The following is a 144,179-nucleotide window of genomic DNA, read 5'->3' on the forward strand; positions in this document are numbered from 1 at the left end:
TTAATGCAGATCGGGAAATAAGACAAAGTCTTCTCACTGGCCCCCAGTGAGGAAACCAGACTAGTGAACTCGAACAACAACAACAAAAATTTAAGTGGAAAATAAAAGCAGGCAATAAAACTCAGTATCCTTAAAACACCAATTTTGTTTTCCAAAAAAAAATTTTAATGTGGTTTTGCTAGGTAATGAAATCATAAGTAATTTTAATTTTTCTTATACCTTAATGTAATTTTTATTGTTTTACATTTTTAATACTATGTATCACATTTATAATAAGAAAAAATATTTTAACAAATGTTTATACCTTTTAACAATGTAATAGCATTTATAGGAATCTATTTCCTAAGGAAATAATCCAAAATATGGATCAATTTGACCATTAGAGTATTATTTATGAGTAGAACTGAGAACATATTGCTCAGCTCCTTCTCTGGGTATTATGGGTTATACTGAATCTTTGGATTGTTCTTGAATAGTTTCAAAATGTTGATACTACAATTTAGATATGGTGCCACTAGGTGGCATTCGGGAAGCTCTGCTGCTTGGATCCAGCTTCAACTTGGGAGCTAATCTAAAGGTTACAGCCTGAGCCCAGTGTTGGTGGATGTTTCATTGAGGATCTTTCTCAATGGGATTTCACAACGTTACAAAAGGAAGAGAAAAAAAAACCTTTAACTCTGAAATTCCATTTTAAAAAGTAATTATAAAAACAATAAGAGAATAAGTGAATAAAGATATATGTATACAGAGACATTATTTAGATTTTTTTTAAGTGCGTAGGAGTTTGTTATTATTTAAGAATTCCAAAAAAGAAGGATTATGTTTGTAAACTGATCTGTTCCTCTGGGTGTGAGCCGCCTTGATTGTATTATATTCACCTGAGACGTCTTTGATTCAATTACCTGTTAATATTAGGGTTTTGATTCGACCATGTCAGTAGGGCGTGATTCAGGATTGAGTCCCCACCCCTTGGTGGGCTGATATAAACGGACACTCACGGAAGAAGACATACAAGAAGAGAGAGCTCCATAGACACAGAAGAGAACTTCAAATTCTGTGGCCCCCAGGGAAGAGAATTGAGCCATTTGTCTGATAGCCCCTGAGCAGCTAAAGCCTGAAAAGAAATGAGCCCTATGCCAGATTGTTATAGGAAGCCCTGAGAGTTAAGCCCTGTGACAATTTGAGATTATTTGTGAATTCCAGAAAGAGAGATTATGTTTGTAAACTGGTCTGTTCCTCTGGGCATATTAACACTTTGATTATATTAGATACAGCTGAGATGTCTGATTAAATTATGTTAAGATTAGGGTTTTGATACAACCAATGTCATTAGAGTGCGACTCAGCCGTTGAGTCCCAGCCCCTTGGTGGGCTGATAAAACAGACTTTCCCATGGAAGCTGATACACAAAGATGATACACAGAGGATTCTGAGGCCCCGGGAAGAGGAATGAGCCTATTAGTATACAGCTGACCTTGTTAAGAGAACAGAGCAGCTGAGCCCAGAAAGAAATGAGCACCAGAGGAAGAGAAATGAACTCTATGCCAACCTACAGCTGAGATTGGAAGAAGCTAGGACCATGGAGCCTTAAGAGGAAAGAGGAAGGCTGAACCCTTGCAGACATCGCCCACTATCTTGCTTTAACATGTGGCAACAGACTTTGGGTGAGGAAGTACATCTTATGGTACCTTGAGTTGGACTCCTTAGGGCCTTGTGACTGGAAGCTTTTACCCCAAATAAATACCCTTTATAAAAACAATAGATTTCTGGTACTTTGTACACAGTACTCCTTTTGACTGACTAATATAAGACCTATGCCACCGTACAGCTGAGATCTGAAGAAGCTGGGCCCACAGAGACTTAGGGGAAGAAGGAAAGAGAGACCAGGCAGAGATCGTCCGCCATCTTGCTTCAACACATAACAACTGAATTTGGTGAGAAAGCAGCCCTGAGCTGGACTCTTTAGGGCCTTGTAACTGTAATTTACCCAAAATAAATACCCTTTTTAAAGGCCAACAGATTTCTGGAACTTTGCATCAGCACCTCTTTCGCTGACCAACACAAAGTGAAAACCTTAAATACCATCAGTGGAGAATTGAGTATATATTAATACATTATGATACATTATTTTAAAAGATGAAGAATCTATATTACTATGGAAAGATGTCCACAATGTGTTATTTTTAAGTGAAAAGCAGATAATAGAACACTAATACAGAAGATATTTTGTTATGATGGTTAAGGGTATAGCATCTGAAATCAGACTGTCTTGGGATAAAATCCTGACTACTCTATAGTAGCTGTGTGACCTTAAGTTATTTAATCTTGCTAGGCCTCATCTACAAAATGAGGATAATATTACTACCTCACAAGGTTGTATGAGGATTAAATAGAAATTATAGGTAAAGCCCTGAGAACAGTGCATGGCATATAATAAGCCCTCAACGGATATTAACTACCATTACTTAAAGCATGATCCCATCACTTTTAAAATATCCAATATATCTATATATCTATATATGGACACATGCATTTTCTAGAAGGGCACATATCAAAGTGTTACAATGGTCTTATCTGAGAGGTGAGATTGCAGCTGATACTTGAAAGCTATGACTATTGAGGGGGGGAGAATGCTGATGGTGGTTCTATAGGCTCAAATTCACAGAGCACTGCAAAATAAGACCTTCATACAGCATTTCTAAGAAAAACTAAACCATTTTTTTCTGAATAATTTTGTATATTTAACAACCAGAAATCCTTTTAAAATAAGTGAGTCTAGCAGATCTCCACTAATTTTCCTATTTTAACATGTTTAACTGTTTTCATCACTGATTATACCCGAGCTTGTTATGAATGGGTTTTTTTTTTTTAAGATTTATTATTTCTCTTCTCTTTCCCCTCCTCCACCTTGTCTGCTCTCTGTGGCCATTCACTGTGTGTTCTTCTGTGTCCACTTGCATTCTTGTCAGTGGCACCAGGAATCTGTTGCATCATGTTACTGTATCAGCTCTCTGTGTGTGTCACACCACTCCTGGGTGGGCTGCGCTTTTTTCACATGGGGCAGCTCTCCTTGCAGGATGCACTCCTTGCACGTGGGGCACCCCTATGCAGGGGACACCCCTGCATGGTACAGCATTCCTTGAGCATATCAGCACTGTGCATGGGCCAGCTCATCACACGTGCCAGGAGGCCCTGGGTTTGAACCCTTGACCTCCCATATGGTAGGGGGACACTCTATCAATTGAGCCACTGCTGCTTCCCCCAATGTTTCTTTATACCTCCCCCTTAAAGCTAGTTTGGGGTCAGCCCAGGGTCACTCCAACAGCTGCAGCCAACACTAGATCAGCCCTCTTCCAGGGGCACTGTTGGCCCTTCCAGTCCTTGCATCTGGCTAAAATAGGCAACTCCGCCTCTACTCCAACTTCCTTTTTTTTGCAAGGACACTAAACCACTATCTGTTTGAGAAAAACGAATTCCCCCGATTAGATTCCCTCCAAGTCAGACCATTTCTCGGCCATTTTACCACCATTTCCCTTTCCATTCCTTCTAGATGAAAGAACAGCTCCTCTCCTTCACCCACCCCACCCCACCTTTTCAAAACCCCTCCCCTTTTGAATGATCTGTTTGCTTTGAGTACAAAGTTCCAGTGAGGAAACACTCCTCAGCGGCTTCCCCTACCCTCTCCTCGCCCAGCCAGTTCCTTCAAACCAAGATTAAAGTTACAAAATTCTAACGTACATCAGAACGTTGTTCAGAGGATTAACAGGGAATTAAATAGCTCTTCTTGCTGCCATTCACAGTATCAACTTTTATTGCACCCCACTCAATTATTAACGTAAACTAGATAGTGGTTACTGCAGTATCTCAATTAACTTTTTGCCTATGCTCTAATTCTCAATACTAAGATCAAATAAATGGTCTTCAAATATTAGTCTCTAAACATGAACCTTTAGAAGGAGAAGTAAACTAATTCTCAGGAGGGAGGAATCAAAACTGAAGGGGGCTGTGCTGATTTTAAAACGTCCAAGCATTGCTGACGCTAAGCGCTCACGCCGCAGCAGGTGCTGACTCTGACATATAAAGCAAGTGTTACTATGACACTTCCTTTTTCAATTGAAGCAAAAAGTAGTTACCAAATTTAATTGATATAATTGCATATTTCAGGCAAGGTAAATGGTACAGTTTTGTAAGGATAAAATACAGTTAATAAAATAGCTTCTGATTTTACTCTTAACAGTCTTAGAAATTAGGATTGGTTTCAAAATATTTTAATCAGCTTTATATTGTTTCATGTTTAAATCATAGAATTCTCTCAAGGATGAAGACTGTTTTCTCTTTCATCTAAAACCTCATTTTGAGGGTTTATTCTTTCATCAAACAGCTTGGAACTGATGGCAAGCATAGTGCTAGAAATACTGGTTGGCGTACATTGTGCTACAAAAAGCAGAAGACAGCTTCCATTTTTCAAGAAGTTTATAATCCAGTTAGAAAGCAAAAGAGACACATAAAATAAGTTGCAGAAAATTTTGAAAGCAACATAATAAACAAATGTAACAATGTTTGGGGGTTGTTTTTCAAGAACTTTAAATTTGAGGAGGGTTATCAGATAAAATACAGGACCCCCAGTTAAATGTGAATTTCATAAACAATGAATAATGTTTAATATAATGATGTCCCATACTAAGAAATTATTTGTTGTTTATCTGAAATTCAAATTTAACTGGGCATCCTGTATTTTTTTTTTAATCTGGCAACCCTAAACTTGAGCTATGTGGGTGCAGAAAGGATCATAACAGAATGGAGTTGGTCAGATAAGCTTCCTGGAGAACGTGGGTTTTAAATCAACTACTGATGAAAGCAGAGGACAGAAACAGAAGACATTCCGATTGTGGGAGGTGGCCTGTCCATGGCACTGAAATCTAGATGAGCAAGTAATTCCTGGTTAGGATGGCAACCAGATTTAGCTGGAGGAGGATTTTCAAGACAGGCAAGAGAACTGAAAAACCTCCAATGTGAGTCACTCAACTGGATTTCTTTTAATGGAGCTTGTTTAAGGGATATGTGTGTTTCCCAGTCAATGGGACCTCCATATCTTTGACTGTTTTCTCCATATAAGCCAAAACTACAGATTTCAATGGTTTGAAGGCATAAGATTCAAACTGAAGAGGCCTTTATCTCTACAGGTGTTTTACATGGGAATTACAATTTGAGTTTAAAAGTGCAAACCTTAAAGATCTAGTCATAGAAAAAAATGTCTTTGTCATATAGAGAGCCCCAGTGATTTTCAGGGTCCCAGGACCAGGAGAATCTTTGTTTTCTGAGTAAGTGTTGGGTGAGGGTCTGCAGGGCTAGAGAGAAGAGCAGCATGAGATTTTTACAATACTCTGTATAATAAGAAGGGCAAGCCCAAGACGGGGAGCATAGAGCCTAGCGAATGTTCCTGCTGGTATAGGGAGAGGTGCTAGACAGAAGAGAAATATTGAAGGGAATATTGACATAAAACCTCTGCTTTCAAGTCTATATTTCCCATGCCTAACGGTCCATTTATAGAACTCTATCACAAAAATGCACTGATAAAACTACCACTAGACGTATGCAGAAAGCTATTCAATGTAGCACTATTTTCAAGAACAAAAAACTGGAAATAACCCAAATGTCCATCAATAGGGGACTAGTTGAGTAAACCATGGTGGATCCATCTAATGGAGGAGTCCACAGCTGTAAAAAGGAAAATGAACATCACCCTAAGCTCCAGGATACATTTTCATGTGGAGAAAGCAAGGTTAAGGACAGCATAGGGAAATGGACTTGGGCCAGTGGTTAGGGCGTCCGTCTACCACATGGGAGGTCCGTGGTTCAAACCCCGGGCCTCCTTGACCCGTGTGGAGCTGGCCCATGCACAGTGCTGATGCGCGCATGGAGTGCCCTGCCACGCAGGGGTGTCCCCGCGTAGGGGAGCCCCACACACAAGGAGTGCGCCCCGTAAGGAGAGCCGCCCAGCGTGAAGGAAAGTGCAGCCTGCCTGAGAATGGCGCCTCCCACAGGGAGAGCTGACACAACAAAATGATGCAACAAAAAGAGGCACAGATTCCCGTGCCTCTGACAACAACAGAAGCGGACAAAGAAATAAGACTCAGCAAATAGACAACCAGGGTGGGGGAGAGAAATAAAGAAGTAAATAAATCTTTAAACAAACAAACAAAAAAAAGGACAGTATATATTGTATTTTATGGTTTATAATAAGAATAGAGAGTACAAATTTTTTTCCTTATATTTAATAAATATATATGCTAATATTTTTTAAATAATGGAAAGATAACCATGAAATAAGAGTAATAATTATGAGGGAGAAAACAGGGTAGCAAAGAAAGGGACAGAAACTGGGGTTTTTGGCATGGAGGAAGGAATTTTAAAATTTGATAGAAAAGGTTAAGTAAAAACCTTGTAGTCCTGAACTTAGATAGTAAGCATCAATATGAACAAACGATTTTATCCTTAAAACAATAAGTTTATTTCTTTTTTTTTTTTTAAGATTTATTTATTTATTTATTTATTTCTCTCCCCTTCTGCCCTCCCACCCCGGTTGTCTGTTCTCTGTCTATTTGCTGCATCATCTTTGTCTGCTTCTGTTGTTGTCAGCGGCATGGGAATCTGTTTTTCTTTTTGCTGCATCATCTTGCTGCATCTGCTCTCCATGTGTGCAGCGCCACTCCTGGGCAGGCTGCACTTTTTTCACATTGGGCAGCTCTCCTTGCAGGGCACATTCCTTGTGCATGGGGCACCCCCACGTAGGGACACCCTTGCATAACACGGCACTCTTTGCACATGGCAGCTCTGTGCGTGGGCCAGCTCCCCACATGGGTCAGGAGGCACTGGGTATCAAACCCTGGACCCTCCATGTGGTAGGCAGATGCTCTATCAGTTAAGCCACATCCGTTTCCCTTATTGTACTTTTCATTCTACTTTTGTACACAATTGAAATTTTCCATAATAAAATGTTTTCTAAAATCTGTATTTCCCATTAATATAAAAACCAAAAATTAGTGAACACTTAACATGTTTTATTTAACCCTGACAACAACTTTGTAAGGCAAGTACTATTACTATCACCTCTATCTTAGAGATAAGAAAACTGAGGCAGAGAGGCTACTTAATTAGAGGTCTCCCAATGTGGGCAAAAATTTAAATCCACCACACTAACCACTATCTTATAAGAGGATTTTCTGGAGTATGCATAAAGGTGCAAGCCTTTTCTCATCTAGAAAATGAGAACACAATCTGTCCTTGGCAACAGCTGATATCTGGATTTCAGTCACTTAAAAATATTTAAACTTCGAAATATACAGCAAAAATAATTGGGAAAACAATAGTGTGCTCCAGCCATGCCAAGGAAAATGTATCATTACTTCTATTCATAATAAAAAGTTATTTAGACCAAGAGATTACAAAAAGAAAGTACTACCAAGCCTTCAAAAAACAAAAAAGCAGGCATAATACTTATAAATAGCCAAAAACACATATGGGTCTTAAGGGAATATGAATTTGAATAGAAAAATTTGAACAATGGAGAACTGTCTGCTTCTTAGATCCCCGGATGTATGAAGCTTGGTCCATTTCCAATAACAATAAGAAAATTCTGGCAGTGGCCCAGCTGGCCTGCATAGAAGACCATCTGGAAGAAAGGGAAGTGTCCACACACTGCTCAGGCTGACACCAGCACTGGATTGTTTAGTTTGTTTTTACAATACCTGCGGATCTATGAGACGAAGCTAAATAGGAGTGACATCAACTCCAAATCATCCATGACTCCAAAGGAATTAAAATGTCTGATCAAGAAGTTAAAGGCAACTTTTCAGAAACATAATGAATCAAGCCAATATTATCTTCTCCCCTAAGTGTAACTCAGGAAAGCTATCTTTATCATTTTGCATGTATCTAATGACCCAGACATCAAGTCTCTGACTTGAATATATAGCTTTGAGGTTGAAAACTGTTATCTCCCTTAAACATTCTGTCCTGGAAGGAAATCACATTTTATGCAGCAAAAGATCAGCCTGAATCTTTCCACTGTTCTTAGAAATGTACAATGTTAGCAAGGGCTCCTCAGCAGAGAAAAAAAATATTTGACCATTAAAAGGTGACTTTTAAGTTTTACCAGATTCATCAAGAAAGTGGGTGTGGGGTAGATTTTTCAATAGCTTTTCCCCACCTGAGAAATATACAATTCAAGTTTTTTTAATCACAAATTTACTGGTCTTTGAGCTTCGCATATGGACATTAATGCTCTACTGAGGTAAAAAGTTAAAAAGAAAGAGAAAATGCAGAGTCAATCACTATTTAATGCAAATATTCTTTGTAAAAAAAAATGAAAATTTTAGGGGAAAAAAAACTCATAGAATCTCTAGCACTATCCAAGGGAAAAGAACAATGAAACTGATATTTAGTAATATAAATGCACATAAATCAGGAAATCTAAAATTGTTGAGTAGATTTTCTATTTTATCAATTTTTTCCATTGAAGAGAACATGTCAATGTTTTGTATTCAATAAGAGGAATAATCAATGTTGAATTGCTAAAGAATCCAAATTTGAATGTTTCTTTTACAGAAAACTCAGTAAGATATTTAGCATTGATAGACTATCCATGAAATCATCTGTTCCTTATTATGATAGAGCGTTCCTTGAATTCCAGTAGCTAACAAAAGAAAATAAAGTGGGGTGGGGGCGGAAGGAAACACTTTTACCAGTCTTTGTAAATTGACCTGTGCAGTGCTCTTTTCGGAGCTTATCCATATAATGAGTTAAGAGAATAACTCGAGGCCAAAGCATAGGAGCCTCCCTGGTCATCTCTGCCTATGCCTCTCATCTTGGGCTTGAGCAGGTGACCCCAGGAATTCCCCATTTGCATGGATATAAATGTCCCCTTTTCCCTAGGAATCAGTTTACTGGTGGTCCTGGGCACTGCCCTGTGTGTCCTATAGCCAGCAATCCCTTGCTTCAAGTAGCCTCTTGACTACTCTCCCATAGCGTTCTGTAGGGAAGACCCTCAGGCCACTACTATATAGATTGGGCCAAACATGCATGATCCTGGTATGTGCCTGAAGGTTTCTCTGCTCCCTCTGAAACCAGAACAAGGACAAAGAATATGCACTGGGAACACAGACTGAGTCAGTAAGAGGTAGGGGAGGAGCCAGCCAGGGTGCCACAGAATCCAACAGGTTTAAGTAGCCTTTTTCATGATTTGGTGCTGTCCCTGTAACTGCAGTCCTTTACCTGTTTTTGGGGGCTTTGAGAATGATGTTTCTGCTAGTTCTTTTGGTTACTCAAAGCTTCTGTGGGTGGACAGAGCTCTGAAGCATCTCACTCTGCCATCTTGATCAGGGCGTTCCCAGAGGATATTGAATCCTAGCTTTATTCCCATGGCTGAGAAAACTAAAGTTCAAAGGGATTAAGTAACTTGTTCAAAACCACACAGTTAGTGGTGCAGAGCCAGGATTCTTCTGATTCCAAAGCCATTCTGCTCTACCATGGTATTAACTTCATCAAGAATATCCCAGCGGTGAGATGATATGGTAAAGCAACATAAGAATGCCACTGGCTGCTACAGCTGGCTAGTAACCAATGTATTAGACAATTAAGTTCAGATTGAAATCAATCATATTTTTCCATCATTCTAATTAGATTGGCATTAGCCTTCAAGTAACAAATTCAATTATAGTGTCATAAAGAGATTCTTTTCTTCATGTAATAAATATTCCAGGAGGAGGCAGACCAGACCTGGTGCATTTACTTGAAGAAATCATCAAGGTCTCAGGCTCCCATAACTTCCTGATCATCAATCTTTAGCACGTGGCTTGCTTCTTCACAGTCACAAGAGGGCTACCCCCTATCTAGGTATTACATCGATGTTCTAGGCAAGAAGTAGTACACAACAACAACAAAAACATATTCTCTAAGTGTGCACCTTTTTCATAAGGGAGATCCATCCTGTGGACTTTTGCTTATCACTCATGCACCAAAACTGGATCATAAGGCCACCACTAATTGCAAGGGATCCAGGGAATTATGTCTTTTGAACTGGAGCATTAATGCCCTAAACACAACTGGGCCTCTTTTAGTAGCAAGCAATTTACCTTTATCAATGCTGAATTTGGAAGTTAACAAGTATAATGTAATAAGTTTTACACAAATTCATTAACTTTTTTTTCATAACAGAAATGTTATATACAGGGAACCCATCTGCATTGGATAATTTGTTGCAGTGCTTTCCAAGAGGTGATCACAAGAGGATGGTCAGTGTAAGCATTGCTAAGTCAGAAGAAAATAGCTCACTTTAGGAAACACTGACTGTTCCCTCTGTTACTAAGGGAAAAGGAGAGGCCAAATACCAGGAGATCAACCAGCAGTGCCTGCCCCTCTAATGGTCCTCAGAATAGCCTGTACTTTTTCAGGGTTGAAAGGAGGAAGCAGAAGCAGCATAAAATCTTAAAATTAAATGAGAAGTTAGTGATCATTGGTATAGTCCATTTTCCTACCTAATGAAGGACAACTTCTCTAAAAGATGGTCATCCAGCTTCTGCTTAAAGCAGACAATATAGCAATGTCTGGATGTTTATCGATTACATGCAAGAGAACAGGGTCTTATCAACAAATTGACTATGGAATTGTGATCAAGGGCCAGGAAAGAAAACTATAAAAATAGTTCACAGTCCAGCTAGATAGCAAAGAGAATATTACAATGTTCTGGGGGAGAGTGTAAACTACAATGTAGACTATAATCCATGTGGTGCAACAGTGCTCCAAAATGTATTCACCAAATGCAATGAATGTGCCACAATAATGAAAGAGATTGTTGATGTAGGAGGGCTAGGAGTGGGGTATATGGGAACCTCTTATATTTTTTAATGTAACATTTTCTGTGATCTATGTATCTTTTTTTTAAAAAAAGACAATTAAAACAAATTCCTTAGGAACTGCCAAAAAAAAAAGAATATTACAATTTAGATGAGGAAGCACAGAATTCAATGAGTTCTAGACATGCAGTGAAAGGACTTATATTTTTCTAAATCAGATGATAAAAACTTGAGTAAGGTTGAACCTAAAAGATGCCTAGGAAACCCATGATGAAAGGCATGAACTTGCTCCCACTGACAGAGTAGACAGAAATCAGCTGTAAGAGAGGGGTCGGTATGTTAACCTGTGGCACGGGTAGAATTATCCTGGTGTGTAGCACTCAGGTCCTGGCCTGATTATCTAAGTTATTTTCTAACTCAATGGTTGGCAAAATATGGTCTGAGGATCTGAGGACTCCTGGTAGGTATCTGAGACTCTTTCAGGGTGTCCCTCAGGTCAAAACTCTTCTCATAGTAATTCTAAGAAATTATTAGCTTTTTTCACTCTTATTCTCCTATTACTTTACAGTGGAGTTTTCCAGAGGCTACATGATCTATGATACCTCAGTGGATTGAATGCAGAAGCAGCATGAGAATCTACCTGTCTTCAGTTAAGGCAAACATTAAAAAGATTCAGAAAAGCGTAAAACAATGCCACTCTTCTCACTAATTTTTTTTTTTTTTACTAATTTTTATTTTGCTTTGGAAAAATAATTTTTCCACAAAAAAATTCATTATTTATTTTAACATGTAATGGGTGTATTGTTATTTGTAAATTAGTCAATAAAATAGTTTTAAATTTTCTCAGATTTAATTTCTTTTACAGTAAATATCAATCACTGTATCCCACATAAACAAAAGCTCTTTGGGGACCTCAACAATTTTTAAGAATAATGGAGTCCTGACACTAAAACATTTGAGAACTACTGATCTAATTTCATAATCCAGTGGGAATTTTGAACATTAAAACAGTAACCCCAGCCCACCTGAAATGATATATCTGCTCATTGGGTAAGTGATTCTACAAGACTAAAAAGGCATGGTAATAAGAATAGGATGAGAAATGAAACGAATGTATTGGTTCTTTTATATTGAATTTAGGAATAAGTGTTCTTTTTTTTTTCTTAAAGATTTATTTATTTATTTAATTTCCCCCCCTCCCCTGGTTGTCTGTTCTTGGTGTCTATTTGCTGCGTCTTGTTTCTTTGTCCGCTTCTGTTGTCGTCAGCGGCACGGGAAGTGTGGGCGGCGCCATTCCTGGGCAGGCTGCTCTTTCTTTTCACGCTGGGCGGCTTTTCTCACGGGCGCACTCCTTGCGCGTGGGGCTCCCCCACGCGGGGGACACCCTTGCGTGGCACGGCACTCCTTGCGCGCATCAGCACTGCGCATGGGCCAGCTCCACACAGGTCAAGGACGCCCGGGGTTTGAACCACGGACCTCCCATATGGTAGACGGACGCCCTAACCACTGGGCCAAAGTCCGTTTCCAGGAATAAGTTTCATAACTATCAGGAAAATCTTCATGTGTTTGCAATTTAAGAAGTTTGAAATGTTTAAGAGAACCTGAAATCTTACAGAAACTGACATATTAGCCCTGTGATATATTGAAATTTCCCAGTGTTTTACTTATTTTAACTTAGAATCTGTAACAGGATATTATTACATGTATAAACGTTATTTAAATACTTAAAACGCTACATTTAGAAATCTTTATATTAATTTAAAAGCATTTAGATTTACAAGGTCGCTTAAATGCTTAGGAAAATTTTGCTTGTTTCAAATCTAACAAGTAAAATGCCCTGTAAACATTGATCTATTTTATCAATTCCAGAATGCATTTTTTTTTCTCATTTTAACAAATCTGAAACCTGGGTGTGTCTTATGATCAATCAATGTGATAAGACAGCACTGGCAATGTTTTTTCTTGCTTGCTACTACATAAAATAATGACACATATTAAAATTGATGAGTGGGAGGAGTTGGGGGGGTGGGGGATATATGGAAACCTCATATTTTTTAATGTAATATTTTTTGTGATCTATGTATCTTCAAAAAAATACAATTAAAAAAATGATGGGGTGGGGGTGGGGAGTGGGGTATATGGGAACCTCTTATGTTTTTTTATGTAACATTTTGTATGATCTATTAACTTTAAAAAAGATAATTAAAAAATAAAATAAAGTAAAATAAAATTGATGACATCTTAGATTTGATATTATGGTATTCAGTTTGTAAGTGTGGTTTAAAATGTTTAAGGAAACTCAATTAAACTAGTTTTATTTAGGGGCACTTAATCTATTGAACTTATAAATTAAAATAATGCAACATTGGTTGAAAAAGGTGAAAGCAATTTTTCTTAACTTTTGCAAAAATTGACAAGGTTTATGAATAAAATAACCTGATTTTCAAATTGGACTTACTTAAGAAAAAAAGTTTTTTCAACATATAATTCTGACCCACTTCCAGCAAGATGGTGGCTGAGTGAGCTTGCCTTGCTGTCTCTCCTGGGAAGAGGCAGCTGGGCACCGCTGGAGGTTCTCCGGGACCAGGCTTTCTCAGGATTTTTTCAGGGCAGGAAGTGTTTGGACATCGATTTGGTGGGAAGGTAACAGAAAGGACTGGTCTATAAGATATAATTTGGGACTTTTCAGGAGGGGGAGGCAAGATGCCGGCTGAGTGAACTTCCCGGTTACTAGCTCCTGGGGGGAATCGGCTGGGAGGCGTCGGAGACTCTTTGGGACTGGCTGTTTCGGGATTTTTCCTGGTCCGGAGGTGTCTGGACATCGATTTGGAGGGAAGGTAACAGAGAGGATCCATCTGTGAAATCTGTGAAACGGAGATCCCAGCTACCTGTGGAGGACTCCCTCCTTGGGTAGGCGGAGCCGAGGCAGCTAGCACCGCGCGGAGCCCTGGCGGGCGGCGGCCAGGGTAGCCTAGCTGGGCCGAGGTGGGCAGCGGGCGGGGGATACGAGCCACGCCGCGGCGGGCAGCGGGCGGGAGAGCCGAGACGAGCAGCGTTGCGCCGCGGCGGGCGGCGGGCGGTGGAACTGAGCCCAGCCGAGCCCAGTCGAACCCAGCCGAGCCGCGGCGGGCCGGGAAGCTGAGCCCAGCCGAGCCCAGCCGAGCCCAGCCGCGCCGCGGCGGGCGGCGGGTGGGAGAGCCGAGCCGCGCTGTGCCGTGGTGGGCGGCGGGTGGGAGAGCCGAACCGCGCTGAGCCACCCGGGCAGCGAGCGAGGGAGCCGAGCCCAGCCGAGCCTAGCCGCGCCGCGGCGGGTGGCGGGCGGGAGAGCCGAGCTGCGCTGTGCCGCGGCGGGCGGCGGGCGAAGGAGCCGAGCCCAGGCGAGCCTAGCCGCACCACGGCGGGCGGCGGGCGGGAGAGCCGAGCCGCGCTGCGCCGCGGCGGCGGGCGGTGGGCGGGGAAGCCGAGTCCGGCCGAGCCCGGCTGAGCCGCGGCGGGCGGGGGGCGGAGCCCAGCTGAGCTCGGCCGAGCCCAGCCGCGCCGCGCCGGGCGGCGAGCGGGAGAGCCAAGCCGCGCTGCGCCGCGCCGGGCGGCAGGCGGGAAAGCCGAGCCCAGCCGAGCCCAGCCGAGCCGTGGCGGGAGGGGAAGCCGAGCCCAGCCGAGCCGCGGCTGGCGGCAGGCGGGGGACCCGAGCCCAGCCTAGCCCAGCCGAGCCGCGGCGGGCGGCGGGCGGGGGACTGGAGCCCAGCTGAGCCCAGCCAAGCCTGGCGGTGGGGTTTCTGTTATTTGGGGGTTTTTTTTTGTTTTTTTTTATTTTTTGTTGTTGTTGTTGTTCTTGATGTTCTTTTTTTTTTTTTTTCAATCCTCTCTTGTCCCCAATATTCTTCTTATACTATTTCACCTTAACAATACAATAGGTCCTACAGGAAATACCTCACATTTGCTGGGTTCCCTCACCCTCCACTGCCTCATTTCTCTGTGAATAGATTTAGCCTATCTACACTATCCCCTTTCCCCTACAACTTGATATCCTCCACCATCTGCTATCTCTCCTATATTCCATCTCCCTTTCTTTGATCCACAAAGAGTCTAACTCTTAATTTCTAATACCTTTGTTTAGTTTTCCATCTGGTATTCATCCCTGAAACTATTACCTTTCTTTTCTCTTTCCCTCTCTCACGAAAACAATAGCCTCTTAGTACGTACCACATTCCTCCCATATTCAGTCGTCTACCTCATTATAGGTACTTTCCTACTACTATAACTCTACACAATTTACATGATCTAACCTCCATCCTCCCAGAACTCATATTGTTGCTTTGTAAACATATATCACCAATACTACTTCACACTTTTTCCTTCCTTACACAATTGACTTTCCCCAGCACTAATACTTTCCTTTAAAGTGAGCTTAACTAGCAATAAGAAATTGGAATAAGAAGAACAAAGTGACAAAGAGAAGATATAACACTTACGCAAAAACAACAGCTAATTAATCTCCAAGACTAGACAAAGAAGCTAAGGAACTGATTAAACCCGTCAAGAAAAAATGTTGACAAGACAGCAACAAAAATCTACAAACCAAACCAGTAATCAGGAAAACATGGCTGAATCCAATCAACAAACTGAAAATCAGGAAGGGGGGCAGGACTTCGCACAAGCAATGAAAGATCTCAGAACATTTATCACCGACAAATTTGATGAAGTAATGAAAGAGGTTAACAGCGTGAAGACAACACTTGGAGGGGAAATTGCAGACATGCGCAAAAAAATAACAGATATGATGGAAATGAACACCACAATTCAAGAAATCAAAAATACACTTGCAGCAAATATCAGCAGACTAGAAGAGGCAGAGCAGAGAATTAGTGATGTGGAAGACAGTGCATTGGAAATCAAACAGATAGTAGAAGTGGTCAATAAAAAGGTAGAAAAAATCCAGATAGGACTTAGGGACCTGAATGATAACGCAAAATGCTCAAACATACGTATTATAGGCATTCCAGAAGGAGAAGAGAAGGGAAAGGGGTCAGAAGGAGTGTTGCAGGAAATAATGAATGAAAACGTCCCAAATCTACTGAAAGAGACAGATGTACATATCCAAGAAGCACAGCGCACTCCACTGGTCATAAACCCCAACAGGCCCACCCCAAGACATATACTTGTCAAATTATCCAATGCTCAAGACAAAGAAAAAATTCTAAAAGCAGCAAGAGAAAAGAAAACCATCACATACAAGGGAAACTCCATAAGATTAAGTGCTGATTTCTCATCTGAAACGATGGAGGCAAGAAGGCAGTGGTATGATATAGTCAAGGTACTAAAGGAAAAAAATCTCCAACCAAGAATACTCTATCCAGCTAAACTAGCATTCAAAAATGATGGAGAGTTCAAAATATTCACAGATAAACAGAAACTGAAAGAGTATATCAACAAGAAACCTCCCCTTCAAGAAATTCTTAAGGGAATTCTGCAGGAAGAAAGGAAAAAACAGGACAGTCAGAGATGGAGGAGAGTGTAAAAGCAACAAGAAAGACAAAAATATGAGGGGAAAATAAAATAATACAAACAAAATATAACAAACACAAATCCAACCAAAATATGGCTACCATAAATAACTCTCTAAACGTAATAACACTGAATGTCAACGGATTAAATTCACCTATCAAAAGATTCAGACTGGGACACGGGATAAGGAAATACGACCCATCTATATGCTGCCTACAAGAGACACATCTTAGACCCAGAGACTCATGGAGGTTGAAAGTGAATGGCTGGAAAACAATCATACAAGCAAACAACAACCAAAAAAAGGCAGGAGTAGCTATATTAATATCAGACAAAATAGACTTTAAATGCAAAACAATTGTGAGAGACAAAGAAGGATACTATATTTTAGTGAAAGGGACAATTTGTCAAGAAGATCGAACAATCATAAATATTTATGCTCCTAACAAGGGTGCCTCTAAATATGTGAGGCAAACGCTGGAAAAACTAAGTGAAAGAATAGATGCATCTACAATTATAGTGGGGGATTTTAATACACCACTATCAACTCTGGACAGAACATCTCAAAAGAGAATCACTAAAGAAACAAAACATTTGAACAGTATATTAGAAGAGCTGGATCTAATAGACATATATAGATCATTACACCCAAACACAGCAGGATATACATTTTTCTCAAGCACACATGGAACATTCTCCAAGATTGACCATATGCTAGGCCACAAAGAAAGGCTTAATGAATTCAGAAAGATCGAAATCATACAAAACAATATCTCTGACCACAGTGGAGTCAAGCTGGAAATTTGCAAGGGACAGAGACCCAGACTTCACACGACAATTTGGAAATTAAACAGCACACTCTTAGAAAAACAGTGGGTCAAAGAGGAAATCTCAAAAGAAATCAATGACTACCTTGAAACAAATGATAATGATAACACAACATACCAAAATTTATGGGAGGCAGCAAAAGCGGTACTGAGAGGGAAATTTATAGCCATAAATTCATATATCAAAAAAGAAGAAAGAGCAGAAATTGAAGAACTAACTGCACATTTGAAGGAATTAGAAAAACAACAACAAAGTAACCCAACAGGAAGAAGAAGGAAGGAAATAACAAAGATAAGAGCAGAACTAAATGAAATAGAAAATAAGAAAGCACTTGAAAAAATAAACAAGACCAAGAGCTGGTTTTTTGAGAAGATCAACAAAATTGACAAACCTTTAGCGAGACTAACAAAGAAAAAAAGAGAAAAGATGCAAATACACAAAATAAGAAATGAGAAAGGTGATATCACCACTGACCCCACAGAAATAAAGACTATCATAAGAGGATACTTTGAAAAACTATATTCCAACAAAAATGACAATTTAGAGGAAATGGACAAATTCCTAGAAATACATAAGCAGCCCATACTGACGAAAGAAGAAATTGATGATCTTAACAAACCAATCACAAGCAAAGAGATAGAATCAGTCATTAAAAATCTCCCAACTAAGAAGAGCCCAGGGCCAGACGGCTTCACAGGTGAATTCTACAAAACATTCCGGAAAGAACTAACACCAATCCTGTTGAAACTATTCCAAAAAATCGAAACAGAAGGAACACTGCCTAATTCCTTCTATGATGCCAACATTACCCTAGTACCAAAGCCAAACAAAGACACCACAAGAAAGGAAAATTACAGACCAATTTCTCTAATGAACCTAGACGCAAAAATACTTAACAAAATACTTGCTAATCGTATTCAACAACACATTAAACGAATTATACACCATGACCAAGTGGGATTTATTCCAGGTATGCAAGGATGGTTCAACATAAGAAAATCAAACAATGTAATACACCATATAAACAGATTGAGAGAAAAAAACCACATGATTATATCTATAGATGCAGAAAAGGCATTTGACAAAATACAGCACCCCTTCCTGATAAAAACACTCCAAAAGATCGGAATACAAGGAAACTTTTTGAACATGATAAAGAGTATATATGAAAAACCTAAAGCCAACATTGTTTACAATGGCGAAATCCTGAAATCCTTCCCTCTAAAATCAGGAACAAGACAAGGATGCCCATTGTCTCCGCTCCTATTTAACATTGTCTTGGAAGTACTGGCTCGAGCACTGAGACAAGAACCAGATATAAAAGGCATTCAAATTGGAAGGGAAGAAGTCAAAATTTCATTATTTGCAGATGACATGATCCTATATATAGAAAACCCTGAGAGATCTACAACAAAGCTCCTAGAACTCATAAATGAGTTTAGCAAAGTCGCAGGTTATAAGATCAATGCGCAAAAATCAGTAGCATTTCTATACACCAATAGTGAGCAAGATCAGGAGGAAATCAAGAAACAAATACCATTCACAATAGTAAATAAAAAAATCAAATACTTAGGAATAAATTTAACTAAAGAGGTAAAAAACTTATTGCGGCGGCTTGCTCGGTCGGTAGAGGTGGGGTCTGGCTGCAGACGAGGGGTCGGTCCAGCTCTGGACGAGGGGTCGGTCCCGCTTGGGACGAGGGGTCGGTCCCACCTGGGACGAGGGATCGGTCCGGCAGCAGACGAGGGATCGGTCTCACAAGGGGTTGCGCGGTTCGGCTGACGGGGTCGCCCGGCGAAGCCGGCGACGAAGGGGTCGCCCGGCGAAGCCGGCGACGAAGGGGTCGCCCGGAGAAGCCGGCGACGAAGGGGTCGCCCGGAGAAGCAGGCGACGAACTGGGGACAAGGGAGGCCAGGCCCTTGTCGGGGGCTCTCAGGACTGGAGGGCGCACGGCAGAAGAACCACCGCGGAGACAAGGTAAACACGCAAGTCCACTTTACTGAGGGAGAGGCAACAGTTTTATAGGGGCTGGGGAAGGCTGATTGGTCGAAGCCACGCCCTGTTCTGATTGGTTGCCGGCGAAAGGTCAGTGGGTGGTACTGGACGGGGGAGGGGTGGTGGTTAGGGATTGGCTGTCGCTGTTGCTGGGGGAAGGGGCAGGGTTTAGGGATTGGTGGCTGCTGTTGCTGGGGTGGAGGGCAGACTTGAGTTTCCCGCCCACGCCTGGCTGTTGCTGCTGTCGGGGGAAGGGAAAAGGGCGGGCTGGATTTTTCCGCCCACACCTGGCTGTTGCTGCTGTCGGGGGAGGGGAAAAGGGCAGACTGGATTTCTCCGCCCACGCCTGGCTGTTGCTGCTGTCGGGGGAGGGGAAAAGGGCAGACTGGAATTTTCTGCCCTGCGCCTGCGCAGGGAGAAGGAAGAAGAAGGGTGCCGCCCCACAGGCATCGTGTGGCGCCATCCGGGAGGAGGGGCGGCCGCAGAAGCATGGCTGCCGAGAAGGGGAGACCCGAGGGCACTCTGCGCCCATGCCGAGCTTCCTTCAGGGGTGGCGGTGGGCCCGACCAACCACCCTATTATGGGGGCAGCGGAATTAGGCCTACCGCGGCCGCTCCCCTGCCAGGCCAGCAAACCACACTTCAGCCCGAGGGGTGACCGCATTTCCCCCTTCTTTTCAAATAAGGGCCAGGATGGCAGCAGCAACAAGTAGCCGAGGCCCAAGAGGCAGTAAGCAATGAGGGAAGCGGGGCTGAAGAGGGAGGTGAGTATGATGGGGATACAAATGTACAATTTGGGGGGCAGTATCTTGCCGTTGCAAGCAAGGGTGGCCAATGTCCAATTCTTGTTGATCTCGGTGGCTATAAGGTCCATCTGCTTGTTAAAAGTCCAGGATGACAGCCCGTTACAGGTAGTTGATCTCTTCTTGGCGGCAAAGAGCGGTAGAGGCAGACTGTGTGATGGTCTGGAGGATCGCAGCGGTGAGGACAAGTCGCGTCAGGGCACCAGCGACGGTGGTGGCGGCAGCGTCGGGAGTGGTGGAGACGTAGGCGAGGACAATAAGAAGGCCAAAGTCTTCACGGGCGCGAGAGAGGCCGATGTTAATGGGGCGGGCCGACATGGGGCGGCCCAATCTGCAACGCAGTAGGGGTTCAAGCGAAAAAAGGAGGGGGGCGGGGGACGAGAAAGGACGCTTTGGATGGCTGAGAAGAGGAATGAGGTCGAGACAGGAGGAAGCTCCGCAGAAGTATGGGGAGGCAAGAGCAGAAGCATTATTGGATGCTAGAAAGCAGGCCACGGGCTGGGGAAAGTGGGTTGCGGGCCGTTTAGCGGGGCTGGAGCTGCTTGAGAGTGATGGCGGCATGGGGGGCCGTGGTTACAGAAGACTTGGGACTGTTTCAGAGAGATCTTACACCGGTGAGTGTCTAGGAGACCGGCGAGGGCCCGAACTTGTGGGGCTTGCTTAGCAGATAGGATGTTACCCATTGCTAATGGCCTTTTGGAGCCGATAAGAAAAGGGGCCCTTACCTTGAGAGCGCAGCGATGGGAGCCGAGGTGCGCGGTGAGACGAGGGGTTGGAGCCGGTGGGGCTCCGACGGTGGTTGCGGGCCAAGAGAAGGCCCCGACGAGGGGAGGGCGGGACAACGAGCAATGGAGCAAGGCAAAGGGTAGCAAGCGCGGAGGGGAGGAGGCAGAGGTGAAGGCAGGGGTGGAGGTGCTCAGGCATGCGCTCCTGAGAGTTTTATTGGCGCCTCTTAATCATAGCGGGTCGGTATAAGCCCCTGACATGGAAGGAGAAAGCCATCCAGCGATTCTCCCAGACCGCCGTGGATCATATGAGGTCACCAAGGTTCAGGAGCAGCAATGCAGAGTGAAAAGATAGGGGTGAGAAAAGAGGAGAGTGTAGGGCTATGGTAGGGTTACTTCAGACGTGCAAGCGCACGCTCGCGAGAAATCCAAGGCTCCTCTTAATCATAGCGGGTCGGTATAAGCCCCCGACATGGAAGGAGAAAGCCATCCAGCGATTCTCCCAGACCGCCGTGGATTGTATGAGGTAGCCAAGGCTCAGGTAGCAGCAATGTTGCACGAGAGAAGTCCCAAGGTGAGAAGAGAGGAGGGCGTAGGGCTGTGGTAGGATTACTTCAGATGTGCAAGCGCATGCTCCCGAGAAATCCAAGGCTCCTCTTAATCATAGCGGGTCGGTATAAGCCCCCGACATGGAAGGAGAAAGCCATCCAGCGATTCTCCCAGACCGCCGTGGATCATATGAGGTAGCCAAGGCTCAGGTAGCAGCAATGTTGCACGAGAGAAGTCCCAAGGTGAGAAGAGAGGAGGGGGTAGGGCTGTGGTAGGATTACTTCAGACGTGCAAGCGCGCGCTCCCGAGAAATCCAAGGCTCCTCTTAATCATAGCGGGTCGGTATAAGCCCCCGACATGGAAGGAGAAAGCCATCCAGCGATTCTCCCAGACCGCCGTGGATCATATGAGGTAGCCAAGGCTCAGGTAGCAGCAATGTTGCACGAAAGAAGTCCCAAGGTGAGAAGAGAGGAGGGGGTAGGGCTGCCAGGTTATGGAGTGAGGCTGTGGTGGGGTTGCCTTGCCCCACGTTGGGCGCCAACTGCGGCGGCTTGCTCGGTCGGTAGAGGTGGGGTCTGGCTGCAGACGAGGGGTCGGTCCAGCTCTGGACGAGGGGTCGGTCCCGCTTGGGACGAGGGGTCGGTCCCACCTGGGACGAGGGATCGGTCCGGCAGCAGACGAGGGATCGGTCTCACAAGGGGTTGCGCGGTTCGGCTGACGGGGTCGCCCGGCGAAGCCGGCGACGAAGGGGTCGCCCGGCGAAGCCGGCGACGAAGGGGTCGCCCGGAGAAGCCGGCGACGAAGGGGTCGCCCGGAGAAGCAGGCGACGAACTGGGGACAAGGGAGGCCAGGCCCTTGTCGGGGGCTCTCAGGACTGGAGGGCGCACGGCAGAAGAACCACCGCGGAGACAAGGTAAACACGCAAGTCCACTTTACTGAGGGAGAGGCAACAGTTTTATAGGGGCTGGGGAAGGCTGATTGGTCGAAGCCACGCCCTGTTCTGATTGGTTGCCGGCGAAAGGTCAGTGGGTGGTACTGGACGGGGGAGGGGTGGTGGTTAGGGATTGGCTGTCGCTGTTGCTGGGGGAAGGGGCAGGGTTTAGGGATTGGTGGCTGCTGTTGCTGGGGTGGAGGGCAGACTTGAGTTTCCCGCCCACGCCTGGCTGTTGCTGCTGTCGGGGGAAGGGAAAAGGGCGGGCTGGATTTTTCCGCCCACACCTGGCTGTTGCTGCTGTCGGGGGAGGGGAAAAGGGCAGACTGGATTTCTCCGCCCACGCCTGGCTGTTGCTGCTGTCGGGGGAGGGGAAAAGGGCAGACTGGAATTTTCTGCCCTGCGCCTGCGCAGGGAGAAGGAAGAAGAAGGGTGCCGCCCCACAGGCATCGTGTGGCGCCATCCGGGAGGAGGGGCGGCCGCGGAAGCATGGCTGCCAAGAAGGGGAGACCCGAGGGCACTCTGCGCCCATGCCGAGCTTCCTTCAGGGGTGGCGGTGGGCCCGACCAACCACCCTATTATGGGGGCAGCGGAATTAGGCCTACCGCGGCCGCTCCCCTGCCAGGCCAGCAAACCACACTTCAGCCCGAGGGGTGACCGCAACTTATACATCGAGAACTATACAAGATTGTTCAAGGAAATCAAAGAAGACCTAAATAAATGGAAGAATATTCCCTGTTCATGGATAGGAAGACTGAATATTATTAAGATGTCTATCCTACCAAAACTGATCTACACATTCAATGCAATCCCAATAAAAATCAACACAGCCTTCTTTAAGGAACTAGAAAAACTAACTATGAAATTTATTTGGAATGAAAAGAGGCCCCAAATAGCCAAAGACATATTAAAAAAGAAAAACGAAATAGGAGGAATCACACTTCCTGACTTCAAAACATACTACAAAGCTACAGTAGTGAAAACAGCATGGTACTGGCATAAGGAGAGACACACAGACCAATGGAATCGAATTGAAAGTTCAGATATAGAACCTCATGTATATAGCCATATAATATTCGATAAAGCCACCAAACCCTCTCAACTGGGAGAGAATGGCCTATTCAACAAATGGTACCTGGAGAACTGGATAGCCATATGTAGAAGAATGAAAGAGGATTACCATCTCACACCTTATACAAAGATCAACTCAAGATGGATCAAAGACCTAAATATAAGAGCCAAGACCATAAAGACCTTAGAAAGCAGTGTAGGGAAACATCTACGGGACCTTGTAATAGGAAATGGCTTCATGAATATCACACCAAAAGCACGAGCAGCAAAAGAACAAATAGATAAATGGGACTACCTCAGAATTAAAGCCTTCTGCACCTCAAAGGAGTTTGTCAAGAAAGTAAAAAGGGAACCCACACAATGGGAGAAAATATTTGGCAACCATATATCTGATAAGAGACTTATAACTTGCATATATAAAGAACTCATATATCTCGAAAACAAAAAGATAAACAACCCATTTAAAAAATGGGAAAAAGATTTAAACAGACACTTCTCCAAAGAAGAAATACAAATGGCTAAAAAGCACATGAAAAAATGCTCCAAATCCCTAGCTATCAGGGAAATGCAAATCAAAACTACAATGAGATACCATCTTACTCCCATAAGATTGGCAGCCTTGAAAAAAACAGTAGAATACAAATGCTGGAGAGGATGTGAAGAAAGGGGAACACTCATCCATTGCTGGTGGGAATGCAGAAGGATCCAACCATTCTGGAGGACAGTTTGGCAGTTTCTCAAAAAATTATCCATAGATTTGCCATATGACCCAGCAATACCACTGCTGGGTATATACCCATCAGATCTGAAAACAAGGACACAAACCGATATATGTACACCAATGTTCATAGCAGCATTGTTCACCATCGCCAAAAGTTAGAATCAATCCAAAAGTCCATCAACAGATGAGTGGATCAATAAAATGTGGTATATACACACAATGGAATACTACTCAGCTGTAAGAACCAATACACTACAATTGCACGTGATAACATGGATGAACCTTGAGAATCTTATGTTGAGTGAAGCAACCCAGGCATTAAAGGACAAATACTATATGACCTCAATGATATGAAATAAGTTAACTGCCTCAGAGAGCTAGAGTCTGGAAAAGTGGCTTACTGGAAATCGGGGGGTGGAGGAAGGATGTGAGTTAATGTCTGTAGGGGTGGAATCTGTGATGAGCTGGGGGTAAGTATGAGCACAAAGAAGGGACAAAATGGGGGCAAGGGGTTACCTTCGGGTGGGGTTTTCTGGGTTTGAGGGGGGTTGGGGATGGGAAGAGGGGTAATATGGTCCAAGAAATAGGTGGGAGGGAGGGGCAACATACAAACATGGGAGAGTGCCAGAAGTTCGTTGAGAACTAAATGTTGAGTAAAACGTATCAAAGTATAAGTAGGAGGGTCACCTGGTTAGGACGCTCAGGGGGTATGGTCTGATGCGGGACGGACTCCGGAGGGAATAGCTGAAGGCTCACTTTGCCAAGGTGGGTTCTACCATTGGGTGGGGTGGACCCATATCCTGGGGAAGACTAATGCCGTCGAATAGAGAGAACTGTATCTCTCGTGAGAAAGGACGGCTCCCAGGGCATTAGATTGGCAGGCGTTGTGGGCCCTAAGGGGAGGGGAAAATGGACGTGCAATGGATGGAACAAAGGTAAATAAGGGGGCAAAAGAGGAGTTATGTGAGAGTACACGAGGATGAATATAAAACAGCTAATATTACACCAAAAACATATAGGGGACGACGGACTAATAATGAAAACCATAAGACAAAACATAGGATAACTAAAAAATTTAGAAAACTGTACAACCTAAAGTATGGACCACATAGTAAGCACAAATGTTACCTTGTTTGAAAACTATAGTTTCGGAATCTGTACATCAGTTCCAGGAAATATGATATGAATAAGTTAAAAGATTATTGCTGTGGAAGGGAAAAGGTTTTATGGTGGATCTGGGGAAATACTGTATGTTGTATATATGAATTTTGGTGATCTAAGACTCTTCTGAAGCTGACATTATGTTGGGATTCACTTTACGGGAAGTTTTGGATCACAGAGTGGTTCAACAATGGCAGCGGAGGAATACTGATATGGGATGTTATTGACAGGATATATATGGTTGACAGGGAGTTATACAGGGCATATGCCCAGGGTATATGGTAATGTCTATATATACTCATAGTGGAAACAATTAAAAACAACAGCTGGGGGGGTACTGGGCTCCTGGCCGGGGGGTCACTGTTGTGGGCCCTGGGAGAGCAGCGGCAATCCTCCAGGTGCAACGGCAAGAACCAGGAAGGAAGGAGGGCCCAACAGTGGGCTCTTGATACTAATGGCTACACTTTTGAGCCTATGCACCTGCAATAAGAACAAGGCCTAGAGTAGCATTGTGCCTGGGGGTTTCCTCCTGACAGCCTTCATGTTACTCAAATGTGGCCACTCTCACAGCCAAACTCAGCGTGTAGATGTGATGCATTCCCCCCAGCGTGGGACACGACACCCGGGGATGAGCCTCCCTGGCACCGAGGGATCACTACCACATACCAGCTGAAGAAGCAACTAGAAAATGACCTTGAATTAAAGATTCAATGCGGAACAGCAGAATATACCTGTCTACATATAATAACATGACTTCGGGAAGCGGTTTGACCTAATGTAAGGGGGAAATGGAAAGGAGAAATGAGATTATAAGGCTGTGAGTCTCTAAAAAAGAGTCTGGAGGTTGTCAGAAGGAATACCCCTATGTACAACTGAACAGAGTCCAAGAGACAGATAAGGTAGATATAACCCCAGGTATTGGTTCTTTTGAGGGATAAAGAGACCCACGGGTTCTATGGTCATGGCAGAAGGGGTTCACTGCCATGACAGATGGCCCTTCTTTGGAGCTGGTGTTTCTGCGTGATGGAAATGGACTCAGAGGGGATCTCTTTTCACAAGACTTGCATGCTACTTTATTGGAATTGTAGTTGGTGCTGGGTTTAAGATATATGTAGGGGATTTAAATCTCTGGACTGATAATATGACACCCAGGCCCAGAGCCTCAACAGACTTCAGCTCCTACACTTTGACTTATTGGACTTACTCCACTCAGCTAACATGGAGTTGAAGAAGGTCAACCACCACAACATGGAGCCTAGAGTGTCTACAACTAGAAGCGGGAAGAGTGCATCCAGTACCCATGTGGAATCTAAGCCCTCACTTGACATAGGTGTGCAATGGACACAACCAATCCAATGTCCACAGAGAAAATGTGGAATGGGTGTGGGAACGGTAGCCATGGGGGCTGCTGGGTGTGGGGAACGGGAGGAAGAGATGAGATGTGGAGGCGTTTTCGGGACGTAGAGTTGTCCTGGATAGTGCTTCACGGACAATTACGGGACACTGTAGATCCCCCCAGGGCCCACTGGATGGAACGTGAGAGAGTCTGGGCTATGATGTGGACCATTGACTATGGGGTGCAGTGATGCTCAGAGATGAACTTACCAGGTGCAATGGATGTATCACGATGATGGGAGAGAGTGTTGCTGTGGGGGGAGTGGGGGGCGGGGGCGGTGGGGTTGAATGGGACCTCATATATTTTTTTTAATGTAATTAAAAAAATAATAATAAATAAATATTAAAAAAAAAAGAAAAAAAAACATATAATTCTGGGGGTGAGGGTATATGGGACCTCATATTTTTTTAATGTTACATTAAAGACAAAAAATATATATATATATAATTCTATCAAATTGAACATTAAGTACAACCAAATGTAGGCAGTCTTTTCTATGCTCAACACGTTTCTCAGATATAAACTCCTATGATGTCACAGAATGGGATTCAGAATGAGGGTAACCATCCCTATTGAGGGTTGTCCTCAGTATCCAACTGGTTAAAAATATATCATTGTGGGAAGTGGATGTGTTTCAACAGATAGAGCGTCCACCTGCCATATAGGAGATCCAAGGGCTCGATACCCAGGGCCTCCTAGCTCGTATGGTGAGCTGGCCCACACGCAGTGCTGCTGCGCACAAGGAGTGCCAGCTCACGCACAGATGCACCAGCATAAGGGTGCCCCCACCCCCCCCCCGCAAGGAGAGCCGCCCCGCGCAAAACCACCGCCTGCCCAGGAGTGGTGCCACACACATAGAGAACTGACACAGCAAGATGACACAACAAAAAGAGGCACAGATCCCCAGTACCGCCCGATGAGAATTACAGGCAGACACAGACACACAGCATATGGACACAGAGAACAGACAAGGGGGGACGGGTAGAATAAACAAATAAATCTTTAAAAATGTATATATCATTGACTAGAAAGGCTTGAAATATTTTTAGTAGCAAGCAATTTACCTTTCTCAGTGATGAATTTGAAAGTTAAACAATAGGTTAGATGTGATTGATTTTATACAAATTCATTAATTATTTTTCATTACAGAAGTGGTATATACAGAGAGGCCATCTACACTGGATAATTTCTGAAAGGAGATCACAAGAGGACAGTCTGTGTAAGCACTGCTAAAACAGAAGAAAATAGCTTCACTGTAGGGAACACTAACCACAATGCTGTCACGTATCAAAGCAGTCAGAGTGCAAGCAAGAACAGCTTGTGTGTAGACCCCTCAGCTTGCCCATGGCTAATGATATTACGTATCATTCACATGATCGGGCTTGACTCCTTATCTCTTGCCATATCCAGTCTGTAACCACACTTTTGTTCTTCCTTTCAAATGGCTCATAGCAGCCCCTGCCTCCACATTCCCTTTACCACCATCACACAGTCCAGCCTTTATTCTTTCCCAAAAGTGCTTGCCAACACCTTCTGACTGACTTCAGCGAATGAAATCCTGATTATTACTGGATTTAACTAAGTTAAAAGGCTAGTTTTGCTCTTCTAGATTGTATCTGTTTTCAACAGATCCCTGAAGAACTAATGCAGTACCTGATGCAGAAATACTGAAACTTAACATTCTGTGATTCTTTCTGTGTGTCCATCCCCTGTTTCTCTAAAGCCATCTGAATAGTTCCTGGGGCTGTCTGCACAGTTGCTCTTAAAATGACCAGCTCGGCCTGTAAGGCCAGGGTCAGAACCTCCCAACAGGGCCTTCACAGCCAATCAGCTGTTTCTTCTGGCTCCATTTCAGTCCCAATTTCTTACTCTATTTAAAGGACCGAAAGTCAAAATTTTGCCAAAGAAATAACTAGAAGGTGACAGCAGCTAAGCCCCCAAGGGCTTTAAATAGAGTAAGACACCACACAAGGAGAAGCCTCCCTGGACTGTTCCCACGTAGTTAAAGGGGCCTTTCAGGAAGGTCATTCTCTGTGTGTCCCTCAGCCTTGCACTAGAGCCAAAGCCTGGTAGCAGCAAAGTTTAGAAAAAAGGACAGGGGGAGAGGGGAAAGCAATGCCAACATTTACCAGGAGACATATTTCTCTCATTATAATGTATGGGAAAATATCATTTATTATACCAAAAATATATATGTCTTACAAAACAAATGAAGAGACATTTGGGACAACTATTTCATCTTATCTTAGGAATTACTGAACTTCAGATAAATGATTCTTCACCACAGGAAGAATCATTTTAGTTTCTGAAGAGTTTTCCAAAGACAGGCTCAGGCAGGCCCCTAAATGTGTGAGATAAAAAGGTAGGAAACTGGGGTTAACTGGCAAGGACTCTCCCACCTAAAACATTCAGATTTTAAAATATCTGAGAATACTAAAAAAAAAATCTGAGAATACTGAACTGACCTTATAAAATAAAAACACAGCTGCAAATAAATCTGGCACACAACTTCTGTGTATTAAGCAAAGAGATTGTAAAAATCATTGAAGGGTTGGAAACACTTTTTTTTTTAATCAATGTGGTTTAATTTTGGAGAGCATGGATTGACTCCCTGCTGTGAAAGATGAGGTGATTACACTGAACCATTTCTCTGGCCTGTCCTTTTCTCCATCCCATTTTTCATTGCCTATGTTACATTTTACTTTGCCAGGTTGTAGCGTTCATGTTGTCTTCTACCATTATAATACTTCTAGTTATTTAGTCTTTCTTCTATTTTCAAATGGATCCAATGCTCATTTCAGGTGGTTCTTTTATCACAGCCTCTTTTTTTTTCCTATGATTTATTTTTTATTTATTTCTCTTCCCTTCCCACCCCCCCACCCCCAGTTGTCTGCTCTCTGTGTCCATTTGCTGCATCTTCTTCTGTGACAGCTTTTATCCTTATCAGCGGCACCACGAATCTGTGTTTCTTTTTGTTGCGTCATCTTGCTGTGTCAGCTCTCCGTGTGCGCGGCGCCATTCCTGGGCAGGCTGCACTTTCTTTTGCATTAGGCGGCTCTCCTTATGGGGCGCACTCCTTGCACGTGGGGCTCCCCTACGCGGGGGACACCCCTGCGTGGCAGGGCACTCCTTGCACACATCAGCACTGCACATGGGCCAGCTCCACCGGGGCAAGAAGGCCCGCCCGGGCTTTGAACCGCAGACCTCCCATGTGGTAGACGGATGCCTTATCCTTTGGACCAAGTCCGCTTCCCTATCACAACCTCTTCACTCCTATATTATTAATCTTCCTTCATTTATTTAGTTGAATTTGATGTCAAAGGTTTTTTTTGGTTTTGGTTTTGGTGTTTTTTGTTTTTCTTTTCAAGAGCTAATAGGTTCTGTGCCTCTTACAAGCTAAATTCTAAGGACTGCATTCCCTGTGTTCACATTTGAGAAGGTATATTTGCTGACTTTATTACCGAAAAACTTGTCTGGATCAGACTTTCCTGTCCTCAGAAGTTTGTAGATATTACTTCATTTTTTTTTTTAAAGATTTATTTTTATTTATTTAATTCCCCTCCCCTCCCCTCCCCTCCCCTCCCCTCCCCTCCCCTCCCCTCCCCTGGTTGTCTGTTTTCTGTGTTTTTTTGCTGCGTCTTGTTTCTTTGTCCGCTTCTGTTGTCGTCAGCGGCACGGGAAGTGTGGGCGGCGCCATTCCTGGGCAGGCTGCACTTTCTTTCCCGCTGGGCAGCTCTCCTTACGGGGTGCACTCCTTGCGCGTGGGGCTCCCCTACACAGGGGACACCCCTACGCAGGGGACACCCCTGGGTGGGGCGGCACTCCTTGCGGGCATCAGCACTGCGCATGGGCCAGCTCCACACGGGTCAAGGAGGCCCAGGGTTTGAACCGCGGACCTCCCATGTGGTAGACGGACACCCTAACCACTGGGCCAAAGTCCATTTCCATGTAGATATTACTTCATTGCCTTCTGGCTTTGAAAATTGCTGAGAAGTCTGAGACAAACCTAATCTTCCACCTTATAAGTGACTTTTTCTGCCTGAATGGCTAAAGAATTATTTTCTTATCCTTGGATCTAAATAACCAGAATACATCTTGGAGTTTATTGTCCTGTATCAATCTTTTCTGGCATACAATGTGTTATGCTTTTTTCCCCAAGGTTTCAGTTTGTTAATTTCAGGGACATTTTATTACATAACTAAATACTTTCTCTATTCAATTTGCTGTCTATGTTGGATGGTCTCTGTCCCCCACATTTACTGACTTCTATTTACTTTCATTTCTTTGTTCCTTTTCTCTGAGTTCAATGATTATTGCGAACATTTCCTCCCTGCTACCTCTTCTATTTTGAGCCATGTCCTTCCTGCGCCTAATCTCTAATGACTCTCTTTGGGGTCTCAATTACTTTCTTTAGTTCTGAAATTCCTGTTTGTTTCATCCTGTTTTGTTACTCCTCATTTTGGGTCTTTGGTGCTACAGAATGATAGTATCATAAAGTTATTCTATACCTTAAAGAACTTGGCAGAAGTCTGTTTTTATTTGTTTGTTTGGAGAAGGTAAAATTTCATTAATTTAAAGGCTGGTTTCCCCCTTCAAACATCTGTCTTTTTATAACATGTTGTATTCTTTCTTTTTTCTTCATTTTTCCTTCTCTTTCCCTTTCTTTTTAAAATTTTATTTATTTCTCTCCCCCCACCCCCTTGTCTGCTCTCTGTTCATTTGCTGTGTGTTCTTTTGTGTCCACTTGTATTCTTGTCAGTGGCACCGGGAATCTGTGTCTCTTTTTGTTCCGTCATCTTGCTGCATCAGCTCTCCATGTGTGCAGTGCCATACCTAGGCAGGCTGTACTTTCTTCGCGCCAGGCGGCTCTCCTTCCAGAGCACAACTTCCTACGCGGGGGACACCCCTGCGTGGCAGGGCACTCCTTGCCCGCATCAGCACTGCAAGTGGGCCAGTTCACCACACAGGTCAGGAGGCCCTGGGTTTGAACCCTGGACCTCCAATGTGGTAGGCAGACACTCTATCCGTTGAGCCAAATCCACTTCCCTCTTTCCCTTTCTCGTTGCTATAATTTTTTTTGCTTACTTACAAAGCCATTCCTTGTAATGGCTTTGGTTGTGTGGTGCCAATGTGTGCAAGGAGTGCCATGTCACTTAGTCCAATAAGCATTCATTTGAGACTAAAGAGTCATAACTTTTGGCATGCCATATCCATACTTCCCACATTCCCCTAAGAAATAGAACCCCAAGTTTTAGTGAGGTATATTTCCCTGCCTCTCTTGTGACTATATGGCCATGTGACTAAGTTCTGGTCAATAAAATGTGAGCAGAAGTAGCACATCCAACTTCCAGATTGTACTCTTTAAATGTAAGATATCTTTTTATTCTATTCCTTGTCCCACCATTTTGCTTGGAATTTAGACATAGTGGCAAACCATATTGGACCAAGCAGAAGAGGCTAATATTTTAGAGATACTAGAACCACAGGATAGAAGGAGCAGATATATCAGCATTATGTGAGAAATTAACCAGGCTTTTAAATGAAAAATAAAATTCTTTCTTGTTTAGACTCCTGTAGGTTTTAAAGAAACTGAATCTGTATCCTAACTGAAACATCTAACTATTTCAATTCAGTTGTATTACATTTAGAATTTGTTACCAATTGCTATTTCATTTTTGCTAATTGTTACAGAATATTTAAGGCAAGAAGCAACAAAACATTCAAAGAATTTTATAAATTTCTTAACAAAGGGGATGGTAACTTCGCTAAAACTGATAGACAATAGCATCATGCAATAGTTCGAGTCATTTTATCAGCTAATGACAAAAGTCCAAATTCAGCGAACAAAACCTATACTCAATGTTATGCATATAGCTTCCTCCCCATAAAGAATATGAGCCTACACAGTCTCTTAGGGAGTGTGCCTGAAAGTTAAATTTGGTTCTTGGCTTCTTAGAGGAGAGCGGGGGAAAACTAGAAGAAAACATTCCAATTATTCAAGATAAACAAATAATTTCCTGGTACTAAATCCTGTTAGCAGATGTATTTCGATTACTCTAAATCTATATTTAACAATCTTTTTTCATTTCCGTTTTAAAGTTGAGTAAGAATAGTCTGTTCAGAGGAGATAAAGCACATAGTAAAAAAGCTTCTGGTATAAACTGAGGTGGTTGTAACTACAAGCTCTTTCAGAAAGTATACTGTTATCAGATGCAAATTTCAGTTCATAAATAACTCAGCTAAAGAACTGAGAAAGAAAGTTTTGAGTCATTTCTCTTAGAATATAAAGTCAAGGAAACGGGAAAAAAAAAAAGAAATAATCTTGAAATAAAAAGCACTAGTGCCCAATATGACCATAATTTCTAATTTCTACTGTGACTACCACAGATAAAAGACAGTAAAGGTGGTATTGTTAGGATAGGAGGAAAAAAATGTGTATTTCTACCTTATACTTCTGTCTTGGCTACTAAAATAGGGTGATAGTGGGAAGTAAGAAAACAGGAGTCCTGAATGGTGTTGGGGGGAAAAGAAAGAACACAGCTTTCAGAGAATAGTTAGGGAGTATCTGGGAGAAGCTATGACGACTTCCAGTTTCACAAACTGTGGATAAGTCATAAAAGGCATTCCAATTTGAAATTAGGATTGGTAGTAATAAATTAACTTCTCTTGACTTTCCTGTTTTCACTAATGGACATTGATCACCATATTACTCAATCACAAAACCTCAGTCATCCATGATTCTTCCCTCCCCTTCCTCTCTACTTCTTACTGTCACTCATTGTCACCCTTTCTCTCCATTTGCATCACCAGAGTTCAGGCACTCAGGCACCTCACATCCTCCACTGAAACTGCCTCCTTCCTACCACACCTTCCAGTCACCACACTGATTACTGTATTCATTCAACAAACATTTATTAGTACCAATAGTCACAGCAGTAAATACTAGAGGTGCCAAAGTGGACAAGTCAGACACCCTTTCTGCTCACATGGAGCCAATGTTCTAGCAGGGAATGCAAACAAATTAATTGAACACATTACTTCCATAATATTTGTGTCCTCAGACTCTACAGAATATATTCTAGGTCTTATCCAGTTACTCTTGTTTCCACCAGACTTAGGCACTATTCTCCAATACCAGTCCTCAGCATCAGTTCAGTAAAATTCTCCAAAGACACACCACTTCTTTTCCATTCCAAACCTTCACTCTAGTCGTTCCTCATCCCTACTATGCTTGACTGTTTTTATAGAGAACTTGTATTAATTTCCCATCTGCTAAAAAAGATACCAACAATGTGTTGGCTTAAACCAGGGGTTCTTAACCAAGGATCCACCAACCCCCACGGGGTCCAAGGAAAGATTTCAGGGGGTCCATGAGCTTGAATTGAAATTTTTAAAAAAACTTATTATCTTTATTTTCTCTGACCCCTAACTGAAATCTAGCATTTCCCTCACTTATGAATATATGCAATAAATTACAGTAGTATTCATTTCATATCACATACAGTTGTTGCATGTCTTGAAAAATTATATTCATCTATATTTCAAAATTACGGTAGTTGTTAGATCCAATGCTCGTGGAGTGTCCTAAAACTATCTGCCACTACATTCTGAGGTGGGGTCTTTGGTTTTCACTGGACTGGCAAAGGGTTCCACAGAACAAAAAAGGTTTAAAAAAAAAAAACCCTGGTTTAAACAATGGGAAATTATTGGCTCATGGTTTTGAGGCTAGGAGAAATCCACAATAGAGGCATCAACAAGGTAATCCTTTCTTCCCGAAGACTGTGATGTTCTAGGGCTGGCTGCCAGTGATCTCTGGGGGGAAGCTCATTGAGTTCAAGTAGTTCATAAAATTTAGGATTTTTTAGATATGGTAAGACTATGTTGGCATAATAAATTTGAAAATTGTCAAAGTTTATCTTTTATTTTTTACTAATAATTCTTTGTCAGTTTTCTAGTATCTGAGGCTACTGATTTACTTTAAAACTTTGGTGTTCTCAGCAATGGTAGCTGTTTCCAGGCTACACAGCCACCAGAATAGCTATGTTTTTGTAGACATTAAGTCTTAAATGAGGTTTGGGGTATTCTTTTTTCCACTCTTCCAAGAGAAGCTACTTATTGCCTTCTAAGGAAGTTTTTTCTTTAGTAATAAAGGTTTCACAGCTTTAGAAATGCATCTTAAAATTTTATTTGGAGAGTGGGTGTAGGTCAAGTGGTTGAGCACCTGTTCCCCATATATGAGGTCCCTTGTTCAATCCCCACTACCTCCTAAAAACAAACAGAAAACAAAAAAACAAGCTCTCACTGGGGAGCAGATATAGCTCAGTGATTGAGTGCCTGCTTCCCATGTACAAGGTCCTGGGTTCAATCCTTGTACTGCATTAAAAATAAAAATTACTGGAACCTTAGAAAGCACTGGTTATATTAATAAATGACTTAGATTGGCATATCTTAAAGTTTAGTGGTGGCATTGTTCAGTGAAACACAACAAGTACTTAAATACATATTACTATACTTAGGAAGCATTTTCTAAGAAAGCACTTTAAATTTAAATTATAATAATGAATACACATTACTCAAAAATGATTATTCCAAATTTTTAAAAGATGAACATTATTTTATTCTGATCAAAAGGATAATAATACATAAAATATTCAAATAACTCAGAAGTTTATATACAAAAGAGTAAAAACCACCCCAAGATCCTAGTTCCTAACAACTACTATACAGATTTTAGTGACCATCTTTCCAGCTATTTGTCTATCCATGTAACATTCTAAGTGTTAATGAATTAATAAAAAACATGTTATTTTGTATTTTTTCACCCACTTACTTTTCATGCCAGTGAGTAAATGATAGACATAGAATAGAGACAATGATATTATATATTTAAGATACTGCAAGAGAAAAACTTCCAGCCAAGAATCTTATATCCAGCAAGTTTGTCTTTCAAAAATGAGGGTGAGCTTAGAATATTCACAGATATACAGAAACTGAGAGAGTTTTTAACCAGGAGACTGGCTTTGGAGGAAATACTAAAGATTGTGCTACAGTCTGAAAAGAAAAGTCAGGCAAGAGAGGCTTGGAAGAGAGTTTACAAATGAAGATTATATCAGTAAAAGTAACTAAAAGTGTCAAAAGAATGGTGAAAATAAAATATGACAAATAAAACCCAAAGGTCAAAATGGATGAAATAAGAACTACCTTTACAGTAAGAACATTGAATGTTAATGGACTAAACTCCCTAATCAAAAGACACAGACTGGCAGAATGGATAAGAAAATATGAGCCACCTATATGCTGTCTACAGGAGACTCATCTTAGACCCAAGGATACCAATGAATTGAAGGTGAAAGCCTGGAAAAAGATATTTCACATGTTTTAGTCAGCGAAAGGGGTGCTGATGCAAAATACCAGAAATCAGTTTGTTTTTATAAAGGGTACTTATTTGGGGTAGAAGCTTACTAAACCATAACACATTAAGTAACTTCCCTCACCAAAGTCTACAGCCACGTTGCAGCAAGATGGCTGCTGACATTTACCAGAGTTCAGGCTTCCTGTGATCCTCTCTTCCTGGGCTTATTTCTCTCTGGGCTCAGCTCCTCTGTTTTCTCCACTAGGTCAGCTGCAGACTATGAGGTTTTCTAGGCTTTGCTTCTCTCCATTAGGCCAGCTATAGACTATCAGATGACTGGCTCTGTCTCTCTCCCCAGGCTTGATTCTCTCCGGGCTCAGCTGCTCTGTTCCTCTGTGTGGTTACTTCCCAGGCTCCAGCTCAAAACTCTCAACTCTGTCCTTTGCCATGTCTTTTATCTGTGAATCAGATAGACTCAATGATCTACTGACATGAGCCAATCAAAGTCCTAATCATAATTTAATCAATTAAAAGTGATACCTCCAACACACCAATTTACAAACATAATCCAATAACTATTTTTTTAAGATTTTTATTATTTTTTATTTCTCTACCCTCCCTCCCCCTTCATTGTCTGCTCTCTGTGTCCATTTGCTGTGTGTTCTTCTGTGTCTGCTTGCATTCTTGTCAGTGGCACCAGGAATCTGTGTCTCTTTTTGTTGCATCATCTTGCTGCGTCAGCTCTCTGTGTGTGCAGCACCACTCCTGGGCAGGTTGTGCTTTTCTCACACAGGGTAGGTCTCATTACGGGCGCACTCCTTGTGCGTGGGGCTCCGCTACGTGGGGGACACCCTGCATGGCATGGCACTCCTTGCACCCATCAACACTGTGTGTGGGCCAGCTCACTACACAGGTCAGGAGACCCTGAGTTTGAACCCTGGGCCTCCCATGTGGTAGATAGACGCTCTATCAGTTGAGCCAAATCCATTTCCCTCAATAACTATTTTTGGAATTCATAAACAATGCCAAACTGCTCCACCATGCATTCAGTAACCAAAACAACCTCAACAGCAACAAAATTGGAGTACCTATGCTTATATAAGATGAAATAGACTTTAAAAGACACTAGTAATGAACAATCTGAGGAGGAAGTCAGAGAAAAAAATTCCATTTACGATGGCGGCTAGAGGAACCAAATATTTGGGAATAAACTTAACCAATGACACAGGGCACTAATTTCAGAAAACTACAACTCATTGTTAAAGGAAATCAAAAAAGACCAAATAATTGGAAGAACATTCCATGCTCACAGATTGGAAGACTAAATATCATTAAGACGTCAACTCCCCCCAAATTGATACACAGATTCAATGCAATCCCAATAAAAATGCCACCAGCATTGTTAAAATAAATGGAAAACATGATTATCAAATTTATTTGGAAGGATAAGGGGTCCTAAATAGCCAAAAATATCTTAAAAAGGATAAGTGAAGTTGGAGGACTCTCACTTCTGGACTTTAAATCATATTGCCTAGCTACAGTGGTAAAAATTGCATGGTACTGGCATAAAGACACATAGACCAATGGTACCAAACCGATGGTTAAGAAACAGATCCTCACATCTGTAGTCAAGTGATATTTGACAAGCCTGTCAAACCCACCCAGCTCAGGCAGAACAGTCCATTCAACAAAGGGTGCTGAGAGAACTTGATATCCATAGCCAAAAGAAGAAAAGAGGATCCCTATCTCACACATTATACAAAAATTAACTCAAAATGGATCAAAAATATAAAAGCAAGAACCATAATGCTTCTAGAAGAAGATGTAGGAAAATATCTTCAAGACCTGGTGGCAGGTGGTGGGTACTTAAAGGAGATAAGAGGAATACTGAGATGGACTACTGATATTTAATGTATGTAGAAAGTTTGAATTAACTTTACTGTAAAAGTGTGGTAATGTACAGAGTTGATGGTAACACATTACACTGAGATAGTAACAGCTGGTTTATAAATCGGAATGTGGCTGAAAAGAGTAGTCTAGGGATTTCTTTCAATGCCAATTTAACAAAAACTAGAAAATAATCTTGGGACTGAATAACACAGTAAACCCAGAGGTGAATGAGAATTGTGGTTGATAGTACAAATGCAAGAGTATCTTTTGTGAGCTAGAGCAGATGTACATCACTATTGCAGGGTGGTGGGAATGTGGTGAAGGATGGGAAAAATACAACTGGAGTGACCTCTGGACTATGGTTAACAGCAATAATTTAATATTCATGCATTTAAACCAAAGATGTACTGTGCTGATAATGGCAGAGTATGGAAAAAGTATGCCAAATGTACACTATGGACCTGGTAATAGTCTAATTATATTATCTCAAAATCTGTAACAAATGTTCCATCCCAGCATGGTGTGTTGATAGAGGGGTGTTGTGTGGGAATTCTTCACATGTGTATGATTGTTTTCTAAGTTTACAACTTCTGTCATAAAAATATATTTTAAAAATAATAGGGTGAATTGGGGGAAAATACACCAAATGTAAGATAAGGACTATAGTTAGTAGTAAGGTTTTGACAACATTCTTTCATCATTTGTAAGAAATGTCTCACAACAAGGCAAGGTGCTGGTGGTGGGACCCCTGTACAATGTTATGCATATTTACTTTGTAAGTTCACAACTTTTACTATACACTTGTTTATGTATATTCATATAAAAATGATAAAAAATTTTAAAAAATAATAATAGAATGGATTGGGGAAAAATATACCAACTGTCAGATACTTCGGTTGGTAGTAATATTTTGAAGATACTCTTTAATAATTAGTTTAAAATGTTTCACAACAATGCAAGGTATTATTTGTAGGGTGAGGTATGATGTCCTCGCATGTTTTGTATGTTTGTTTTGTAAGTTCACAACTATTACTATACACTTATTGTTTATGTACATTTATGCATGTGTGATACATATCAATAAATTTTTTTAATGCAAAATAAGCCATGTTTATTATCTCATAGATTCTGTGGGTCAGGAATCTGGGCACAGTTTAGCTGGGTCCTCTAATTTCAGGTCTCTCACAGGGTTGCAATAAGGTGTTAGTCAGGGCTGGGTTCTCATCTGAAGGCTCAACTGAGGAAAAACCCACTTTTCAGTTCATTTACATGATTATTGGCAGACTACAGTTCCCTTTGGACTGTTGGACTGAGGGTCTTAGTTCCTAGCTGGCTGTTGGTCAGAGGCCACTCCCAGTTCCTTGCCACTGTGCCTCTCCAACATGGCAATGTGCTTCATCAAAGCCAGCAAGGGAGACACTCCACTAGCAAGACAAGTCAGAATCTTTTGTACTTTGATTGCAGGAGTGAGACCCCCTCAATGTTGAGGTAGTCTATTGGTTAGAAGCAAATTTCTTAAGGGAATAGGATTGCACAAGGCCTTAAATACCAGGATAAAGGATCATTGAAGGCCATCCAAGAAACCACTTACTACTTTCCACCCTCTGGTCCCTAAATAAGTCACATCACTTCCACATGCAAAATACATTCACCCTCTGCTAAGATCTCCAGGAGTCTCATTCCATTGCACCATCTGCTCAAAGTCCAGAACCTCATCATTTAAATCAAGTCTAGGTTTGGATGGGGATTCTCAGGTGTTAATTACAGCTTATGGAGCACAATTCCTCTCAATCTGTGGATCTGTGAAACTAGAATAAGTTTTCTGCCCCCTTCCCACAAACACAACATATAATGGTTGGACAGGCAGAGGAAAATAGCTAAACACAATCCTGTTCAAAAGCAGGGTGGGAATGGGAGCCACAGAAGAGAAGTGATTTAGAGCAATTCTGAAATCTACCTGGGCAGATGTTGGAATTTCCTTGGTTAGGTTTCTGGGAGTAATTCTCTGTGACTCTTGGCTCCACCTTCTGGGATCTTGGATCCACCCTCTGAGTCTTCCCTTCTTTTTCATGAAAAGCTGTACATGTTTGTCACTAAGTTTTTTTTTTTTTTTTCAGCCTGCTTCCTGCCAGAAGAATTTTGGGAATTCAGTACCTTTTCATTTTCTACTTTCCCTGTATTTCCAAACTGGCAGTGTTTTTGGTGATATTTTCTCAAAAACCTTGTGGGCCTTCTATGAATTTCATCAGGGTTCACTACTTTACACAAAAGCCACTTTACACAAAAGCCAATACTCCTTTCAGGTGAGACCTTCTCTGTCTTGGGCTTCTGTTAATTTTGCTGAGAACAATGCCATTAAACTTCCTAGAAGACCTGTAGTTTTACTGAGAGATTCCTTGAGGCACACCTTTAATCTCTTTGATGAGCACTTCCTGTGAATATTCTAATCCTTTGATCTTTTTGAGGTTTTAACAAAAGATTGCAGTCACATTCTCTGATTTTCTCTATGCCATTTTTTCTGATAGTGCTCAGAAGCCATTTCTTAATTTTAGCATCTTTTACCATTTGAAGAGGTTGATATTTTCAAAATCATTGAGTCCTGATTCTTTATATTTCACAGTTCTTCAGTCAATTTGTCTTTCTCCTCTCACATTTTACTAAAAGCATTAAGAAGAAACTCAGTGGTACCTTCAACACTTTGCTTGGGAGTCTCCGCAGATATATATTCAAATTCATTATTTACATGTTCTGCTTTCCACATAATTGCAAGAGACAATTTTGCTAAGTTTTCTGTCATTATACAACAAAGATACCCTTTCCTCCAGTTTCTAAAACATGTCCCTTACTTCCTTTTGAGCCTTATCTGGCAATGCCTCTAAAGACCATATTTCTACTAACAGTCTGTTCAAGACAATTTGGGCTTTATCATGCTCCTCAAAATTCTCCCAGACTCTGACTGCTGTTTGGCTTCAAAGCCACTCCCACATATTTAGGTGTTAGTTACAGCAGCACCCCACTACTAGGTGCCAAAATACCAAAGTTAGTTGTCTATTGTCACACAAAAATGTTACTACAGATTTAGTGCATCAAGAATCTGGGCTCAGTTTAACTGGCTCTCTGCTTTAGGGTCTCTCACCAGTTGTCTGAGACTGGGGTCTCATCTGAGGCTCAGTGGGGTAAGGATCTACTTCCAAACTCCTGTGGTTGTTGGCAGGATTCAGTTGTTTGAGGCCTGTCAGACCGAGGGCCTTGGTTTCTTTCAAGTTGCTGGCAGAAAGCCACCCTCAGTTTCTTGCCACATAGGCCTCTTTTGAAAGCTTACTTCAATAAAACCAGTGAAGGAAAGAGAAAAGAAAGAGTCTGCTAGCAAATGGAACTCACAATCTTATGTAACATAATCACAAAATTGACATCCTATCACCTATTGCCAAATTCTGTTGGTAGAGACAGGAGGCAGGATGGGGTCGTCTTAGAGGCTTTCCTCCACCAAGTACTAACTGATACCTTCAAACAGAGATGTATCTGTTTGCACCACATGTAAATAGATATTAGGCTTTTTATTCGCATTAATATAAACTATTCTTTCTATATGTTCTGAGCACCTACCATGTGCTAGGCATTACGCTAGGTGTAGGGCATACAGTAGTGAGCAAAAAGAGACACAGTTCCCTTTCTCACATCAGAAGAAGAGAGAAAATAATAACTACACAGATAAACATGAAGTTACACTTTTTAAAAACACTATGAAAACTCATGTTGCTATCAAAATATGTAACATCAGGACATAATGTGATCCAGGGATTGGGCATGGCTTCTGGGAGATAACAACATTTTATATAGAGAGAGAAAAACAAGGAAATGAATTCCATTAACAAGAACCAGCCAATGCAAGGGTTTGTGGCAGTACAGAGCATAGAATGATTGAGAAATGAAAAGTGTGGGTGAAGCAAAGAAACAAACTCTGATCTCTCCTCTGGTGTCCACACCACCTAGCTACCTGCCTATTTGGTATCTCCATCTAGATAGTCTATATTCCTTAAAATCAATATGCTTAAAACCAAGCTACTAATCTTTGGTCGCCAAACTTAGTTCTCTCCCCATATTCCCCATCCCAGTGAATGGCACAACCAGCTATCCAATTGGAAGTGAAAAACCTAGAAATCATTCTTGTCAATTCCTTCTTCTTCAATCCCTCACTAAATCCCATGGACTTTATCTCTAGTTATACAACAGAGCTCACCATAATCTAGATATACCGGGTTCTCTCATGTCTCATTCCTACTGTTCCATCTAAATGTTCTTTTCTATCTTCATCCCCTTTTCTTAGCAACATCCTATTCATCCTTCAAGCTTTAAATTAAACATCTTGCTTTTAAAGGTTTTTGCTACCCCTATGCAGAAATAATCTCTCCTTCCTCAGTTATATCAAATATTTTATAAATACTTTATCATTCCTGTAACAGGTTGGGTTCTATGCAAAGCAGATTTTGAGAAAGACTACCATGCAGGACATTTATTAGGAAGTGCTCTTGGACTCAATGCCAGTGAAAGGAAGGGAAGAAAACAGGATTGGGCAGTGGCAGAAATGAACCAAGATGCAGTCCCGACAGTCCTCAGCCAACCACATGGAGGGCTCTGGGGCCAGGATGGTCTTTCAGAATTGTCCAAAGCCAGGGCAGAAGACCAGAACTTCATATTCCTAAACTGGCCAATCAATGGATATGGGCTATCCCTGGAAGGAGGCACGACCTTGACAAAATTTTCCTCAATAATCCCACCCCCCACTGAAGTTTGATAGCTAAGGAATGTCTTCTGGCAGCACTCCAAATATTGGAGAATAAGTCCTTCATTCCTGAAGGGGGATCTAGGTGGTGCATCACAGAATCCATTATAATCCCCATGTGCAATCCAACTTACTATAGCAATACTCTATTTTACTTATTAAGGCTATTTAAGGTAGAGTCCATCATACTGTTTGAGGACACAGACAATGAATTTAAAGCAGAGGATTGAGATTTAATAAAGATACTTAGTAACCAAAAACACAGAAGCCAAATTGACAAAACACAGTGTTAATTTCTTCCTTTATACCAATATTTCTCAATGATTTTTTTATCCACCCCCCACACACCAAGGAGTCTTTTTTGTCTTTATTTTTTTAATATTACATTCAAAAAATATGAGGGCCGCATATACCCCCCACCCCGCTCACCCGACTCCTCCCCCCATAACAACAATCTCCTCCATCATCATGAGACATTCATTGCATTTGGTGAATACATCTCTTGAGCACCGCTGCACCTCATGGTCAATGGTCCACATCATAGCCCTCATTCTCCCACATTCCACCCAGTGGGCCATGGGAGGACACACAATGTCCGGTAACCCAGGACAACTCCAAGTCCCAAAAACGCCTCCACATCTCATCTCTTCCTCCCATTCCCCACACCCAGCAGCCACCATGGCCACTTTCTCCACACCAATGCCACATTTTCTTCGGTTACTAATCACAATAGTTCATGAATAGAATATCAGAAGTCGACTCTAATCCATACTCTATTCCTCCATCCTGTGGACCTTGCAATGGTTGTGTCCACTCCACATCTATATCAAGAGGGGGCTTAGATTCCACATGGATGCTGGATGCAATCCTCCTGCTTTCAGTAGTAGGCACTCTTGGCTCCCTGGTGTGGTGGTTGACCTTCTTCAACTCCATGTTAGCTGAGTGGGGTAGGTCCAATAAACCAGAGTGTAGGAGCTGAAGTCTCTTGAGGTTCAGGGCCTATCACATGGTCAGTCCAGAGATTCAGGTCCCCTGGGTATATATTAAACCCCAGCACCAACTACACTTCCGGTAAAAGTAACAGGAGAGGCTTATAAACAAAGATCACATCCAAGTCCAGCTCCATCACATAGAAACACAAATTCCAAAGTAGGGCTGACTGACATGGCACTGAACTCCATCTGCCATGACCATAGAATCTGTGGGTCTCTGAAGCCCTCAGAAGAACCAATACCCAGGGTTGTTTCTACTTTATCTGTCTCTGGGACTCTGCTGAGGTGTGCATAAGGGCAACCCCTCTGATAACCTCCCAGCTCTTTTTGGAGACTCATAGCCATATAAACTCATTTGTCCTTTCCATTTCCCCCTTTGATTCAGGTCAAAAAGCATTTTTAACTCCTGATATTACATGTAGATTGAGATATTCTGCTGGTCCGACTTGACCCTTTTACCAAGGAGTCTTTTATGCATTGTTTTTCCAATCTCTTCCCCTTGAGATTTTAGTACCACAGATAAATGTGTATCTGCTTATGAGCTATATTATACCAGTGCTTTATATTGAAAAATACTTTTTTCAGCCCAAGAACCAATAATTTTCATCCCCATGGGAGCACTATCACTCTATTGAGAATGTATGATTTACAGTAATAAATATAGAGGATCAGATTGCTTAAAAGGCAGCTAGTTGACCAATTCTCTTTTATGCAGTAGAGTCTACATGAGAAACGGTATTACTACTGAGTGTGGTATTGAGCATGAAATCAGAGCAAAGGTGTTTAAATGACCTTAGGGGATAGCTGTTAAGATGGTCCAACATTACTCTTCACCATTGTAGGATTTTAACAACCTAGCAACTGTAGAGTCAGGGAAAATTCCATTTTTTGGTCTAGCTTCTCTGCAAACTCACTATTGTCACTGAAATTTCACAATATTTCAGGCACACAAAAGGTAGAGAAGATATGACAAGCACCCTTATACCCATAACCTAGTTTTAGACATGAAACATTATAACACAAATCTACTTCTCCCCAATCTCATTTCACTTCCACTCTCTCCACAGATAGCCACTATCCTGAATTTGCTGTTCATTATTCCTATGCATGGTTTTACATTTTCACAGCATATGTATCTATAAAACTTACTTTAAGTGCATGATATCAAAGTGTAAATATCCACTGTTTGTTGCTGCAAGGTACCCCACTGAATGAACAGATTACAACTTTCACTTTTGTTATGACAATCAGTCTTCTCTGCTCCCTGATCCCCCTTGTAATGTGATTGGTACAACTGATAAGATTGCAGTTACTAATACCATATAGAGCCTTAGCATTTTTCCGATTTTCTAGAGAGACTGGGAAATACCCTGCCCCTTTCAGCAACACATTTATAAACTACCTTTCATTTTAAGAAACATCTGCAGCAAAATAATTCCATTATTTATTAATTCTTACTAGATTTATTCTGAAGGTAACACTTGCTTGACCATATCTCTAAATTCTTGACTCAACTGTAGTTTTTTAAATTACTGTAAAAATCATCCTTCTAAGCTTATAACTCTGTCACCAACAGGGCATAATTCTACCCAGGAGAGCAATAGTCTACATTTTGAAGATCCAAGCCAACCTCTTTCTTTCATTCACTCTCAAAGAGGAGCTACTTGAGTGGAAGTTAGCTTCCTGCACTAACCTGGAAAAAATGTTTTAAATGGGAAAAAAAACTATATCCATGGCATGAGCCTAATTATCTTTATACAAAAATGAAAATATGAAGTGGAACTATACCAATATACCAATACTGGTGAAATATTAGTGGTAGAATAACTAGGGAGTTTGTATTTTTGGGGGGAGGGTGTATCCAGGACTGGAATTGAATCCAGGATCTCATATGTGGGAAGCCAGTTTTTTTGTTTGTTTGTTTGCTTGTTGTCTGTTTTTGTTGTTTTTTAGAAGGCACCAGGAACCAAACCTGGGACCTCCCATTTGGGAAGCCGGAGCTCAATGGCTTGAGCCACATCCACTCCCTGTATTTTCTTTTGAAATATTTTTTGCATCATTCATATTTTCTGTGGTATATATGAACATCTCTTGTTATCAGGTAAAAAAAAAAAGTTGAAAAATAAATTCAAATCTAAAAATCAAGCATTCACATACTTAACAGATACAAAACTAACATCATCATTGTAGTCTTCCCTTTAATCAACTAACATTTCTGAAGTATTTATAGAATATGAAATGAAAAAGGAATAACCAAGGGGTCAAGAGAGGTGAGAAGTCTGGACTCTGATTTGAGTTCAGGCACTTTTGAGGTACGACACTTGGAAACTCACTTTTTCTCTTCTATAAAATGAGAGGCTTGAAGTAGATACATTCTTCAGTTCTTTTAATTACTAGTCTTTAATTCACATACCATGGGCTTTGGCTCAGGCAATTAACAGTGCCAGGATTCTATCCTCAAGAAGTAATTAAGGATATTCACCAAAATTGAGTTAAAAGTATGCTCATGAGAGAACTGCTTTTAATGACCTAAAACAAAAATAAAACAAAAATCCTGTAAATAATCTAACTATGCAACAATGAAGTATTAAATAAATCACACTAGAGCCAGGTAATAGAATATGAAGACATTAAACATGATGTTGTATAAGAATATTTATTGTGCAAATCTGTAAAAAACTGCTTTTGTAAATTAACACCAAGGATATAATGTTGAAAAACCTTGCTATCTAGAATCATAGATTGGCAAAAACTTTGAAATCCCAGCAGTGAGAATGGAACATCCATTCTTGTCTGCTGGTTCTGAGCCATGTAGATCACTTAAAAACAAACAAACAACACTGCTTTATTAAGGTTTGGGTTGAAGTATACAATTTGGTAAGTTCTGACATACATATACAACCATAAAACCCAACACCACCATCAAGATAGTGAATGAATCTATTACTTCCAAAGTTTCCTAGTACTCTCACCTCTGCTTGTTCTTCCCCAACCCCAAGTAACCACTGATTTGCTTTCACTATAAATTAGTTTGCATTTCCTAGCTGCAATTAAATGGACCCACACAATATGTACTTATTTTTTTGGCTGGCTTCTTTCACTCAGCATAATCATGTCAAGGTTCATCCATGTTGTTGCATAGTTCATTCCTTTTGAGAGGTATTACATTGTATGGTTATATACAATTCATTTATCTATTCTACATGGGTCACTCTGACTCCTAGAAAAAGTAGTCTTTACTTCTAACCCCGGGGAAGAGTTTCCCGCTAGGGGTGGCAGAAACATTTGTTTATCTTAATTTTGCCATTTCTAAGGAATTAGGATTCTTGAGTTTACTTCTCTGGCCAGGCCTGATTATTATCCCCTTCACACACAATTCCACTTTGAGTCTTCAAAACATTGCTTCATTTAAATTTTACTTAACTCTGTCCTGCTGCAAGTTAATAAACTTAACTTTATGTGACTACAGTTGTGTTCCCTGTGGTTTTATCAATTGGCATGTTCATGACTACCTTTAAGAGTAACACAGTACTGTATGACTCCACTGTTGTTTATATATACATAGAAAGAAAACTAGAACGTTATATATAAAAAAAGTGTCCCGGGTGATACAGTTAACATTTTTGTTTCTTTTTAAGGGTAAAGGTCACTGAAAGGAGAAGTGATATGATTATACTTATACCAATACTTGCTAGGCTGCCAAAGAAATGGGCAAACAAACCCCTCTACTATTATTGTAGTGGTGTAATTCATAAATTCACAGGTGTTAGCCTAGAATAGTCAGTCGATCTTCTTAGGAAAATCTTGGACACTTCTTCTCTCTGGAACCAAGGCACATGTAGGATTATAAATCTAATTTCACAAATATAAATGGAACTTGGAACCTCTAGGTGTTTCTGGTCTTATAATTTAATCTTTATAATTCTGTACAAAGCTTTGCAAAATAAAAGTTTATTTTTATTATTGACAAAACTCCTTTCCATCCATTAATCACAACATGCATTACAACATTGTTGCAAAGTTGTTGCTTAGCACATTTTTCACATTGAGTAATTAATATTACTTACAATTCTGTTCTTTGAGAAAGTCTATACTTAGTTTAAGACACTTGCTTACATGCTAATTATCATTTAACAATAAAACATTGTATCCTTATAGCAAAATGTAATTTAAGAACCCTGAGACAGTCCCCAAACATGTTTAAAATTAAAACCTGAAAAGACAATTCCTTTCCTTCTTAAAGCTTCCCTAGAGAATGTTAACAAAGTATATAAGATTTTTTTTGAAATTCCTTTTGCGGTGTTGTATAAAGCTTAAAATAAAACGCAATGAGAAGCCATTTCTGCACGTAAACGCAATCTAATGTTCTTTTCTACTTATTTCTTATTAAAGCTACAATTAGCACGAAAAGAATAGTTCCTCCCACGGCCTTTCCAACTCTTGAATTCTGGGAAGTGAGAGCAAGAGTGAACGTGCGAAACGACGCGAGCACGTCCAAACCAGGGTGGCAAATGGTAGGCACGTAGTATATGTTAGTTGGCCGTGAAGAAAAAATATCCAATTTGTGAATTAAACGCAGGAGACCCAAAAAGAAAAGTGCCGGCCTGACACAGCTGAGACACTCGGAAAGAGTCGACCGATGATCCTAGGAAGAAATAGCCGGTTCCACCCCACCTCCAGAAAAAGAAAAGGAAAAAAAAAAAAAAAATACTTCTACTTGAGAGACTTTGACCTAGACCCGGCGACCCGGTTCATCGCTCTTCGCCCTTCAACTCCCCACCCACCAGGCTTCCTCGAGAGCTCCTCCCCAGGACTCATTCAGGGCAGCCACGTCCTCTGACTTCCCACCCCCGCGCACCCCGCCGAGGTTTCCTACAGTAAACCCTCCCTCCCCTCCTTCCACAGCCAGCGGGTTCGCAGACTCCAAGCTTCGGCAAGGCCCAATCTACTCACAGCCAACCGCAAGGGCAGCGCCTCCTCCCCCACGGCTGCCGCCCCGCCCACACGGCCACACGCGCCTCCCGCGCCCCGCCCCTCGCGCTCACGTGATCCGCGCCCCACCCCGTCGTCCCCCGCGTTAGGCGTGGATCGCGGCCGGAGCCGCCATTGTTCCGCCGAGGGAGGAGGGCTGGATCCCGGCGCTGGCGCGGAGACGCCGCTTAGCGGCGGCCGCTGGAGAGACTCCCTCTCCTCGCCCCCTCCTCCTCCTGGCGGCAGCGGAGTGAGGCCGACTAGGGGGAGCCTGGGAACCCCCTCTCCCCTCCCGGCGGTGGCAGCGGCCGATTCCTGGCTCCGGCGCGAGGGGCGGCCGCGATGCGCTCGGTCTGAAGCTGTCCGGCCTGGCCATTTCTTGCTTCCCTTGACTATTCCACGGCGTCCCTACGCCCTAGTGGCTTCCTGCGAGTCCCTCTGACGGGAGGGAAGATGGCTGCACCGAGCTGGCAGGACGCGCTGGCTCAGCAGGCCGAGGAGGGCTCTGCCCGACTGCGGGAAATACTCTCGGCCGGCCTAGGTTTTCTGCGCACCGAGCTGGGCCTCGACCTGGGGCTGGAGCCGAAGCGGTACCCGGGCTGGGTGATCCTGGTGGGCACGGGCGCTCTGGGTCTGCTACTGCTATGCCTGCTCGGCTACGGTTGGGCCGTGGCTTGCGCCGGCGCCCGCAAGAAACGGAGGAGCCCGCCGCGCAAGCGGGAGGAGGTGGCAGCCTCGCCGGCCCCGAGCCCTGACGACCTGCCTCTGCTGAAGAATCTCAGAAGCGAGGAGCAGAAGAAGAAGAACCGGAAGAAATTGCCCGAGAAGCCCAAAGTGAGTACGGAAAGAGCGGCGATAGAATAGGGTCGAGGGGCCGGTGCAGCGGATCTGCGTGAGAGACCCTTGAGGGGGTGGCCGAGCCCCAGCCGGGATTGGAAAAGAAGTGGGGTTAGTCCGGAGCCGCGACGCAGATCGCTCAAGGTGGAGGAGGTGATAGGTGGACAGATGACTTGGGGAATGGTGGAAACTTAGGAAATGTAGGATGGGTAAGGAAGACCAGTTTGGAGGAAGGAAGTTAGAAGGTATGGGATATGTCTAAATAAAAGCTCCCAGAATTTAAGCCTTCGACGGCCCGAATAACATGTCATTCTTATTTGAGGCCTACTGTGTAGCCTACCTGTGGAGGGTAATAGGACCTTAAGGTGAAATTGGGAAGTTGTGGACAGATGCACCAGGAAAACAGGTGCTATCACAAGTCACATTGAGATGGTGGCCAGTGAGTAAAACACGGTGGCCTAAAAAACTCAGGTATTTACAGAGGATTAAGGTGCCCAGGTCTAGGCGCGCTTCCATTTTAGCTGGGACTGTTGAAATGGTTGCCCCTTGTTCTGGTGAGTGTGGCCCTCGGAATCCTAACCAGGAGCAAGAGTGAGCTGGTTACCTTATATACTTTGGGTACCTGGCCCTATGAGAGAAAGCTAAGGCAAGTTCAGCGAAGTGGTCTGTTGTTCACCCCGTGGAATGGGAGGTTTTCGAAGTAGAGTCAAAGGCTATGACAGAGCAGAATGGTGCAGGCCAATAGAGGGATTCAGGTACTGGACCACGTGTGGAATTGCAGAGGGTATCACATCCTTTTTATCATGCCTTCATGCTTTATTTCTACATTCTTTATTGCAGTTTTCCCATGGTTCCCCTATTATATCTTTCATAGTTTTACTTATTTTTAAATACTCACTTTGCAGTTGAGCAAATTGTAGATATGAGGGGTGTGCAGTAATAATATCTTCTAACCCACTTAAAATATACTGAATTAAAGCTCTTCACCCTTTCAGTACAATTCAGCCAACCAGTGCTAAAGCCCTCTTATGTGAAGTGTTCTGTGGCAATTGGTAGGCAGTGCAAGTTATATACACAGGATTAGATTTAGTCATGGAGATTAGTAGGAGACGGACAAACAAAATAACTCTAATATTGTATAGACTAAGTGCATTAGAGGTGTGTCCGAGCAGAGTGTTAATGAGATTTAGAGAGTGGGAGATGAATCCCATTGGAGAAATTTAGGAAAGACACTAGAGGAAGTGGGATTTGAGTTCAAACTAAAGTAATTATATTACTGATTGCTAATACTTTAAATTAGGAAAAGAAAAAAATAGAACCGATTTGGAACATATATAATTGTATTTAAATTTGTAGAGAGCATCAAGAGGATTATCAAAAGCATTAATAGGGTGGAAATAGAGAATCTTGCTTCAGGCAAGGAAAGAAGGTGATCTTGGAGGGAAGTAAAAAAAAAAAACCACATACATTAATCCTAAACCCCATGTAGACGAAGCAGGTTGTGAAATTTTCGGAGTCCTATTTGGGACATCTAGAATTTCACATGTGAGTAGAGAGACAGGTGCTCCAAGAACCCATCTGAAATGCATCTTAACACTCAGATGACTCATCTGAAGAAGGAATACAGGCTCCTGTGAATGCTTGTCCTGTGAGAAGTGCTCATCAGACTTAAGGTCTATTTCCTCTCCGCCCTTTTATTTGAGTTAAGGAAGAGGGCAATGAATAAATAAAACTAGTATTATTAGCTTTGGGGAGTGGAGAATGGGAAGACTGACCGGATGGTTGTATATTATTTGAGTGAAAAAGTATCTTTGCCTACTAAGTGGTAAAGATGTTTTGGAGAAGTTTAGGTCAATCAACATTTGCAAAATTGTGGATGTCAAACTTTATAACCTACAGTAAGAAATAGATTTTACATTACGATACCCTCATACACAGTATGCACACAAAACTTTTCCTTTATTGATATTTGTAACTCACTAAATTTATTTTACATATGATTGTGAGGAGTGACCCACAGTTTAAAAACACCACCCTATGCTAAGAAGTATAAGTTGTTATTTTTTAGAGCTCATTACATTGCCTTGCACTATGCTAAATATTTACTTGTAGAAGAGCAGGATACTACTTGCAAATTGGAGACCGTAAAAAGGAATGCAGTATTCATATATCTCATTGTGAATGAGATACAAAAGTAAAAATTCAGTTTCTCCCCCCGGAACTTTTTATTCCAGTTGTGGAAAAAAATATGCTCACTTAAAATAATAGTGTTACCCTACTGTGTGCTGAGGTGGGCATGGAACACCTCATTACTGCAGTTAGCTTTGAAAGTGGGTAAGAGCAGGCTAGACTAGTGGGGGAGGCAAGGAAGCAGTCCCAGGGGAGAAAAACTTATTTTGTCAGCCTGGCAGGAATGGAAACTCTGAATTTGACTAAGGCATTTAATCTTACTCTGTTGAGCTTATCTTGTTTATAAATTGAATATCTTAGTCGAGTTAAACACTGCAGGATTCCTCAAATTGTTATCCCTGACTTCTTGGAATAGAGTTGCTTTGAATGCTCCTTAAAATTCATAGATTCCTTTGAGCCCCACCACAAATCTTATAAATTCAAAATCTCTGGAAATAAGACTTTTTTTATTCTTTTATTATCTTTTTTTTTTTTTTAAGATATATAGGTCACACAGAATGTTATATTAAAAAATATAAGAAGTTGCCATATACCCCACTCCTCCCACATTAACAATCTCTTTCATCAGTGTGGCACATTCATTGCATTTGATGAATACATTTTGGAGCACTGCTACACAGCATGGATTATAGTTTACATTGTAGTTTACACTCTCTCCCAGTCCATTCAGTGGGTTGTGGTAGGCTGTATAATGTCCTGCATCTGTCCCTGCAGTGTCATTCAGGACAACTCCAAGTTCTGAAAATGCCTCCATTTCACACCTCTCCTTCCTGAAATGAATCCTTTAACAAACTCTCTTGGTGAACCCTTGCCTAGTAGTTTGAAATCACTCACTGGAATAGAGCCATAACGTCCTTAATATGAGAGAGATCTCTGAGCAGAGTTATATTTAATCTTATAATCTCTTCATAGCTACATCATTCTATACATTTTAGGATATACCTTTTTTTTTTTTTTTAAGATTTTTTTTATTTCTTTATTTCTCTCCCCTTCCCCCCCCCCCACCCCGGTTGTCTGTTCTCTGTGTCTATTTGCTGCATCTTCTTTGTCCGCTTCTGTTGTCAGCGGCACGGGAATCTGTGTTTCTTTTTGTTGTGTCATCTTGTGTCAGCTCTCCATGTGTGCAGCACCATTCCTGGGCAGGCTGTGCTTTTTTTTTTCACGCTGGGCGGCTCTCCTTACGGGGTACACTCTTTGCGAGTGGAGCTCCCCTACGTGGGGACACTCCTGCGTGGCACGGCACTCCTTGCGCGCGTGAGCACTGCGCATGGGCCAGCTCCACACGGGTCAGGGAGGCCCGGGGTTTGAACCGCGGACCTCCCATGTGGTAGACAGACGCCCTAACCACTGGGCCAAGTCCGCCGCCAGGATATACTTCTTTTGATTCAAGTAAAGTCAGTGATATAAAGTACTAAAGTTTCTTTGAAAGGACATTACATATTTCTTTAGGACATTTTGTATGCATGTAATTTTATTTTCATCCCATTATTAGATTATTTTTAGCTTTTCTCATAAATCATTCCAGATTTTCCAGTAGCCTTTTATTTGCACAGTAGTTGATGGCAACCTTTTTAAAATCTTTATTTGAGCATATTTATAAGAACTTTTTAAAATTCTTATATCAGTTTGTTTTTAATCCTTTAATAAAATTTGTCATAGGTCTTTTAGGGCATGAATTGTAGTTTGTTCCCCTCCTTAAAGGTGGCAGGGGGCAGAGCAGGTGTAGCTCAGTGGTTGAGCACCTGCTTTGCATGTCTGAGATGCCAGGTTCATTCCTGGTACCTCCTAAAACAAACAAACAAAGTGGGAGGAGACACTCTTCACTCTGCTTAGTTCTTGACACTTTGGAAATCATTAATAGTTTCCATGACGTCTAGCTCGATCTGGGTTTTTAATAGGCACTCAGCAAATATTTTTTCACTTTTTATTTTATTTTATTTTTTTTATTTCTCCCCACCCCCTCGTTGTTTGCACTTACTGTGTTTGTTCCTTTTCCTTGTTTCTTTAGGAGGCACCGGGAGCCGAACCCGGGATCTCTGATGTGAGAGGGAGGCGCCTAATTGCTTGAGCCACCTCCGTTCCCTGCTTTGATGTATCTCTCATTATGTTTTTCTTCTTTTGTCTCTTATTGCTTCATCTTGTGGTGTCAGCTTGCCACCCCTGCCTGTCACACCAGCTCACTGTCTTCTTTAGGAGCTACTGGGAACCAAACCAGGGACCTCCATGTGTAGGCAGGAGCCCAGTCACTTGAGCCACATCCACTTCCCTCCCTTGACTTTTAATCTGAGTGATAATTTAGATGGATGTCTTTACCAATTGATGCTTTGAGTTTCAACCGGAATCATAACCAAGATCAACTTCAGGGAAGTGGACGTGGCTAAACCAGTTGGGCACCCACCTACTATATGGGAGATCCCAGGTTCAGTTCCTGTGCCTCCTGGAGAAGGTGAGCAAACAATGAGCACAGGTGAGAGAACCATCTGGGGGAAAAGGGATGAATAAAGAAAAGTTTAAAAAAAAAAGGTTAACTTCAAAGAACAGTTGTTAAAACAAACAATTTGTATATTAGTATGGGAATTTTCATAAAAATTTGCCTACTCATCAATATGGGTAAGCTGCATGAAGAAAAGAGTAGTGTCTTGTTTTGTTTGCTACTATAATCTTGGACTGTGCTTAGCACTCAATAAAAAATTATTAGGTTATTAGATGTCCCACCAAAATATTTATACCATTTATTTCTGTTCCTCATGCCTGGTAAACATGAGCCATTTGAGCTTTTTTATTATTCCAGTAGAGGATGACTGCCTCATCTGCTACTACTTTCCTTCTCTGGCTATAATTTTGAGAGGTTGTCTTTCTACAGCCAATAAATTCTTCTAATAGTATGCAATGTCTTTTGTAGTCATTACTTCCATTCTAGTTTCACTACCACTGCCCTACTTTAGGGCTTTATTACTTTTTGCTTAGACTGTTTGAACATCTGGTTTTCCTGCTTCCAATCTCTTTGTTGGTGGTCCATTCTGCCCACTTCTGTCAGAATCTTTTAAAGTCCAGCCTTGATTATATGTCTTTCATATGTGCATCTTTTCAGTAGTTGTCCCATCACCCATTGAATAAAATCCAAAGATATTTGACCAGTTTTAAAATTTACTGTTTTTTCTCCAACTACACTAGTAGTTTTCAAACTGTTCTACAAAATCCCAGGATTACAGAAGGCACCCAGTCAGGATCCAAGAAAGAAGTGTGTGGATATCTTTATCTGGTCTATTACCTGTAGTCCTTATTTCAGCACCCATTAGATGTAAAACCTTGAATGGCAGTGCTCTGTTTAGTTTTCAGGGAATGCTGTTAGCATAATTTAACCACGTGACAGGTATTGAGTATCATTCATTTTCCCACCTCATGAAAGTAGCCCAGAACATCCCTTGTACAGTCAACGAGATAATTTGGAATTCCCTGAAGAATTGAAGTTTTGGCTAGCTGTTTAGAAGACTCAAGGATGTCTGGAAATATAGTAAGATTTTACAAATTTGAATTATAGATCTTGATTAAGAATTTTTAATTGGGGCTGGATTTTAAATAGGTAAATTACTATGTCTGAAGCTATATAGTTTATGTAGTTTATATGCATACAGAATTTGCAGAGAAAAAATGCAAAGGATTTGTGCCTTCAAATAAACTGACAAGAAATTGTTCTATCTTGAATTTGTATCAAAACTTTGCAACTAAAATTGAAGAACTAAGACTAGGTCTTTTCCATTAAATGATTTATAACGCATGTAAAGCATCTAGCTAGGTGCTGGTGTGTGACTAGTACTCAGGAATCAGTAGTTTTATTGTCAGGCTATCTTACAATAACCTGTCAGTTAAAGATGATGCCTTTTCTGAATTTCTGTAACGTCTTACCTTTTATTTTTTATTATCACACATTTAATTTATATACTTATGCCTCCTGTATGCTCAGGATAACTTTCAGTTAGAAATATCAAAACTCAATGAAGTAATTCGTCTGTGGTGACATGGCACACATTTGGGATTTCGGCTCTACACCTGCTCCCCTCTGATGTGTTTTTTATCATTTATCTTACCTATTGTCTTTTATTCCCATAAGCTCTTGTTATTTTTCTGTTCAGGTTTTCACATTCTTCTTTGTGCTTGCCCAGTGTCTTTTGTTTTTTTGTTTTTTTTTTTTTTGTTTTTTTTTTTTTGAAGTACCAGAGGCCAGGGATTGAATCAGGACCTCTTAATGTGGGAAGCCAGCGCTCAGCCACTGAGCCGCATCATCTTGCCTGAGCTGGTTTTATCACTTGTTTTGCTCGTTGTTGTTTTCATTTTGTCAGGAGGGATGGGGAACCAAACCCAGGACCTCCTATGTGGGATGTGGGTGCTCAACTGCTTGAGCCTTATCTGCTCCCATCTCTGTCATTTATTTATTTATTCATTCATTGATTCTTATCTGGTTGCGTCTTCTTTTTTTTTTTTTTTATTCTCATATGTTGCTTTGCTGCATGGAAGCCTGAGCCTATCTCTGTACCACGTGGGTCTGGGATGCCTTTTTTCTTTTTACCAGGAGGTCCCAGAGATCAACCCAGGGTCCTCCACATGGTAAATGGGAGCTCAGTTGTTTGAACCAGAGCCACTTCCCCCAGTGTCATCTTGATGTCCTTTATCTCTTTAGCATATTGCCTTTCGACTTGCTGATTTGATTTGAGATTTGTATGAACCTCATTGATTAGTTCCTGGAAGTCCTGCTTTATTTTTGTTTGGCTTTCTAAACGTTCATTTGGGATTTTATATGAATGCACTTTTTATGCATAAAATAATTATTATAAAAAGAGAGTGTGTATTGGTTTTTTATTGCTGCCATAACAAGTTACCACAAACTTAATGACTTAGCACACAATATCTTAAAGCTCTGTCAAACAGAAGTCTTGATAAGAGTCTCATCAGACTAAATCAGGGTGTTCTCAGGCATTCTTCCTTTCTTGTATGTGAATGCTTTTAAAAGTTAGTGTAATTGTAATACTTGAAGCAGTTTCTCTTCTGTTAGCCACTTTAAAAGTTGACATTAAAAATAATGGTGGTAAATCCAACGAACCAGAGAGTAGTGGACTGAGAGAGAGTGTAAACTACAGTATAAACTATAATCCATGCTGTGTAGCAATGCTCCAAAGTGTACTCATCAAATGCAATAATTTACCACACTAAGAAAGAAGTTGTTGATGTGGGAAGAGTTGGGGGTATGGGGAGTGGGGTATATGGGAACCTCTTATATTTTTTAATCTAACATTTTGTGTGAGCTATGTATCTTAAAAAAAAAAAAAGATAAAAAATGGGAAAAAAAATAACGGGGGGAAGTAGATGTGGCTCAAGCATTTGGGCATCCACTTACCTCATGGGCAGTCCCAGGTTCGGTTCCCAGTGCCTTCTAAAGAAGACAAGTAAGACAGCAAGCTGGTGCCACCGGCTGGCGCGGTGAGCTGACATGATGAGGAAACAAAATGAATCACAGTGAGAGACACAACAAGCAGGGAGTAGATGTGGCTCAAGCAATTGGGCATCTCCTTCCAGCATGGGAGGTCCCCGGTTTGGTTCCCGGGGCCTCCTAAAAATAAAGATGATGAGCAGACACAGCACAGACAGACTGACAGAGAGCAGACAGCAAGTGCAAACAGTGGGAGTGGGGAGCAGCAGGGAGAGAAATAAATAAAATCTTTTAAAGAGATAATGGGGATGTACAATTTGGTCATTTTGTCATTACTTATGAAGAGAAGATGGTATAAATGAAAAATCTGGCTGGTGATGCCTTTCTTGGTGTTTGCACATTTCAAACATTTGTTAGTCTTATCAAATTGCATTTGTAGTTGGATTTCAGCAAAAATATTTACACAAATACACAGAGAAAAGAAGAGGCAACATTTAAGTAATGAAACAGCATAGAAGGAAAAAAAAAACCTGGATTTAAGTCCCATTAAATTTGCTATTAGCTGTCTGACTTTAATGAGTTGCTTAAGACCCTGCAGTTTAAAACTTATATTGATTAGGAATTTAATCACCTATAGGCAACTTTTGTTTTGATTTTCTGCCACAAATCTTGGAAAGTCTCCAATTAAGTTTTAGAATATTAATGGTTTTTCCCACCAATATCTCTGATCATTTTTAACAAATACAGGTAAAGTCACATTATAGGAACTTTGAATGTTCAGATTGTTTTGTTGAGTATAGCTCTGCTGTAAGGAGCAGGCAGTCTGGTGGAAGTCATTCTGCAGGAACTGGAAATAAAGCTATTGGAATTATTATATTAACTTTATTGTGTTGAATTTGAGGTGAATGGGCAAGTGAATCACATACTTAATTCCACTCATGAACACCTATAAGTGCTATTATTTTATTTTAGGAGTGTTAAGAGAGCTGAGATAGCTTTTTTGGGCCATGACAGTGGGTTGGTAAAAATTCTTTTTAAAAAAAAATTTTTGTGCTAACACATAAAATTAACATTTCCCGTTTAACCACTTTCAGGTATACAGTTCACTGGTGTTAATTACATTCAGTGTTGTGCTACCATCTCTACCATCTATTACTAAAACTTTTCCTTCACCCCAAAAAGAAATTCTATTCCCATTAAGCATTAACTCCCCGTTCCTCACCCCTCCCCAAGTACTCTGTTGTAATCCTTTTGTCGCTATGAGTTTGCATGTTCTAGTTATTTCATATAAATAAGATCATAAGACATTTGTCCTTTGGTAAAGATTCTCCCATGAAAATAGAGCTGTTAAATTACAGAATTGAAGAAGATATAAGAGACCTTGGAACCCAGGGGTCAGCAAACTATGGTCCATGTACCAAATCTGGCTGCCTTCCTGGTTTTGTAAATGAAGTTTTATTTGAATACAGCCACACTCATTCATTTATGTATCATCTGTGGCTATTTTTTTGAGCTACAGTGGCAGAGTTGTGTAGTTGCGGCAAGTCTAGATGGTCTCCAAAGCCTAAAATATTTACTATCTGGCCTTTTACAAAAAAGATTTTGTCAACTTTTGAATAGAAGAAAGCTCTTGTTTTATAGAGAAATGAAGGCTCAAAAATAGTGGGAGTTCTTTTTTTTCTGCTTCCATTGGATTTGTTAAAGGGACTGATTGTTGTAGTGCAAAGTTTTGTTTGTAAGTTCGCTATGTTATTACATTGCAAAACTCTGTTACTGAAGACAGTAGTCCATCAAGTCTTTGATAACACTGTTGCATAAAGGCCTTTTTAATTTGGGCCAGGGGTAGATTATAGTATATACTGTTTCCTGAGGGGGAAGTCTTTGGTTTGATAACTTGATACTTTTTTGTTGTATATGCAGCCAAATGGGCGAACTGTTGAAGTGGCTGAGGAAGAAGTTGTCCGAACTCCTCGAAAAGTAACAGCAAAACAGCCATTAGAGACAGACAAGAAAAATGAAAAGGTAAGTTGGAAACATATGAAATTCTATATATATAAAGTTCTTAATGAGAGTGACATTAAAATGATGCTTTTCTGTTTTCACAAAATTTTAAGTGCCTCCCCCCCTCAACACCATTTAAGGAAAAGTGAAAATCTGAATTTAATGTACCAGATGGATGGGCGGTAAAAGTTTTAAGTTTTTTTTTTTTTTAAAGGAAAGGATTTATCACCAAGTGTCTTAAACATCGTTGTGGCATTTTAAATATTCTTTATGCCAAAAAATATTTAATCATGACTTCAACATCTTATTGTAAGGTTCCTCTGATTAGAAAACAGAATTGTGTTGACTTTGTTGATAATGTACCACTGGCATAAAAGCTTAATAAAATTAGTCCAGTGATATTAAGTACTTAAATAGATGTTTGTTGTGATGGAGACATAATCATTTACTTAAACTTTGCCTTTATTTAATAAAAGAAAAATGTCCTATACTCAGGTCATTATTCAAGATTTGAATGTGTGCTCTAATTCCAAATAAAAATAAGTCTTGCTCATATCCATAAATGGTACATTCCTCGAATTTTATTAATTTTCTAGTTGCCAGTGGTACTGGTTGCTGCAGCTTCTTGATGCTTGCAATTTCAAAATACTTTTGGAGAATTGGTGGTATCAATTCAGCCCCTGTAACCCAATGAAATTGGTCTAGAGCCAAGACAGCTGCAGGTAGGATGGCTTGAAATAAAGGATAGTTGGAGGAAAGAGTTAAATTTATGTCTCACATTGCCTTTGGCAGAAAAGTAAATAGTAAATGATTTGCATAAACAAATAATACTGTATTGGGATTGTGAATTTATAACATGGATAATTTACATGCCTGCAGATTTATACTTCTCCCCCTAATGTTTCCTTATTCTTGGGCTTTCCTTCTACTAGTGAGCATTTTCTTACTCCTGATTCTGTTCCTTGAGTTACCTAAAAAATTTGTAGTTGAAATAATTCATAAACTGTCAAATTTCTGATTGACTAATCCTATGTAGATTGAGTATATCAGGGTATGAAACCACAGTAAAAACTTTATAATCATCACTAAAATTTCTTATAGGAAGTAATTACAATAGTTAGCATTTATAATATGTCAGACATTTTGCAAGGTAAGGTATGTGCATATGTATGAATATATTTACATGTATATATAGTAGGGAAAACTTAGCACTTATTGTTACATATTAGGTTTACTTTTATGACTTTATAGGATATTTATAAGCATTATTTTGTTTATCCTCACAAATCTCTGAGGAGATGGTGTCATACTTTCTCATATAAATGTTAAATCTGAGGCCATAAGTAAATTACCTAAGTTATAAAAAGTCCAGTCGGTTTTAATCCAGATCCATCTGACTTCAAAGTCTGTGCTTTTTACTGCCCTATATTATTTCTGATCCTCTCAAAAACTCTTCCAAGTAGATAGATATCTATGTTGTAGATAAAGGCTCTGAAGCTTAGAGGTATCTCATAATTTCAAGAATGCCATGCAGTTTCTGGTTTAAGATTTGAACCCAGCTTATTCTGATGCCAAAGCCTATACTCCTTTTATCATTTAACAGTGTTACCTCCTTTCATTTGCTGTTTTTTCAGGACTAGGTGTCTACTTTCGATTGTTGCCTATTTGATTTGATGTTTTGCATAATAATAAATGCCCAGTTCATGGTTGGTGTTCTTTTACCCATCCATCATCTTGAACTTGCACTTTTTAACTTGGTTTAGTCCAAGTAACTTTTATTTCTGTAGATTTTTTTGTTTTAATGCTATTACATTGTGTATGTATTTGTGTGTTTAAAATATATGGTGTTTTTTAGACTTCTTGTAATTATCTTTCTTTATAAGCAAACATAAATCATAGATCTGCATATCATAGTATCATAGATACAATTCAATATACATTATTGTATCTTTGCTTTCATCCCAGAGCCATATCTCAGGCTTTTTGAAAAATGTGGGTTTTTTTTGCCCATACAATTATTTCACTCTAAGCCATGATGATGGATACCTTGCCCTGTCCCTTAAGTAAGACAGATAAAACTTTGTCTAGGAACAGTGTGCAACAAGAGCTATATAGGTCTTAAGTGTATAAAGCAAGTTAAGCTAATGTAGTTTTCTAAATTTTTATTTGATTATGAAGGTCAGTGTTGCTAGTCTTTAGTAGAGTGTACATAAGACCATTAGCTGGACTGAGTGTCTTGTGCTAATAAACGCTAACTGGAAGAAAGAGAATTATAAGGTGTATTTGCCCTTGGAGGCATTACAGTCTAGGTAAGGAGAGGCAAGCACAAGAGAAGAGAGCTGATAAATTAAGTCATTAAGTACCAGGTATTCAGAAGAGAAAGATTATCCTACTTAGGCAGCCAGAAAAGGTTTATTTAATTGTACTCTTAAAGATTGGGATGATATTTCAGTAAGTAGAAGTGGGGAGGCCATTTGGCAGGGGAGAGAAACAGCTGAACACAATCAGACACTATTCAGATAAAACAGTTAAACATATTCAGATATATTCAAGGGAAAGCCCTAGACCATTTTAACTAATGTGTGGGGTGGGGATATGATAAAAAAAACTTAGGTATGTTAAGCTGGCAGCAACTTTTATGGTTAATGGATCAGTCTTGCATCTCTGATAGTTAGGGTCTGTATTGAAGTAAAAGTGTAAAGATTGCTATGCGATGGCAAGCAGACGTGGCTCAGCTGATAGAGCGTCCGCCTACCATATGGGAGGGTCCAGGGTTTGATACCCACGGCTTCCTGATCCGTGTGGAGAGCTGGCCCACGCGCAGAGCTGCCACATGCAACGAAGGGGCGCATGGGGTGCCCCACACACAAGGAGTGCGCTCTGCAAGGAGAGCCAGCCCAGGTGAAAAAAGCGCAGCCCACCTAGGTATGTGGCACTCCACACATGGAGAGCTGACACAGCAAAATGATGTAACAAAAAAGACACAGTTTCCTGGTGCCACCAAGGGGGCAAGCGGACACGGAAGAACACACACACAGCGAGTGGACAGAGAGAGCAGACAGTGGGGCAGGGGAAGGGGAGAGAAATAAATAAAAATAAAATAAAAAGATTGCTACAAGAAACAACCGAGGCAAAAACGTATAAAATTTGGTCACCAAGTTTTTCAGGGTGAAGTCAGTGGTGTCCAAGCTTAGTTGACTGAAATACTGATACCCAATTCGTTAAAACTAGTACTACTCCTTCACATTTTTGTAATGCTACACAGTGTACAAAATATTTTCACATCTCTTAATCCTGGTTAACAACTCTGGGAAGGACATTATCATTTTCCCTTTTATACATTTCAGTAAAAAAGAGTTTAGTGAAATGCCCAAGATCACATAGATAATAAGTAATGATCCCTCAGTTTTTCAAAGTGTGGTTTGTGGATCCATGAGCGGAGGCCCTAGGGGTACTTTTGTGGAATCCCCAAAGTCAAACTATTTCCATAATAATTAAGATATTTTTTGCCTTTTTCACTGTGTTGATGTTTGCACGGATACAAAAGCAATAGTGGATAAAAACTGCTAGTCCCTTAGTATGAATCAAGGCAGTAACACCAAACTAATAGTAGTAATTGTACAAAACAAAACCAAAAAAAAAAAACCCTGTTGGTACACTTCAGAATGTCCTCTTTTTTTTTTTTTTTTTTTAAGATTTATTTTATTTATTTCTCTCCCCTTCCCCCCCCCCCCCACCCCGGTTGTCTGTTCTCTGCACCCACCCACTGTGTCCTCTGTCCACCTCTGTTGTCAGCAGCACGGGAAACTGTGTTTCCCCCTGCTGCACCATTTCTCCGTGTGTTGACATTTCGAAGTTCTGTGTAACTCTGTGAACTGATATTTTCCAGTTGACCACTGCTTTTATGCCACCCTCTGTTTTAATCTCCTGTTGAGGTCCTTTGGATTCATTAAAATGTCATGTTGTCTAGAACACTTTGATATGGCTTGATTTTTCTACATCTTGGACCCTCTCAAGTTCTGTAGTACCACAGAGTCTATAGCTTTGTAATTTCTTGGGTTCCCACCCATAGAATTTGTTTTCAGCATTTCCTTTAAGGTAAATAAAACAATTCTCAATAAAAAGAATGAGGGAAGCAAATTTGGCTCAACTGATAAAAAGCATCTGCCTACCATATAGGAGGTCCAGGGTTCAAACCCAGGGCCTCATGACCCATGTGGTGAGCTGGCCCACACACAATGCTGCCATGCACAAGGAGTGCACCCCTCAAGGATAGCCACCCTGCACAAAAAGCACAGCCCACCCAGGAGTGATGCCCCACACACGGAGAGCTGATGCAGCAAGATAGTGCAACAAAAATGAGACACAGATCCCTAGTACTACATGATGAGAATACAAGTGGACACAGAAGAACACACAGAGAATGGACATAGAGAGCAGACTGCTGGGGGTGGTGGAGTGGGGTCTGGGAAGGGGAGAGAAATAAAAAATAAATCTTTTTTAAAAAATCTTTCAGGCTACAAAGAAGCTGCAGATTGTAAATGATAATAGAGATGCCAGCAACTTAAAAATGACAGCGTGGACACTGCTATTTCTAGTTAAGAACTCTGCATTAAACACTTCATCATGAATGAGGTGAAGACAGTTTAATCAGATCTGATAGTGGATTGGTCCAAAAATTTTGAACTCATCAAGAAGGGTTTTTGACATAGAAATATTCCTTTGTTAGAAGTTTGTCCAATTTTACTGTACCTTTAGATTTTTTTTAAATGGCATTCTGAAACTATCCTGGTTAGCAGGGTATCTTAAGCATCAAATGTAAAGACTGGTATCGTTTTTTGGAGCAATTTACCAAGGCAGTACTCAGTTATATGACAGTTTTGTTAAAAAAAATGAAAAATGCATAAAAGCGTCTTCTTGAGCTTTCTTTTTTTAAAGATTTATTTATTTCTCTCCCTTCCCCCACCCCCACCCGGGTTGTCTGTTCTCTGTGTCTATTTGCTACATCTTGTTTCTTTGCTTCTGTTGTCAGCGGCATGGGAATCTGTGTCTCCTTTTGTTGCGTCATCTTGTTGTGTCAGCTCTCCGTGTGGGTGGCGCCATTCCTGGGCAGGCTGCACTTTCTTTCATGCTGGGTGACTCTCCTTACAGGGCGCATTCCTTGGGCGTGGGGCTCCCCTACGCAGGGGACACCCCTGCGTGGCAGGGCACTCCTCCTGCGCATCAGCACTGTGCATGGTCCAGCTCCACACGGGTCAAGGAGGCCCAGGGTTTGAACCGTGGACCTCCCATATGGTAGACGGATGCCCTAACCAATGGGCCAAGTCCGTTTCCCTCTTGAGGTTTCTTAAGAAAGAGGAAAGACTGTTGGACACAGTATAGAAACACTGCTGATGATTAAAACTAATTAACTGGATAAAGTGCAGCTAATTCTGACTTTACAGCTAGATTCTATTTCAATAATGAAATGCATAAAGAACTTCTTTTGTAACTGAAGATAAGAGATACTTGTAAAGATATATTCTAAAAGAAAAGCAACTTATTTTATTTTTTTTTAAGTGTGGCAAAGCTGAATAAAAACCATGGATAGTGAGCCATTTTGACTAGAATTAAATAAAAATAAAATGAAATTGGGGGTTGGGGATAAGGTTATAGAGAGAGCACCGTGCATGAAATTCATTCTCTGCATTCTTTCTAGAAAACTGATGGTAAAAGAGGTTTAAACAAATTACAAGCGAGGTGGTAATCGTCATCTTTTATTCCATAAAAGGTTCATGTGGCAACATACTTTATAAAGCTGACTTTATTGTAAAAAGTGAGCCACACAAGTGTTTCCAAATTTATTTATTTTTCCTTTTTTGGAGGTACCAGGAATTAAACCCAGAACCTCATAATGGGAAACAGGTGTTCAACCACTGAGCTACACCAGCTTTCCCCCTATTGATTTCTTAAACTATAGCAAATAGATGCCTACCTAGCAGATACTTTTGGAAAGACTTTGTATTTGTCCCTTCAGGATTGAGGAATGTCTAACAAAGAATCAGAAAATAGCTGACTTTTTAAAGAAACTCGTGCAATAGAGAGAGTATGCTGAAAAAAATTTACATCATTGTGTGATTTTGTTATTAAAAATGATTTATAAGGAAACAGGTATATTGCCTGCTTCCCATGTACAAAGTGCTGGGTTCAATACCCAGAATCTCCTTTAAAAAATTTTCTGTTGGCCTGCAGTAGTTAATATGGCAGAGTGAGCTACATCAGGGCTCAGTCCACCCCCCACAGAAGCTTTAATAACTAGCAAGATGGAAGCAGACTTGGCCCAATGGATAGGCCATCCATATACCACGTGGGAAGTCTGCTGTTCAAACCCCGGGCCTCCTTGACCCATGTGGAGCTGGCCTATGCGCAGTGCTGATGCACGCAAGAAGTGCTTTGCCACACAGGAATGTCCCCCGCGTAGGGGAGCCCCACGCCCAAGGAGTACCCCCCGAAAGGAGAGCCGCCCAGTGCAAAAGAAAGTGCAGCCTGCCCAGGAATGGTGCTGCACACACATGGAGCTGACACAACAAAATGATGCAACAAAAAGAGACACAGATTCCTGGTGCCGCTGATACGGATAGAAGTGGTCACAGAAGAAACACAGCAAATGGACACAGAAAGCAGACATTGGGGAGGAGGGAATAAAAAATAATGATAACCAGCAAGAACTGACAGAAACATCTTTCTTTTTTTTAAGATTTCTTTTTTATTTCTCTCCCCTTCTTCGCCCCCCCCCCCAGTTGTCTGCTCTCTTTGTCCATTCACTGTGTGTTCTTCTATGTCCGCATGTATTCTTGTCGGCGGCAAGACCCAAAATCTGTGTCTCATTTTGTTGCGTCATCTTGCTGTGTCAGCTCTGTGTGTCTGCGGCACCACTCCTGGGCGGCTCGCCTTACAGGGTGCACTCCTTGCGTGTGGGGCTCCCCTACGCGGGGAACACCCCTGTGTGGCAGGGCACTCCTTGCGCACATCAGCACTGCACATGGACCAGCTCATCACACAGATCAGGAGGCCCTGGGTTTGAACCTTGGACCTCCCATGTGGTAGGCGGACACCCTATCTCTTGGGCCAAATCTGCTTCCCCAAAACATCTTTCTTAAAGCTCCAGAAAACAGTTAAAAGGACTGCAGTAACAGGGCAAGTGCTAAATCAAGGAAAAGGCTACTTAGAAGCAGTAGGATCCCTTGGTGCTATGGCTGGCCCCTCCCTTACTCCTCACTAACTCAGTGTAGAGCAAGGGTTCTTAACCAGGGGGTCCATGGACCTGTGGAAAGATTTCAGGGGGTCTGTGAGCTTGAATTGAAAATTCAAAAAACTTCCTTGTGGGACATGTCATGCAGTGTGTGATGTGTTTATTAAATAATACACCAAATAGTGTGGACTTAGAGAGGGGTCAATGGTTTTCACCTGAACCTGACTGGTAAAGGAAATATGAAGCAAAAAAGGTAAAGAACCCCTGTTGTAGAGCCAGCCCATGCTCCCAACTGTGGATCCTTGGTCCTGCTACCAGTGGGAGCAGAGTAACGCTCATGCACATACTAAGAATGTGTATGTATGGCCCAGTCTGTCTGGTGGTGACCTGAGGGAATTGCCATTCCAGAATTTGTCCTGCATGTGAAACATGGAATACAGCTCTCCAAGCCCTGCATAATGCTGTGGGAGAGAAATTACTAGACTCCCTGGAGCAAGGGATTGCTGGCTGCAGGACATACGGAGTGCAGTGCCTGGAATTCTGAGGAAATTGTTCCTAGGGAAGAGGAACATTCATATCCGTGTTAATAGGGGAATTCCCAGTGCCACCTGTGCATAAAGAATCAGGGTAAACTCCTAAACTTTGGCCACAAGCTATTCTCTAATCTCATTGTATGGATAAGCCCTAAAGAAGAACACTCACACAGGTCAGTCTGCAAAGACTAGTAAAAGTGTTTTCCTTTTTTTTCCTTCTTTTTTTTTTTTTCTAAAGTCCTAGCAGTCAAGAAAAGCTCTGTCATAACTCTAGGGGATATGAGCTTAAGGAACAGATGCCAGTGTCTAAATTCCAGTGATAGTACTTTAAAATCGCAACATGTCCAGGTTTCAACAAAAGATTTCAGAAACATACAAAGAAACAGTAAGTGGCCCAGGCAAAGGAGAAAATTAAAATGTTAGAAGCCATCAGTGAAAAGGGTCAGACTTAAGACATTTTAAAATACTTTTAAAACAATGCTCCTAGGGAAGCAGATGTAGCTCAAGTGTTTGAGACACCTGCTTCTCATATATGAGGTTCCAGGCTCGATCCCTGGTACCTCCTGAAAACAAACGAAAAATGCTCTTAAATATGCTCAAAGAACTAAAGGAAATCAGGAAAATGATAGATTAAACACAAAGAGAATATCAGTAGAGAAATGATAATTATGAAAAGGAACCAAACAGAGCTGAAGGCTATAGTGGCAGAAATTAAAAATTCCCTAGAGGGGTTTAAGAGCATATTGGAGCTGACAGTAAAGAAGCAGGAAACTTGAAGATAAAACCAATGAAATCATCCAATCTGAGGAGCAGAAAAAGGAAAGACTGAAGAAAAGTGAACAGAGCATTAGGAACCTGTAGGAGATCAAGTGTACCAATATATGCTTTGAGGGAGTCCCGGAAGAAGTAAGAAAAAAAGAACCGACAATATGCAAATAAATAAGGACTGTTAACTTCCCAGATTTAAGGAGATGTGAATATATACATCCAAGATGCTGAATGAACTCCAGGATAAACCCAAAAAGACCCATGCAGTACCCAGCATATTATAATCATCGAAAACCCAAAGATAGAATTCTGAAATCTTCACGGGAGAAGCAACATGATAAAAAGGAGCCTCAATAAGATTAAGTGCCAATTTCTCATCAGAAACAATGGAGGCAAGACAGCAGTGGAATAACAATTTAAAGTGCTGAAAGTTAAATATTGTCAACCAAGAATTCTATGTCTGGCAAAATTGTCTTTCAAAGATGAGGGAGAAGCTAAAACATTCCCAGATAAACAAAAGCTGAAGGAGTTCATCACCATTAGATCCAGCCCTACAAGAGATACTAAAGCGAGTTCTGCAGTTTGAAAGAAAAGGACGGTAGATCAAAGCTGCATGAAGATCTCCAGTAAGGGTAACAACTGTGGTAAATATAATTGCCAATAATGTATTTTTTTTTTATGTTTATAACAATAAATCAGTGGTTTTTGGACTCTCATGAACATGTAATTCGTGATAAGAACTACATAAAGATGGGTGGTTGGGGAGTATAGGAGCATAATTTTTGTATGCTATTGAAGTTAAGTTTGTATCAAGCAAATGAGGTTGTTACAGGTTTAGAGTGTTAAATTTATGCCCCATGGTAACTACAAAGAAAATATTGGACAGTGTGCAAGTTCATAGAGACAGAATGTAGAGTACAATTTGCTAGGGGAAAGGGACAGGGGCAGTGGGAAGTTAATGCAAAATAGATACAGGGTTTCTGTTTGGGGAGGTGGGAAAGTTTTAGTAATGGAAATGGTTTAAGGGAACCGTAACAGTGAATGTGATTAATCCCACAGATTGGTATGCTGGAGAGTGATTGGAATGGGAAAGTTTGTCATATATGTTACCACAATTAAAAAAAAAAAAAGAACAACTAAAGGCAATGCATGTTCCTGAATGGGATCTAGCAAAGGTGGAGAGAAGGCTCAAAAAGATATTATTGCTACATATGAAAAAATTGAACTATAGATTGTAAGTTTTATGTCACTATTAAATTTCTTGAACTAGATAGCTGCTCTTAAGATAATACATAAGCAAATATCCTTGTCCTTAGGAAATGTATATGGCAGTATTAAGTGGTCAAGAAGCATGACATATACAACCAACACACAAGTGTTCAGAAAATGGATTGATAAAGACAGGGATTGATAGATTGATGGACAGATAGAATGATATAACAAATGTGACAAAATGTTAAAATTGGTGCATCTGGATAGCTGGAAACAAAGGTATAGTGTATTAGAGTTCTCTATATGGGGTTTGTATTATTTTTGTAACTATCCTATAAATTTGAAAGTATTTCAAAATAAAATACAGAAAAAATGATTTGTGTTAATATAAAAATCCTCATATCTGCAGAATTTAACAACTGGGGCACAGTTCTCTAACAAAGATAAAATAGCGATTAGGAGACCAGATTCTGGAACATGGTTGTTTGGGATCAAATCCCAGCTCCCACATTTACTGGTCATGTGACCTTGAGGTTGGTGAATTAATCATTTTATGCTATCATTTTCTCATCTATAAAGTGTCATCTACCTCAAAGGGTTATTTTGAAAATCAAATGGGTTAATTAGAAAGAGCTAAGTAAGTGATAGCTATACAACCAATTTCTAAAAATCTCTAATGGCGTTTTAGTGAGCCCATGTGTTAAAAATACCAAAAAATGGAGAGCCTTCTGATTTGATTGTAGAAACAACTGATTGCTTTTGCTGATGATTAAATTTAACTAGCTCAGTTTCCATAAAACCTTTGCATAATTAGAGGATGATATTGAAAAATTAATATAATGATTTAGTAAGATTTTAGAAAAGACTTTTTCCTACTATTAATGGAATAATTATTGCTGATATATTCCCAATTTTGTTTTCATCCATTCAAACCAGATAAATACATGTGCCCCTCTCAAAATTTGGGTATTAAGAAAGAAGTACATCATGTGTCAGTCTAATAGAGATAAGAGAGAGGCAGAGGAAGAGAACATTAGATTTAGTTGAGCAAACAAAATTTGTATGTGATCACTTTCTTTAGAGCACCAAGTACAAAGTACTTGTTATTTCCATGTTAGATTATCCATTTAGGTAGTTCCTGTAGACCTGCACTGCCCAGAATGGTAGCCACTTGCTGCTATTGAGCTAGTCCAAATTGAAACTGCTGTATAAAATCACAGCAGGGAAGCAGACTTGGCCCAGTGGTTAGGGCATCCGTCTATCACATGGAAGGTCCGCGGTTCAAACCCCGGGCCTCCTTAACCTGTGTGGAGCTGGCCCATGCGCAGTGCTGATGCACATAAGGAGTGCCCCGCCACACAAGGAGTACGCCCCATAAGGAGAGCCGCCCAGTGCAAAAGAAAGTGCAGCCTGCCTAAGAGTGGCGCTGCCCACACGGAGAGCTGACACAACAAGATGACGCAACAAAAAGAAACACCGAGCTCTGTGCTGCTGACAATAACAGAAGCATACAAAGAAGACGACACAGCAAATAGACACAGAGAACAGATAACCAAGGCGGGGGGGGGGGGGGGAGAGAAATAAATAAATAAATCTATTTAAAAAATCAGATTTTGAAAACTTAGTTTACATTCTTTTTTCATGCAAGCTCACTAATTTTTTAAATTGATTACATGTTGAAATAATATTTTGGATGTATTGGGTTAAATATATTATTAAAATTAATGCCTCCTCTTTTAACTTATTAAAATGTGTCTACTAGAAAAACGTAAATTACATAAGTGACTTGCATTATATTTCTTTCGGACAGTGCTGCTCTAGATCAGGGTTTGGCAAACTTTGGCCCACCAAATCTAGCCAGACACTTTTTTTTTTTTTAAGATTTATTTATTTATTTATTTCTCTCCCCACCAGTTGTCTGCTCTATGTGTCCATTTGCTGCGTGTTCTGTGACTGCTCGTATCCTTATCAGCGGCACTGGGAATCTGTGTTTCTTTTTGTTGAGTCATCTTGTGTCAGCTCTCCGTGTGTGCAGCACCATTCTTGGGCAGGCTGCACTTTCTTTCGTGCTGGGCAGCTCTCCTTATGGGGAGCATTCTTTGCGCGTGGGGCTCCCCTACGTGGGGGACACCTCTGCATGGCACGGCACTCCTTGCGTGCATCAGCACTGCGCACAGGCCGGCTCCACACAGGTCAAGGAGGCCCGGGGTTTGAACTGTGGACCTCCCATGTGGTAGGCGGATGCCCTATCCTTTGGGCCAAGTCTGCTTCCCCAGACACTTCTTTTTGTAAATAAAGTTTTATTGGAACACAGCCATACCCTTTGATTTGCATAATTGACAGTGGCTGCTTTTGTGGTGCAGAGGCAGTTGTGTGGTCGTTACAGACCATGTGGCTTGCAAAGCCTAAAATATTTACTATCTGGCTTTTGCAGAAAAAATTTGCAGACTCCTGACCTATACTGTAAATGATAGATGCTTAATGTGTTATCTTTCCTTAGGAATGGATATGCTAGACACAGAGTGATTGCTGGGGGAGGGGGGGTGGGGATGGAGAGTGACCACTAATGGGTACAGGATTTCTTTTGGGGATGATGAAAATGTTCTGGAATTAGATAGTTGTGATAGTTGTACAACTTCAAATATACTAAAAACAACTGAGTTGTATCCTTTTTAAAAGGGTGAATATCATGGTATTTTGGGTGCTATCTCAATTTTTTTAAAAGGAGTAGCTATGGAGCCTGGTTTGGGTAGATGGGTCGAAGCATACTTGACATAATACATGTTAATAATAATAAAAACACGCAGAAAAACATGCAAATTAATTATAAGTGTGATAAAAATCTTTAAAAATAGTTCTTTCGTTCCCATCTTCAAAGAAAATTTTTAATTGCCATGCTACGTGGAAATAGAGTTCCTTTTTGAAAAGAAAAACAATTAGCTACTATTCTTACTCTTTTAGAAGCTTAAAAAACAACATAATCAAGATGTAGTCTATTTAGTTGTAAACTTTTTGATAGTACACGATAATATGCATCGCTGATCTCAAATAGTTGAATAGTACAGCATATACATAAAAACACTGTTTTATGAACTTTATTCCAGTCTGGAAGAACTTATCTAAGTATTGAAATTGTAGATTTTAGAGTTTTTGAAAGGAGACAAGAGTATAATTTAGTAGAAGGAAGTGTAAAGGCCATTCTAAAATGCCTGTATCTTTTATGAATGTAGGTATTTTATTTTTATTGAATTACCCTACTATATAAAATGCTAGGTATTTTCACCTTGCTCTGAAACTGACAAAATATTACCTCCTCTGTATAGTTAACACATCAATTCATTATACAAATATAGGGTATGCCAATAATCTGCTTTGTGCAATCTAAAAATCAATAACCAGCTTATTTTCTTTCTGGACGCTAGCAGTAGGTTTTGATTTCATCTCTGAAAACACCATATTAAAGTGCCTTGTTTATGATACAGGTTAGAATACTATAGTATGATGGCTAAGTGCACAGACTTTGGAGCCAGACAGACTTAGTTTGTAATTTTAATTCTTAACATTTACTGATGTAAAGTGACCCAGTATAGCCACCTTAACATCTCATAAGTCTCTGTTTCCTCTTTATAATGGGGTCAGTACCTTCTCTGGCAAGTTTTTTTAAGGAATAAATAAGAAAATGAATGTGAAATATTTAGCACAGGGTAACCACTCAATAAATGGTAACCTATTGTTATGGCCATCTAATATGTTTTCTAAATGAAACTTAGTAAATTATTTGGTTGTCAGCATCATACATTGCATTATGTATTTTACTGACTCCAACCTTTTGAAATACATACTGAAATATTTAAGTAACATTCTATTTTATTTTCAGTCAAAGAAAAATAAGAAGAAATCAAAGTCAGATGCTAAAGCAGTGCAAAACAATTCACGCCATGATGGAAAGGAAATTGATGAAGGTACTTGAGCAAGGGAAAGGACTAAAGAAAAAAATTTTAATTATTTTTTTACCAAGGTGTATTATATAAAAGCTACTTTTGTTTTGCTTATTTTATATCTCTTTTTAGTAACTGTATATTTTAATGTACAGATCTGTGACTTCATTAGAAAACACTTGTTACTAAATTATTTAAGGATCCAGTAGTTCTTTTCCTGAAGGGAGCTGCCTTGAGGTTTGAGGTTTAGTTCAATATCTGGAACAACTAAAAATCTAGTTGTCATGTCTTTGTGAATAGAAATATGGTTTGGCTTTTTTCCCCCCTAGTGTTCTTAAATATAACATCCCTTAAAAGCTGTGTACAAAAGTCTTGAGTAAAGCATTTATTGTCATCACCTAATAAACCCATTTGTTACTTATTATACATAATACTCTCCTTTCCCTTCTACCCAGCAAAATAAAAAGATATACATGATTATTTATATCTGTCACCTTTTCTAAACCAACAGATTTGGTAAAAATTACTAGAGTAAATAATGACAGTTTGTTGCCTAAAACAAAATAATGAAATTAGAATAAATTTTTAGGATAAATTAATATAATCAGCACCCTGGGTTTTTAACTTAATATCTAAATTTATCATGATATTTTGTTTGCCCCCCATTTTCACTCCTCTGCCAAGCTACTTTTTTTTTTTTTTTTTTTTTGTCTCCCCTTACTACTGAATAACATTTTTTTTTCTGGGGATATGTCAGGAGCCTGGGAAACTAAAATTAGTCACAGAGAGAAACGACAGCAGCGTAAACGTGATAAGGTGCTGACTGATTCTGGTTCATTGGATTCAACTATTCCTGGGATAGAAAATACCATCACAGTAACTACCGAGCAACTTACAACTGCATCATTTCCTGTTGGTTCCAAGAAGAATAAAGGTATATTAGTGGAACATAAGAGTGATACATCAAATCAAACTTCTTTTAATCAGATATGCAAAATATCATATCAAAATCTGATTATTTTGAACTGCTTACATCATTGTGCTGATATACCCTTCTTCGTGAGAGTATTGTGAACCATGTATTGGTTTACCTAATACCCGGCAGTGTTACTTTTTACATGTTGCCTAATGAATGGTCTGTTAAATTAAAATTTGCCTTTCTGCCTTGAGTCACATGAGAAAATGATTTTGCCTCTTCCTCGTGTGAATTGCTTTGCCTCAGTTCTCTTGCATCCCCATATCTTATTGTGGATAAGACATTTATTAAACGGAATTATCACCATTCTGCATGTTGGGTGCTTTCATTCCAGGATGAAACGAGCATGTTCAGGTCAGTGCAGGACCGATCTGGATTTCTTACTATCCCAACTTTGTTTGTTTTAGTGGAGGTAATGGGGATTGAACCCAGGATCTCGTACATGGGAAGCAGGCACTCCACCACTGAGCTACATCCACTCCCCAACAAGAGCTGGTTTTTGTTTGTTTGTTTGTTTAGGAGGTACTGGGGATTGATCCCAGGACCTCATACATGGGAAGCAAGTGCTCACCTACTGAGCTACATCTGCTCCCTATCCCAACTTTTTGAGAGTGCCATAGGTTTTGATAAAGCTAGATTAGAACTTGAAAGATTATTGAACTAATGTTCTTTCTCTCAAGTATTGCAGATGCTCAAACTATCCAATACTGATGGCTTCTTGGTAGCTCTTTACAGTGTCATCATTTTTATCCTGGACAAGGTCATTGTGCATAGTGACGCTGTTCATTTTGCTTTAAGGCATTGACTCATCTTTCTTTGCTTTATTTAGTGATTACTACCTCACCCTATCCCCCAGTTGTCTTTTAACTGCTTTCTTAGGTTTCTTACCTTTTCCTTTTTTTTTTGCTTGATGACCGGGTAAAATGTATTGCCTTGGTGCAGCAATGACTTTTTAATCATTTTTACTGTCACATATTAGCTATGGTTTAGTGTTTTTTGGTGACTCTTTTTCATTGTCATGTGCATGCCTTCCTTGCTACTACTGTCCTGTCATGCTGGTTTTTTGATACATTGTGATCATTTTGCTTTTTGCTGTGAGAGAAATAGTATTTTTGTGTTAGAACATGTATTCTCACCTCTTGCCATATTTCCTAAGTCCTGGTCCCAAATACTCGCATAGTTCTCCTTGAGTTGATGTGTTTGCTTCCAGGATTGTTAAAAAAGGCAGCTGGTATTGTTGAGAGGTGGCAAAGTTGAATCCAATTACAGAGCCCAGTTCTCCAGTTCCTACTTAGAAGTTAAAGAATAGCAGACTATATTTATTTGGGCATTTTTCAGTCCCTTTAGCATTTTAGTTAGTAGCCTTTTAGTTGACTAAGAATATAATAGCTAGAGGACTAGATTCTTACATATGAAATATTTTGTGGGTAAAAGTATTTTTCCAGCGTAAGAATTTAGCATTTGCAGGAGCATTTTTATAAATAGTAAATAAATATTAATTTGTACGTTACTCCTAATTTAATTTAATGTGCTTAGTGGCCTATTTAGTATTAAATAAATTTTATTTCTATTTCAACCAGGTGATTCTCATCTAAATGTTCAAGTTAGCAACTTTAAGTCTGGAAAAAGAGATTCTACACTTCAGGGTGAGAGCAATTACATGTAACTTAAATCGAAGGCCATCAAAATAGAAACATAGATATGTCTCTTTATGTGAAAATGTAACATTGAAGGGAAAAAAGGCTTAAAAATAAATAATTAAAATAATTATCAAAGTAACTTGACAGTAGTCCACAGGTTTTGGAAAATAGCAATCTCTAACAATCTTAGGTATGTTCTAGAAAGTCCTTTCTTCCCCCATGTTTGAAAACATCCTTTCAGTAATAGTTAATATGCAAATTTGAGTCTTGTTTACAAGACTTAAGCCAACAGAGAATAAGGATCTTTTTGGACTTAGGTTGATGTAGGCATTGATGGGATAAAAGACTTTACCCCTATATATTAAGAAAAAGTCTTGGTATCTATAATCTTTTAAACTGCTTCCTTAGTATCAAATATTTCACAATAAATAGACTATAGTCTAAAGTTGTGCAGTGCTTCACAAATAGGAAATATCTTTTATTATAGTCAGTTATGGTAAGGATTGAGTAAAATGTATATCTGACCTGAAAAACAAGAGTTTTGTAGTAAAACATAAGTTCAGAAATGTAAAAGCACCTTCTCGTCTTCAGGCTTGTTTTTGACTCTGTCAGCTTCCTTCATACCCATGGTTCTCAATCCTTGCTACACATTGCAGTTGTTTAGAAAGCTTTTAAAAAACAAACAAAAAATATATATATAAATGTATAAAAAGAAACAAAGACATTGTGTGTGTGTGTGTATATATATACAAACACACGCATATATACACATCTATACTTATACATAAACAAATATACAGATATATACATACTGATGCCTGGGCTCCACCCCCAGAGGTTCTGATTTTAATTGGTTTGAGCTGAAGCTCAGTATGTATGTGTTTAAAAAAGTTCCTCAGGTGATTTTAATGTACAGTCAGATTTGCTAATCACTGCTTTATCCATAATATAATACACATAAATATTTAAGGAAAGAACATGTACCTAAGGAGAAGTCTTCATATTCATAATGGGTGAGTATTCTGAGTACCAGAATATGTGTTGTTTCCGTGTTTGCTCTGTTGTACTTCTTTGAGCAAGTCATTCTGCTGTTGAAAACGTCACTAATATATATTAAATTCAAACCTCCTGTCTTTAAATTATCTAAAAGGCATTCATGATGATCATCTGGCTTTGGAATTCTTCATTTTTCTGTTTAAAACTCAAACTATAATACAGTAGGAAAAAAAATGACAATTAAAAACCAAGCAGTCATTTAAATTTTAAAATATCCCTGTTTTAACAATGAGTCATGTACCAGCTATTTTCCTCCCCCCCCCCCCCTTTTTTTTTCCCTTTAAGTTTCTTCAGGATTGAGTGAAAACCTTACTGTAAATGGAGGAGGCTGGAATGAAAAGTCTATAAAACTCTCCTCACAGATCAGTGCAGGTGAGGAGAAGTGGAACTCTATTTCACCTGCTTCTGCAGGCAAGAGGAAAACTGAGCCATCTGCTTGGGGTCAAGACACTGGAGATGCTAATGCAAATGGAAAAGACTGGGGAAGGAGTTGGAGTGACCGTTCTATATTTTCTGGCATTGGTAAGAACTTTTGAAAAATTTTAATTTTCTTTAAAATTGCTTCTCTGGAACATTTTAAATATTCCAGCAGTGGGGGGAAAATCCATAAATAGAAAAGTTGGTAATACCAAATAGAAATAGTAGTAATTAAGTCATTTTAAATCATTCAGTGGAACAGAGTGGGAACTAGATAAGTGAATATTTGTTTACTATTTACTCTTCACAGAGTGTGCTCACATACTTTACCACATTTTATTATCAGTATAGACAGTTTCTAATTGTGTGTTCTTAGTGATGTGATAAGTATATTGTGTGAGCAGACTTTCTGATTAATTTCAAAATAGTGCTGTTAAATCTAAATGAAAATAGTAAACAGAAGTACAGTTTATATCATGGATGTATGTAGTATTTTACAGTCTTTACAATGTCTGTTTATACTTAAATTTTCCCTTTGAGTTTAAAGATTAAGACCAGTAATTGAGAACCTTATTTCTGTTGAGAACCATCAAGTTAAAAGCAACTTAACTTTCCATGTTTGTGTGTATTATTGCTAGTTTAGAAAAGAAATTCATTTTCAATGTGGAAAACTACAAAAAAAGAAGGGAAAAACCAGTGTTACCACACCACCAAGAGACAGCCAGTATTAGTTTTTGTATTTCTTTACAGTCTTTCTGCCCCCCACTCCCATGTATAGATTTTGTATTTGTTCTTTTTTTTAATTCTTTGACAACTCAAATTGGATATGCATTTTTTTTTGCTCCTTTCCCTCCCCTCCCCCTCCGTACCACTGTAATGTAAACATTTTCCTTACTTTGTGTTTTTATTTAATGGCCTTATAATATTTTATGTAAGCATAGCATAATTTACTTAACTATTCCCATATTATTGGACACAAAAATTTTCTTTTAACTATTCTAAATAGCATTGCATTAAATACCTTTATTTTTTTAAGGTTATTTCTTTAGGATATATTCTGGAGGTGATTTTATTGGGTTAAAGTAACATGAATGTTTGTAATATTCTTAGTACGTATTGCCAAGTATTTCTAAGAGAGTTGTTCTAATTTATACACTCAGCATCAGGATGAATGCCTGTTTTATCATATGCTCACCAAGGTTATTTTTTTAATATATATATTTTCTAATTTGTTAAGCAAAAAAATACATGAATTATTTTGGTTAACTTATAAAAATCACTTATGAGGGTGAGTGTTTTTTCCATAACTTTCTTGATCTTTTCATTTCTCTTCTGAACTGTCCATGTCCTTTAGCTATTTGTCCATTTGTTTTATGAATGACCTCTTACTGCTTTTCTTAACAAGTTGTATTTCCATGTGTGTTATACATGTCATTTTTTCTGTTTTGTCACAGGTGTTTTTTTCTTAGTTCCTTTTAATTTAGGGCGCTCAATAAACATTAGAGCGTTTTTAGTGTTTTAGTAGACAATACTGTTATTTCTTCTTTTGTTGCTTTTCCCATCACTCTTCAGCTTAGAAAGACTAATATTGAATCCCAGGAAGCAAACTCTAGATCATTTACTAATATTGCTCTTAAGCTTGCTTACCCTTCCCTTCCCCTACCATCTCAAAAATTGTTTAGGAATATAAAAATTTGTTCAGAAAAGAGACATTCCCTGAATTCCCAACCTTATTTTCAGGAGAGAAGGAAGTGTGAATTTCTTATGCTGTAAAGCATCCTTAATCATTTAATAAAAGTGGTCAAATTCTATGGAGTAATGTTAAGAATCATGACCTTTTGGGTTATTTGTACTTTATTTATAAAAACTCTAACATTTTCATAATAGGGATATAAATGCTACAGATAAAATTAAGCAGCAGATTAGAGTTCCTACCAGAATGTATTGGGATATTTGTTGAAATTGAAAACAAACTATTATATTAGGTTTGCTAAGGGTCACTGACAAGAAAGACAGGTGTGGTGTGACTCTTCTCCTGAGAGTGTATGAACATGAATATTCCTTTACATTCTTACATACAAGAAATAAATCTCTTGAAAATATTAAGATGGTAGCATGGTATAGTGGAATGAGCATGGGCACTCTTTCAGACAGACCTATTAGGTATGAAACCCTATTCTGCGTCCTAGATATTATGGGCTTTGAGCTATTTAACCTATTTAAACCTCAAATTTAAGGAATTGTATCGGTTATAATGAATGTCAAGTACCAAGTTCAGTGCCTAGCCCGAAGTAATTGCTCAGTTATGAAAGATAATAATGGTAACTTGGTACAGTGGAAAGAGCATAGGCTTTGGAAATGAACTAGTGCCGATCATGACTCAGCTGTTTTCAACTAAGCAGTCACATAATTGCTCTGAAACTTTGCCTAGTAGTTGCCCTAAGGATTGGAAACGGTTAGTACAGAGGGCCAGGCACACAGTAGACATTCGCTAAATAGTAGCTATTACGTGGTTTTCATTTCTAACGTTAACTTTAAATATTGTTATAGTTTTAAATCTGTACATATCATTCAAGTTTCATTGCAAATTGAAGGTTCCAAGTGACGTTCTTTATTTTAACAGCTGCTTGGTCTAGTGTGGATAGGGGAATGAATACCTCTGAACAGAATTCTGCTTCTTTTGCATCTCTCACACTTAACTCAGCTGTTTCTGGTATGTGAAAACAGTCTTTCATTTAGTTAACAACAACAACAAATTTCTGTTAAATTAATTTTAGTTCTTGCTATTTGGAAAACAAAGCCTCAAGTACTGCTGTTAACATAAATAGTAGATATATAAGGTGACACAGGTCTTTGGGGGAGTGGGTTGTGGTTGGGAAGACCTAAATTCTTATCGATAAATGGCTTAGTTCCTTTCTGTATTGGAGATAGAAAGATTCTGTAGCTTGACATAACTGAAAGTGCTTTGGCACACAGACAACATATACATGGAAGGCCTTCCTTTCAGGGTCAGGATACTCTCCTATTACTAATGTGCTCCTCCATGTACTTCTGGTTGTAACTTGGCTTTTTATTTCCATTCTCCTTTCCTCATAGTGAGTTTATAACTAAGCCTTTCACATTATGTCAATACACACATAACAATTCCACTGTATCTGTTGATATAGAGCCTAAATTACTACTAATAAACTGCTGTAAATTTAGAATTACTTAAGTGGCTTTGTATTTTATTAATCATAATAGCTCCATAATAAGCTATAAATCTTACATGACATTTGAATTACATATGACTTTATGGTCATGAAATATTATTTTAACTTTTTTTTAACATTTAAAAATTTAAAAACTATTCTCAGCTCTTGGGCTATACAAAAATGGGGTGACCAATTTGGTCTTCATGTTTACTAACTCCCATGTTTTGGTTCCAGAGGTACAAATTCGCTGCTTTTCTCATTTAGCAGCTTTATACTACACAGGTGCTGTTCACTTCACATATTCAGAAAAAGCAGTATGGGGTACTAAAGGAATAGAAACAGTGTTACAGTAGTCCTTCTCAGAAGCTAATGTGCTAATTATATATGGATTTTATAAAGGTGCTGTATTTGTTAAAATTATATAAAAATATAATTTGAGTATATATCTATATATTTGTAGAATGCTAGTCAGTAAGAAATGTAACCAAGTGGAAATGTGTATTAGTAAGGACTTTAATAGGAGGAACTTATAATCTTTTATACTTACCTTTTCTTTTTAACCATTTCTTTATATCAGTGTCTCTGAGTCCAAAATGAATATCAGAATCACCTAAAGACTCTAATACATATGGTAAATCCATGTGGAAATTTAACTTTAGAAAACCTGGGAATATATATATTCCTGATCGAGAACCATTCATTGCTCTATATTTTATATTCTAAAATGAATTTTTGGCTATAAAGCAAGAGGTTTTTTTTGTTTGTTGTTTTTCCTTCTCAAGAGCAAGAGTTTTTGATTTTGCCTTCATGAATTTATATACCCCAAAATTACGTGCAAAATTTTGTGTAAGTTCTGGACAATAGTCCGCCACATCTTTCATAAGAGTCCTAAAAGGCAATGTAATCCCTGCTCATATTTCACATTCCCCCCTCCAAAAGAAAAAATTACAAAAACTTAGAACATAATAGTCTGTTCTCTTTAAAATATACCTGAACTTGGCCTCTAAACTTTCAGCAACTTTCTTGTGTCTTTGGCTTCTCTCTCCCTCTTCTCTCTAAATAATCATTATTTCTTTAGCTTTTCCTTAGCTAGAAGGTTCTAGCTAACTCATACATTTTATAGATCTCTCCTTCAGGGATGTAAGTATATAGGCACATCTTGAAACATCCTGGACTAAAATTATTGGTAACAGAATTTTTCTGTTTTATTATTTACCTTTAAGAAGAAAAATAAAACTTTTTTGACTTCTTGGAATTTGTAGATAATGAGTTTGAAGTATCTGCTGCAAATAAAATCTAGCAGTTTGGTACTAGGGAAAAATATGTTTGATCAAATGAATTAGATCAAGTGGTTATCATAGTTAATCTAAAATCACCCTCAAGTCTCCTTCTCCTTTTGGTCTCTTTTTCTAATGTCTGAATTTTTCCTTTTAGGAGAAATAAAAAATAATTAAGTCTTCATGTGCAAAGTATAGAGCTATTATTATGAAACATCATTAGAAAATTCCATTTTGAATTTTATTGCATTTGTTTTTCATTTAAGGGTCTACCGCTGATCCAGTTTCTCAGTCTGCCGCTTCTGATTATCAGTGGGATGTTAGCCGTAATCAACCCTATATCGATGATGAATGGTCTGGGTTAAGTATGTCCTGTTATATATTTGCAGAATTTTTCTTTCTAGTACCCTGAATTCATGTTCTTTGTTTAAATTTTCATCTTAATTGCCCACCTTTTTAGGTCATAGTAATATAATTTAATATCGAACATACTACTTGTAAACTAATTATTGAATATCTACAAAATTAAAACTAAACTCATTTTTCAGAATGATTGAAGCACTATTTAAACGTGAAGTTTTCCTGTAGTTCTGTGGTATTCCTAGTCTAAAAAAATTTGTCTTAAATGAATGTTGTTTCTGCTCTTAGTTTAATAGCGTAAATAGAATATACAGGAATTACTTTGAATTTATTACATTGAAATTGTGAGTTTTTGTGCTGTATACAGCTACTTTCTTAGCCTAATTTCCAGTAGAAGCACGAGAAAGTTAAAAGCAAGAGCTATAAAAAAGAGGAAGGGAAAAAGAATGTGTTTTTCCTGTGCAGAGGCTTATACCATCTTCATTTCAAAAAAAAAGTTTCTGAGGCATTTTTCCCCCACACTCAAGCCTCAGCATTTACTCCTTTCTCTGAGTTTTATAGCATATCATTTTCTATTTGATACTCTGATCTACCTTGTGGAATTTCCACCATTTTGGCCTTTGTTAAAATTTTTTTCTTAAAAGAATGTTTTGTTTCTCCAAATGAAACCTTCTGAAGACAGGAACTATCCCTTATTCTTGTCTTCAGTCAGTTACCTACTGCAGTGCTTTGTACATAAATATTCAGTAGTAGTAGTAATGATGATAAAGGCATACATACACCTTAGGTGCCAGGCATTGTTGTAAGTCCTTTTACGGCTAACTCGTTTAATTCTAATAACAATTCTGTGAGCTAGGTATTATTTTTCCACACTTCAAAGATGAAGAAACAGAGGCAAAGAAAAGTTATATATATATAACTTTTATATATATATATATATATATATATATATATATATATATATATGCGGCGGACTTGGCCCAGTGGTTAGGGCATCCGTCTACCATATGGGAGGTCCGCGGTTCAAACCCCGGGCCTCCTTGACCCGTGTGCAGCTGGCCCATGCACAGTGCTGATGCGCAAGGAGTGCCATGCCACGCAGGGGTGTCCCCACATAAGGGAGCCCCACGCGCAAGGAGTGCGCCCCGTAAAAGAGCTACCCAGCGTGAAAGTGCAAGCCTGTCTAAGAATGGCGTCGCACACACAGAGAGCTGACACAACATGACGCAGCAAAAAGAAACACAGATTCCCGTGCTGCTGACGACAACAGAAGCGGAAAAGAAGATGCAGCAAACAGACACAGAGAACAGACAACCATGGTGGGGGGGGAGGGGAGAGAAATAGATAAATAAATAAATCTTAAAAAAAAAAAAAGTTATATAACTTGCCCACAGCTGCAAAGCTAGTACAGATGGTATTCAAACCCTGGTAGCTCCAGAGTTCCTGCTCTTTTTTTTTTTTTTTTTTTTAAATTCCCCCCCTCCCCCGGTTGTCTGTTCTCTGTGTCTATTTGCTGCGACTTGTTTCTTTTGTCCACTTCTGTTGTTGTCAGCGGCATGAGAAGTGTGGGCGGCGCCATTCCTGGGCAGGCTGCACTTTCTTTCGCACTGGGCAGCTCTCCTTATGGGGTGCACTCCTTGCGCATGGGGCTCCCCTACGCGGGGAACAGCCCTGCGTGGCACGGCACTCCTGCGTGGCACGGCACATCAGCACTGTGCATGGGCCAGCTCCACACGGGTCAAGGAGGCCTGGGGTTTGAACCGCGGACCTCCCATGTGGTAGACGAACACCCTAACCAGTGGGCCAAGTCCGTTCCCCCAGAGTTCATGCTCTTAACCACTATAGCCTTGGGGATGATTGTAATCATGAAGGTAAGTTTGTGACACATAATACATTGGTCTGGTTGAGGCAGAATTCTTACAGATTGAGGTGATGTTGGAAAGGTAGAATTGCTGACCAAAGGGGGTTGGAGAAATACTAACTAGAAGGTAGATCTGAGTTCTAGTCCTCGTCCTAAAATGTAATACCTCATATGGCTTAACTTTCTCTTATCTTGGAATTTGGATGAATTCATCTCTAAAATGGAGCTAATAATCTTTCACATCTACTTTCAAGGGGGTTGTAAGGTTTTCATGAGGTAATGAATCAACATGAAAGCTCTTTGTAATAAAGTATCTTATAAAATCCAAGGTATTATAAGAATGAGAACACTGTTTTGTCCATACTTTAGGAAGAATAAACAGCTATGAGCAGACTAGAATTGAGGAGTGATTATAGAAATAATAGGAATGACTGTAAGAAAAAAGGCAGTGAGTTATCTTGGACTGCTGTGAGTTGAAGGCTGAGGAAAACTGAACAATCAAGGCTGCAGGCTGCTCCACTGAGACAGAAAAGCTCCACTTTCATCTTGTTAATATTAGGGATTCTTTGAACATGAAAAACGTGATTGGCTGCTAAAATAAAAGATTGAGCAAAAACTTGTACCCATCCAATTCTGTATTTCATCAAAGTAATATGTATCAGGAACACCATCTTCCTTAAATTTGTTATGCTGCATTGACAGTCTAAAAGTTCAGAATTTCTCTTTAACCCCATTTTCTGTGAATTTTCTTTTTTGTAGTCTTTTTTTTTTTCATTCTTTTTATTTATTACAATATTTAATGAGGCATTTTTAGTGCTCAGTGAATATAATTATTCCATCTCAATTTATAGAATGAATAATTTAGTATTTGAGGTTACTAATCCACAAAATGTATTATCTTTACCTTTATACTGTGGAGCAGGTACTCAACCACTGAGCTGTATCCGTTCCCCACATTTTTTTTTAATAACCGCTTTATTGAGATATTCAAATACCATACAATTCACCTGTGTAAAGTATACAATTCAGTGTTTTTTAGTATATTCACAGAGTTGTGTCACCATAATCAATTTTAGAACATTGTCATCACCCCGAAAAGAAACCCCATGTCCCATTCTCCCACCCCCATTCCAGGCAACTATGAGTCTACTTTTTTGTATGGATTTACCTTTTCTCCACATTTCATATAAATGGAAGAATTGATTTTGTTTTAATTATTTTGATAACATGCACAGCATAAAATTTCCCATTTTAACCACTTCCAAGATAGAATTCAGTGACATTAGTTACATTCATAGTGTTATTCTACCATTACCACCATCCATTAAAGACATGTGTTAATCTATCAATTTTCTTGATCATAAAGGAACGATACCCTAGTAATCCCTGTAAAGAATTTGATTTTGAATAGAACTTTATTCTTGTTGGCACACAAGAATAAATGGATTAGCTGCAGTATAGTGAACTGGTTAAAAGCAGGCTTTGAGGACAGAGTACCTGAGTTTGAATCCCAGTTTCCTTGCCTGTGGGGAAATTACATAGTCTCTCAGTGCCTCAATTTCCTCATCTATAAATTGGAAAAAAATTGGCGGCGGACTTGGCCCAGTGGTTAGGGCATCCCTCTACCACATGGGAGGTCCGCGGTTCAAACCCCGGGCCTCCTTGATCCGTGTTCGGCTGGGCCATGCGCAGTGCTGGTGCGCGCAAGGAGTGCCCTGCCACGCAGGGATGACCTCCGCGTAGGGGAGCCCCACGCGCAAGGAGTGCGCCCCATAAGGAGAGCCACCCAGTGCAAAAGAAAGTGCAGCCTGCCCAGGAATGGTGCTGCACACACGGAGAGTTGATGCAGCAAGATGACACAAGGAAAAGAAACACAGATTCCTGTGCCGCTCACAACAAAAGAAGCGGACAAAGAAGACGCAGCAAATAGACACAGAGAACAGACAACCGGGTGAGGGGAAGGGGAGAGAAATAAATAAATAAATAAATAAATAAATAAATCTTTTAAAAAATAAATGAATTGGAAAAAATAATAGTGCCTTCTGCACAGAATTGTTGAGAGCATTAATAAATAAGGTAATACATACAAAACACTAGAACAGTACCTGGTACATAGTAAATATTCAGTAAGTGCAGCTGGTGCCATTGCTGTTATTTCCATTATTGCACTAGGGAGTGGCAAAAATAGCTATCTGTTCTGTGGGGTTAATTAATATCTATTTTAACACTGGAGAATATCCTTCTAGCATAATTGTTTTTGTTTTATTAAAGCTAATGCTGAATTAAGTTCTGGCCTGGCAAGAAACAGCTGACAACCATTTTCTTCCAGATAAAAAATAGACTACTAATGAGATAACTAATCCTAAAACATTAATTCCACAAGCAAATTAAAGGGAGAGACAAATTCCCTACTATTTTGGGAAAAAAGCTAAAATGGCTTTTTGAAAAGACACAGATAATGGGGGAATTTTAAGAAATGAGAAATGCTATTTAAAAATGGGGAGATCTGTACTTTGAATCATTTTCAAGAAAACTATGTCTAAGAAGTTTATTAACAAATTAGTCTGTGACTTAGGGATTGAGAAGTCTTCTGGTGGCAATTTTTAAGTTTAGGTGATTGATCTGTTTTAAAACAGTTTATTTGAACCCAGTTCATTAAAAAAACAACCTAATATCAATAAAGATGTAAAAACCACAACTTTATAAAAGTCATTAACAATCTGTGCTTCCAGTGTTCTTAGAGAAACTAAGCTACAGTTGTTCCCCCAGTTTTTGTTAAAAGATTTATTTAGTGTATTTGATAAAAGTAACACTTGGCATTTGTGAGAATGATTGGATTTTTCAGTTTAGCAGTATTAGGTTCACTTGTTAACCACTGGAAAATAAAGCCCAACTTCTGTCATCTTAAACCAGTGTAATTGAAACCTCACTATAAGTAGATATTAGAGGAATGTATATGGAGTATATTATGTGCAGTGAGAGGGCAGGGAGAAGAATTAACTCTGAGCGCTACGTATTGTACTAGGGTAAAAGCAAATGTTTCTATTTTAGAATAAGCCAATAATAGCTTCCTAAAGGGAGTAGAATTTAGTGACTCCTGGAATGAAAGAAAGGGATTTGGAAGTCTAGAATAAAAAGTCATTCTTTTTTTTTTTTTAATATATTTTATTTTTTTTAAAGATACTTAGATTACACAAAATGTTACCCAAAAATAATGTAAGGAATTCCCATATGCCCCACTCCCCACACCTCCCACCCTTCCCCACATTAACAACTTCATTCATTAGTGTGGCACATTCCTTGCAATTGATTTGAAGCATTGCCACTAAGCATGGATTAGTTTACATTATAGTTAACACTCTCTTTCACTCAATTGTCTAGGTTATGGTAGGACATATAATGGCCTGTGTCTGTCATTACAGTGTCATTCAGGACAATTCCAAGGCCCAAAAATGCCCCCATATTACACCTCTTTTTCCCTCTCCCTGCCTTTAAAAAGTCATGCTGAGAATAGGATGAGAATGATCTCCTGAAAGTGACTCAAATACTTTGAAATTATCAAGTAAAAGAAGCAATGAATAATTTGGAAAATGTAAGGAGAGGTACAGGTTAAGTATTAAAGGAGGAAGAGGGAAGTGTGTACTATTCTTTCATGACTTGGTGAATTTGAAAAAGAACCTAACCTTGAAAAGCTCAGAAGGAGGGAGAAAATACAGTGTAAAATGATAAGTGGAGAGTATAATTTTGGCACTGCTATTAAAGATTGATGAATTCAGTACCCCAGGAAAAAAAAACGATTACAAAAATATAGGAATAATTGGGGGGGGGGGGGGGTGCGGATCACAAGGTCCCAAAGTTAGAGATAAAGAATGAAAAGAGAGCAAGTTCATAAGACTTATAACAAAGGAAGCCAGAAGAATGGAATTAACTGGACGGTTAATACCTAAGTTTCCTGGGGTTTCTTAGAAATTCCATTTAGTTAACCATGCCTTATGCCTCAGAGATGTTAGATAAAGATTTTTACCAACATTTTATGTTTTTATTCTATCCTTTAAAGTGTACTTGAGAGAAGAATAGTTTAAAATTACAACTTAGTTCAACATAGATGAAAATTTTATTTTTTTGCACTTAGTTTATGGCAGAAACTATAGAGTGCTAATTCTCACTCTGAATTTTAGATGGTCTGTCTTCTGCCGATCCCAGCTCTGATTGGAATGCTCCAGCAGAAGAATGGGGAAATTGGGTAGATGAAGAAAGAGCTTCACTTCTAAAGTCCCAGGAATCAGTTCCTGATGATCAAAAGGTGAGTAAGTGATTGGTGGGTGTGTTTTTGTTCTTTAGCCTTTATTTTATTTTATTTTATTTTTAAGATTTATTTTTTATTTATTTTTCTCCCCTTCTCCCCCCCCAGTTGTCTGCTCTCTGTGTCCATTTGCTCTGTGTTCTTCTGTGACCGCTTCTGTCATTATCAGCGGCACCGGGAATCTGTTTCTTTTTGTTGCGTAATCTTGTTGTATCAGCTCTCCGTGTGTGCAGCACCATTCTTGGGCATGCTGCACTTTCTTTCAAGCTGGGCGGCTCTCCTTATGGGGGCGCAATCCTTGCACGTGGGGTGCCCCTACACGGGGGACACCCCTGCGTGGCAGGGCACTCCTTGCGTGCGCATCAGCACTGCACATGGGCCAGCTCCACATGGGTCAAGGAGGCCTGGGGTTTGAACCGCAGACCCCCCATGTGGTAGGCAGACACCCTATCCATTGGGCCAGGTCCACTTCCCTCTTTAGCCTTTATAATTCCCATCAGAAAGGGTTTATTTATTAATAATTATTATAGTCCTTGGTCACTTAAGGACGTGGTAATCCTATTTGTGCTTTCTACTCTCAGTCTTTGGAGCATATGGTTTATGATTTATCTTTTTAGATGCAGTGGTTTATATCCTTTCTCCTCATATCCTTTTGTTTCTCTGTTCACCCAACTGTCAGGTATGTTGGAATTGTTAATAGAAATGGGATTGGGTATTAATCAATTTATCAGTAATGTCTTTTTTTTTTTAAATCTAAAATAAATTTTCCAAAATATCAACATTTGTTAATTCTGGAGGAATCTCTGGGTGTTTGTGATAGTCTCCATACTTTTAGTGTTTTTAAATTTGAAGCAAGAACACTCGCCAAAGAAGAAAGACTCCCTTGTGACACGGCCACAGCATTGCAGTTCATAACCTCATCTCTTTGAACTCAGTTAAAAGATGATATGAAGTTGATTTCAGACATATTATTAACAAAAATATAGCGCTTTGACATGGGCTGTTGCATCTTGTGGTTGGATTATAATAGGCTGCGAAACCAATGAGAGTCCTTGTGACCGGAGTATTCATAGGCTGCATCTATTTATATGGTATTTTCATCTTTAGGAGCCTGGGAAACATGGGTGAAAACAATGGCAGCCAGCTTGGACAGAAAATCTCTTAGCTATTTTTGTACAGGTCCTTTCTCCCCTCATCTGCCAGTAATTTCTGTAACCAAATGGTGGTTCATAAGAGCTCCAAAATCATAATGACTATGGTGGTGAGCAGAGAATTGACTGTTACCTATATCATCTCTTATAAGTCTAGGGATCTAGGTTGTCATCTGTGTAAGATAAGCGAAAAACATTTTCCAGAAAAAAGTTTCTTCACATGGTATATGTGAAGAAACATTATTAATAGTCTTAGTTCACTAGGTATTTTTCTATCATGCAGATTATTTTCAATGACATTTCAAAAATTTTTAAATAAAATTTACTTTTGAAATAATTTTAGATTCATAGCAGTTTTATACGAAATAAAAGAGATGTGCCCTGTACAGGCCCTTACCCACTTTCCCTCAAAGAGAACATCTTGAAAAACTATAGTACAATATCTAAACCCCAATATTGACATTGATACAATCAAGATACATCACGTTTTCATTATCCTCATGCTACCTTGTTTATAGTCATACTTCCTTTCCTCCCACTTCCAGTAATCTTTTCTCCAGTTCTATAATTTTGTCATTTCATGGTTAGTCTATGAATGGTTATAATATGTAACCTTTTGGGGATTTTTTTTTTTTTTCATTCAGTGTAATTTGGAGATTCATACAAGTTGTGTGTAGCACTAGTTGCTTCTTTTTTACTGCTAAATTGTACTATGTGGTCTGGATGTACCACAGTTTATTAAATGTTCACTGGGTTTCCAGTTTTGGGCTATTAGGAATACACAATTATGATAGATATTTATGTGGCCATAAGTCTTTATTTCTCTGGGATAAAAGTTCAGGAGTGCAATTGCTAGGTCATATGGTAATTGTTCAGTTTTTTAAGAAATTGCCAAACTGTTTTCCACAGCAGCTGTACCATTTTACCTTACATTTTACATGTGTGAATGATAAGAGCCTCCACACCCTGGCCAGTATTTGGTGTTGTCACTGTTTTATCTTAGCCCCTCTTATATGTGTTAGTGATAACTCATTGTGGTTTTATTTTGTATTTTTCCAATGACTGATGATGTTGAATACCTCTCCATGTGCTTCTTTGCCTCTTTGTATATCCTCTTCAATGAAATGTCTGTTCGTGTCTGTTGCACAATCCAATTTTCTAATTGGATTTTTTTTTACTGCTGTGTTTTAACTATTCTATTTCTTTGTAATATATTCTAGATACTAGTCTTTTTTTGGATATATTTCTCTCACTCTGTATCTTGTCATTTCATTCTTTAAACCAGGTCAATTTCAATGCAAGTAGCTCTGCTTTTTTTTTTAGAGAGAGAGTGTAGATTTACAGTACAATCGTGCCTAAAATACAGGATTCCTATATATCACTCTACCACCAACACCTTGCACTGGTGTGGAATATTTGTTTCAATCCATAACACATTTTTATAGTTGTACTATTAATTAAGGTCCATGGGCTAACTTTGGGTTCATTGTGTAGTACAGTTCCATGGATTTTTTTTTTTTCTGGATTGTCATGGATTCTTTTCAATTTTTGTTGCTATATATGCCATCTAACATTTAATCACATGCAGATATATATTTCAGTGCTGCTAATTGTATTCACACAGCTGTGAGTAGCTCTGCATTAAAACTCCAAAAGAAAACAGAGAAATTATCCCATGAGGGTTTTTTTGTTTTGTTTTGTTGTTGTTGTCATTGTTTGTTTTTGAGGTACTGGGGCCAGGGATTGAACCAAGAACCTCGTGTGGGAAGCCAGCACTCAACCACTGACCACATCAGCTCCCATAGGACATAGGAAAAAATGTTCTATCATGGACAATAGGAGAGTGAAATATCCATAAGCTTTATTAATTTTTAAATAATTTGAGATCAGTTTTATTACATGATAGTAATTCTTATTTTGAATTTGAGGGATAAATACTGAACCTAATAAATGAAATTAATAACTTTCTTGAGTTGTGAAACTTAATCTATAGGTTCACTTTAGTATTTTATCTTTTAACATCAGGTTTCAGATGAAGATAAAGAAAAGGGAGAGGAAACTCTTTCAACTGGGAAATCTAAAAAGAAAAAAAAGAAAAAGAAGAAGCAAGGTGAAGATAACTCTCAGACACAGGTAAAATGTCAAAACAACAAGCATTAGTCATTAAGCACCTACTGCTGTAAATGTGAGAAGGTAATATGCAGATGCTTAGAATATGTACAGATAAAGACAATATAAAACATCAAATTTACTTGAAAAGCATTTTTTTTAAATCACAGAATGTTTTAAAGAACCTATATGTCATATTATAAAAATTTTATTCTAGATCATAGGTATAACTAAAACAGAAAATAAAGGAATAAAATTCCAAAATATTCAAGTGCATTTTTAAATTCTATAATGGAGAAATGGAAAAGGAGGTACTGTATTTCATGCATATGTAAATTCCCTTTGAGTAAATGGAAAGTAATATTTTGCACAATTTTAAAAATGCATTTTAGGTAGAGTCTTTCACTTTGATTTGGATTACTAAACTTACTGAAAATCTTTATATTCTTTACTATGACCATTTGGCTAATTGTTTTCATTCTTTTAAATGTAGGAGGTATGGAACCAAAATTTTGAGAGGATATATAGTGATTTTCTTATTCTATTTGGGAAAAGTTTCTACATTATATTTCTTAAGGGGAAATATATATTATGTTATTTTTTGTTGTGGGAAACACACATAACCTTTCATAAATGAAGGTGATACAAATCCAGTGTCAATTTTTTTCCGAAAGTAGTAATGGATAGTCATTAAAATTAATATGGTTAAGATCAAAATAGATATGAAAAACTGATACTATGTAATAGGTGTGCCTTGTTAGGTACAACAAGCCATTGAGAAATGCTGGTTAGAGCTATCAACTGTGTGAAATCCATTATAGCCAAGCTTTTCTTGGATTTCTGTCACTTAAATCATGGCCTTTACTAATACTGCTTTTCTGGACTGTGGACTCATTTTCTTTTAAGATAAATTTTGTGGAATAGATGTATTCTGAAACTTTCAACTTATTGGCAAAGGTCATTAATGTGAAAAGTCCCTTCGGTATTCAGATATTCCTTTTAAAAATGTTTTATCTGTTTTTAAAAATATTTATAGGGGATAAGTGCGTAAGCTTTAGAGTCAGACCAGTATTCAAATTCCAGTTCTACCATTTACTAGTTGTTTTTGTCTTTTATTTTGCATAGGTTGCTCTGAGAATTACATAAGACACTTATCTATACAGTTCTGCATAGGATACATAGCATACAATATCCTATCCATAAATAGTTTGGGTTTGCTATATTTTGGAATTTGGTTTTGTTTTGTTTTTTTTTTTGTAAAGTTCTTCTCAGTCATTGGTATGTGGCTGGTGGGGTTCTTTGCTATTAGAGTTCAGTGTAGGATAGAAATAAGCTGTTATCTTCTGATTAACTCTGTACAGGTTGCAAATCTTATATAACGTACTTCCAAAGCCCTTGGAACTACTTACTCCACTTAAATTCATAGCAGAATTTTGAATGACTGTCTAAGCTCACTAACATCCTTAACAAATTTCATAAATTACCGGTGTTGGAAGGAAACTTTTAGGATCATCTTAGCTAGTTGTTTTTTTTGTTTTTTTTTTAAGATTTATTATTTATTTATTTAATCCCCCTCCCCTCCCCCGGTTGTCTGTTCTCTGTGTCTTTTTGCTGCGTCTTGTTTCTTTGTCCGCTTCTGTTGTCGTCAGCGGCACGGGAAGTGTGGGTGGCGCCATTCCTCAGCAGGCTGTTCCTTCCTTCACGCTGGGCGGCTCTCCTTATGGGTGCACTCCTTGCGCGTGGGGCTCCCCTACGCGGGGGACACCCCTGTGTGGCACGGCACTCCTTTGCGCGCATCAGCACTGCGCATGGGCCAGCTCCACACGGGTCAAGGAGGCCCGGGGTTTGAACCGCGGACCTCCCATGTGGTAGACGGACGCCCTAACCACTGGGCCAAAGTCCGTTTCCCAGCTAGTTGTTAAAAAGAGTAACAACCTATATGTATGGGTTTGCTAAAGACAATACAAGTCACAATGATCTTATTAAATATATTCTAGTTCATATTTCTTTCCCATTCTTGAAGTTTTAAAGTCTAAAAGGACTAAGAATAGAAATGTTAAAACTTGGATAGAGGGAAACAGATGTGGCTCAAGCGATTGGGCTTCCACCTACCACATGGGAGGTCCCTGGTTCACTTCCTGGTGCCTCCTGGAGAAGGCAAGCTGGTGCACCAAGATGACGCAACAAAAGAGACACAGAAAGGAGAGACAGTTAGAGACACAACAAACCAGGGAGCTGAAGTGGTTTAGGTGATTGAGCGAGCACCTTTCTTCTACACGGGAGGTCCTGGGTTCCATATCCGGTGCCTCCTAAAGAGAAGATGAGCAGACACAGAGAACACACAGCAACTGCAAACAATGAAGGGGACAGGGATAAATAAATAAATATTTAAAAAACAAAGACAAAAACAAATAGAGCTTTAGAAATTATCTGGGCAAATTGTGCTGCTTTAAGTTGGGAGACTGGGGCTCAGGGAAACTTAAGTGATTTGGTCCTGATATTATATAGCTAACATCATCAAAATTGGAATTCCTTGCCATTGATCCTTCTACTATGTAAGCTTAATTTATCTAGAAAATTCAGTTACTGTATAAGCATTTCATTCCTTGGAGAAGTCACTAAGTGAAATGCTATTTTCAAATCTTAAACTATCAACTTGTTCACTTTGTACTTTTTTTTTTTAATAAAAGAGATACTAGTTTTATTTCAGTTGGTTTGGAAAATTAGGAAAGTTGAAATAATTATTTCTATATATTCACTTTTAAGATAACTGGACAGTTTCTGAAATAAAATTAATTTCATGGTTTCTGGGCATTAGCTAGCACAACAAACCAAACAGGTTTTAATTAATAAAGAATGAATGATTTATGGGAAGTGGATGTGGCTCAAGTGATAAGGCCTCTACCTACCATATGGGAGGACTGGGTTCGATCCCTGGGGCCTCCTGGTGAAAAAGAAGAAGAGAAAGCATGCCTGCACAGCAAGCCAGCACCCACATGGTGAGCCAAGTGCACACGCAGTGAGCCGAGTGCCCATGTGGGTGCCCACATGGTGAGCTGAGTGCCTATATGGTGAGCCAAGTGCCTGCGTGTTGAGCCAAGTGCCCATGCGGCAAGCCAGTGCCCACATGGCAAGCTGAATGCCCATGCAGCAAGCCGAGTACCCACATGGTGAGCCAGTGCCTATGCAAATGAGTTACACAGCAAGATGATGATGCAACAAAAGAGACAAAGGGGAGAGTCAGGGTTAAGCTCAGCAGAGACCAGGAACTTAGGTGGCACAATTGACAGGGAACCTTTTTCCACATCAGAGGTCCCTACGATCGAATCCCAGTGAATCCAAGAGGAGAAAGACAAGAAGAGAAGACAAAAAGAAATAGATACAGAAGATCACACAGTGAATGAACACAGCAAAAACAGTAGGGTGGGGGGGGGGGGCTGGGAAGAAAAAAATGAATGTTTTAAAAAGAAAAGAATGCGTGATTTGTATCTTCTGACAGACTACTTTTCTCTGTAGGACACGGAAGAGTTAGAAAAAGAGATTAGAGAAGAGTTTCCAGTGAATACCTCTAATAAAGTCCGTCCAAAACAGGAAAAAGGTTTTTCTTTGAAGACCAAGACCATAAGTACTAGTGATCCACCTGAAGTACTCAACAAAAATAGCCAGGTACTCTTTTTATATTTAAGAAATAAAGTTTTGATGACTCAAGAATTATATCATAACTAATATTTATTGAAGCACTGTGTTAGGCATTTTAAATTCTCATAACAACCCCAAGAGAAAGGTAAGACCATTCTGTAAATGAAACTAGAATAAAGGGGTCGAATAACTTGCTCCAAGTCAGATAACTATTAGTAGCAAAAGCAGAGCCCACTGCACTACATTTTCTCTTTTGGATGTCAAATCATTCAAGAGATAGATGGCTTAGAGAAAATATGATTGGTTGCATTTTCCCCCAAAGTGTGCACATGATATAACTACAGTTCAACTTCTAAAAAAAGTTTAAAATTTGGTGGCAGGTTCTCAAATTATGTGCATTCTGTGGGAAATATTGGTGTGTCAGAAGGGACCATTTTACAGAATGTCTAGGACCAATGACACACAGACCATGGCTGTCATCAAAATCTGATTTCTCATGGGAAAATTAAAATATAGTATACCTCAGTTGCATGGTTCATGTATTAACTCTTTCAAAAAAAAATTATTGCAAACCTACTACATGCCACAGACATGTGGCGCAGGTGCTAGGGATATGGCAGAGAACAAAACAGACCAAAAAATAAAAATAAACCTACCCTTGTAGAGCTTACCTTTTTAGTGAACAACTTTAGATAAGAGACTGAGTTAACCTCTAATTAAGAGAAATAACTTATAGAAAGCAGTCTTGTACTAAAACAAAACCTTAACCATATTTCCTATTTGGATTTGATGCTTTTTAATTCCCTAAGACTGTTTTGAGATAAAATGATGCAATCTCAGTATTTACGTAAGTATAATAGTAGGGCTGCAAAAGATCATTTGACATTTTCATGTTTTATTTAAGTCATTTTCAGAAGCTGTCTTGTAACGAATAGTTTGAGCCTTTCTGTGATTTAAAGTAAATTAGTGAGATAATAGAAGGATAAAAGGAAAGTAGAAATAAGTAATAAAACTTGGATATAGGAAATAAATACAGGCAACATTAAGAAAGATAGAAGAAAGCAGATGTGGCTCAAGAGATTGGGCTCCCGTCTACCATATGGGAGACCCTGGGTTCAGTTACCAGGGCCTCCTGGTAAAGGCAAGCTGGCGTAGCTAGATGACACAACAAAGGGAGATGCAGAGGAGAGAAGTGAGAGAGACAGCAGACCAGGAAGATGAGGTGGATCAAGCATTTGAGTGCCTCTCTCCCACGCCAAGGTCCTGGTACTGGTTCCCCATGCCTCCTAAAAGAGAAAAGACTAGAAGAAAAAGACAAGCAGACACAAAAGGAACACACAGCAAATGAACACAGATAGCAGACAGCAAGTGCAAACAACAGCGGGGGGTGGGGGGGTGGAATAAAGAAACCAAGCAACATAAATGCAGTGTCAAATACCTTAAATAGGCAGAAGGAATCCTAGTAGTTACCTGAGATCATACAGCTTCCTTCTCTTGTTGCCTTTACCATTGTGCTTTAAATCCAACATCTGGCCCATAGTTAAGGGCTTTATGTAACCCATGGAGCTGGAAAAATAGGCGGCAAGGAAACATTTAGCCATGCTTCTACTTTCGGAATATAATGATAACAAGTAAAACTAAAGGGTGAAATGATCTTCTCCTCAGCTATTAAAGCCTCAGGCACTCCAAATATTGGTGTTTCTTTCCTTACCTGGTCCCAACCATTCAGTAACAGTGTTGAATGCCTCAATGAGGCAAGTCAGTTTACCTCCTTCCTGCTCCCTGGTTCCCAGGTTTGGAAGGAGGAGCAACATTCAAGAATCTAGGCCCTAAGCATTCAATTTTACTACCAAACCGAATGTTGGAACCCAAGGTAGCTCTAGTCTGCTTTTGTGTGAAGCTATATCTTTTACCTTGAGTAGAAACTTGAAGCTGTAGCTGCTGTTTGAGACATCCTCATTTCCATCCCTACCTCTTGGAATGAGAAAAGGCGGCATTACCTATTGGTGGTTCAGAAATTAGCTATTTTCTCTTTGTCTTTCACATGAAAAAGTTTTGAGGAGTTCCACGTTGGTAGGAAATGTACAGAACTACTGATTCACTAACAGTTGTGGTATTTATAGTGAAAAAGAGAAATGTAAAATTTAATGAAAATGGGAAGAAGTATTCACTCCTACTTGAGAGTCAGTAGACCATTTTATAACTTTATACATTGACCCTTTTTTTCTCACCCTATATGTCCATGAATACTAGGAGTAAAGATTTATTTAGTTATGTCACTAGAGGGCAGGCATGAGTTGTAGTGCTTCTGCTGACAAATTATTTGGAAACCATCTTAGTATTTACTTTCTACTAAAAAGCTTTTTGATATATGATGTTTAATTTTATTTTAATTGTTTAAAATAATAATCATTTTATTCCAAAATAGCCCATCAAGACTCTTGCACCTGCTGTGTCTACCGAGCCATCTGTAATTTCATCCAAAAGTGATTCTGACAAGAGCCCTTCCCAAGTGCCACTGATGCTACAAGAGACAGATAAATCCAAGTCTAATATTAAGCAAAATAGTGTGCCTCTTTCACAGAGTGAGTGATCTTTATTTTTTGGTTCATCAGTGTGTTCTCTATACTGTTCACTTTTTTCTTAAATGTTAATTACAATTCTGATTTTTAAAGGTCTAATGTATTAATATATCAGCTCTTCCTTTCTTTGCCAAGGCTAGATTATTTGGAATCTTGTGGACCTCAGTGGTGGAGGCCAAGGAGCTAAAATGATTCAAGGAAAGAGTAGGTGGCCAAGGACATAGTAGAAGCCTACTTGTCTGTCTGGTCCCTCTTCCTTTTTCTGTGCGTATGTTCTTGAGGCTGCAAATTATTGTCTTTCCCCATTTTCTCCCTTCACCTCCGTTTCCATTTTCACTTTCATTGGTTAGGTTGAGCCATATTAAATGGTAGTTTTTCCAGATCAAGACTGGTTGTATGCCAGCAGTTCCATATAGTTAAACTGAATAATAAGTTGAGATTGAAAGAACAGGAGGAAGGCAGATATAAAATAACTTAATAAAACACATCTAGGAACATAGACCAATGGAACCAAATTGATGGCTCAGAAACAGACCCTCACATGTATGGTCAAGTTATTTTTGACTAGCCTGTCAAACCCACACAGCTCAGGCAGAACAGTCCACTCAGCAAAACGGTGCTGAAAGAACTGGCTATCCATAGCCAAAAGAAGGAAAAGGACCTCTATCTCATGCCTTATCCAAAAATTAACTCAAAATGGATCAAAAACCTAAAAAAAAAACAAGAACCATAAAACTTCCACAAGGAATTGTAGGAAAATATCTTCAAGACCTGGTGGTAGGTGGTGGATTCTTAATGAAGGTAAGAGAAGGACTGATGGACTACTGATGTTTAATGTATGTAGAAGTTTTAATCAGCTTTACTGTAAAAGTGTGGAAATGTATAGAGTAGATGGTAACAAATAGTAATAAGCTAGTTGATAAATGGGGATCTGGCAGAAAGTGGTAGTCTAGGTATGTAAATGCCAAATGACAGAATGCTAGAGAATAATCTAGTAACTGAATAGCACAGTAAACCAAGAGGTGGATGAGAACTGTGGTTGATGGTACAGAGGCAAGAGTGTCCTTTGTAAGCTAGAGCAAATGTATGTCACTACTGTAGGGTGTTGGGAATGTGTGGGAATAAAAACAACTGGAATGTCCTATGGACTGTGTTTAGCAGTAATACTACAATGTTCTTGCATCTATGCCAAAGATGTACTGTGTTGATAATGGGGCAGTATGGAAAATGTGAGCCAAATGTATACTATAGACATGGTAACAATCAGATGATATTATCTTATCTGTAACAAATGTTCCACCACAGTGTGTGGTGTGTTGTTAGAGGAGTGTTGTTTGGGAGTTCTGCACATGTGCATGATTTTTTATAAGTTTAGAACTTGTCATAAAAAATATATTTAAAAAATAATAATAGGGTGGGTTGGGGGAAAAACACCAAATGTAAGTTAAAGACTATGATTAGTAGTAAGATTTTGACAGTATTCTTTTGTAATTTGTAACAAACATCTCACGACAATGCAAGCTGTTAGTGGAGGGTTTATATATGGGACCCCTTTATGATGTTATGCATTTTTGCTTTGTAAGTTCACAACTTTTACTATACACTTAAATTGTTTTTGTATGTTCATATATAAATGATATAAAGATAATAATAATAGGGTTGGGGGAAAAATACTTTGGTTAGTAGTAATATTTTGACAATGCTCTTTAATAATTAAAAAGGTTTAACAACAATATAAGGTGTTGGTGGTAGGGTGAATTATGAGAGTCCTGTATGATGTTATATATGTTTGTTTTGTAAGTTCACAACTATTATTATACACTTACTGTTTATGTATATTTGTGTGTGGGTGATATATTTCAATAAATTAATTTAAAAATAAAAACAAAAACACATCTCGGACCTGAAAACTTGAACATAAAATTTGAGGCATTGTTAGTGAATTTTAAACCATTTTCATTGTTAATATTTTAAGTTATTGAGGTATAACGGTACCTACTATTCTCCTAACTTTTTTTTTTTCTTTTTCTTTTTCCCCAGCCAAGTCTGAAACTAGCTGGGAATCTCCCAAACAAATAAAAAAGAAGAAAAAAGCCAGACGGGAAACGTGAATATATTTTTCCTGAGTGGGACATGTGTTTGCACACACTGTCTTGAAGATTATGCTGTTTATGCAATAATTTGTGAACATGTACAGAGTTTTATATAAATTTCAACCAATTTTTAAAACAAAACTGTGAACACAACCACCATAAAAATGGAATCAAAGGAAAAGTTAATTTATGAAATTAAGAGGTCAGCAGAATATACTCCAGTGCTGAAAGACACTTGGGAAAGTCTTTTCAATTTAACAAGAATGATCTTAATTTAAGATTATTATTCTGGTTTTACAACAGTGCCCTGTTTACAACAGAGTGTGCCCTATCTCATCTGCAGCTGAAGAATAAAGGATTCTGATTAGAGAGGGTTGCCTACAAATTAGTAGGTACTTCTTGGATCTTATGCACGGAACTTGTACCATTTATATCTGTTTTATGCTTAAATCAAAGTGCTTTGATCAGATGCATAATCTGCCATATCTTTACATATTTGTTGGTAGCAGTTTGTATTAAAGGAATCACAAGTGCAAATAAAAAGTCATTTATCATTTGTTTAACTGAACTGTCATGGTTTAGTTTATAATTTTTAAAAGTTCTTAATTAAAACATTGAAAATACAGTTGACACGTATGGCTTATGAAGTTATTTTTGATAGTCTTACATTACTTGAATTGTTCAAAGTACAGTATATTTTAAATTAAGAAAAGTAAACTATTTGTTTTATACTTTACGGTTTGGACTCTCAATGCTCTTGTTTATGATTTGAAAACTTTTAGGCAAAATCCAACTTACGTTCCCTAGCGATTACTCTTTTCAGTGTCAACTCCTCTTAATGGTTACTAATATTCTTTTGACTTTAAAAATGAAATCATTCACAAACTAGTTATACAGACAGAACTTTGAGAATTTGATGGAGAACAAAAAACTAGTATCAGACAGCTTTAATTGACATTGTCAAGACCTCCAGTTATCAGGAATACATTTTTTTACTGCCTTAACCTGTAGTGCGTAGAATATGCATCAATTTCTTGAAGGGGATTAGTGTTTTTATAAGAATTTTCATGTAATTATTGCAATCGTGGTCAAATAAGGAACATTTCCTGCTTGAAACTGTTTTGATTAAAATGATGTGTGAGATGTTTCACCATTTTCAGGCACTGTGTAATTCTATCGTAATAAACTGGCAGGTATCTTTGTAACTATAAATAGTGCATGCTCAGCCATGTACACTGTAAATAGCCTTTACCAAACGTGTTTGACAAGGACCATAATTAACATCACTTAGTGAATTGTGATATTAAAAAAAAGCCATGATTTGTTTGATGTGATTGGCTTGTTTTTATGTGGCACCAAGAATGAAACTGTTTAACAGCTGTAACCAATGGTACTGATCTAGCCATCCAATGTTGTCTTTATTATATTTGACTGTGGTTTGATAGTATTGCATTGTCAGACTAGTAAAGCTAAAGAAACAAAATGATTTTAGTTTTGCTTAAGTCTGGCCTTCTTAATGAACAGCTTTCCTAACAAGCATTTATTAACTTTTATACAGGTGTTAACATCTGTTTCAGGAACATGGCAGTATGTTTACATGTCAGAAGTTTTGTTTAATTCAATAATATTTCTAAGTTGATTTGTTTAAATAAATTCAGCAAATGGATAGCATTGTTTATTTGCTTTTATATGGGGTAAATAATAGCTAAAGTGCCAGGAATGGATTTCTTCAAATGACTTTATTCTGTTAGCTTTATATGGGTGTTTCCTAAGTAGATCCAAGGATTTTTAAGTTTGCCAGCACTTTGTAAAGTATCACAAAGGAGAATTTGATAGGAAGTCTGTGTAATTTTGGAATGTGCCAAAAGGTCTATGCTTAAAATTTTTAATTGAACTCTCTCAACTCTACCTCACCATTTCTTTACCTTAGAATTCCATTGGCTATATCAAATGCTGAATTTTCTTATTTCTCTGGTTTAATATCCTCCCATTCAGTCACCTACACCAGCTATTAGAAACACCTTCTTTTGAGGAGAGATGTATTATAGAGCTAGAGAAACACATGGCTAAGTTGGGGTGGATTCAGTATGAAGATTCCTCCATCCCTTCTCTCTGGCTGAAGAGCTAGGGTGTGGATTTTATGTTTTAAGGGATGGCAGCTATGTGAGTGATAGAATTAATGACTTCATTCTCTTTCACGTGGATGAAGTGTTCAATAAAGTATCATTGTTCAGTCCTTCCTGTTCCATAAGATCTTTAATGTGATATCAGAGCAGTTTCTGGCATCTGAACAGAGGAACTAGTTTTCCATCATCAGCTCAGAAGGCACTAAAGTCAAGGTAGTGTGATTCCAAGAGGGGAGGCGAAAGAGGCTTTTTTGTTCCTTGATGGCTGAATAGATGATTTCTAAACTCTTAGAAGGGAGCTAGCTGACCCCTTCAGACTTTGCCCTGGAAAATAGGGATCTGGAATCTTATTCCTTTTAGTAAACAAGACCTCCTAGAGGAATCACTCAAAAGTCTGTCTACACATACTTACTGAAAATCCTTCCCTATCCAAGTGCAGAGTATTCATTTAGTGTTTCCCAAACTGGAATCCTACCTGCTTATACCCTGTATTGAGTCAAACAACAGTTGAGAGAGTCCAAAGAAAAGTATTGAAATAAAGTGTCATTAATGTAATTTATCATGTTTACTTTGTGCATGAATTTTATGGGGGAATGGGGTATAGAAATAATTTATCTGAATCTCCTGGTATTATTTCATAGGCCAATCTGGTTCGTAGTGGGGTTAAAGATACTGCAGGGCAATAATTAACTACGGAGCTTAGTTTTTCTTAATTTAAAAAAAAAGTCCTCTATAAATATACTGTGAAATATCTTTTAAAACATAAATTTAGGTTTAAGATGTCTAATAGATGTCTTAGATTTTCCTGTAAACTCATTGCACAAACTGGAATTATTTTCCAAAAAACTTAGGGAATGCAAATATGTTATTTGTAAAATGCTTTCCGTGTTGTAAATAAAACAAACCATTTTTCTTTTGTTTAAATTGCTCATTACAGTTCTCTTATGGGAAGGGACTTCTTTATTAGACTCAAATATGGGGTTATGTTTTAGGATTAGGTTTGGCTGTATCCCCCAACAATAGTGATTTAAACAAGATAGATGTTTAAAACAATCTAGAATGCAATCCAGGGCTGCTAACACGCTGCAGAATCAGGGATCTGGGTTCCTTCCATCTTGCTTCTCCCGTCCTGGTTGAAGATGGCTACTCCACTTCCAAACTTCATGTCAGCATTTCAGCTAGCTGAAAAAAGGGGATGCCCTGTGCCTTTAAGAACAATTCCTAGAAATTACTTACATAAGATAGGCTTACATTGCACTGGCCCACACTTGGCCATTTGGTGCCACTTGCTACAAAGGTGGATGGGAAAAAATAGTATTTATTCTGGTTTGTCCTGGACCAAATTAAGTTTTGGGGATTTAAATACTGAGGAAGAAGAGAATTGGATATTGGGCATAGCTGGCAGTCAACAGGGTTGACTTAACACTATATCCTGTACCAAAGCATCATTTTTTTTAAGGATACTTAGATTACATAAATGTTACTTAAAAAAATGTAAATCCCATATATCCCACTCCCTACCCCCCCACACACATTCCCACATTAACATTCTTCATTAGTGTGGTGCATTTGTTAAAATTGTTGACTACATGTTGGTGCACTGCCACTAAATGTGGATTGTAGTTTACATTATAGTTTAAACTCTCCTGCACAATTTTTTAAGTTATGACAAGATATATAATGGCCCATATCTGTCATTGCAGTGTCATTCAGAACAAATTCAATGTCCCAAAAATGCCCCCATATTACACCTATTTTTCCCTCTTTATCCCCTCAGAACCTCCATTGGCCACTGCCTCCACATCAATGATAAAAGTTCTTCCGTTGCTAGAGTAACAAGTCTATAGTAGAATAACAGTAAGTCTACTCTCTTCCATCATTCATTTCCTAGTCCTGAGGATTCTGGGATGGTGATGCCCACTCTTGTCTCTAATTGAGAGGGGGTTTAGATCCCATAGGGCAGATGTATGGGACTCTTGCTTGTAGATTCTCTGTTCCTTGGGATGGTTGTTTTCCATCATCTCCTTGTTAGTTGTCCTGGGTGAGTCCAATGAATTGGAAAGTAGGTGTTGCGGCTCTATTGAGATTCAGGGCCCGACTGGCACAAGGGAAGTTCAAAGATTTAAGTCTCTTGGACATAAACCTATCAATTCTAGTACTAACTATAGGTTCAAATAGAAGAGGCAGAAGAGCCATGTGTAGAGAAACCACAATGAATCCAACTCTGTCACACTGGGAAGCAAAAGTTCTGAAGTTGGGTCCACTGCCAGGGCACCAAACTTCTGAGCTGTCAGCCCTGCCTATAGTGTCTGGATGTCTCCTGAGCCCTCAGGAGCCCTGCTATGTGAGACAATCTTTACTGTGGCAGGCAATGGGATCCTGCTCAGACATGCATAAACATAACCTCTGGGATGTCCTCCCGACTCACTTTGAAGTCTCTTTGTGATATAAACATATTTGTCTTTACCCTTTCCACCTTTTGGTCAAGGTCTTCCTCCAGTTGTATTGCTAGTTGGTGCTTGGTAGTAATCCCTCAGTGCCAGGGAGGCCCATCCCCGGGAGTCGTGTCCCACGTGGGGTGGGGTAGGGGAGAAAATGCATTTATATGCTGAGTTTGGCTTAGAAAGAGGCCACATTCGAGCAACAAGGAGGCTCTCAGGAGGTAACGTAGGCAACCTAAAATACTAGCTAAGTTTCAATTTCAAAGGAAAAGGTCTATAAGTACAGTAATCAATAACAAGGGCCCATCAATGGTCCATCATCCTTCACTAGTCACTGCCCCTATACTCGGGAATTCTTGCTGTCCCATTAGAGAATATAGCAGAACTCCTCAGGATGGGAATTGATATTCTTTTGGTTATTGTGTGGGTCTCCACCCAGCATGGCAATGCCCCGTGAACACATGAACTCATTCATATGACTTACAGTTATGCCCCTGGTGAACCTTTAACCATGCATCCCCCATCACTGACACCGCATACCAGTGATCCTCCCCTGCCACAGTTATAACCCTTATGTGATCCAAAACTTCAAAAATGAAAACAACAAAACCAAATAAAATTAGTAAAATGATAATTTTAAAAATGAAAAAATACAAAAAGTTTAAAAATTTGAAATAAATTTTTTTAAAAAAATTTTGGCATGTCTTTCATCACTAAGATCTGTTGTCTTGTATGTACAACATTTCCTTCCATTAATTCCCTCAGTCTTATTTTTTTCATTTTATTTTCAAAGAAGCGTTCAGTTACAGAAAAATCAATACAAAATGTAGGGAATTCCCATATACCAAACATCCTCTCCCTTTTCCCCTTTCCCCTATTAATAACATTTTATGTGTGGATGGTACATTTGTTACAATTGATGTACAAATATTGAAGCATTGCTACTAACCATTGTCAATGATTTACATTATAGTTTTCATTTTGGAACATATACTTTTTTAAATTTTGACAAAACTTAACATGGCCTCTATCCATCATTACAAGATCATGTAGAACAATTCTAATGCCCCATGTTCCATCTGTTCTACTCCTCCCTCTCCCCCCCATCAGGACCCACAGCAACCACCAAGCTTTACTCCTTGAACAAGATTCATAGTTACTTGCAACAATATTGAGGGCTTGACATACTGACCTGTCCTCCCTTATTAGGCACTGCCTATGGTCTCAAGAGACTCCCACCCCTCTATTTGAGAACATAGCAGGACTCACCAGGATGGGAGTCCTACACCTTCCCATTCATTGTGTGGGTCTTCACCCACTGATACAATGCACTATGACAGGATTAACATATACTCCATAGAAGCCTGCCCCAGGTGAACCTTGTCCTGCATGCCCCTACGTCTAACAACCTAAACCAGTAAACCTCCCCTGCTGTATTTGCCAAAAAAACATTCCCAACATTGTAGTTTCAACCACACACCTGCAAATCCCCAGAGTTTATCTGCTCCCTCCCCCGACTCTTCCCCAAAGTTCCATGGACAGTGCAACCCCCACACACACTAACCCCCTCACAGGTCAGCACCACCCAACCCAATAGCATCACCTTATCACTCATCCACATTATCATAGGTTTTTCCCATAAAGGTATTGGCTCATAACCCTCTATTCCCTTTCTGACTCCTATAAACCTATCTTCCAGACTCTAGCTCTGTGAGTCTGCTCAATTTGCTTAATTCATATCAGTGAGGTCATGTAATATTTGTCCTTCAGTACCTGGCTGGCTTCACTCAACATAAGGTCTTCTCAAGGTTCATCCATGTTGTCTCATGTGTTACTTCTGTATTCCTTCTTACAGCTGAATAATATTCCATTGTATGTATATACCAGAGTTTGCTTATCCATTCTTCTGTTGGTGGACATTTGGGTTGGTTCCAACTTTTTGCAATAGTGAATAATGTCGCTATGTACATTGGTGTGCATATATCTGTTCATGCCCCTGCTTTCAATTCTTCTGGGTATATACCCCGTAGTGGGATTGCTGGATCGTATGACAATTTTATAGTTAGCTTCCTGAGAAACCACCAGACTGTCTTCCAAAATGGTTGCCCCATTCTGTATTCCCACCAGCAGTGGATAATGGTTCCCATTCTTCCACATCCTCTCCAACACTTGTAGTCCTCTGTTTTTTAATAGTCGCCAGTCTAATGGGTATAAGATGATACCTCATTATAGTTTTGATTTGCATTTCCCTAGTAGCTAGTGATGTTGAACATCTTTTCATGTGTTTTTTTAGCCATTTGTATTTCTTCTTTGGAGAAGTGTCTATACAAATCACTTGCCCATTTTATAAATGGGTTTTTCTTTTTCTTTTTAAGGTGTAGGATTTTTTTTTTTTAGATTTTTTTTTTTTTTAATTTCTCTCATCTTCCCCACTCCCCCAGTTGTCTGCTTTCTGTGTCCATTCACTGTGTGTTCTTCTGTGACCGCTTTTATCCTTATCAGCAACACTGGGAATCTATGTTTCTTTTTGTTGCATCATCTTGTTGTGTCAGCTCTCTGTGTGTGTGGCACCATTCTTGGGCAGGCTGCACTTTCTTTCATGCTGGGTGGCTTTCCTTACAGGGCACACTCCTTGTGCGTGGGGTTCCCCTATGCAGGGGACACCCCTGTGTGGCACGGCACTCCTTGCACACATCAGCACTGTGCATGGGCCAGCTCCACACAGGTCAAGGAGGCCTGGGGTTTGAACCACGGACCTCCCATGTGGTAGGCAGATGCCCTATTCATTGGGCCAAGTCCACTTCCCCAGATTTCTTTATATATGCTAGCTATTAGGCCCCTATCAGATATATGGTTACGAAATATTTTCTGCCATTGAGTAGGCTGCCTTTTCACTTTCTTGACAAAGTCCTTGAGGTGCAAAATTTTTTAGTTTTGAGGAGGTTCCATATTTTTTTTTTTTTTAGTTGTTCATGCTTTAAGCATAAAGTTCATGACACCATTTCCTAATACAAGATCTCATAGATGCTTCTCTAATTACCTTCCAAGATCTTTATGGTCTTGGCACTTATATTTAGATCTTTGATCTATCTTGAGTTAATTTTTGTATAAGGTGTAAGATGGTGTTCCTCTCTCAATCTTTTGAATATGGATATCCAGTTCTCCAAGTACCGTTTGTTGAAGAGGCCATTCTCTCCCAGTTGAGTGGACTTCATGGCCTTGTCAAATATCAATTCACTGTATATGGGAGAATCTATATCAGAACTTTCCATTCAGTTCCATTGGTCAGTATATCTATCCTTATGACAATAACATGCAGTTTTGACCACTGTAGTATATTTGCAGTATGTTTTAAAGTCAGATAGTATGAGTCCTCTGATATCATTTTTCTTTTTCAGTATGTCTTTGGCTATTTGGGGCCCCTTGCCCTTTCAAATAAATTTCATAGTTAACTTTTCCAATTCAGTAAAAAATGCTGTGGTGATTTTTATTGGGATTGCATTAAATCTGTAAATCAGTTTGGGTAAGATAGACATCTTAATGATTCTTAGTCTTCCTATCCTTAAACAGGGAATATTCTTCCTGTTATTTAAGTCTTCTTTTATTTCTTTTAACAGTGTTGTGTCATTTTCTATGTATAAGTCGTTTACATCTTTAGTTAAATTTATTCCTAGATATTTGATTCTTTTAGTTGCTATTGTAAATGGGATTTTTTCCCCTTGGTTTCTTCCTCAGATTGCTCATTATTGGTGTACTGATTTTTGCACATTAATCTTATAACCTGCCACTTTACTGAACTAATTCATAAGTTTTAGATGCTTTGTTGTAGATTTCTCAGGGCTTTCAAGGTACAGGATCATGTCATCTGCAAATAGTGAAATTTTTCCTTCTTCCTTTCCACTTTCAATGCCATTTGTATCTTTTTCCTGCCTAAGTGCTCAAGCAAGCATTTCTAACACAATGTTAAATAAGAGTGGTGGCAGTAGGCATCCTTGTCTTGTTCCAGATCTTAGAGGGAAAACTTTTAGAATTTCACCATTGAGTACAATGTTAGGGAAACAGATGTGGCTCAGGCAATTGAGCTCCCACCTACCACAGGTTCGGTTCCTGGTGCCTCCTAAAAAAGATGAGTAAGACAGCAAGCTGACATGATGGGCAGGCATGGCGAGCTGATGCAACAAGATAATGCAAACAAGAGACACAAAAACATAATGAGAGGCACAAGAAAGCAGGGAGCAGAGGTGGCCCAGGCAATTAGGTGCCTTCCTCCTACATCAGAGGCCCCAGGTTCAGTTCCTAGTGCCTCCTGAAAAGAAAAACAACACAACAAATAGACACAGCAAATGCAAACAATGAGGGGATGGGAAGAAATAAATAAATGAAATAAATTTTAACATACATATATATGATGTTAGCTCTGGGTTTATCATGTTGAGGAAGTTTCCTTCTATTCCCATTTTTTGAAGTGTTTTTATCAGAAAGTGTCCTGTGTTTTGTTCAATGGTTTTTCTGCATCTATAGAGATGATCATGTGTTTTTTTTCTTTTGGTCAGTTTATGTGGTGAATTACATTGCTTGATTTTCTTATGTTGAACTATCCTTGCCATGCACACCAGGGAAGAAACCCACTTGGTCATGGTGTATAATTTCTTTGATGTGTTGGTGAAGATGATTAGCAAGTATTTTATTGAGGACTTACCATGTAGATTCATTAGAGAGATTGGTTTATAGTTTTCCTTTCTTGTAGCATCTTTGTTTGGCTTTGGTATTAGAGTGATGTTGGCATCATAGAATGAGTTAGGCAATGTTCCCTCCACCTCTATTTTTTGGAAAGGTTTATTCAGGATTGGTGGAATTTCCTTCCAGAATGTTTCTAAAATTCATCTGTGTAGCTATCTGGTTCTGGGCTCTTTCTAGTTAGGAGGATTTTGATGAATGATTCAATCTCATTGCTTGTGATTGGTCTGTTTAATTCATCAATTTCTTCTTTCTTCTAGGAATTTGTCCCTTTCCTCTAAATTATCCATCCTGTTGGCATACAATTTTTCAAAGTATCTTCTTATGATAGCTTTTATTTCTCTGGGGTCAGTGGTGATATCCCCTACCTTGTTTCTTATTTTATGTATTTGCATCTTCTTTTTTTCTCTGTTATTCTAGTTAAGGGTTTGGCAATTTTATTAATCTTCTCAAAGAACCAGCATTTCGTTTTATTTTTTCTAGTGCTTTCTTATTTTCAATTTCATTTAGCTCTGCTCTAATCTTTATTATTTCCTTCTTTCTTCTTCCTTTGGGGTTAGTTTGTTCTTTTTCTAATTCCTCCAGGTGTGCAGTTAGGTCTTTGATTTTAGCTCTTTCTTCTTTTTTAAGGCATTTATGCCTATGAATTTCCCTCTCAGTACAGCTCTTGCTGCATTCTATAGGTTTTGATACCTTGTATTTTCATTTTCATTTGTTTCAAAGTAGTTACTGATTTTTCTTACAATTTCCTTCTTGACCCACTGATTGTCTAAGAATGTGTTGTTTAACTTCCATATCTTTGCGCCTAATTTCAAAGCATCACTTTTTTAGATTAGGTTTTACCTTTTCTAAAAGCTGAGCAAAAATTTTGAAGTCTTTTGTATGATACTCAGAATGGCAGCTAATAATGCCACAACTCCTATGTAATAAAATCTGAAAGAACTTCTGATACTCATTAACTCTGCTTTTAAGTTCTAGAGACAAAGAAGCTGAGACAAACTTAGTAATAGCCTTCTGTCACACCTAAATTTCAAATATAGACGATTAACAAGTTTTAATAGAATTACCCTGGCATGTATAAAGTAATCTTTTTTAAAATTACTCCTATTCTACTCTTTTCTAAATATTTTAACAGGACAGTGGTTTCTAACCCAAGCATCATAATGTGAGATATGTTCTAAGACATTTGCTAAACTAGTAATGAATACTATGGTTTGTTAATAAGTTAATGTGGGGAAGCGGACTTGGCCCAATGGATAGGGCATCCACCTACCACATGGGAGGCCCACAGTTCAAACCCCGGGCCTCCTTGACCCATGTGGAACTGGCCCATGTGCAGTGCTGATGCGCGCAAGGAGTGCCATGCCATGCAGGGGTGTCACCCGCGTAGGGGAGCCCCACGCGCAAAGAGTGCACCCTGTAAGGAGAGCCGCCCAGCACGAAAGAAAGTGCAGCCTGCCCAAGAATGGCACCACACACACAGAGAGCTGGCAAAACAAGATGATGCAACAAAAAGAAACACAGATTCCTGGTGCCACTGATAAGGACACAGTCACAGAAGAACACACAGCGAATGTACAGATAGAGCAGACAACTGGAGTGGGGAGAATAAATAAATAAATCCTTTTAAAAAAAGATCTAATTGAACAACTGGAGAAATTAGGAAAAGAACAGTAAACCATTCCCAAAGTAAGCAGAGGGAAAGATATAATTAAGATTAAAGCAGAAATAAATGAAATTGAGAACCAAAAAATATAGAGAAAACCAACTAAATCAAAAGTTGGTACTTTAAAAAGATAAAGGGAAGCAGATGTGGCTCAACTGATAGAGCATCCTTCTACCATATGGAGGGTCCAGGGTTTGATACCCAGGATCTCCTGACCCACGTGGTGAGCTGGCCTACCACAGTGCTGCCATGCTCAAGGAGTGCCGTGCCATGCAGGGGTGTCCCCATATAGGGAAGCTCCATGCTCAAGGAGTGCATCCTGGGAGGTGAGCCACCCCATGTGAAAAAAGTGCAGTCTGCCCAGGAGTGGCACTGTACACGTGGAGAGCTGACACAGCAAGATGATGCAACAAAAAAGAGATGCAGTTTCCCAGTGCCGCCTGACAATGCAAGCAGACGCAGAAGAACACACAATGAATGAATGCAGAGAGCAGACAACAGGGGGGGAAGGGGAGAGAAATAAATAAAATAAATATTAAAAAAAAAAAAAAGATAAATTGACCACCTCTTAGTTAGACTTAGTTAGACTAACAAAGAATAAGAGAGAAGATGCAAATGAGTAATATCAGAACTGAAAGTAGGGGTGGAGGGGGGATGTTACAACTGATCACAAAGAAATAAAAAAGGATCACCAGAGGATATTATGAGACATTGTATGCCAACAAACTAGACAACCTAGATGAAATGGACAAATTCCTAGAAACACACAAACAACCTACATTGACTCTAAAAGAAATACAAGAACTTAACAAACCAATCACATTTAAAGAGATTGGAACAGTCATCAAAAATCTCCCACCAAAGAAAAGTACCACACCAGATGGCTTCATGGGTGCATTCTACCAAGCATTTTGAGAAGAATTAAAACCAATTAATTAACACGAATCCTTTTTAAACTCTTGCAGAAAGTTGAAGAGGAGGGAAAATTACACAACACACTTTATAAAATAATCATCACCTTACTACCAAAGCCAGATAAAGATACTATAAGAAAAGAGAATTACAGGCCAATCTTTCTAATGAACATAGATGCAAAAATTCTCAATAAAATACTTGCAAATAGAATTCAACAGTATAACAAAAGACATATATCACAACCAAGTGGGATTTATTCCTGAATTTACAAGAGATACTAAAGGGAGTGCTGCAACCTAAAAGGAAAAGACAAGGCTGGTTCAGCATAAGAAAATCAATTAATGTAGTACAGCACATTTAAAAATTGAAGGTAAAAAAGATCCATATGATCATCTCAATTGATGCAAAAAAGGCATTTGAAAAAATCCAGCATTTTTTCTTGATAAAAACACTTCAAAAAATAGGAATAGAAGGAAAATTCCTCAATAAAATAAAAAGACATATATGAAAAACCCATAGCCAAAATCATACTCAGTGGGGAAAGGTTGAAAGCTTTCCCTCTAAGATCAGGAACAAGACAAAGATGCCCACTGTCACCATTGTTGTTTGACATTGTGCTAGTTCTAGTTAGAGCAATTAGACAAGGAAAAAATTAATTAATTAAAAAATAGGAAACAAAACTCTGTTTGTGGATGACATGATCCTATATTTAGAAAATTCTGAAATTTATATAACAAAGCTACTTAAGCTAATAAATAAGTTCAGCAAAGTGGCAGAATACAAGATCAACACATAAAAATCAGTAATGTTTTTTATGCACTAGTATTGACCAATCTGAGGAGGAAATCAGAGGTAAAAATTCCATTTATAATAGAAACAAAAAAACTCAATATCTAGGAATCAATTTAACCAAATAAGTACAGGACCTATATTAACGCTACAGAAAACTAGAAAACAATGCTAAAAGAAGTCAATGAAGACCTAAGCAAATGGAAAGACATTCCACATTCTTTGAAGACTATTGTGAAGATGTCAAGCCTACCCAAACTGATTTATAGATTCAATGCAATATTGATTAAAACTGCAACAGCCTACTTTACAGAAATAGAAAAGGCAATTACCAAATTTATTTGGAAGGGAAAGTGTTGGAGATTTGGACCCAAAGGTTATTGGGAATGAAAGAAAGAGAAAAGGGGGAAGGAAACAAAGAGCAAGAATGAGCGAGCTGGGATCAGGGGATCTGCGAGTAATGACTCCTCAGACAACTTTATTGTTTACAAGGGGCTCTCTATATACCCCAGTCTACATGACAACAAGCAGCGACATGCAGCCTACGTGACAACAAGCAGCAACATGTAGTCTATGTGACAACAAACAGCAACATGCAGTTAACTATTGGCATTACTAAGGAACTCTAAGGAACTCAAAAAATCTTATCTCAAGGTACAAAGTCTAAGTGTTCTAGTTACTACAAAAGGTATGTGCTCATCTTTTCTTTCAGCCTTTAACAGCTTCACTTTGTTTGCTGGGAACTCTAAATTACCCCATTCCTTAGGGTGCAAGCATAGCTATGGAAACAGCACGTCTCTCCTTATGAGACCACCGTGCCTCAGTTTCCAACAGGAAAGTGCCCTGAATAGCCAAAGCATTCTAAAAAAGAAAAGCAACATGGGAAGAATTTCACTGCCTGACCTTGAAACATATCACAAAGCTACAGGGGTCAAAACAGCATGGTACTGGCATAAAGATAGACACATCAATCAGTGGAATAGAATTGAGAGTCCAGAAATAAACCCTCACCTCTATGGCCAACTGGTTTTTGATAAACCTATCAAGTTCATGTTAACAGGACAAAATAGTCTCTTAAACAAATGGTGCTGGGAGAACTGGATATCTATAACCAAAAGCATGAAAGAGGACCCTGTAGCAGTTTGATATTGTTTATGAATTCCAAAAATAGATATTGGAGTATGTTTGTAAACTGGTCTGTCTGTCTCTCTGGGCATATTAGATTATATTGGATTGGGAGATTTCACTTTTACTTGATTAAATAATAATTAAAGGGGAAGTGTATGTGGCTCAAGTGATAGAACTTCCACCTACCATATGGGAGGACAAGGGTTCAAGCTCTGGGGCCTCCTGGTGAAAAAGAAGAAGAGAAAGCATGCCCACGTGGCAAGCCAGTGCCCATGCAAGTGCCTGTGTGGCGAGCCAGTGCCCACATGGTAAGCCAGTGCCCACACCAGTGCCCGCATGTTAAGCCAGTGCCCGCGCAAGTGAGTCATGCAGCAAGATGATGACACATCAAAAGAGAGACAAGGGGAGAGTCAAGGTGAAGCTCAGCAGAAACCAGGAACTGAGGGTATGCAATTGACAGGGAACCTCTCTCCCCATCAGAGGTCTCCAGGATTGAATCCCAGTGAATCCTAGAGGAGAGAAAATGAGAAGAGAAGACAACACAGATAGCAAAAACAGCAGGGTGGGGGGAGGCAAAGGGGGGATATAAATAAATCTTTAAAAAAATAATAATAATAATAAAGGCTTTGATTGGGGCATGTCAGTAGGACATTGAGTCTCCACCCCCTTGGTGGGGGGGAGGGCTCACAGAAAAACCGCACCACAGAGAAGGGAGATTGGAATTTTCAGTTGGAGCCCCCAGAAGTAAACACACAAGAGAACACAGGAATAGAGACGGCTCTGTACACAGCAGAAGCCCTGGAAAGAGAGATAAGCCTAATAGCCTACTGCTGCAGCTGAACACAGAGAGAAACAAGCCCCAGTGAGAGATGAGCCTTATGCCAGTCTATAGCTGAAACTGGAAGGAGCTGGGACCATAGAGCCTTAAGAAGAAGAAGGAAGGCTGGACCCTGGCAGACATCACCTGCTATCTTGCTTCATCACATGACCAATGACTCTGGGTAAGAAAGTACCTCTTATGGTGCCTTGAGTTGGACTCTTTACGGCCTTGTGACTATAAGCTTCTACCCCAAATAAATACCCTTTATAAAAGTCAACAGAATTTTGGTATTTTGCATCAGCACCCCTTTGGCTGACTTATACAGACTCCTATCTCATTCACTATACAAGAATCAACTCAAGGGAAGCGGACTTGGCTCAGTGGTTAGGGCATCCGTCTACCACATGGGAGGTCCACAGTTCAAACCCCGGGCCTCCTTGACCCGTGTGGAGCTGGCCCACGTGCAGTGCTGATGTGTGCAAGGAGTGCCGTGCCACGCAGGGGTGTCCCCCGCGTAGGGGAGCCCCACATACAAGGAGTGCGCCCTGTAAGGAGAGCCGCCCAGTGAGAAGGAAAGTGCAGCCTGCCCAGGAATGGCGCTGCACACATGGAGAGCAGATACAACTAGATGATGCAGCAAAAAGAAACACAGATTCCTGTGCCACTGACAACAACAGAAGCGGACAAAGAAGAACACACAGCAAATAGACAGAGAACAGACAACTGGGGCGGGAGGTGGGGAAGGGAAAAGAAATAAAATAAATAAATACATCTTTAAAAAAAAAAAGAGAGAATAATAGTTATTAAAAAAAAAAAAAAAGAATCAACTCAAAATGGATCAAAGACCTAAATATAAAGGCAGGACCACACAACTACTGGAAGAAAATGTAGGGAAATGTCTTAAAGACCTTGTGGTAGGTGGTGGTTTCTTGGACCTTGCACCAAAAGCATGCACAACAAAAGAAAATATAGATAAATGGGACCTCCTCAAAATTAAACACTTTTGCACCTCACAGGACTTTGTCAAAAGGATGAAAAGGCAGACAACTCAATGTGAGAAAATATTTGGAAACCACATGTCTGATAAGGTTTTAATATTCATGATATAAAAAGAGATGTTACAACCCAACAATAAAAAGACAAATGACCCAATTTTTAAAATGGGCAAAAGACTTTAATAGACATTTGTCCAAAGAAGAAATACAAATGGTAAAAAAAAAAAAAAAAAAAAACCATGAAAAAATGTTCAACATCACTAATGATTAGGGAAATGTAAATCAAAACTGCAATGAAATATCGTTTCACACCTATCAGAATGGCCACTGTCAAAAAGATGGACAACTACAAGTGTTGGAGAGGATGTGGAAAGATAGGAACAGTTATTCACTGGGAATGTAAAATGGTACAGCCACTGTGGAGGACTGTTTGGCAGTTCCTATGGAAGTCGAATATAAATTTGCCACGTGACCAGCAATATCATACCAGGTATAGAAGAACTGAGAACAGGGATGTGAACATAAATCTGCACACTGATGTTCATAGTGGTATTATTCATGATAGCCAAAAGATGGAAACAACCCAGGTGTCCATCAAACAATGAATGGATAAAGAAACTGTGGTGTATACACACAGTGGAATATCATGCAGCTCTAAGAAGAAATGAAGTCGTGAAGCATATGACATGGATGAACCTGGTGAATGTTATGTTGAGTGAAGCAAACCAGACACAAAAGACACAAAAGACAAATACTGTATGATTGTGCTATTATAAACTAAATATATTGTGTAATCTCATGGAGTTAATATCTTTTACATTGATCACCAGAAAATAGAATGAGGTTAGAGAATGGAAAGTTGAAGATTAATCTGTGCAAAATTGGTAAAAATGTTATTAATCTTCGGAAATGAAAAGAAAAGGTGACAGCACATCATAGTGTTTGTAACTAGCAGTGCTATTATATGGGTATAACAATGGTTGAAAAGGAATGTCTAAGGTCATGTATATTACTAGAAGGAAAGCTTTAAAATGTAACATGGGACTGTTTAGCATAGTGAAAACAAGTGAAATATGAATATGGGAAATATTGCATATATCATTTTTTTTAAGAAACTGAGCAAGTATATGTTAATGTTACAAGATGTTACTATCAGGCTAAAAACAAAAACATTATGCTAAATGAAAGAAATCAGACTCAAAGTGCTATATATTGTATGATTCCACTTATGTAAAATGTAAATATAAATCAGTTTGTAAAGATGGAATTAGATTAGTGGTTATATAGGGCTGGGGAAGGATGGAGGGACTAAGAGATGACTGCTTAAGGGGTGTGGAGTTTTTCTTTTTGGCGTAATGAAATTGTTCTAAAGTTTTTTTGTAGTGATGCATGCACAACACTGTGATGATATTAAAAGCCATTGACTGTTCTATTTGAATGGATTGTATCTGTGAATATATCTCAATAAAACTGCTTTTTAAAAAAAGATGTTGCCTCATGTATAAAATGACATACATAAGATGCCATTTGTCATAGCAAAAGACAGGAAACAAATGAAATCTCCATCAAGAGGTACGAGTTGACAGCAGGGGAAACAGAGAGATTGAGAGATGAAGAATTTTGTTTGTTTGGTTTTTGTTTATTATTATTGAAATAATGAAAATGCTTTAATAATGATGGAAGTGATGAGTGCACAACTATGTGATTATACCAAATGCCATTGATTGTACACTTTGGATGAATTGTATGCTTTATTAAAATGTATCAATAAAAGTGATTTTTTTAAAAAGAGGTACTAGGGGAATAAATTATATTACATTCAATGATGAAATTCTGTGCAGCTGTAAAAGGAATAAGGAAAGTAAGATAGAAGTTTTCTATCTATTGATATCATATGGTCACCAGTGTATATTTTTAAGTGGAAAAAAGAGAAAGGTACTACTCCCCGAACCTTCCATTCAAGTCCATTTACAATCAGACTCGAGTTTCACTTTCACCTTCATTTCCTACTGCTCCCCTTTCCTCAACCCAGGCTGGTCATGGCAGAGCCTTCTTGAAGCTCTTGCTGTCCACCCCACCCCATCTCTGCCATCAGCTTCTAGACCAGCCCTGTATAATAGAACTTTCTCTGCAATGATGGAAACGTTCTATATCCGTGCTGTTCAATATGGTAGCCAGCAGTCCCTTGTGGCTATTAAGCACTTGAAATGTGGTTAATGCAACAGAGAAACTAAAATTCTAACTTAGCTGTATCATATTTAATTAATTAATTAATTTTTAAGATTTATTTTATTTCTCTCCCCTTCCCCCACATTGTCTGCTCTCTGCGTCCATTCCCTGTGTGTTCTTCTGCATCCGCTTGCATTATCCAGCAGCACTGAGAAACTGCATCTCTTTTTTGTTGCATCATCTTGCTGCATCAGCTCTGTGTGTGTGCAGTGCCACTCCTGGGCAGGTTGCGCTTTTTTCATGTGGGGCAGCTTTCCTTGTGGGGTGCACAACTTGCATGTGGGGCTCCCCTAGGTGGGGGCGCCCCTGCATGGCACAGCACTCCTTTGTGCGTGGCAGCACTGCTTGTGGGCCAGCTCACCACACAGGTCAGGAAGCCCTGGGGATCAAACCCTGGACCCTCCACATGGTAGGCGGATACTCTATCAGTTGAGCCATGACTGCTTCCCTGATTTAAATAGCTATGTAGGCAATCCCTTCAGATCCAGATTAAATGCCATTTCCTTCTGGGATTCTTCATCTCCAGCTCTCCCATGTGCATGCACAAGCACACGTGTACACACAAGCACTTCCCCACCCACCCCCAGGCTGATTCTCCCCAATCTGCACAGCCATGGCCACCATCTGTGCTGCACATCCAGCAGCAGTCATTGCTCCACATTGCTGCTGCCCTCTCTTCCTCATTCCACTCCTGGAAATTCGCAGAGGCCAATGTCTATGTCTATCATCTTACAGTGCCTTTCACACAGCAGGGATCAAAGATAGATGGTATGGGGTTTTTTTTCATTTTAATCAATTTTTATTAAAGGACATCATTTTTTTATACATGAATATACATAAACAATTAGTGTACAGTAATAGTTGTGAACTTACAAAACTAGCATGTATATTATCATATAAGGCTCTGATATATCTCCCTACCACCAACACCTTGCATTGTTGTGAAACATTTGTTACAAATTATGAAAGAGCCCCTCAAAAAGTATTACTACTAAGTACAGTCCATAGCTTACATTTGGTGTGTATTTTCCCCCAAACACACCCTATTACTTTTATTCATAAACCATATAATTTATCTAAAGTGTGCCATCAGTGGCATTTGGTTTAATCACAGGGCTGTGCACTCATCACTTCAATTAATATTAGAAATTCTCATTACTCAAAAAAAAAAAAAAAAAAAAACACCAAACCAAAAAACCCTACCCCTTTAGTACTCACCTCTCTATCTTTCTCATGCATATAAATGATTTTTAAGTGTGTCAAGAATATTTGTTAATGTCTGAACATAGATATAGGCTTAGGTGCTAATTTGTAGACTGGGCCTCCATAAGTGTGGAGGCCAATTCCAGGCTTAAGAAATAAAATAGATAATTCAAAGTTCATTTTTAGAATATATTGAGAATTTATTTAGGTTACTTTCACTTTATGCTCCTCTTATCCTCACATTGACTTCTTGAAGATACTGACAGCAAATTGCTTTTTTAATAATAGAAGTGATTTCTAACTTTCCTAAGGTTTACAGTTATAATTTGTAATGTATACCATTCCTCAGTAGTAACCAATGAAAACTTCTCTGCTCTGTAAGAGTCTATCAAATTTCAAGGAATTGCTTACCCTTCCATATCTTTAACTAAATTTCTTTTTTTTTAAATTAAACTTTTAATTTTGAGATAATTGTAGATTCACATGCAGTTGGAGGAAATAATACACTGAGGCTGTGACGCCCTGAACCTTTCACCCAGTTTTCTCCAATCATAACATCTTGCAAAATTATCATTTAGTATCACATCCAGGATATTGGCATTGATAAGTTCCACTAATCTAAGGCAGATTTAATCAGTTTTACCTACACGCAGTTGTGTCTATATGCATGTATGTGTATTTGGTACTAGGCAATCTTATCATACGTGGATTCAGTTAGTCAACACCACAGTCAAGATACAGAAAAATTCCATCAACACAAGGACCCCTTGTGTTGTCCTTTTGTATTGACAATCACCTTCCCCCTTGACCCTAACCTTGAGGACTGGCTTCTTCACTCAACAGAATTCTCTCTGGATTGATGAAAATTGTTGTGTATATTAATAATTCATTAATTTCATTGCTGAGTAATATTTCATGGTATGGTTGTACCATGGTTTAACCATTCACCCATTGTTTCCAGTGTTTGACTATTGTGAATAAAGTTATGGTGAATTGTTGTGTACACAATTTTGTGTGAACTTAAGTTCTCATTTCTCTGGGTTAAATGCCTGTGAGTGTTATTGCTGGGTTGTATGGTAACTGCATGTGTAGCCTTATAAAAAACCCCACCAAATTATTTTCCAGAGTGGCTATACCATTATGCATTCCCCCAAAAAAAAGCTTTTAAAATAAGTGTCAATTTCAAAATAAGTTCAACTTCTGTTTAAAATCAAGTGTGTAATTTAAAATTAATTAGCTGGAGTCCACGGTGAGCTCTAGTCTCCATATTAGATTCTCACGTTGCAGGATAACAGACCATGAACTACACCTGGGGATGATTGATTTATCACCTAAAGCTTGATCATGTCAGAAATAACTGAAGTAAACAAAAGTCCAGAAAAGTCATCTCCTCATGCAACATGTGGGTAGCTGATAAAAATGTGGTGAGTGCTATGAGTTCTGGGCTGATGGTAATGATTAGGGATACGTAGAAAAAAATAACAAAGATATTCTTCATTGTGGAATATTAAGCACTGCTGAATTTTAAAAATTATAAGCCCCAAGTTCTTTAAGATAGTCTCAATCAAAATCAGGGTATAAGCCAAAGAACACAAATTTGTAACAGCAAGATATTTGAAATATTGAAAGTCTTTCAACTTTGATACTAGACTTTGAGAAGAGAATGCACTGATCTAGCCATTGTCTTTCATTAAAAGGATAAGGGGAGGGAGTGGATGTAACTCAAGCAATTGGGCACCTGCCTCCCATATGGGAGATCCTAGGTTTGGTTCCCAGTGCCTCCTGAGGAAGACTAGCAGGCAGATGAGGGAGCCATCTCATGGGGGTTGGGAGGGAATTAAATTTGAAAAAAAAAAAAAAGACCTGCTATAGATCTACTGTGTCCATTTAAAAAGAGAGAGAGAGGGAAAGGGGGAAACTGTTAAAGGATATTACGAGTCAGATGCCTGGGAGATATTTCCAATAAACATTAGCCAATTTGAGAAAAAAGTCCTTCTTGGAAAATATATATATAGTGGCAGTTCGATATTATTTATGAGTTCCAAAATAAGTTGTTATGTTTGCAAACTGGTCTGTTCCTCTGGGCATGATACCCCTTGATTGATTTAAATTCAAGGGCTTTCCATTTACTTGATTAAATCAAGATTAGGGCTTTGATTCCACACAATTAGGACACGCAGAGTTGAGTCCCTGCATGCCTCACCCTTGGTGAGCTGATAAGACAGACTCTCACACAGAAGTAGATAAACAGAAAAAGACGCAGCAGTGAAGATAATTTGGTTTTGCACTGGAGTTCCAGGCAGAGATGAGGCATTCACCTGATAGCTTATATCTGACCTTGTGAAGAAAACTGAGCAGCTGAGAAGCCCTGAGAGATGAGCCTTAAGCCAGCCTACAGCTGAGATCTGAAGAAATTAAGCCCACAGGGCCTTACGAGGAGAGAGGAAGACTGAACCCTTGCAGATATCAGCAGTCATCTTGCTTCAACAAATGGCAACAGGCATTTTGGTGAGAAAGTACCTCTTATGGTACTTTGAGTAGGACTCTTTAGGGCCTTGTAACTGTAAGCTTTTGCCCCAAATAAACACCCTTTATAAAAGCCAACAGATTTCTGTTACTTTTCATCAGCACACCTTTGGCTGACTAATACAGAATTTGGTACCAAGAGTGGTGTTGTAGGAAGCGGATTTGGCTCAACGGATAGAGCATCCGCCTAACATATGGGAGGTCCAGGGTTCAAACCCAAGGTCTCCTGACCCATGTGATGAGCTGGCCCACACGCAGTGCTGGTGCACATAAGGAGTGCTGTGCCATACAGGGGTGACCTCCATGTAGGGGAGCCCCACATGCAAGGAGTGTGCCCCATAGGGAGAGCTGCCCCATGCAAAAAAAGTGCAGCCTGCCCAGGAGTGGGGCCGCACACACAGAGAGCTGATGCAGCAAGATGATGCAACAAAAAGAGACACAGATTCCCAGTGCTGCTGACAAGAATCCAAGCGGACACAGAGAACGCACAGAGAATGGACACAGAGAGCAGACAACTGGGGGTGGGGGGGTGGGAAAGGGGAGAGAAATAAATAAAAAATAAATCTTAAAAAAAAAAAAGAGAGAGAGAGAAAGTGTATGAAGGTATTGATAGAAGAAAAATAAACTGCTCTGGGTTTAGATCACAAAGCTCTGACCCTAATTAACAAACTAGTTGCGTATTGTTTGAAAGACCCCAATTTGGGACATGCTGGTTTAACACATCTCTATCAACATACCATAAAAACATTACCATAAAAAAGAAAGGCAAGCATAAAAATGGTTTAAAAGTGGATATAAAAATATAAATAATGCTTTGTATGTACATGACTAAAAAATAAAAAAAATATTTGTATTCCAATAACTAATTGAAAGTGAACTTATTTTCTCAGATTAGGCTTAGGGAAAAATGTCTTTGAAGACTGCACTGGGATCACGATGGAAGCTGCGGCTTTATCCCATATGAGATCTTTAACGCTAAGAACTTGGGCATAGGAAATATAATGCTGTATGGCTCTGTAATGCTGTGTGGCTCAGCTCATTCTGAAAACCTCTTCTGCATTAGTTTCTAAACTATCCAAAGTTCAAAGGAAAATAGTACTGAGTGTTACAAGGTACATTGTACGAAAGGGAATTAGAATTTATATGCAACCCTTATTATCCAACTGTTCATTTCTTTGGGGCTATAAAACTTTAAAAAAATGACCAAGTTAACATCTTTAACAAGGAAATTGGGATGATAATGAGGACATTGAAAATCTACCACTCTGTCCTTGTTTCAACAAGGGACTCAGTTGAGATTTATTGAATACTTACTGTAAAAATCACAGAATTAAACTCCTCTAAAGGAAAAAGAAAGGTAAGCCCAGCAAGGCTTAGATGTGCTGCCAGGAACTTTTTCTAACTATAGTACTCAATAAAAGACCCTGCCTATTTAGCCTCACTGCCTTATCACCAGCACCTGGAACCAATATGTAGCCTGATATATGGACTCAAAATTATTTGTTGAACAACTCCATAAATAAATGGATCTATGCCCATTTTATAAAGAAGGTGTGCATAACCTAGCAATGCAGACATCTGTCACCTCTATTCTTACTTTAAGGGTCCACACCGCACCCTCTCCTTTTGTGGTATTGAATTCTTAAAATGTTCAAGGCACATTCTAGGTACATCTAGGTGCAGGATAAAACAGTGAACAGGTAACCATGACAAATCAATCCCTCACCTTACCAACATGAACTTAGAGGACTGACAAGTGAGCCGGCGACTATGGGACAACAGGGTAAATGCCAGGAAAGGGGAAGTGTAGGCTCACTGTAGTGGATGGATTGTGTCCCCTTAAAAAATATGTCCATCTACAGCCAATTAAGCCGACCATCCCCCTCTTCCCGTGGGGATCTGGTGTGCAGTGGCTGTAGACAGCAGCCTCTTAGTAGTGTGTGTGGGCTCGTGCCCTAAGGGACCTGGGAGACAGCCCTTCCTTGCCTGTGGATAGTTCTGTCTGGCCTCGTGCCATCCCCAATCCAGGCGCCAGACAGGTATGCAAGGTGCCTTTGGAAAGCCCCAGGGGACGGTAGCCCGGGTCCACATCAGCCAAGTCATCTGTTCTACCGCAATAAGCTTCAGAACAAGGAGTGTGTGACTTGGTGCAGAGCCAGGTTCAAGTTTTCTGGCCTTCAGAAAATCCTATTTCTAAGAAGTGGGGTTTTACCAAGTTCAATGCTGACGAGTTGGAAGACATGGTGGCTAAGAAGCACCTCATCCCGGATGGCTGTGGGGTTAACCTTTGACACACTCATGAAGGCTTTGCTGGCACTCCCCTCACCCGATGTGTGCCTTCCAGTAAATGACTTCCTGTCCAAAAATAAAAAAAGATAAGTCCAAGTCAAAACTCCTTGTTGCACTGTAGCCGCAAGGGGCTCTGGTTCTAGGGTACTCGTACCCCTGCTGAGAAGCCCTAAGAATGCTTCCAGGGATCATGGGCAATAATTTATTGAAGGATGGTTGCCAATGGAGACAAGGCCCAAGGGGACACTTGGACCCAGGCAGGGCTCCCCTAAGAGCAGTATATACAGGCAAAGAAGGCACATAGCCAGAAGGAAAATAAATCGAACACGTGGGAGGTATCAGGAGGAATGTATATTCATTCTTTCTGACCTTCTTTCTCAAGGTCTGTGCACAAAGACCTTAATCTCAATGGTCACAAGAGAGAGTTTCAACCAGCACTATCAATTGTGTCTACTGGTCATGCTCCCTGCCTCAAACCCTCCCTGTTCCTAGAAGATTGATGATGGGTTAGGCATTCCATTGTTCTCCACAGAACGAAGGAGAAACAAGTAACCAGCAAGGGAGGCAAGGTTTGCGGCTGCAAAACTGCTTACCCTCCATCCCTGATATCTGTGAATGTGAACTTATCTGGAAACGGATTCTCTGAAGATGTAATTAAATTAAGGACCTGAAGATGAGGTCATCCTGAATTTGGGGTGGGCCCTAAATCCAATGACTAATGTCTCTTTGAGAAAAAGGAGAGGGAGATTTAAGACACACAGAGGAGAAAGCCACGTGAAGCAGGAGGGAGATGCTGGAATGATGCGTCTACCAGCCAAGGAACGCTGAAGAAAGCAGAGCCACCAAAACTTAGGCCAGGGGCAAGGGACAGGACCTCCCGACGGAACCAACTCTGCTGACACCTTTTTTTTTTTTGAAGATTTATTTATTTATTTAATCACCCCCTTTTGGCTTGTTTCATTCTTTGCTGTCTCTTCTTTGTGCCCATTCACTGCGTGCATTTTCTGTATCTGCTTGTCTCCCTTTGCTGTGTCATCTTGCTGCGCCAGCTCTCCGCAGCACATGGGCCGTGAGCTCTCTGTGGCGCACGGTCTGTCAGCTCTCTGAGGTGCATGGGCCAGCTTGCCTTCACAAGGAGACCCCAGGATGCAAACCCAGGGCCTCCCATATGGTAGATGGGAGCCCAGCTAATTGAGCCACAACCGCTTCCCTCTGCTGACACCTTGATTTCAGACTTCTGGCCTCCAAACCTGTGAAAGAATGAATTTCTGCTGTTTTAAGACAGCCACTACAATAGAACCGCTACAACATTGGACCCTACTGCCTCCTCTGGAGCTGCACCAGAACATCTATGTCCAGATTCATTTGACATGAGAGAGAAGTTCAGTTCCTAGCTTGCTAGGTCCCAGGAGTCAGGTCTCTGTGACCAGTAGCCATAACATATCCTAATGGGTACAGCACTTAGGTCAAATAGGCTAAGTCAGGGAGGACTTGCCAGAGGATGTGCTGTCAAAGGTGAGACTGTGGCAGACAGATCAAAGAGTTAGAGGAGAGCATTCTGTTCAGAGGGACAAGCATGAGTGAAGAAGGTCTAGGTCAGAGAAAGGTGTACCACTTTCAAGGACTGACCGAAGCAGGTATGGCCAGAACCTGGAGTGCATCTGTTCAGAAAGGGCCAGCGGGCTTGGAGGAAGAAGACTGTTCATTAGAGATGGCACCAGAGGAAAGCAAGGACTAAGTCATAAAGAAGACCTGTATGTGCTGAGGAGCTTGGCATTATTTTAATGACACCAGGAGGTTATCAAAGCATTTCCAACATGGGAGTGACTTGTCTTTTAGTAAGATCTTTCTGGCTGTTCCCTGCAGAATGGATTGGAGGGGAGTAAAATGGATGAAGGCAGGGAGACCAGTTAGGACCTGTTGGAGATTTGGAGCTGAAGGGTATCGGGAATGAAAGAAAGAAAAAAAGGAGAGTGAAAGAAAAAGAAAGAAAGAAAGAACAAGAGAGCTGGGATCCGGGGGTCTGCGAGTAGAGACTCATCAGACAACCTTATTGTTTACAAGGGGCTCTCTATATACCCCAGTCTACATGACAACAAGCAGCAATATGCAGTCTATGTGACAACCAGCAGCAACATGCAGTTAACTATTAGCACTACTAAGGAACTCAAAAAATCTCAAGGTACAAAGTCTAAGTGTTCTAGTAACTACAAAAGGTATGTGCCTATCTTTTCTTTCAGCCTTTAACAGCTTCATCTTGTTTGCCGGGAACTCTTAATTACCGCATTCCTTAGGGTGCAAGCATAGCCATGGAAATAGCACGTCTCTCCTTGTGAGGCCACTGTGCCTCAGTTTCCAACAAGGACCAATTAGGACCAACTCATCCAGGTTTGTCTAGGACTTTTCCAATTTTAACATTAGAAGATCCACATTTAGAATGGTTGGTCACCTTAAAGCTGCTAAAGAAATCCAGGTGAGAGAGAGGTGGAATATACAAAAGACTAAGAGAGGGGAGCAGATGTGGCTCAGGCCGTTCAACATTCGCCTCCCATGTGGGAGATCCCGGGTTTGGTTCCCCGTGCCTCCTGGTGAGCAAACAATGAGCAGACAGATAAGAGAATAATCTGGGGGAGAGGTAGGGGAATAAATTAAAAAACAAATAATTAAAATAAATTTAAAAAAATAAATCTTTTAAAAAAAGCAACTTATTTAAGTTTCCAGTTTACTCCATTGTGAGACATCTTATGCCTGCCATTGATCAGATGGAGCTCCCTTGCTCAGAAAGCATACCGGGAAAATCTTTGTGAGCAGGAGATTGGCTAGGCCAGACTGCAAGGCACTGGATTCCAGGAAAGGCACAAATTGTGAGAATCGAGGTCTAAGAAATTTCTTTTCTCAAAAAAGTAAAATCTTACTTTGGATGCAAACACTCTTATTGTAAATTTATATTATTCTTGCCTTATTTCTATAATTATCATTGGTGGTTGATGTTGTTTGCCCTGGGCATTGGCACTGCGCAGTATTGAGAGCTGAATGAAGCCCAGCACAAGACCGCAGCACAAGGCCTGTCCTCTAAATAAGATAGATGAGGCTTCACAAGCTTCCCAGCACGCAGGGATTCTAGGGAAGTGGACATGGCTCAACTGATAAAGCATCCGCCTACTATATAGGAAGTTCAGGGTTCGGTACCCAGGGCCTCCTTGACCCATGTAGAGCTGGCCCATGCACAGTGCTGCCATGTGCAAGGAGTGCTGTGTCATACAGGGGTGCCTCCCGCATAGGGGTGCCCCACGTGCAAGGAGTGCACCCCACAAGGAGAGCCACCCTGCACAAAAAACGCAGCCTGCCCAGGAGTGGCGCTGCACACAGGGAGAGCTGACACAGTAAGATGACACAACAAAAAGAGACACAGATTCCTGGTGCTGCCTGACAAGAATGCAAGCAGGCACAGAAGAGCACACCGTGAATGGATACAGAGAGCAGACAACAACAAAAAAAGGAATTCTACCTGGCTGCAGCTGCTGTTTGTCTAGCTCTCATCTCATGTTTTTAAATTACATATCCCGGGAAACGGACTTGGCCCAGTGGTTAGGGCGTCCGTCTACCACATGCGAGGTCCGCGGTTCAAACCCGGGGCCTCCTTGACCCATGTGGAGCTGGCCCATGCGCACTGCTGATGCGCGGGGAACACCGAGTTCTCCCGTAAGAAGAACCGCCCAGCGCGAGAGAAAGTGCAGCCTGCCCAGGAATGGCGCCGCCCACACTTCCCGTGCTGCTGACGACAACAGAAGCGGACAAAGAAACAAGACGCAGCAAATAGACACCGAAAACAGACAGCCGGGGGAGGGGGGGGAAATTAAATAAATAAATAAATCTTTTTTAAAATAAATAAATAAATAAATTACGTATCCCCTCCCTGGAATTGCCTGGAATTCTTGAGGAAAGCTGCATAAGATTACTAGTTTTTAATTTGCTATTTTAATAACAAGTTTTGTAGATTACCTGGAGTCCAAAAGAAAAATAACTATAGTAATTGATCTGAGAATTATAAAATAGGAAAAAATTGTCTCAAGTCATAGAATCTAGGTTTTTCTATGCAGTAAAATGTTTCATGGAGATAACAATGGTTGGTTTACTTACTGTCAAGTATGAAAGTATATTACCCAGGCCAGAAGAAATGCTTGAAATAAAATTGGGCTAAAATTTCAAGATAAAACTGTTTTGGAATTGTGTTGCTAGAACTAGAATAGATAATAGAGGGAGTAGTTTATTTTACAGGAGGCAGATGATATTTAGGTATTTTATTTCAATCATCACTGAGTTGGCAAAACAAATGCTAGAAGGCTATTTTGGAAGGAAGTTAGTATAAAAAGGTCTAATTCAGTTTTAATCATTTCAGGAACAGCTATCCAACAGATCTCTTCCAATTGTTAACATTTTCAAATCACAGTGTCAAATGAACGAATCACATACTGGTGCCTAACACCTACTGTGCTTCATCGGTAGGAATTTCTAAACGTTAAAATTCTTTTTTGGTCAGGGAATAGAGACTATTTTGGGGCCAGGCATGAATGAGGCATGCGTCACTTTCATGCACCTTTCACGACCTGACCTCAGGCACATGACCTCACTCATCCGCAAGGAAACCTGGGAAACAGAACCCAGAAGAGGGTTTGGTGACTACTTATTCAGTCTCTGCCAGGCATCCAGGAGAGCACCTGGCATGTGCTAAATACTCAAGAAATGTCTGTCAAATGCTTGTCTTGTCTGAGGTCAAGAGCCAAATGCTGGAGCCAGAATTCCAACCTCTTCCCACCACGGGAGCCTGTCTGCTCCCACCTCCCCGGCCTGCACACCTAACCGTCGAGTGCTGAAACATGTAGAAGAGGGGGCTTGAAAACAAACTTCCAAGTCATGCAAAACATTTAGAGGAACTACGTCTATACTTCGGTTCTAACCCTGTACTGACAGATAGCTGTAGAAAAGTTAGGTCAGGGAGCAATCTGAGCGGGCCAGGAGAGCTGGTGTGAGGATGGGGGGCGGGGGGTGGGCAGCAGGAGAAGCAAGGGATGAAGAAAAACACAAGTAGTGACATTGTTCCCCATTCTGAAAGAAACAAAGCTTAGTTTTGGATTCCCATTTGAATTTTTAAACTAGAGTTGGTTTAAACTTGAACTCAACATTGTTCTAGGGGATATTAAAAAAAAGTAGTTTTATGGGCTTTTTTTTTTTTTGAAGGAAAGCAGACCTCAAGTTTTACTGTCATGACTAAGAGCATAAACTCGAGTCAGACTGCTGGGTGGTTAATTCCTGGTGCCACTACCTACATGAGCTTGAGCAAGTAACCTAAACTCTTGGTGCCTCGGTTTCCTCAATGTGAAATTAGGTTAATAATTGTACCTGCCTCATGAAGTTACTATGAAAATGAAATACGTTTATAGGTGAAAAGTGCTTAACATGGTGCCTGGCATCCAGTAAGCTCTGTATGTGCCAGCCATTATTATTGTTGTTGTTGACAAAAAGAGCCTTGTGTCATGGGGCCAGAAGACGAGTAGCATTCTCCTTCTTCCTTTATGCCACTCCAGACTCTCTCTCCTGCACCTTCTGTACAAAGCCCTCCTCCTTTGAGGTTCATGCCATCCCACTATGCCCTTGACCCTCAGTCATCCACTCTGGGGGGCAGTTAGGTGCCTTTTCCTCCAGGTAAATGTAGCCCCACTCCAGGTTGCCCAGCTTTTTGAGTAGAATGTGGGCTGGATTTCAGCATAGCTCTCCCACTGGCCACATCAGAGCAAATCTATACAAGCGTCTAGTGGCCTCGCCATCTACCAAGCTCTGGGGGTCTCTTCCAAGTGACACCTGGCTCAGTCTCCCCTTGTACCCATTTTGCTCCCTTGGAACCCTCTGCTCTACACATCTGCACTTGTCCCCACTCTCATCAGCATCTCTCACCACAGCCTCAGCTGCCCTGGGTCCCTTGAACCTTCCTTTTCTTTCTCAATCTCTCACCCATCTCCTGGATTCTTCTTCCTTCAGGTTGATAACTGAGGCACTTTCTTGCCAGAATCTTGTCTCCCCTGTGCCGTTCGCTCTTCTCCAGCTTCCCTGGGAAAACCTCAACCCTCCATCAATTCTACCTTCCATCTGGGCTGCCGACTGGAAGGCCAGTGTCAGGGAGTCCCTCAGTCCTGACAAACTGTTGCAGAAGTTGAGAGAGGTTCAATTATTTGCGTATAGAAAGGCCAGGACTCAGGAATAATTTTGGGAAGGAAAAAAAGATTTATTTACTGCCGGCTGGACTAGGGGAGCTTTCTGTTCCAAACCCTGAGCCTCGAACAAGATTTTCAAGTTCCTTTTATACAGGGTGGGGAGTCAAATGGTGCTTTTATGAAAGAAAACTTCTTTGTTAGTTAAGTGTTTGTCTGAGTACGGGATAGGTTTTGAATTAACATATCGCCCACATTGCATCTGGATGCAACCTTGAATACCCATTCTTTCTGAACATTCAAAGTCTAAAGGGTCTGCATTACTTAATTGGATTTCTAGGCACACCTAGACACAGAATTAGATAATTTTGAATTCATGCACAGGCTATATTATATTTCCCCATTCGAGGCCAAGTCCAAGTCCACTTAAGTTTGGGCATCGCCACCATCAGTCTCCCTGGACTGACTGGGATGTATATAGAGTTTGCATTGCTAAATTGCCTCCGGGGACTGGAGTCGTTGCCATGGCCACCAAGGGCAGGGCTGCAGCCTCTCACTGTCCCTCACCCACAGCTCAGGACACGTACAGCTTAGGTTGTCTAGGAAGGGACAAACAGCCTCCCACCCTTAGCCCCCATTGAAACCACTGCTCGTTCTTATGGAGATTTCTCTGTTTCTTGGAGATGTTGTCTATAGATGGGGGGAGGGAGCTATTCTCTGGAGATATTTGTGAACCTCTGGCCAGGGAGATAGCTCTACTTCCAGGGCCAGGGACATAAAGGTAGCCCAGGTGGGAGAAAACAGTCTCCCTGCCCCTGAGCAGAATCTAGCCCTCCTCCGTTCCCTCTAGGTGTGTCAGCTAAGAAAGCACAAGGGGAAAGAACCTGCGGCACGTTCATGGTGAGGCTCAGCTGAGCTACTTGGTAACCACCGGGCCTCATGAAAGGAAGAGGAAGAAAGTTGCAAATGCATTGGGCTGACATTATTAGCAACAGGAAGCTCCTCTTTAGGGTCAAACACTGGGTGTGGGATTATAAGGATAGAACAAGATCCCACAGACATAGTAGAAACAAGAATAGGAATTTGGGACTATTGGTGTTAATGTGACACCATGTCCAGTAACGTTTGAATCTAACAGTGAAATCATCTGATGATACAACAGTTTCCTTGACTAGTTTGTATGCTCATGGAGGGCAGCGACTGTGTCTTAAGCGTTTTTGTTCCAGGGGACTGGCAAGAAGTAGTTACCAATAAATGCTGGTGGAAATGAATGGAAGGAGCTCCAACAGCTACTCCCAATTGTTCCCATGCCATTCATGTGCGGAAGTCCTCTTCATCTAGATCCCAGCTTCCTTCCAACTGAAGTACCATATTTGCATTTTTAACATTATAGTTGAGGTTTCTCCACATTTAAAAAAATTAACAGGGACTCAAAGGGGCATTTGCAGAGTGAAAACCAAAAAGCACTATGAAAGGATAATAAACAAAACTTATTAAAATACATCTTTATCATATCTTCATTATCTCACAAAGCATCCCTTTTTTCCTCTGCATAGGTGAACCCAGCTACAGGGAACAGAAGTTTCCTTGGATTCCAACAGGGGAGAATAGAGTAGTTACCATCACAATTGTGAGCAAATACACCCAAGGGTGAGGCCAGCACTGAAATAACCATAAGCAAAGGCAAACTCAGTTTAGAGTTATCATCATAATGGCAAGCATACAGGAGGGTGAGGCTTGACTTGTAGTAGCCATAAACAAAGGTAAGTTTAATTTAGAATTACCTCACAACAGGAGGTCTAGTGGAGAGGGTGCAGCCCTGTGCTGTGGCAGGAAAATATTAGCCTCTTCCTTTAAGGCCATCAGTAGGCAAGATGTCCGGGTTCCAGAGAAGACGCCCCAATGGGGAGTCTGCTGGAAGGTTAGAGGCCACACCCATTGTTCTAGGGAGAAAAGGAAGAAAGTGTCAGCTGACCCAGCATCCCAGATCCCAGCCTGATGGAATGTTTAGCCTCCGAATGGAAGCTCCCAAGCTGCTTAGGTCTTGGGAGAGGTTTAGAGCTACTGCTCTGGTTCCTGACGTCCCGAGAATGCAGAGGCCTTGCCACCGGGTGTGCCTGTGGCACCTAGGTCTTGGGAGACATCTGGATGCTACCAAGTCGAACTTTCTACCTAGAAAAGGGGCCGGCTTGACACCTTTCTGTTGGCCTACTCTTGCAGAAGTCTTAGGAAGTGGTGGTGATAGAGAGCTCATTTTATGGCCTCTGCCAGGGACCGAGTTTTGCAGTTAAACCCAACATTAAGAAAACAGAAGAGGGCACAGACAGGTTCTCATTAAAAAGCCTGGACTCACCAGTTTTCATCAGGTGTCGGGGAGAGCTGCTTGCCTCTTTGTCTCCTGTCATGGCTCACCAAATATGTAAGCAGAATGCTCTGGGTTTCTAGGTGCTTGGCTATGTCACATAAAGGAATTTAAGGACACGCCACAGGGTAGGCAAGAGTTTATTGAGAAATGCAGTGTGATGGTTAGGCTAATCAGCAATGAGTGACGTTTTAAAAAAGATTTATTTATTTATATATTTCCCCCCCACCCCCACCCCCATTTGCTGTACCTTTTGTACCTGCTTGTTTTCTCTTTAGGGAACACCAGGAACCGATCCTGGGACCTTCCAGAGTGGGGAGAGAGGTGCTCAATCTTTTGCACTACCTCAGCTCCCTGGTCTGCCGTGTCTCTTATTATCTCTCCTCTGTGTTTCTCTTTGTTGCATCATCTTGCTGCACCAGCTCTCTGCTCGAGCCACCTTGCCGCATGGCCAGCATTCCACGTGGGCCAGCTTTCCCTCACCAGGAGGCCCCAGGAATAGAACCCTGGACCTCCCACATGGTAAAGGGGAGCCCACTCAATTGAGTCACATCCGCTTCCCAATGAACAACATTTTATCTAATCAGTTGAATGCCTTAAAAGGGGAAGAGATTTCAGCATTCAGAGAGAAGTTCCAGCTCTACTTCAGACAGTCAACTTCTCCTGGGAACTCATCAAGGACCTTCATTGGAGCCCTGGTTTGCAGCCCCCCTGTGGAATTTGGGCTTGTGCATCCCCACGGTTATGTGAGAGAATTTTATAAAATTTTATACTATTTACAGATATCTTCTGTTGGTTCCGATTCCCTAGAGAACCCTGAGTAATATCCAAGGGAAAAGAAAAAAACAAGTATAAACCCCAGGCACGGGTGAGATATACCCTGAGTCTGTTTTAAAATCATTTTCTCTTCTCATATTTTTTAAAATAAACTTTAATTTCTAGAACAGTTTTAAATTTAGAAAAATTGCTAAGTTAGTGCAGAAAGCTCCCATATACCCCACACCCATTTTCCCCATTCTTAACATTTTAAATTAGTGTGGTACATTTGTTACAATTAATGAACCAACAGTGATAAACTATCATTAACTAAAATCAATATTTCATTGAGGTTTTCTAAGTTTTTTCTTTTTTCTTTTTAAGTTTTATTTTATTTATTTCTGTCCCCCACCCCCACCCCCAGTTGTCTGTTCTCTGTGTCCATTTGCTGTGTCTTCTTCGTCTGCTTCTGTTGTTGTCAGCGGCACAGGAATCTGTGTCTCTTTTTGTTGCGTCATCTTGTTGTGTCAGCTCTCCGTGTATGCAGCGCCATTCCTGGGCAGGCTGCACTTTCTTTCGCACTGGGTGGCTCTCTTTCCGAGGCACACTCCTTGTGAATGGGGCTCCCCTACGTGGGGAACACCCCTGTGTGACATGGCACTACTTGCACACATCAGCACTGCTCATTGGCCAGCTCCACACTGGTCAAGAAGGCCTGGGGTTTGAACCGCGGACCTCCCATGTAGTAGACGGATACCCTGTCCACTGGGCCAAGTCCACTTCCCGTTCTTAGTTTTTTCTTTCTTTTTTTTTCCTTTCTTTTCTTTATTTTTTTAATATTACATTAAAAAAATGAGGTCCCCATATATCCCCTACCCCCCTCACCCCACTCCTCCCCCCTAGTTTTTTCTTAGTGTCCTTTTCTGCTCCAGGATCACATTACATTTAGTTATCATATCTTTTTTTTTTTTTAACATTTATTTTTTATTTATTTCTCTCCTTTTCCCCCTCCCCCCCCAGTTGTCTGCTCTCTGTGTCCATTCGCTGTGTGTTCTTCTGTGACCACTTCTATCCTTATCAGCGGCACCAGGAATCTGTGTTTCTTTTTGTTGTGTCAGCTCTCTGTGTGTGCGGCGCCATTCTTAGGCAGGCTGCACATTCTTTCGCCCTGGGTGGCTCTCCTTTCAGGGCACACCCCTTGTGCGTGGGGCTCCCCTATGTGGGGGACACCCCTGCGTGGCATGGCACTCCTTGCACGCATCAGCACTGCATATGGGCCAGCTCCCATGGGTCAAGGAGGCCCAGGGTTTGAACTGCGGACCTCCCATGTAGTAGGCGGATGCTCTATCCATTGGGCCAAGTCCACTTCCCATCATATCTTCTTCAACAACTCTTAGCTGTGATAGCTTCTCAGACTTTCCTTGTTTATGATAATCTTGATTGTTTTGAGGGACACTGGTCAGGTATTTTGTAGGATGCCCTTCTATTGGAATTTGTCTTACGTGTTAGACTGGGGTTATGGGTTTAAGGAAGATCACAGAGTTAAAGAGCTGTTTTCATCATATCATATCAAAAGTACTACAATAACTTCTGGTACCAACTACAATGCAATGTTTACAATGCAAATGGAACCCAGAGTTGGTCAGATTCACACAGGGTAAACCATAGTCCTAAGACTGTCCTCATTTCAGACACTAGGCACAAGTCAGGGTTTCCAGGGCCACCTTCAATTCTTACCAACTTGCTACAAATTCAGGGGATCCCACCACCCCATAGTTCCATAGATCACTAGAATGACTCATGGAACCCAGGAAAGTGTTAAACTTAACAATTAGTTTTATTACAGCAAAAAAGATGCAAATAAGAGACACACCTAAATGTAAGAATGAAAACTGTAAAACACCTAGAAGACAACATAGGAGAACATTTTCAGGTCCTTGCATTAGGCAATGGATTCTTAGACTTTACACCAAAATCATGAGGAATAAAAGGAAAAAATTGGTAAACTGGACTTTGTCAAAATTGAAAAGGTTTTCTGCATCAAGGAAGGTGAAAAGACAACCTACAAAATGAAAGAAAATATTTGGAAACCGTATATCTGAAAAGGGTTTAATATCTAGAATATGTAAAGAACTCCTACAACTCAACAACAAAAAGACAACCCATTTTAAAAAATGAGTAAAGGGTTTGAATAGACATTTCTCCAGACGAGATATATAAATGGCCAAGAACTATATGAAAAGATGCTCAATATCATTAACCACGAGGGAAATGGAAATCAAAACCACAGTGAGATTCCACTTCAAACCCACTAGAATGGCTATTAAAAAATGGGAAATAAGATGTGTGGTTGAGGATGCAGAGAAATAGCATCCTTCACGCACTGTTGGTGGGGATGTAAAATGGTGCAGTTGCTGTGGAAAACATTTTGGCCATTCCTTAGAAAGTTAAATATAGAATTACCATATGACCTGCAACCCAAATTCTAAGTATCCCAAACTTCTATATAACCCAAAAGATTGAAATATTGAACAGATATTTGTACAATAATCACAGCAGCATGAACCAATGGCCAAAAGTTGAAGGAACACAAGTGCCCATCAAACAATGAATGGATAAACAAAATGAGCTATATACACAAAATGGAATATTATTCAGCCTTAAAAAGGAATGAAGTTCTGATATAGCCTATAATATGGATGAACCTTGAAGACATCATATTGATTGAAAAAAACCCAGACACAAATGGGCAAATATTGCATGATCTCACTTAAATAAAATAACAGGAACATGTAAATTCATAGTGTCAGAAATTAGAATACAGGTTACCAGAGGCAAGGGTGAGGGAAAGGAATGGGGATTTAATGCTTAAAGGATACAGAGTTTCTGTCCAGTGTGATGGAAAACTTTTGGTAATAATGGTGTAGATGGTAGCACAACATTGTGAATGTAATTAACACCGCTGAAGTGTGTACTTAAAAGTGCTAAAAAAAAAAAGTGCTTAAAATTATATATTACCACAATAAAAATTTTAAAAACCCTCATAGAACTCTACAAGAGTGTGGTCTCATGAAAATAGACTTTACTTAATAATATAATTATAACATTTGTTTCTCAGTTGTAACAAATGTACCACACTAAAGCAAAATGTTAATAACCAAGAAAACTGAATGGGGGGGAGAGGTGTATATGGAAACTCTGCATGATTTTTCTGTCAACCTACAACTGCTCTAAAAATAAAATAGTAATTTTTTTTTAAATGAAAAAAAAAAGTGAAGGAACGGATTCTCCCCTGGAGCTTCCAGAGGGAGGATGGCCCTGCTGATACCTTGAGTTCAGCTTAGTGATACTGATTTTAGAACTCTGGCTTCTAGAATTGTGAAACCATACATTTCTATTATTTTTCAACCACCAAGTCTGCAGTAATTTGTTACAGCAGCCACAGGAAACTAATGCTGGAGAGAAAACAGATCAGTAGTTTTCAGCAATTAGAATTCTTTAGGGTGTAGAAATTGTTCTATGTGCTGTTTGTGGTGGTGGTTACAAGCACCTGTGCATGTGTCAAATTCAAAAAACTGTATACCAAAAAGAAGTGAATACTGTATTTGAGTTTTTTAAAAGACTTATTTCTCTCCCCTTCCCGCCCTGCTGTCTGCTCTCTGTGTCCCTTTGCTGTGTGTTCTTCTGCATCTGCTTGCCCTGTTGTAGAATTTGAGAGAGGTTCAATTATTTGCGTATAGAGAGGCCAGGACTCAGGAATGATTTTGAGAAGGAAAAATGGTTTATTGACAGCAGCGGGCCAGATTCAGGAACTTTCTGTTTCAATCCCGAGCCCCAAACAAGATTTTTGAGTCCCTTTTATACAGAGAGGAAAGGCCAAATGGTCCTTTTGTTTCAGTTCTCAATAGGCTTGAATTAGCATATATTTCCACATCTTAGGTAAGCTTTTAGCATGGACCTCAGGTATTCTAGATAAGCTTTTAGCATATTTGGTCTGCCTTTCCCCTGAATACTTACAGTTTATAGACCTTGCATTGTTAAACTGTTTCCTGGTCACCAAGGGCAGGAATGCAGCCTTTTATCATCCTACACCCACAAGTCCCAGAGAGTTTAGGTTATCTCTGAAGAGTCGAAGAGCCTCCCACCCATAGCCCACATCAGCGCTATCTGGCGGCACTGGGAAACCATCTTTTTTGTTGTGTCATCTTGCCACGTCAGCTCTCCATGTGTGTGGCGCCATTCCTGGGCGGGCTGCCCTTTTTTCACACGGGGCGCACTCCTTGTGTGTGGGCACCCCTATGCAAGGGGACCCCTGTGTGGCATGGCACTCCTTGCGCGCTGCAGCACTGCGCATGGGCCAGCTCACCACATGGGTCAGGAGGCCCTGGGGATCAAACCCTGAGCCCTACACATGGTAGATGGACGCTGTATCAGTTGAGCCATCTCCACTCCCTATATTTGAATTTTAAAATAATTTAAAAAATAAATAAATAATTGAATTTTAAAATGCTTTTTAAAATAAATTTAAAAATTTAAGATAATTTTAAAAATTAAAATGGTTTAACCAAAAGAAAGAGGAAGAGATGCACAGGACAATGGAGGAAGCTTGCCCAAGTTTCAGTGTCCAGAGGTTTTACTGGGGTCTTGTTACATGAGTGTGGGTGATTGAATGAACGCTCATGGGGTTGAACTCAGTCTCCAGTTGGCCCCATTCTGAGTCACCTCTGTAGCTTAAACTATCAGGTGTGGTCCAGAATCCACCAAAATTACAAAAGATATTCCTGTCATCCAAGGATATAGAAGTTATTCCCCAGGGGCCAAGACAAAACCAGACCTGTAAGGGGTACATGCTAACAACAGGATTTTTTCATTCTTGATGTTGACCTTGATCACCTGGCTGAGGTAGTGAGTCAGGCTTCTCCAGGGTAAAGTTGCTGTTTTATCCCCTTTCTATCCTGTAGTCTTTGGAAGGAAATCTCATGTGTAGTCCATAAAGCGTGGGGAGTTATGCTCCACCTCCTTGAGTGCTGAGGAGCTACATAAATTATTTGGAGTATTTCTGCATGACAGATTTGTTTCTTTTCTCCCATTTATTTGTTTATTCAACCATTTATTGATATCAGTATGGAATCATGGATATTAGCACAGCTCATTTTTTTTTTTAAGTGCAATTTTTCCTCCTGAGGAAAATAGGAATGTCTGCCAAACATTTCCATAAACAAAGTGCCCTCAGCCTTTTTTCTAGCGCATTTCTGGAATGTGTTAAATCCTCTGTGTAGCAAGGGACTTGGCATCTGTAAAGAAGGATTGCTTCATGTATTCTAAAATGATTGAACAACTAAATGAAAATACCCTTGTGAAAACTTCCGTGGTATGTGCTTAAGCCGAAACCCTCATTTCTTGAAAAAAACCACAAAAATGTAAATGCATTCTGTTTTTGATTACTATTTAAACCACAGCAAAATATAGACGAGTCAATGCAAAAAGACAAGACTTCCCTCAGACTAGTAAAGCCAAAGTAGAAACAAAACAGCAACTGACGCCAGGGAGGTTAGGTCAGCGAGGCAGGGCGGAGGAGCAGGGCGTCCTCCCCACCGCGGGCCGCTTTCCTGGGCCCTCAGGATCTGCAGGCCCTGAGAGCGCCGTTCCACTGCAGGCCTGAGGCAGCCGAGGCCACCAGGCAAGCTGCCGGTTGTCGCAGTGACCCCGGCAGACAGGACTTGCCTTCCATAACCACCACAGACATTTCCTGGCTTCCTACAACTTGTCCTGTCCACATGACTGTCCCTCCCCTTTCACTCCACCACCTCCAAAACCTCAAGATTTTTCTTCTCATCCCTCCAAAAGCTGGCGTGGACTTCGCACTGCCCAGTACCTGGCCTTCTTGTCCCCAGTCTCATTTCCTGACCGGGAAGATATTGCTCTGTGGGGACAAGGTTCTAGCTCTGCCATGAATCACTTGCATGACTTCGGGAAAGTTGTTTTGCCTCCCTGGGACTCAGTCTCCCGAGCGTAAATTGAAAGCTCTGGTTGAAGTCACCTCCAAAATATTTCCAGCTCTGACACTTTATGACCCTGTTAAATCCTTAAGGGATGGGATGATAGCTTTTCCCAATATTGTGCAAGCATAACACTGGGTAAAATAGTAATGAAGTCGTTAATAAATGTATTATTTTCTCACCAGTACTCTCTTCAGGCTAGCTGGCATTGTACATGATCATCTGGTGTTTGTACCTAAACATAATTGATTTTTTTTAGGTATGCTTCCCAATTTTGCCATCAAAAATGTGTATTTTTTCAAAGTGAGATTTTATTTTGATAGTTTCTAGATTTTTTCAATGACTAATTTACTGAACTATAAAATTTAGTCTTAAAAAGGATGGGAATAGAATTGGGTAGGGTTATGCAGGAAGCTTGGCCAGCGATGAAATCTGGGTAACAGATTCGGATATTCTGAATGTTTTTCAGTTTACTTCAATGATTTTCTTTTTTTTTTTTTTTAAATTTTTTTTATTGACTTTGTAATATTATATTAAAAATATATATGTGAGGTCCCATTCAACCCCACCCCCCCACCCCCCCTCTCCCCCCCCCAACTCAATGATTTTCTTAAGAATGAAAACAACCTCTCCTGCCCATGTTTTCCCTTTTGTTGACATTTTCATTACCCATTATCAGAATATATATTGTGAAGAACTAAAACAACAGAGAAAAGGAAAAATACATATTGTGAGCCAATTAGAATAGGAGAGGAGGCAGAACAAATGCCAAAAATCCTCCTTTCCCTTCAAAGCTCACCTTAGGTTCCAACTTCACTCTGAAACTTTTGTGTTTACCTCAACCCTCTGTGACTACTATTTCAGCCAACTTTCTGAAGCCTTTGCCACAGGTAGCACTTTTTGGCATTTAATCCTCTACTTTTAAATCCTCTGCTTGTGTGACAACCCACATTTTCATAGATGCCACACTAATACCTGGTATCCCTCAGGGTGAGCTAAATCATTTTGTGCTAACAAACCCCCATTTAGCACCTTACAACAAAGGCTCACTTCTTGACCCCACGCCTTGTCCATCGGGGACTGGCTGTGCCTCTGAGCCACATCATCTTCACTCTGGCCCTGCTGGCTGAGCAGTCTTTATCTACACACAGCCTGTTTCAAGGCGGAGGAGCAAAGAGCCTAGCGAACCATCACCTGGCTCCTAAAACTACCACCCATGTTGCCTCTGCCCATATTTTATCAGCCAAAGTATGTCACATGAGTTCAAGAGGGCAGGGACATCTACTCTTTCTGCTGAGAGGGGCACCAGAGAGAGGGAACCAGATCTACCACGCACTTTAGAAAACATTTCTTATACTGAATTGGAACTTTCAGCTCTAGGCTGACAATTTCTGTTATCTCCCATGCTGAGTCTGCCCATTCCAGCAGTGTTGCCTCTTAAGGAAGGATTTTTGCCAGCATTTAAATATTTTATTGCATTTCAGCCCTTATTAATTTATAACCATGGATGGAAAATGGAAGATTAAAGTGCTGATATGAGTCATAAGAAACATAGTTCTCATAAACTTAAAACACTTGAAGGAATCGTTGGGTATGCCAGAAGCTGTGACTATCTCAATCAGAGCATCCCTGGACGTCCTAAGCTAATTGATTCTGCTCAATTGTAAAGGAAACAAATTAAGAAATGTGTGTAAAGCTAGAATGCTATCATCAGAGCTTGTGTTTAAAAGTTGACATGTGGTACCAGGTGCAATGGATGTATCACGATGATGGGAGAGAGTGTTGCTGTGGGGGGAGTGGGGGGCGGGGGCGGTGGGGTTGAATGGGACCTCATATATATTTTTTAATGTAATTAAAAAATAATAATAATAAATAAATATTTTTTAAAAAAATAAAAGTTGACATGTGGGATCAGATGTGGCTCAAGTTATCGAGTGCCTGCTTCCCACATGGAAAGTCTGGAGTTCAATCCCCAGCCTGGTACCTCAAAAAAAAGTTGAGTGTAGAATTAAAAAAAATTTTTTTAGCTCTCTGGGAACAGAGACTCTATTGGGCCAACTTTGGGACATTCTAGTGTTATGCATACTTTCAGAAACATATTATGTAGCTGTCTGAACTGGCTGACATTTTAAGGTATTGCTTTAAAGATGTGCCTTATTTCCTCAGGCTGCAAATCTCTTGAGGGTAGGAGCTAAGTGGTAGGAGGGAGGACAGAAAGCACCCAAGTTCTGCAGTGAGACAGACCTGGATTCAAATCCCAAACCTGATCCTGCTTAGCAGCCGGACACTGGGCTTAAAGTCTCTGAGCCTCAGTTTTCTCATCTGAAAGCGGGGGGTAATAGTACCTGTCTTACAGGTATGTTGTGAGCATTACATAATCTATATGAAAGACTAGTAGGGGAATGTGGGTCAAGCAGTTGGGTGCCTGCCTCCCACATGAGAGGTCTTGGGTTTGGTTCCTGGTGCCCGCTAAAGACGAGGAGCAGAGACAATGATCAGACAATGAGCAGACAGATGAGGGAGCCATCTGGTAGGGGTGGGAGGGGGGAAGACTAATAGGTGCTAAGTAATATTTTCTCTAAATCTATCATTTACCACACTTACTATTTGCCAGGCATTTAACATACTGTATTTGCTAATCCTCTCAACAGCAACAAAGGTAGGATTATCTTTACCAATTTATAAAATTCAGAGAGATTGTGATTCTCCCAAAGAGATAATCATTGGCAAATCCAGTCTCCAATTCATGCCTCTGTGTGACACAGTTCCACAAACTGAGAAAGTAAAGATTAACTGGTCTTCCTGCTTCATGACCTAAGATATTGCAAGATTCTGTTTTTTTTAGATCATAAAAGATAAATTATGCTTTATATGATGTGAAGGCTGCTTGTGGCTTGATCACTTGCCTGCTTGCTCTCAAGCCCATCCTCCTCCCTTCCCCTGCTCTTTTTGTGTGGGAGGAAAGAGGGCCTCCCAGGCTCCCTTGTCAGCTGGTTTCTGGGAGTTCAGCCAGGGGGAAGCACTGGCAGCCAACTGGAGGGCAGGAGGAGGGGAGAGACCAGGGTGCTTCTGCCCTTCTCTTTCTGCTTCCGGAGCGCTACCAGTGGCAGCATTTCCACTGCTGTGCCCCTCGACTGGAAGCCCTTTCCTCCAGTGTCCACCCCAGCCAAGCGGATGTGGGCAGCTTCCTTCCTACCTTTGCTAATCTCTGGGTTGCCCCTCTATTCCTTTTCTGTATTTTCATCTCATATAACAATTCCCTGTATTACCTTCCTTCCATCTGAAGTATCTAGAATGGTTTCTATGTATTTGGTGGGAGATCTTTAAACACTGATAAACCATGTAGTGTATCATATTAGTAACACCATCAATCAGAATCCTGTTTTATTGTTCGCCATGTCATCCACTGCTGTCTCCATCCGCCCACATTATCTACTGCTGACTCCATCTGCCTGTCTATATCTTCCTGCTTTGATGAGTTTCCTGGAGACAGGGACTGCATTTTATGTTTTCTTTCTCACAATACCTAATCTAGAAGTGGACCAACCCCCAAACGTGTGCTTTAATAAATATGAAATTAATTACATGGGTCTTTGAGAGTCTATCAATCATTTTTGACTTCCACCTTGGCTGCAATTCAGGGCTGCAGTTAGCTCCACTTTGTTCTGACCTTCACAGTCCTGACCCCCGACTGGGACAAGCTCCAGATACTTTAACAAATCATCTGGCATACTAATTCTTTTCTTCCACACACTCCAATGAAACCGGCATTTATCACAGCCTCTGTGAAGCAGTTCCTTGTTATCTGACAGAAACAAGAGACAATTCTTCAAGGGTTCTTGTGTTCTGTGTTTTTAATTTCTAAGAGAGCAGAGCTCCTGGTGACTGCTTGGGCGTGGAGGCAACTACACTCACAAGGGCCCTGCACTTGGTTGAACATTCTGCCGTCGCTGCCGTGAAATTCTTTCTTTCTCCCTCCACCCCACCATTGTTAGCACTCACTGTCTGCTCGTTGCATGCTCGTCTTTTTAGGAGGCACTGGGAACCAAACCTGGGACTTCCCATGTGGGAGGCTAATTACTTGAGCCACCTCTGCTGCCTGCTATTGTGTCTCTCATTGTGTTTAGTCCTTGTGTCTTCTTGTTGCATATCCTCATAGCATCATTTCTTGTGTCTGCTCACAATGCCAGTCTATCGCATCAGCTCACTATCTTGCTTGTCTTCCTTAGGAGGCACCGGGAACCAAACCCAGGACCTCCCATGTGGTAGGTAGGCACCCAACTGCTTGAGCCACATCTGTTTTCAATACTTATTTTTAATAATAAAATTTTTTTGAAAGTTTTTTAAGATTTATTCCCCCCTCTTGCAGCTTGCTCCTTTTCTTTTGCTGTCTCTTCTCTGTGTCCATTCGCTGCACTTTTTTTTTTCTGTATCTGCTTGTTTCCTTTTTGTTGCGGCATCTTGCTGCGCCAGTTCTCCACGGCACATGGGCCAGCTTTTGCCTTCACAAGGAGGCCCTGGGATGCGAACCCAGAACCTCCCATATGGTTGACAGGAGCCCAGTTGATTGAGCCACAGCTGCTTCCCTGTTTCCAATACTTTTTAATAAGAGGCTCCATATTTTCATTTTGTAGTGGGCCTGACAAATTATGTAGTTGGTCCTTCTATGTCTTTCATAGTACCTTAAAACTGTGGCACCACTTTATCATCAAATCATAAGCATTTAATATTAAACCTGTAGCAGTTCCTTCTTTTCCTCAAGGAAAATATCCAAAACCACTTAGTATACCATGGTATGAAAATGATTTTCATTTTCTGTTACTTCCCCTATTCACTCCGACACCTCTAAAACTTTAGATTTTCTCTCTTTACTGTCTCTACCTTCTAATTTGAAGGTCCAGCTACTGTACTACTTGCTGTTCCTAAACTTGTAGACCCTCCACCTGCTGGACCTTTCCATATCCTGCTCCCACCTTGCATGGAGTGATCCCCTGCCCCTCTTTCCCAGGCCAACTCCAATTTATCCTACAAGTCTGAACCTAGATACCACCACCTCTGGAAAAGTCCTCCCTGATCTTCCCCAAACAGAGCTGTCTTTCCTTTGGGCTCTTACAGCACCCTGGGCTAAATATATTGTAGCACTTATTTTGCTGTTTTGTTATTATCTGATTATTTCTGTCTCACTCATGGATTGTGAGCTCCTTGGAGGTAAGGACTATCTCTTGTTCTCTGAGGTGACAATCATGCTCGGCTCCAAGGAAGAACTCTGTAAGTTCCTTTCACTAACAGGTCCCTACTTTATTTGGACAATGCATAAGGAGGCCTCCAAGGTTTTCTTTTTCTTTTTAATTTCCCTCCCCACCCCCACCATTGTTTGTACTCACTGTCTACTCTCTGTGTACTCTCTGTGTCTGCTTGTCTTTTTAGGAGGCACCAGGAACCGAACCTGGGACCTCCCATGTGGGAGGGACTAATCACTTAAGCCACATTCACTCCCTGCTTATTGTATTTCTCATTGAGTCTCGTTGTGTCATCCTGTTGCATCAGCTCTCCATGCCAGTCCATCACATTTGCTTGATGTCTTGCTCATCTTCTTTAGGAGGCACAGGGAACTGAACCCAGGACCACCCATGTGGTAGGCAGGCACCCAACTGCTTAAGCCATATCCGCTTCCC

The 144,179-nt window shown here is 40.1% G+C and overlaps 1 protein-coding gene and 1 pseudogene across 4 annotated transcripts; both read left to right on the forward strand.

The window, feature by feature from the left end:
• Window positions 1-48,617: 48,617 nt before the first annotated feature.
• MTDH (metadherin) lies at window positions 48,618-102,367 on the forward strand. 4 transcript variants are annotated; one of them, XM_004474683.4, is made up of 13 exons: window positions 48,618-49,358; window positions 58,897-58,998; window positions 72,599-72,683; window positions 73,417-73,593; window positions 75,216-75,281; window positions 76,617-76,853; window positions 79,372-79,461; window positions 81,486-81,584; window positions 87,619-87,743; window positions 90,920-91,027; window positions 94,520-94,669; window positions 97,071-97,227; window positions 99,265-102,367. In XM_004474683.4, exons 1-13 carry the CDS (start codon window positions 48,978-48,980, stop codon window positions 99,333-99,335), a joined length of 1,848 nt encoding a protein of 615 aa, XP_004474740.1. In that variant the 5' UTR covers window positions 48,618-48,977; the 3' UTR covers window positions 99,336-102,367. The 4 variants fall into 4 exon arrangements, with proteins under 4 accessions (XP_004474740.1, XP_004474742.1, XP_004474741.1 ...); XM_004474685.3 differs by lacking the exon at window positions 79,372-79,461 and having other exon boundaries at window positions 48,621-49,358; XM_004474684.4 differs by lacking the exon at window positions 75,216-75,281 and having other exon boundaries at window positions 48,659-49,358.
• A 20,381-nt stretch (window positions 102,368-122,748) lies between these two features.
• On the forward strand, window positions 122,749-122,869 carry LOC111764816 (small nucleolar RNA SNORA70; annotated as a pseudogene).
• Window positions 122,870-144,179: the final 21,310 nt, after the last annotated feature.

Source organism: Dasypus novemcinctus, chromosome 14 (genome assembly GCF_030445035.2).
Source record: "Dasypus novemcinctus isolate mDasNov1 chromosome 14, mDasNov1.1.hap2, whole genome shotgun sequence".
NCBI lineage: Eukaryota > Metazoa > Chordata > Mammalia > Cingulata > Dasypodidae > Dasypus > Dasypus novemcinctus.

Coding starts and splice junctions, on each gene's coding strand:
- MTDH (XM_004474683.4), top strand. CDS start 48,978: ATGGCTGCACCGAGCTGGCAGGACGCGCTGGCTCAGCAGGCCGAGGAG. Junction 72,684..73,416: donor TGGAAAGGAAATTGATGAAG/GTACTTGAGCAA, acceptor GGGATATGTCAG/GAGCCTGGGAAACTAAAATT. Junction 87,744..90,919: donor CAGTTCCTGATGATCAAAAG/GTGAGTAAGTGA, acceptor TTTTAACATCAG/GTTTCAGATGAAGATAAAGA.